This window comes from Hyla sarda, chromosome 3 (assembly GCF_029499605.1).
Source record: "Hyla sarda isolate aHylSar1 chromosome 3, aHylSar1.hap1, whole genome shotgun sequence".
Lineage (NCBI taxonomy): Eukaryota > Metazoa > Chordata > Amphibia > Anura > Hylidae > Hyla > Hyla sarda.
Genome location: NC_079191.1, coordinates 434,933,623 through 435,046,122, shown reverse-complemented (window position 1 = coordinate 435,046,122; position 112,500 = coordinate 434,933,623). Strand labels below are relative to the sequence as shown.

At 44.8% G+C, this 112,500-nt stretch overlaps 4 protein-coding genes and 1 long non-coding RNA gene across 14 annotated transcripts in view; 4 read left to right on the top strand and 1 right to left on the bottom strand.

Annotated features, from left to right (window-relative positions):
* LOC130360896 (hemoglobin heart muscle subunit alpha-type-like) overlaps positions 1–14,327 on the top strand; it is a 22,485-nt gene extending 8,158 nt beyond the window's left edge. The window contains exons 2-4 of the mRNA XM_056563453.1: positions 2,158–2,293; positions 11,388–11,580; positions 14,200–14,327. Coding sequence (XP_056419428.1) covers positions 2,199–2,293; positions 11,388–11,580; positions 14,200–14,313 — 402 coding nt within the window. The 5' untranslated portion in view covers positions 2,158–2,198 and the 3' untranslated portion in view covers positions 14,314–14,327. The remainder of the gene's footprint in view (positions 1–2,157; positions 2,294–11,387; positions 11,581–14,199) is intronic.
* A 19,110-nt stretch (positions 14,328–33,437) lies between these two features.
* On the top strand, positions 33,438–38,201 carry LOC130361087 (hemoglobin heart muscle subunit alpha-type-like). Its single transcript, XM_056563653.1, has 3 exons — positions 33,438–33,532; positions 35,964–36,156; positions 37,890–38,201. Exons 1-3 carry the CDS (start codon positions 33,438–33,440, stop codon positions 38,001–38,003), a joined length of 402 nt encoding a protein of 133 aa, XP_056419628.1. The 3' UTR covers positions 38,004–38,201.
* Positions 38,202–56,214: 18,013 nt separating this feature from the next.
* Positions 56,215–79,645, bottom strand: LOC130363142 (hemoglobin heart muscle subunit alpha-type-like). 3 transcript variants are annotated; one of them, XM_056568545.1, is made up of 4 exons: positions 66,170–66,194; positions 59,143–59,297; positions 57,099–57,303; positions 56,215–56,402 (listed from the first exon to the last, which is right to left on the bottom strand). In XM_056568545.1, the coding sequence occupies exons 2-4, from the start codon at positions 59,277–59,279 to the stop codon at positions 56,292–56,294; spliced, it is 453 nt and encodes a 150-aa protein (XP_056424520.1). In that variant the 5' UTR covers positions 59,280–59,297; positions 66,170–66,194; the 3' UTR covers positions 56,215–56,291. The 3 variants fall into 3 exon arrangements, with proteins under 3 accessions (XP_056424520.1, XP_056424519.1, XP_056424521.1); XM_056568544.1 differs by lacking the exons at positions 59,143–59,297; positions 66,170–66,194 and adding an exon at positions 79,497–79,645; XM_056568546.1 differs by lacking the exon at positions 59,143–59,297 and having other exon boundaries at positions 66,170–66,242.
* Positions 71,150–103,912, top strand: LOC130363143 (hemoglobin heart muscle subunit alpha-type-like). Of its 7 annotated transcripts, XM_056568551.1 has the most exons (5): positions 86,615–87,096; positions 88,050–88,343; positions 88,939–89,143; positions 90,079–90,134; positions 103,706–103,912. In XM_056568551.1, the coding sequence occupies exons 2-5, from the start codon at positions 88,249–88,251 to the stop codon at positions 103,758–103,760; spliced, it is 411 nt and encodes a 136-aa protein (XP_056424526.1). In that variant the 5' UTR covers positions 86,615–87,096; positions 88,050–88,248; the 3' UTR covers positions 103,761–103,912. The 7 variants fall into 7 exon arrangements, with proteins under 7 accessions (XP_056424529.1, XP_056424524.1, XP_056424526.1 ...); XM_056568554.1 differs by lacking the exons at positions 86,615–87,096; positions 88,050–88,343; positions 103,706–103,912 and adding exons at positions 71,150–71,234; positions 72,272–72,374 and having other exon boundaries at positions 90,079–90,270; XM_056568549.1 differs by lacking the exons at positions 86,615–87,096; positions 103,706–103,912 and adding an exon at positions 86,196–86,280 and having other exon boundaries at positions 90,079–90,270.
* Positions 77,526–80,457, top strand: LOC130363144 (uncharacterized). 2 transcript variants are annotated; one of them, XR_008891738.1, is made up of 3 exons: positions 77,526–77,662; positions 79,255–79,935; positions 80,153–80,456. It is a non-coding gene; the product is annotated as an uncharacterized LOC130363144 (long non-coding RNA). The 2 variants fall into 2 exon arrangements; XR_008891739.1 differs by lacking the exon at positions 77,526–77,662 and adding an exon at positions 77,955–78,022 and having other exon boundaries at positions 80,153–80,457.
* Positions 103,913–112,500: the final 8,588 nt, after the last annotated feature.

Sequence of the window (112,500 nt, the reverse complement as noted above, 5' to 3'; positions counted from 1 at the left end):
GTCCATGGAGCCGCCGCTCTCCACCTTTCCTTGGACGGCGATCACTTCTCCTAATATTTAATTCAAGTGGCTTAAATCTGCGGATTACACCCATCTGACCGTACACATCCCCTCCCCTCCACTGCAATATACTGCAGCGCCGACACCTATAGCTCAGCCTGAGCCCCCTGTATCTCGAATCGAATAGTATTACAGTGACATTTGACCAACCTGCAGGGAGTATAATAAAATACAGGAGCTGGCTCTGTAATGCAGCTTTACCAGGGTTAAAAGATGTGCTACCTGGCTGTCCGGGCATGCTGGGAGTTGTAGTTTTTGCAACAGCTGGATGCACCCTGGTTGGGAAACACTGCCACATCTACATAATCCTTACAAATCATAAGTGTCCCCTGACAATAAGTGTCCACCTGCCGGGATCCTCAGTGATCAGTTCTATGGGGACATCGGGCATGTAAGTGTTTAGTTTCCCTGCAGCGCCTCCACAGGGGACATGAAGAATTACACAGTGTTCATTCATATGGATGTGTTGTCTGTGTATTGTAATGTAAGAGAGAGAGTAGTGGGGTCCTCTATTAAAGCGGTATCAACTGGAGCCAGAAAGTTACACAGATTTGTAAATTACTTCTATTAAATATTCTTAATCCTTCCAGTACTTATTAGTGGCTGTATACTACAGAGGAAATTCTTTTCTTTTTGGATTTCTTTTCTGTCACGACCACAGTGCTCTCTGCTGACACCTCTGTCCATGTCAGGAACTGTCCAGAGTAGGAGAAAATCCCCATAGCAAACATATGCTGCTCTGGACAGTTCTTAAATTAGACAGCAGAGGTGTCAGCAGAGAGCATTGTGGTCATGACAGAAAAGAAATCCCAAAAGAAAAGAATTTCCTCTGTAGTATACAGCCGCTAATAAGTACTGGAAGGATAAAAAAATTTTAATAGAAGTAATTTACAAATCTGTTTAACTTTCTGGCACCAGTTGAGTAAAAATAAAAAATAAAAAATTATAAAAAAATTTCCACCAGAGTACCCTTCAGTTTTCTGCTAAAAGATAGAATAACCATGGCAATAAATTTTTTTTTTTTGCGGAATTCTGCGGCAGAGACCCAGTGAAGTCAATGGGACTCTGAATTCCGCCCAGAATCTGTGTGTGTTGGGCGCAAGAAATTCTGCATAAATTATACACGAATTACGCTCACATTTCACGTGGAATCCTACAAAAAATACACTACCAACTTGGCAGAACGGAATCTGAGCGGAAGCACGAAAATTCTGGCGTGTGAACTGGACCTCCAGCTGTTGCAAAACTACAACTTCCAGCATGCTAAGCAGCAGGTATCATGGTCTGGCCAGTGGATGGGAGACCAACAACAATATTCAGAGCAGTATTTCCCAACCAGTGTGCCTCCGGCTGTTGCAAAACTACAACTCCCAGCATGCTAAGCAGCAGGTATCATGGTCTGGCCAGTGGATGGGAGACCAACAACAATATTCAGAGCAGTATTTCCCAACCAGTGTGCCTCCAGCTGTTGCAAAACGACAACTCCAAGCATGCCCGGACAGCCTTTGGCTGTCCGGGCATGCTGGGAGTTGTAGTTTTGCAACAGCTGGAGGCACACTGGTTGGGAAATACTGCACTGAGAAATGTTGGTCTCCCTTCCACTACCTGGACCATGATACCTGCTGCTTAGCATGCTGGGAGTTGCAGTTTTGCAACAGCTGGTATCCTCGACGATCTGTTTTCTCACCATGGCTGTAGGTCTGCCTTCCCTTGAGATGCCCCCTGTGCCCTCCATGAGTCAGTGTGCGTACGTGGCGCTCAGACCGTCCTCGCATAGTGATAAGGCAGATTAGCTGTCATTTGTAATGTAACGTAACAATGGCCATAAATGAGTGATACATAGTTTCCATTCCACGTCCGCCGGCGGCTTCACATTTCAGCTCCCTACAGACTTGTGACCAATTAACCATAATGGCTGAAAGTAACTCAGCGCATGGATCCGGCCTACACCCCCACCACCGATACACTGACACCGGCTCCGCTCCACTCCAGGTTATGCGGATTTCACCTTTCCATTGAATGTGTCCCTCACTTTACATTATATCACCAGCCCACTGCACCTATATATATATATATATATATATATATATATATAAGGACCATGGGACCACAGAAGTCATACACAACCCAAACACAACATGGGACTCTCAGACAGCGACAAGGCGGCCATCACTTCCCTATGGGACAAGATCTCTCCAGAGGCCGGTACCTTGGGGGCCGAATCCATGAGCAGGTAAATAATTAAAAATTGAAGGGGCTACCCCTACAATCCCATAGATTCCCACCTCCGGTTCACATGGGGTCACATTTTCTGCAAATTTTTTTCTTACAATAATGAAGGGAATGGGGTTGGCATTTAGACATTTTCTGAAGACACTGGGGAAATTTTAACAAAACCTGTGCATAGGTAAAGTTGCCCATAGCAACCAATCAGATTGCTTCTTTCGTTTTTTACAAGGCCTCTGCAAAATGAAAGAAACGATCTGATTGGTTGCTATGGGCAACTGGGCAACTTTTCCTCTCGACAGGTTTTGATAAATCTCCTCCGCTTACTTATTTTGTCACAATTCATTAATCAGTGTGTTTATGCTGTGTGGTCAGTGTGTTTATGCTGTGTGGTGAGTGTGTTTATGCTGTGTGGTCAGTGTGTTTATGCTGTGTGGTGAGTGTGTTTATGCTGTGTGGTCAGTGTGTTTATGCTGTGTGGTGAGTGTGTTTATGCTGTGTGGTCAGTGTGTATATGCTGTGTGGTGAGTGTGTTTATGCTGTGTGGTCAGTGTGTTTATGCTGTGTGGTCAGTGTGTTTATGCTGTGTGGTCAGTGTGTATATGCTGTGTGGTGAGTGTGTTTATGCTGTGTGGTCAGTGTGTTTATGCTGTGTGGTCAGTGTGTTTATGCTGTGTGGTGAGTGTGTTTATGCTGTGTGGTGAGTGTGTTTATGCTGTGTGGTCAGTGTGTTTATGCTGTGTGGTGAGTGGGTTTATGCTGTGTGGTCAGTGTGTTTATGCTGTGTGGTGAGTGTGTTTATGCTGTGTGGTGAGTGTGTTTATGCTGTGTGGTGAGTGTGTTTATGCTGTGTGGTGAGTGTGTTTATGCTGTGTGGTGAGTGTGTTTATGCTGTGTGGTCAGTGTGTTTATGCTGTGTGGTGAGTGTGTTTATGCTGTGTGGTCAGTGTGTATATGCTGTGTGGTGAGTGTGTTTATGCTGTGTGGTCAGTGTGTTTATGCTGTGTGGTCAGTGTGTATATGCTGTGTGGTGAGTGTGTTTATGCTGTGTGGTCAGTGTGTTTATGCTGTGTGGTCAGTGTGTTTATGCTGTGTGGTGAGTGGGTTTATGCTGTGTGGTCAGTGTGTTTATGCTGTGTGGTGAGTGTGTTTATGCTGTGTGGTGAGTGTGTTTATGCTGTGTGGTCAGTGTGTTTATGCTGTGTGGTGAGTGTGTTTATGCTGTGTGGTGAGTGTGTTTATGCTGTGTGGTGAGTGTGTTTATGCTGTGTGGTGAGTGTGTTTATGCTGTGTGGTGAGTGTGTTTATGCTGTGTGGTGAGTGTGTTTATGCTGTGTGGTGAGTGGGTTTATGCTGTGTGGTCAGTGTGTTTATGCTGTGTGGTCAGTGTGTTTATGCTGTGTGGTCAGTGTGTTTATGCTGTGTGGTCAGTGTGTTTATGCTGTGTGGTGAGTGTGTTTATGCTGTGTGGTGAGTGTGTTTATGCTGTGCGGTGAGTGTGTTTATGCTGTGTGGTGAGTGTGTTTATGCTGTGTGGTGAGTGTGTTTATGCTGTGTGGTGAGTGTGTTTATGCTGTGTGGTCAGTGTGTTTATGTTGTGTGGTGAGTGGGTTTATGCTGTGTGGTGAGTGTGTTTATGCTGTGTGGTGAGTGTGTTTATGCTGTGTGGTGAGTGTGTTTATGCTGTGTGGTGAGTGTCTTTATGCTGTGTGGTGAGTGTGTTTATCTGTGTGGTGAGTGTGTTTATGCTGTGTGGTCAGTGTGTTTATGCTGTGTGGTCAGTGTGTTTATGCTGTGTGGTCAGTGTGTTTATGCTGTGTGGTCAGTGTGTTTATGCTGTGTGGTCAGTGTGTTTATGCTGTGTGGTCAGTGTGTTTATGCTGTGTGGTCAGTGTGTTTATGCTGTGTGGTCAGTGTGTTTATGCTGTGTGGTCAGTGTGTTTATGCTGTGTGGTCAGTGTGTTTATGCTGTGTGGTGAGTGTCTTTATGCTGTGTGGTGAGTGTGTTTATGCTGTGTGGTGAGTGTGTTTATGCTGTGTGGTCAGTGTGTTTATGCTGTGTGGTCAGTGTGTTTATGCTGTGTGGTGAGTGTGTTTATGCTGTGTGGTGAGTGTGTTTATCCTGTGTGGTCAGTGTGTTTATGCTGTGTGGTCAGTGTGTTTATGCTGTGTGGTCAGTGTGTTTATGCTGTGTGGTGAGTGTGTTTATGCTGTGTGGTGAGTGTGTTTATGCTGTGTGGTGAGTGTGTTTATGCTGTGTGGTGAGTGTGTTTATGCTGTGTGGTGAGTGTGTTTATGCTGTGTGGTGAGTGTGTTTATGCTGTGTGGTCAGTGTGTTTATGCTGTGTGGTGAGTGTGTTTATGCTGTGTGGTCAGTGTGTTTATGCTGTGGGGTCAGTGTGTTTATGCTGTGTGGTGAGTGTGTTTATGCTGTGTGGTGAGTGTGTTTATGCTGTGTGGTGAGTGTGTTTATGCTGTGTGGTGAGTGTGTTTATGCTGTGTGGTGAGTGTGTTTATGCTGTGTGGTGAGTGTGTTTATGATGTGTTGTCAGTGTGTTTATGCTGTGTGTTGAGTGTGTTTATGCTGTGTGGTCAGTGTGTTTATGCTGTGTGGTCAGTGTGTTTATGCTGTGTGGTCAGTGTGTTTATGCTGTGTGGTCAGTGTGTTTATGCTGTGTGGTCATTGTGTTTATGCTGTGTGGTCATTGTGTTTATGCTGTATGGTCAGTGTGTTTATGCTGTGTGGTCAGTGTGTTTATGCTGTGTGGTGAGTGTGTTTATGCTGTGTGGTCAGTGTGTTTATGCTCTGTGGTCAGTGTGTTTATTCTCTGTGGTCAGTGTGTTTATGCTGTGTGGTGAGTGTGTTTATGCTGTGTGGTCAGTGTGTTTATGCTGTGTGGTGAGTGTGTTTATGCTGTGTGGTGAGTGTGTTTATGCTGTGTGGTGAGTGTGTTTATGCTGTGTGGTGAGTGTGTTTATGCTGTGTGGTGAGTGTGTTTATGCTGTGTGGTGAGTGTGTTTATGCTGTGTGGTGAGTGTGTTTATGCTGTGTGGTGAGTGTGTTTATGCTGTGTGGTCAGTGTGTTTATGCTGTGTGGTGAGTGTGTTTATGCTGTGTGGTGAGTGTGTTTATGCTGTGTGGTGAGTGTGTTTATGCTGTGTGGTCAGTGTGTTTATGCTGTGTGGTGAGTGTGTTTATGCTGTGTGGTGAGTGTGTTTATGCTGTGTGGTCAGTGTGTTTATGCTGTGTGGTGAGTGTGTTTATGCTGTGTGGTCAGTGTCTTTATGCTGTGTGGTCAGTGTCTTTATGCTGTGTGGTCAGTGTCTTTATGCTGTGTGGTCAGTGTGTTTATGCTGTGTGGTCAGTGTCTTTATGCTGTGTGGTGAGTGTGTTTATGCTGTGTGGTCAGTGTGTTTATGCTGTGTGGTCAGTGTGTTTATGCTGTGTGGTCAGTGTGTTTATGCTGTGTGGTCAGTGTGTTTATGCTGTGTGGTGAGTGTGTTTATGCTGTGTGGTGAGTGTGTTTATGCTGTGTGGTCAGTGTGTTTATGCTGTGTGGTGAGTGTGTTTATGCTGTGTGGTGAGTGTGTTTATGCTGTGTGGTCAGTGTGTTTATGCTGTGTGGTGAGTGTGTTTATGCTGTGTGGTGAGTGTGTTTATGCTGTGTGGTGAGTGTGTTTATGCTGTGTGGTGAGTGTGTTTATGCTGTGTGGTGAGTGTGTTTATGCTGTGTGGTGAGTGTGTTTATGCTGTGTGGTCAGTGTGTTTATGCTGTGTGGTCAGTGTGTTTATGCTGTGTGGTCAGTGTGTTTATGCTGTGTGGTGAGTGTGTTTATGCTGTGTGGTGAGTGTGTTTATGCTGTGTGGTCAGTGTGTTTATGCTGTGGGGTCAGTGTGTTTATGCTGTGTGGTGAGTGTGTTTATGCTGTGTGGTCAGTGTGTTTATGCTGTGTGGTGAGTGTGTTTATGCTGTGTGGTCAGTGTGTTTATGCTGTGTGGTCAGTGTGTTTATGCTGTGTGGTCAGTGTGTTTATGCTGTGTGGTGAGTGGGTTTATGCTGTGTGGTCAGTGTGTTTATGCTGTGTGGTCAGTGTGTTTATGCTGTGTGGTCAGTGTGTTTATGCTGTGTGGTGAGTGTGTTTATGCTGTGTGGTCAGTGTGTTTATGCTGTGTGGTGAGTGTGTTTATGCTGTGTGGTGAGTGTGTTTATGCTGTGTGGTGAGTGTGTTTATGCTGTGTGGTCAGTGTGTTTATGCTGTGTGGTCAGTGTGTTTATGCTGTGTGGTCAGTGTGTTTATGCTGTGTGGTCAGTGTGTTTATGCTGTGTGGTCAGTGTGTTTATGCTGTGTGGTGAGTGTGTTTATGCTGTGTGGTCAGTGTGTTTATGCTGTGTGGTCAGTGTGTTTATGCTGTGTGGTGAGTGTGTTTATGCTGTGTGGTGAGTGTGTTTATGCTGTGTGGTGAGTGTGTTTATGCTGTGTGGTGAGTGTGTTTATGCTGTGTGGTGAGTGTGTTTATGCTGTGTGGTCAGTGTGTTTATGCTGTGTGGTGAGTGTGTTTATGCTGTGTGGTCAGTGTGTTTATGCTGTGTGGTCTGTGTGTTTATGGTGTGTGGTGAGTGTGTTTATGCTGTGTGGTGAGTGTGTTTATGCTGTGTGGTGAGTGTGTTTATGCTGTGTGGTGAGTGTGTTTATGCTGTGTGGTGAGTGTGTTTATGCTGTGTGGTGAGTGTGTTTATGCTGTGTGGTGAGTGTGTTTATGCTGTGTGGTGAGTGTGTTTATGCTGTGTGGTGAGTGTGTTTATGCTGTGTGGTGAGTGTGTTTATGCTGTGTGGTGAGTGGGTTTATGCTGTGTGGTGAGTGGGTTTATGCTGTGTGGTGAGTGGGTTTATGCTGTGTGGTGAGTGGGTTTATGCTGTGTGGTGAGTGGGTTTATGCTGTGTGGTGAGTGGGTTTATGCTGTGTGGTCAGTGTCTTTATGCTGTGTGGTCAGTGTCTTTATGCTGTGTGGTCAGTGTGTTTATGCTGTGTGGTGAGTGTCTTTATGCTGTGTGGTGAGTGTGTTTATGCTGTGTGGTGAGTGTGTTTATGCTGTGTGGTCAGTGTGTTTATGCTGTGTGGTGAGTGTCTTTATGCTGTGTGGTGAGTGTGTTTATGCTGTGTGGTGAGTGTGTTTATGCTGTGTGGTGAGTGTGTTTATGCTGTGTGGTCAGTGTGTTTATGCTGTGTGTTGAGTGTGTTTATGCTGTGTGGTCAGTGTCTTTATGCTGTGTGGTCAGTGTGTTTATGCTGTGTGGTCAGTGTGTTTATGCTGTGTGGTGAGTGTGTTTATGCTGTGTGGTGAGTGTGTTTATGCTGTGTGGTGAGTGCGTTTATGCTGTGTGGTGAGTGTGTTTATGCTGTGTGGTGAGTGTGTTTATGCTGTGTGGTGAGTGTGTTTATGCTGTGTGGTCAGTGTGTTTATGCTGTGTGGTCAGTGTGTTTATGCTGTGTGGTGAGTGTGTTTATGCTGTGTGGTGAGTGTGTTTATGCTGTGTGGTGAGTGTGTTTATGCTGTGTGGTGAGTGGTTTTATGCTGTGTGGTGAGTGTGTTTATGCTGTGTGGTGAGTGTGTTTATGCTGTGTGGTGAGTGTGTTTATGCTGTGTGGTGAGTGTGTTTATGCTGTGTGGTGAGTGTGTTTATGCTGTGTGGTGAGTGTGTTTATGCTGTGTGGTCAGTGTGTTTATGCTGTGTGGTCAGTGTGTTTATGCTGTGTGGTGAGTGTGTTTATGCTGTGTGGTGAGTGTGTTTTTGCTGTGTGGTGAGTGTGTTTATGCTGTGTGGTGAGTGTGTTTATGCTGTGTGGTGAGTGTGTTTATGCTGTGTGGTGAGTGTGTTTATGCTGTGTGGTCAGTGTGTTTATGCTGTGTGGTCAGTGTGTTTATGCTGTGTGGTGAGTGTGTTTATGCTGTGTGGTCAGTGTGTTTATGCTGTGTGGTCAGTGTGTTTATGCTGTGTGGTCAGTGTGTTTATGCTGTGTGGTGAGTGTGTTTATGCTGTGTGGTGAGTGTGTTTATGCTGTGTGGTCAGTGTGTTTATGCTGTGTGGTCAGTGTGTTTATGCTGTGTGGTGAGTTTGTTTATGCTGTGTGGTCAGTGTGTTTATGCTGTGTGGTCAGTGTGTTTATGCTGTGTGGTCAGTGTGTTTATGCTGTTTGGTCAGTGTGTTTATGCTGTTTGGTCAGTGTGTTTATGCTGTGTGGTGAGTGTGTTTATGCTGTGTGGTCAGTGTGTTTATGCTGTGTGGTGAGTGTGTTTATGCTGTGTGGTGAGTGTGTTTATGCTGTGTGGTCATTGTGTTTATGCTGTGTGGTCAGTGTGTTTATGCTGTGTGGTCAGTGTGTTTATGCTGTGTGGTGAGTGTGTTTATGCTGTGTGTGAGTGTGTTTATGCTGTGTGGTGAGCGTGTTTATGCTGTGTGGTGAGTGTGTTTATGCTGTGTGGTGAGTGTGTTTATGCTGTGTGGTGAGTGTGTTTATGCTGTGTGGTGAGTGTGTTTATGCTGTGTGGTGAGTGTGTTTATGCTGTGTGGTGAGTGTGTTTATGCTGTGTGGTCAGTGTGTTTATGCTGTGTGGTCAGTGTGTTTATGCTGTGTGGTCAGTGTGTTTATGCTGTGTGGTCAGTGTGTTTATGCTGTGTGGTCAGTGTGTTTATGCTGTGTGGTCAGTGTGTTTATGCTGTGTGGTGAGTGTCTTTATGCTGTGTGGTGAGTGTGTTTATGCTGTGTGGTGAGTGTGTTTATTCTGTGTGGTGAGTGTGTTTATGCTGTGTGGTGAGTGTGTTTATGCTGTGTGGTCAGTGTGTTTATGCTGTGTGGTCAGTGTGTTTATGCTGTGTGGTGAGTGTCTTTATGCTGTGTGGTGAGTGTGTTTATGCTGTGTGGTGAGTGTGTTTATGCTGTGTGGTGAGTGTGTTTATGCTGTGTGGTGAGTGTGTTTATGCTGTGTGGTGAGTGTGTTTATGCTGTGTGGTGAGTGTGTTTATGCTGTGTGGTCAGTGTGTTTATGCTGTGTGGTCAGTGTGTTTATGCTGTGTGGTCAGTGTGTTTATGCTGTGTGGTCAGTGTGTTTATGCTGTGTGGTCAGTGTGTTTATGCTGTGTGGTCAGTGTGTTTATGCTGTGTGGTCAGTGTGTTTATGCTGTTTCATGATCATAAGGCCAAATCGAAAATTTAATTTTATAGCTGAAAGTCGAAGTTCTGAGGTAATAAGTCAAAACTTTGAGGTTGTAAAAATAATGATGCTGGATTTAAGATAATAAGCTAGAGGTCTGAGATAATAAGGTATAGTCTTATATAATGCAGAATCTTGGTTTTGAGGCAGTAAGGTCAAGTCTGAAATAATACACCGGAACGGCTCTGAGGTAATAAAGTAGGGTCTGATATAATACACCATCTCTGAGGAGACTGAGGTAATAAGATGGTGTCTGATAGAAAAGAAAAAAAAAGCACCAGACTGGTTCTGAAGTAAAAAGATAGAGCCTGCTGTAATACAATAGACTAGTTTTGAGGTAATGAAGCAGTGACTGATATAATACACCAGGCCAGTTCTGAGGTAATGAAGCAGTGTCTGATATAATACACCAGACTAGTTCTGAGGTAATGAAACAGGGTCTTATATAATACACCAGACTAGTTCTGAGGTAATGAAGCAGTGTCTACTATAATACACCAGACTAGTTCTGAGGTAATGAAGCAGTGTCTGCTCTAATACACCAGACTAGTTCTGAGGTAATGAAGCAGTGACTGATATAATACACCAGACTAGTTCTGAGGTAATGAAGCAGTGTCTGCTCTAATACACCAGACTAGTTCTGAGGTAATGAAGCAGTGACTGATATAATACACCAGACTAGTTCTGAGGTAATGAAGCAGTGTCTGCTATAATACACCAGACTAGTTCTGAGGTAATGAAGCAGTGCCTGCTCTAATACACCAGACTAGTTCTGAGGTAATGAAGCAGTGACTGATATAATACACCAGACTAGTTCTGAGGTAATGAAGCAGTGTCTGCTATAATACAGCAGACTAGTTCTGAGGTAATGAAGCAGTGTCTGCTCTAATACACCAGACTAGTTCTGAGGTAATGAAGCAGTGACTGATATAATACACCAAACTAGTTGTGAGGTAATGAAGCAGTGTCTGCTATAATACACCAGACTGGTTAGGAGGTAATGAAGCAATGTCTGATATAATACACAAGACTGGTTCTGAGGTAATAAAGTATATTAAAGGTAAAACACCTTGCTAAATCTAAAGTAATACAATGGTAGCTTATGTGAAACACCAGACTGGTTCTGAGGTAATAAAGTATAGCCTGATATAATACTCTATGCTATCTCTGCGGTAATAAAGTATAGCCTGATATAATACGCCAGACTGGTTTTGAGGCAATTAAGTATAGTCGTATGTCTGATTGCTATCTCTGAGGTAGAGATGAGCGAACTTACAGTAAATTCAATTCGTCACAAACTTCTCGGCTCGGCAGTTGCTGACTTTTCCTGCATAAATTAGTTCAGCTTTCAGGTGCTCCGATGGGCTGAAAAAGGTGGATACAGTTCTAGGAGACTCTTTCCTAGGACTGTATCCACCTTTTCCAGCCCACCGGAGCACCTGAAAGCTGAACTCATTTACGCAGGATAAGTCATCAACTGCCGAGCCGAGAAGTTCGTGACAAATTGAATTTACTGTAAGTTCGCTCATTTCTACTCTGAGGTAATAAAGTGATGTAAAGCACCAGACTGATTCTGAGGTAAATAGATAGGGTCTGATATACTGTTATACAGAATACTGGTTCTGGGGTAATGAAGTATACTCTGATATCATGCACCATTCTACATCTGAGGTAATGAGGTGGTTACTGATGTAAAACACTAGATGAGCTCTGAGGTAATTAGATCGAGTGGGATATAAAACAGAAGATTAGCTCTGGGGTAATAGAGTCTGAGGTAATTGAGCTGAGATAATAAAGATGTTATTGTCTATATCTCACTTATCTCTTTATGTATTTGTTGGTCATTATCATAATCCAATTCTTCACATGTCCGCATGTAATTCTTAGGCTTTTCCAGAACAATCCTGACACCAAGTCGTTCTTCGGAAGCTTTGACCCGACTCCTGGTTCTCAGGATCTTCTGACCCACGGAGCAAAGATTTTCAATGCTCTTGGAGAAGCCTCCAAAAATCTGGACAGTCTGAACAAGTACCAGGACCTGCACAGCAACAAGCTGAAGCTCAACGCGGATCACATAATGGTGAGGAACATCGTGTCCAACATGGTTGGTTAGTTTGGCTATAATCCACCTCTGTTGATGGGGAATCCTCTGTTTATTATGGTAGTCCCATAGTTCTCAGACTGTCATGACTAGGGTTACCACCTAGCCGGTATTTTACTGGCACAGCCGGTATTTCCTGGTCCCGGCTGGTAATTCTGTATGAAAAATACCGTCAGCCTATTCACCCCGTTCCCCCTTAGTGGAGTCACTAAGCCCCGCCCCCACTGTGCAATTCAATGAATTTAGCAGTGGATCTTCTGGGGAACATATCTCGGGACCTACTGGACATATTTAAGTAAGTGACCCCTATAACCCAGTGTATGAGGTTTAGTGTGGGTGAACAGGCTAACAGTTTTCCTTTAAGAGCAGGGGTGGACTTCTAGGGTACCTTTCATCAAAAAAAAAACTTTGAATATATTATAGATTAATGTATGCAGAACAACTTTTGAATTGCATGTTATTAAAAAATATTCCACTTTGAAAAGATGACCACTAGAGGTCTCCCTACCAGTCCTGGCCACAAGCCCTTTTTATAGATTTCAGACTCTAGAGTCCTAAATCTCAGACTGATAGCCGAGACACAGACAAACTCAGCTGGCATCTCGGAGCGGTGCTGAGCTTGTCTGTGTCCCGGCTGTAGTCTGAGATTTAGGTCTCCAGCATGAGTCTGAAATCTATAAAAAGTGGCCATTTTTTAACAATGGAAAATTAAATAGAAAGAAGAATTTTTTTTTAATCACATGCAATTGGAAAGCTATTCTACATACATTAATCTATAATATATCAAAAGTTTTTTTTTTTTAATGACAGGTACCCTTTAATGGAGGCTTCATCCCTCCCCACTCCTGATCACCATGCAGGGGGCACATTGTCGCAGAGTTCTGCGTCTTCGGGGCAGTAGATGTAAACCAGGGCCAGAGCCTCCTCCATGCCGCTCAGGAGCGTATAGCTCCAGGGAAACCCTCCAGCGGTGTCCGCTCTCCTAACACTTCCCCAAATAACATGGCCGCAGCACAAAGGTTCCGCTGTAGTGTAGCGAGGCCTAGTATGCACAAAGACATCGCCCAGTGTAAAATCCGCTGCCTACCTAATGCCAACCAGAGCCAAACAATTCATACAATACCCCTTTACCTATTTGCAGTGGCATTCTAAAGCTCTGTTCACACCTGCTTCCTGGCATCAGTTTATATACTAAGAGCACCTTAAAGGGGTATTCTAATATCCATAGGCTTGCAGGGGTCTCCAAACTAGGACCCTCAAATTGTTGCAAAACTACAACTCCCAGCATGCCCGGACAGCCAACGGCTGTCCGAGCATGCTGGGAGTTGTAGTTTTGCAACAGCTGGAGGGCCACAGTTTGGAGACCACTGAGTTATGCCATAAATGTCCTATACATGTACGGCGAATCTGTCATTTTTGTTGTTTTTCTCCTATGATGGAGCAGCATAATCTCTTCCACCGGATTTCCTGTGATGTCACGCATATATAATTAATTATGCAAATTACCATGGCCAGTCTTTTTTTTTTTTTTTGCAAGAAAATTGGCAAACCTAGTCATGACTGTCTATGGGACCTTTGGCATTAGATTCCTGGAAGCTGTCTAGGGCCACGAGATTGCCGGTGAAGTTTAAAGGAGTATTCCATGAAAACAATTTTTTTTTTTTTTCACATCAACTGGCTCCAGAAAGTTAAACAGATTTGTAAATGACTCCTATTAAAAAAAAATCTCAATCCTTCCAGTACTTATCAGCAGCTGAAGTTGAGTTGTTCTTTTCTGTCTGACCACAGTGCTCTCTGCTGACATCTCTGTCTGTCTCAGGAACTGTCCAGAGCAGGAGAGGTTTGCTATGGGGATTTGCTCCTACTCTGGACAGTTCCCGAGACACGTGTCATCAGAGAGCACTGTGGTCAGACTGGAAAGAACTACTCAACTTCAGCAGCTGATAAGTACTGGAAGGATTAAGATTTTTTTAATAGAAGTCATTTACAAATCTGTTTAACTTTCTGGAGCCAGTTGATATGGAAAAAAAATGTTTTTTTTTTTTTTAATGGAATACCCCTTCCACTAGAAACTGGTGCCAGAAAAAAATAAACAGATTTGTAAATTACTTCTATTAAAAAATCTTAATCCTTCCAGTACTTATCAGCTGCGGTTTTGATCCACAGGAAGTTCTTTTCTTTTTTTAATTACCTTTCTGCCTGACCACAGTGCTCTCTGCTGACACCTCTGTCCATTTTAGGAACTGTCCAGAGCAGGATAGGTTTTCCATGGGGATTTACTCCTACTCTGGACAGTTCCTAAAATGGACAGAGGTGTCAGCAGAGAGCCCTTGTGGTCAGGCAGAAAGGAAATTCAAAAAGAAAAGAACTTCCTGTGGATCATGACAGCAGATGCTGATAAGTGCTGGAAGGATTAAGATTTTTTTAATAGAAGTAATTTACAAATCTGTTTAACTTTCTGGAGCCAGTTGATTTAATTTTTTTCCCCCCCAGTGGAGTACCCCTTTAAATGTATTCTGATGACAAAGCCAAGAGAGACTAACACTATAAACTTTAGAAGGGTCTGTTCATCCATAATGTCTGATCTTTTCCTTCCAGCTCCTCAATGCTTCCATCCTGGAGGTCCTGGCCGCTCACTATCCCGGAGACTTCGTCCAAGCCGCCTGGGAAAACTTCCTCAGTGAGGCGTCCAAAATCCTGACTTCTAGTTAACCCCTGAAGTCCAGACCGCCATATTAAAGGGGTTATCCAGGAAAAAACTTTTATATATATATATATATATATATATATATATATATATATATATATATATATAACCAACTGGCTCCAGAAAGTTAAAAATATTTGTAAATTACTTCTATTAAAAAAATCTTAATCCTTCCAGTACTTATGAGCTGCTGAAGTTGAGTTGTTCTTTTCTGTCTGAGTGCTCTCTGATGACACCTGTCTCGGGAACCGCCCAGTTTAGAAGCAAATCCCCATAGCAAACCTCTTCAGTTCCCGAGACAGACAGAGATGTCAGTAGAGAGCACTGTTGCCAGACAGAAAACAACAACTCAACTTCAGCAGCTGATAATTATTGGAAGGATTAAGATTTTTTTTTATAGAAGTAATTTACAAATCTGTTTAACTTTCCGGAGCCAGTTGATGACTGAGTGATGTTATTAATTTTATGTTTTTATTTGAAAAATTAAAATACTCTATTGGATGTATTTATTTATTTATTTGGTGGAAGGGACGTCTAAGGGTTCCCAGACCTTTCCTGTATACATTGGAACCATCATCCATTACTATATCCGAATGAATGGTATAGGACAGTGGTTTCCAACCTGCGGGACTCCAGGTGTTGCAAAACTACAACTCCCAGCATGCCCGGACAGCCAACGGCTGTCCGGGCGTGCTGGGAGTTATAGTTTTGCAACATCTGGAGGTCCGCAGGTTGAAGACCACTGGTATAGGATCTCCCTGCAGAGTCCCAGCCGGTGGAGACAATCCTCCCCCGGAGCACGAATATTCGTAATGCTAATTTTTATCGCGAATATCGGCACTTCGCCATTTCACAAATATTTAGAATATAGTGCTATATATTCGTAATGGCGAATATTCTTTTTTTTTGTGTGTGTGTGTGTTTTTTCACATGCAAATTTTTATGTAAATTTTCCATGCGAAAAAAAAAAATTAATGAACATAGGACGGAAAATCGTCAATATATTCACAAAATATCGCAAATTCGAATATGGCCCCTGCCGCTCATCACTACCCTGGGTAGGGAAGGAAGAAAACCATCTGTAGTGCCGCCATAAGAGTCGATGGGTCTACAAGGTACCTCCAGTTTCATGTTGTTATAACATGCTCCATCAGACATTAAAGGGGTACTCCGCTGCCTGACATTAGAGATGAGCGAAGTTTCAGAAATTAGATTCGTCACGAACTTCTCGGCTCGGCGGTTGCTAACTTTATCCTGCATAATTTATGCAGGATAAAGTCAGCAAATGCCGAGCCGAGAAGTTAGTGACGAATCGAATTTCTGATACTTCGCTTTTCCAGCCATCGGAGCACCTGAAAGCTGAACTAATTTATGCAGGACAAAGTCATCAACCGCCGAGCCGAGAAGTTCATGACGAATCGAGTTTCTGAAACTTCGCTCATCTCTACTAGACATCTCATCTGCTATCCAAAGGAAAAAGAACAAGATGCGGGGGTCCTACTGCTGTAATCTCCCACAGCACCCAGCTTTCTAAACAAACATGGGGTTCCTGCGGAAGTGGTCGTGACTAGTGTTGGGCGCGAATATTCGCATTTGGAATTTTTATCGCGAATATCGCAAATTCGCATTTTCGAAATTGCAAATATTTGTTTTTCCGCATGTGCGCATTTTCGCATATGTCAATATTCGCAAATGTGAATATTCGCATTTTCCTTCTTTTCACTTGTGGGCCAATTAGAATGATGCAAAATATACTTGTCAGAGGTTATCAACAACATCCCTAGCAACCAATTAAAAAAGTTGCCCACCCCCCCCCCTCACTGTTTTCTTCCTCGAATACGCGAATATGCAAAAATTTACATATGCGAAAATAACGAATGCGCAAAATTCACGACTATAGGACGTGAATATTCGTCTATATATTCATGAAATATCGCAAATTTGAATATGGCCAATGCCGCTCATCATTAGTCGTGACATCTCGGCCCCACCCCTAGTGATGTCACACCACCCCCCCCCCTCCATTCATGTCTATGGGAGGGGCGTGTCGGCTGACACGCCCCTCCCATAGACATGAATGGAGGGGGGCGTGACGTCACAAAAGGGGCATGGCCGGGACGTTACGATCACGGCCTTCGGCTGCGAGCTTTCCGAACAGAACGCTGGAGCACCGGAGTACCCCTTTAAGGGGGGAATACAACCATATGAAGACAAAGGAGGTGATTTATCAAAACTTGTGTAGAGAAATAATGGAGCAGTTGCCCATAGCAACCAATCAGATCGCTTCTTTAATTTTCAAAAAAAGGCCGCTGAAAAATGAAAGACATGAGGGGGTGCGGCAGCAGAGTACCCCTTTAAGACTATTATACGAACATCCTTAAAGGGGTACTCCGGTGGAAAACTTTTTTTTTTTTTTTAATCAACTGGTGCCAGAAAGTTAAAGGGGTATTCCAGGAAAAAACTTTTTTATATATATCAACTGGCTTCAGAAAGTTAAACAGATTTGTAAATTACTTCTATTAAAAAATCTTAATCTTTTCAGTACTTATGAGCTTCTGAAGTTAAGGTTGTTCTTTTCTGTCTAAGTAATCTCTGATGACACCTGTCTCGGGAGCCGCCCAGTTTAGAAGTACTGAAAGGATTACGATTTTTTTATAGAAGTAATTTACAAATCTGCTTAACTTTCTGGAGCCAGTTGATATATTAAAAAAAAGTTTTTTTTCCTGGATAACCCCTTTAAACACTTCTATTAAAAAATCTTAATCCTTCCAGTACTTATTTCGCTGCTGAATACTACAGAAATTATTTTCTATTTGGAACACAGAGCTCTCTGCTGACAGCACGAGCACAGTGCTCTCTGCTGACATCTCTGTCCATTTTAAGAACTGTCGGAGAAAATCCCCATAGCAAACATATGCTGCTCTGGACAGTTCCTAAAATGGACAGAGATGTCAGCAGAGAGCATTGTGCTCGTGATGTCAGCAGAGAGCTCCGTGTTCCAAAAAGAAAAAAAAATCCTCTGTAGTATTCAGCAGCTGATAAGTACTGGAAGGATTAAGATTTTTTAATAGAAGTAATTTACAAATTTGTTTAACTTTCTGGCACCAGTTGATTTTAGAAAAAAAAAGTTTTCTACAGGAGTACCCCTTTAATGCTAAATCAAACTAGATTATGACATATTCTCCACAAAGGAGCCCATAAATTGAAGTTCCTTTTTTTACTCATAGAAGCTAAAATAGAGTTCAGTATTGTCTGACCACCACTAGGGGGCACTTTCATTACTGTTTTGTTATGTTCCATGTTTAAAGTTATGCAGTAAGGTCCCTTTGGTAGTGACAGAAAATGTCTAGGGGTATGGAGCTGTTAAAGGGGTACTCTGGTGGAAAACCCTTTTTTTTAATCAACCAGTGCCAGAAAGTTAAACAGATTGTTAAATTACTTCTATTAAAAAAATCTTTATCCTTCCAGTACTTTTTAGCAGCTGTATGCTACAGAGGAAATTCTTTTCTTTTTGAATTTCTTTTTTTGTCTTGTCCACAGTGCTCTCTGCTGACACCTGATGCCCGTATCAGGAACTGTCCAGAGTAGGAGAAAATCCCCATAGCAAACCTCTCCTGCTCTGGACAGTTCCTGACTGTGGACAAGACAAAAAAGAAATTAAAAAAGCAAATAATTTCCTCTGTAGCATACAGCTGCTAATAAGTACTGGAAGGATCAAGATTTTTTTAATAGAAGTAATTTACAGATCTTTTTAACTTTCTGGCACCAGTTCATAAAAAAAAAAAAGCTTTCCACCGGAGTAGCCCTTTAACCCCATCTTACAGACTGGAAACCTTTACTCACTGACTGCTCCCCCCCCCCCCCCCCCCGAAAATGGCTCCTTATACTCCCTTTCACAATCTGCTACTCCCTCAGTCACAGAAGCTGGAGATCTCACAGTGATGTAGCGAGAGGAGTGTGGGAGTCAGCTCCATGGTGAGCACCTCCTCACCTATTCTATTTCAGCTTTATATAACCCCTCTGAACCTAATTATTCATAACGATATTCATGTTCTTTCGATACTTCAGTTTGTCACTGTCTATGTGATGTCCATGTGATGATTGACTCTTGGGAATGGTCTTTGACGTTTGTAGGGCCTGATAACTGTCTCGTCTGAATAAATTGTTCCTCTCTGTAGGTTTTCCTAGAATACGGAGAAGTGGATAGCAAATTGTTTTCTGTCCTCCTCACCTCCACGTCCATCTATTGTATGACAACCTTCAGTGCTTTCAAGTGTAAATTAGATCAGATCATGAACACTATTCAAATAAGATTCAAATACATCAAGTTGTTATCTCTTAGCTCCACACAGAAGAAATACGTCATCAATGTATCGAAGCCATGTTTTTTAAGAGGCAACTATATTCATGACTCCGCAACCAATTATCTTTAAGACGAGCCATAAACATATTTACATACCATAGAACTGCAGGGGACGCATGAAAATCCACATGATCCACATGAAATGTAGGCTCCTTATTTAATCCTTCTCTTACAGCAATCAAACCTCCTTGGGTGGAATATTCGAGACAATTTGCATGCATAGGAATGTAGCATAGGACATCTATATGGATTGTATACTTTGGAGAAATTTGCCTCTAAGACATTTAGGTCGTTTCTTGACAACTAGGTGATGGCAAATGGAAATTACCCCCAATCAGAGGCGGCTCTTTCATTAGGCGAGTTAGGCGGCCGCCTAAGGCCTCGCACTGGAGGGGGCCTAGCAGCTGCCTAACTCACCCCCTATATGAGTGGCGATGCGTACAATGTACTCCTCGCCACTCCACAGAGCCCACCAGTCCTGAATGCATTTAACTATAAGCGCGTCTTACAGACGCACCTATAGTTAAATGTGGCCCGCTCGGCTGTTTTGACATAGCGAAGAGCCACTGGCCAATCACTCTTGTGGCCACCCACATTACGGAGGCAACCACATGAGGGACAGTGTCCTTCCTCTGGGCTCTGGCGCATGAGTGACATCATCATGGGCAGGTGCCAGATGAGTATCTTTGTTCTTTTTTTACCATTGTCAAGAGGGGTTTCAGGCTACACTACTACTAGTGCTTAAGGGGGCTACTGCTGCAGCAACTCCTACCTAATGGGGACTGCTGCTGCTACCTAACAGGGGCTGCTTCTACTGCTACCTAAAGGGGACCTCTGCTGCTTCTTAAAGGGGGCTACTGCTAACTAAAGGGGGCTGCCTCTGATACTTAAAGGGGATTGCTGCTGCTACCTAAAGGGGGCTGCTCCTGCTGCTACCTAAAGGGGACTGCTGCTACCTAAAGGGGACTGCTGCTACCTAAAGGGGGTTGCTGCTGCTACCTAAAGGGGACTGCTGCTGCTACCTAAAGGGGAGTGCTGCTGATACCTAAAGGGGGTTGCTGCTCCTGCTGCTACCTAAAGGGGACTGCTGCTACCTAAAGGGGGTTGCTGCTGCTGATACCTAAAGGGGACTGCTGCTACCTAAAGGGGGTTGCTGCTGCTGATACCTAAAGGGGACTGCTGCTGCTACCTAAAGGGGGCTGCTGCTGCTACCTAAAGGGGGTTGCTTCTGCTACCTAAAGGGGGCTGCTGCGGATACCCAAAAGGGGTCTGCGGCTGCTAATACAACCTATAGGGGGCTGCTGCTACTACTGCCAAAAGCGGGCTGCTACTACTACTGCTTAAAGGGGCTGCTGCTACTACTACCTAAAGGTTACTACTACCACCTAAACAGGCTGCTTCTACTACTAGTACTACCTAAAGGGGCTGCTGCTGCTACTACCTAAAGGGGGACTGCTACAACTATTAGTGGGGTGGCTGCTACAACTATGTGTGTGTGGGGGGGGGGGGGGGGGGGCTGCACCTAACTACCTAATTGGGGGTGTGGGCTACTATCTCTTCCCCCGACCCACTTTTGTATTGTATAGAGCGCTATAAGTGCTGGAAAAGTACAGAACCTAAAATGTTTGCCTGGCAGGTTATGTGGAGGCGAGTTGTGTATGGAAGAATCAACGTGACGGTCTGGGCTGGATGGAGAAGAAAAAGGAATGTGAACGACACCAATTAGAAAAGACGTCACCAGAGGAAATCACTTATATGGTCTTCAGAGCCTGTGTAGAGCTGTGGTCACTAACATTTGTGTACAGTGGTTTATTCAGAATCAGTATGGCAATATTATTCCATTACTATGTGGGGTTAATGTATAGTCATGGTGTGGTACAATTATTTATCCTCTTGTATAGTGGTATTGTTGGTGATACTAGTCTGTGTATAGTGCTGTTATTCAGTATCATTATGGTAGTATTATCAGTACATGGTGGTAACAAGTAGTCATGGTGTGACAGTATAATTTAACCCTTGTATAGTGTTGTTATTGGTGATACTGATCTGTGTATAGGGGTGTTATTAAGTATCAGTATGTTGGTATTATCCCGTCACTATATGGTGGTAATGGTAGTGGTTATGGTGTGGTGGAATTATTTGTCTCTTTTATTGTGTTGTTATTGTTGATACTGGTCTGTGTATAGCGGTGTTAGTATCAGTATTATGATATTATACCGTCACAATATGGTGGTAATGGTAGTGATCATGGTGTGAGTCAAGTATGTATCCCTTGTATAGTGATGATATTGGTCTGTCTATAGTGGTTTTTATATAATAACAGTATGGGCAGCCTTAGCCAATCATAGCTCATCTCACACTGAACTGCTCTGGGCTGTGTGTAGCAGAGTGAGGGAGGAAGTTCTCCCCTGTATGGCTTCAGATGATGTCATGCCTACTGGGGAACGCCCCTTCCCAGCCTGTGAATCTGACCAAGGCTGGGTTCACACTACGTTTTCCCCAATACGGGAGCGCATACGGCAGGGGGGAGCTAAAAGCTCGCGCTCTCGTATGTCACCGTATGCGCTCCCGTATGTCATTCCTTTCAATGAGCCGACCGGAGTGAAATGTTCGGTCCGGTCGGCTCATTTTTGCGCCGTATGCGCTTTTACAACCGGACCTAAAACCGTGGTTGACCACAGTTTTAGGTCCGGTTGTAAAACCGCATACGGCGCAAAAATGAGCCGACCGGACCGAACGTTTCACTCCAGTCGGCTCATTGAAATGAATGACACACGGGAGCGCATACAAAGGCATACGGGAGCGCGAGCTTTTAGCTCCCCCCTGCCGTATGCGCTCCCGTATGGGGGAAAACGTAGTGTGAACCCAGCCTAAGGCTGGGTTCACACTGCGTTTTTCAACTACGGTTCCCGCATACGTTTTCTATCAAAAACTGTATGGGAAAAAAACGGATGGAACAGTATGGGGAAAAAGTAAACCGTATGCGTTTTTAAACAGTATACTGTTTTTAAAAGTGCATACAGTTCCGTCAGTTTTTATAGAAAAAAAACCCATATGTTTTTGAAAATTTTGTCCATTTTTAATGGGAGGGGTCTTGGGTGGGGACTTTAGGATTCAAATGCGCATGTGCAAAGTAAAAACGTATACGTTTTTCCCGTATGGAACCGTATACATGTGCGTTTCCCATTGACGTCCATGTTAAAAAAAAACTTATGCGGTTGCAGTACGGTTTTTAAACCGGAGACAAAATCGTGGTCAACCACGCAACCGCATACGTTTTTTAACATGGACGTCAATGGGAAACGCACATGTATACGGTTCCATACGGGAAAAACGTATACGTTTTTACTTTGCACATGCGCATTTGAATCCTAAAGTCCCCAACCAAGACCCCTCCCATTAAAAATGGACAACATTTTCAAAAACGTATGGTTTTTTTTTTTTCTATAAAAACTGACGGAACTGTATGCACTTTTAAAAACAGTATACTGTTTAAAAACGCATACGGTTTACTTTTTCCCCATACTGTTTCATCCGTTTCTTTTCCCCATACGGTTTTTGATAGAAAACGTATGCGGGAACCGTAGTTGAAAAACGTAGTGTGAACCCAGCCTGAGACTGAGCAGAAAATACAGAGCAATATCAAGGTAGAAAACTAAAAAATAATAAAAATAAAGGCTGGGGGTGGTTTATCATGATGGGACAGTGACCTGGGAGAATGATAACATTTATCGAGTTAATCAGAGGTTCTCTTTAAGCACCTTTGGAGAATATTTATATGCAAACAGCAAAATGTTGTATACTTAGCTGAAATGATTTTTGAAGAATAATAGAAATGTTCTAGTGCAACAAAAGAAGTCTGTGTTATGCCTATTTGTTTCAGGTAAAAAATTAGGAAATATTTTTTTAAGTTCCCATCAGATCAAAATTGGGGAAAATAGAGTAAAAAAAAATTCCAGGATTTATCTCACATTGTAACACTTTTCACATCCAAAATATAAAAACTCTATCTAAATACGGACACTTCATCACGTATACACCATATGGTATAAAAAGGAACTATTCATACAAGTAACAATGACTATAAATCGGCATTACAGACTTTACATTCCAGATTTCTGCTTCTTAAAACTTGTGACCAATTAACAATCATGGCTGAAAGTAACTCAGTGCATGGATCCGGCCTACACCCCCACCACCGATACAGTCACTGGCTCCAGCCTAGACCAGATTATGGAGATTTCACTTATCCAGCACATGTGACCCTCATTATACATTGAGATAGAATAAGCCCTGCACATTTACGTATATAAGGACCATACTACTAGAGAGACCACAGAAGACGACATACACTGCCAAACCACAACATGGGACTTTCTGATAGCGAGAAGGCGGCCGTCACTTCCCTATGGGACAAGGTCGCTCCGGAGGCCAATAAACTAGGGGCCGAATCATTGAGCAGGTAATAGAAGGCAACTGCATATATAAGGAGCTACCCTAACAAGCCCATAGATTACCACCACAGATAAGCTATCCCATAGGAAATCTGGTATAATACACCAGGTTGGCTCTGAGGTAATATGGTAAGGTCTGATATAATACACCAGGTTGGCTCTGAGGTAATAAGGTAGTGTGATATAAGGCCCTAGGCTGGCTCTGAGGTAATAAGCTGGGTCTGGCTGGGGTCTGATATAAAACACCATGTTGGCTCTGAGGTAATAAGGTAGGGTCTGATATAATACACCAGCCCGGCTCTGAGGTAATATGGCAGGGACTGATATAATACACCAGGTTAGCTCTGAGGTAATAAGGTAGTGTCTGATATAATACACCAGGCTGGCTTAGGTAGTAAGATAGGATCTGATATAATACACCAGGCTGGCTCTGAGATAATAAAGTAGTGTCAGATATAATACACCAGGCTGGCTCTGAGGTAATAAAGTAGGGTCTGATATAATACACCAGGCTGGCTCTGAGGTAATAAAGTAGTGTCAGATATAATACACCAGGCTGGCTCTGAGGTAATAAGGTAGTGTCTGATATAATACACCAGTTGGCTCTGAGGTAATAAGGTAGAGTCTGATATAATACACCAGGCTGGCTCTGAGGTAATAAGGTAGTGTCTGATATAATACACCAGCTGGCTCTGAGGTAATAAGGTAGGGTCTGATATAATACAACAGGCTGGCTCTGAGGTAATAAGGTAGGGTGTAATATAATACACCAGGCTGGCTCTGAGGTAATAAGGTAGTGTCTGATATAATACAACAGGCTGGCTTTGAGGTAATAAGGTAGGGTCTGATATAATACACCAGCTGGCTCTGAGGTAATAAGGTAGGGTCTGATATAATACACCAGGCTGGCTCTGAGGTAATAAGGTAGTGTCTGATATAATACAACAGGCTGGCTCTGAGGTAATAAGGTAGTGTCTGATATAATACACCAGTTGGCTCTGAGGTAATAAGGTAGGGTGTGATATAATACACCAGGCTGGCTCTGAGGTAATAAGGTAGGGTCTGATATAATACACCAGGCTGGCTCTGAGGTAATAAGGTAGGGTCTGATATAATACACCAGGATGGCTCTGAGGTAATAAGGTAGGGTCTGATATAATACACCAGGCTGGCTCTGAGGTAATAAGGTAGGGTCTGATATAATACACCAGGCTGGCTCTGAGGTAATAAGGTAGTGTCTGATATAATACACCAGACTGGCTCTGAGGTAATAAGATAGTGTCTGATATAATACACCAGGCTGGCTCTGAGGTAATAAGGTAGGGTCTGATATAATACACCAGGCTGTATCTGAGGTAATGAGGTAGGGTCTGATATAATACACCAGGCTGGCTCTGAGGTAATAAGGTAGGGTCTGATATAATACACCAGGCTGGCTCTGAGGTAATAAGGTAGGGTCTGATATAATACACCAGGCTGGCTCTGAGGTAATAAGGTAGTGTCTGATATAATACACCAGCCCGGCTCTGAGGTAATAAGGTAGTGTCTGATATAATACACCAGGCTGGCTCTGAGGTAATATAGTAGGGTCTGATATAATACACCAGGCTGGCTCTGAGGTAATAAGGTAGTGTCTGATATAATACACCAGCCCGGCTCTGAGGTAATAAGGTAGTGTCTGATATAATACACCAGGCTGTATCTGAGGTAATATAGTACAGATATAGTACAAAAGACAAATTTTGAGGTCATAAGTAGTGATAAGCAGCATAGGCCATATTCGAATTTGTGATATTTCATAAATATATGGACGAATAATCGTCCTATGTTCGCAAATTTCGCATATTTGTTCACTTTTTTCCATGCAAAATTTGCAATGAAATTTGCAAAGTGCGCATGCGCAATCATATCTTTGAACTAACTACTTTCCTATTGGTTGTTAGGGATGTTGCTAACCTCTGACAACTGTATTTGCATCCTTCTCATTGGCCCACAAGCTAAAAGGAGGGAGGGATCAGTGTCCTCTGGAAGTGCCGATATTCGCGAATTTTCGCATATACAAAATATTCACGCTCCACACCGACCCCCACAGTAAATGATATTGGAGCCTTCTTTTGGACCCCAAGCTGGAAGCAGGGAGGGATGATCACTTATTTACACAGTACACATCATTGTGATGTGTACTGTGAAGAAAAAACGAAAAAAATGAATATTCATCATAACTAATAAATATCGCTATATAAAAAATATTTGCGAAATCGCAAAGTGATGATATTCTTGGTAAAAATTTGAATTTGAAAATTAGAATTTTCGCGCTCAACACTAGTCACAACCTACAATCTAATATAATACCCCAGGCTGTCTCTGAGATAATAAGAGTCTCATATAATCCGGCAAGTTGACATAATAAAATAGTGTTCATTTATTTTTAAAGGGTACCTTTCATCAGAAAAACTTTTGGCATATTATAGATCAATGTATGCAGAATAACTTTCCAATTGCATGTTATTAAAAAATATGCTTCTTTTTATCGAATTTTCCACTTTGAAAAAATGACCACTAGGGGTCTCCCTACCAGTGCTGGCCGCAAGCCCTTTTTATAAATTTCAGACTCATGCTGGAGTCCTAAATCTCAGACTGCAGCCGGGACACAGACAAGCTCAGACAGGCAGGAGCCAGCAGAGCATACGCCTGACTCTGCCTTACTGCATGCCCCCATTCGTTTTACTATCTGAGCTCCGATCTTTCTTCTCTCTACACATGCAGTTGTAAACAGAGAGGAGAAGATTCAGAGAGGACAGCTGAGCTTGTCTGTGTCCCGGCTGCAGTCTGAGATTTAGGACTCCAGCATGAGTCTGAAATTTATAAAAAGGGCTTGTGGCCAGGACTGGTAGGGAGACCCCTAGTGGTCTTTTTTTCAAAGTGGAAAATTAAATAGAAAGAAGTTTTAATAACTTGCAATTGGAAAGTTATTCTGCATACAATAATCTATAGTATATCAAAAGTTTTTTTGGTGAAAGGTTCCCTTTAATGTATATTTTTTAATGTATTTGTTGGTCAATTCTACAACAACCTATCACCTTAACATGTTCATCTATAATTCCCAGGCTTTTCCAAAGTCACCCCGAGACCAAGTCGTTCTTCAGCCGCTTTGACGTGTCTCCTGGCTCCCAGGACATCTCTACCCACGGAGGGAAGATTTTCAATGCACTTGGAGAAGCCTCCAAAAATCTGGACAGTCTGAACAAGTACCAGGACCTGCACACCAACAAGCTGAAGCTCAAGGCAGATCACATAAAGGTGAGGAACATCTTTTATAACATCTTCATTGATGGGGAATGTTCGATCACTTATGGCCGTCCCACCGGGGACCCTCAGACCGGCTAAGAAGAAGAGGAGATCACGTAAAAATCTTGGCTGCCGGTTGAACTATTGTGTGCACTATAAATGTGATAGACAGTCATAGGTCTATAAGAGTCCATCAAGGAAAGAAAAAAAAACCTTATGACACCGATGCCAATTGCTCTATATTAAAGGGGTACTCCACCCCTAGACATCTTATCCGCTTTCCAAAGGATAGGGGATAAGATGTCTGATTGTGGGGGTCCCATCGCCGGGACCTCCGCGATCTCTGTGCAGCACTAGGCGTTCGTATAGAACGCTGGGAGCGGGTGGCGGCGGTCGTGATGTCATGGCCACACCTCTTGTGATGTAACACCACGCCCCCTTTCATAGACTTGCATTGAGGGGCATGGTGTGATGTCACGAGGGGCGTGGTCGTGACATCACAACCTCCCCACCACCACTCGCTCCAAGTGTTCGGAACAAAATGTTCCAAACGTTGGGGCAGCGGACTACCCCTTTAAAGGGGTATTCCGCTGCTCAGGGATTGGAACAAACTGTTCCGAATGCTGGGGCCGGCGCTGGGAGCTCGTGACGTCATAGCCACACCCTTCATGATGTCATGCCCTGCCCCCTCAATGCAAGTCTATGAGAGGGGGCGTGACAGTCATGCCCCCTCCCATAGACTTGCATTGAGGGGGCGGGCGTGACGTCATAGGGCGGAGCTATGAAGTCACGAGCTCCCGGCTCCAGCGTTCGGAACAGTTTGTTCCAATCCCTGAGCAGCGGAGTACCCCTTTAAGGAAAATCTTCACCTAATCTTGGCCAAGAGGGGAATATGCAAAAAAATTGTTGCCAGACAAAATGATATTAACCGTATATTTACCATAGGTATATGATGTATCAGGAGATCATTTTAGTGGATTTCCTCTGAAAAACCTAATTTACATGTTTCTGTGGTTGTGTTTTGTACAGAGCCCTAATAGGGTTCAAGGGGTACTCTGGTGAAAAACATATATATATATTTTTTCATCAACTGGTGCCAGAAAGTTAAACAGATTCATAAATTACTTTTATTTAAAAATCTTAATCCTTCCTGTACTTATCAGCGGCTGTATGCTTTTTTTTACATTTATTTCTTTTCTGTCTACTTTCTGCTGCCACCTCTGTCCATGTCAGGAAATGTCCAGAGTAGGAGCAAATCCCCATAGCAAACCTCTCCTGCTCTGGACAGTTCCTGACATAGACAGAGGTGTCAGCAGAGAGCACTGTGGTCAGACTGGAAAGAACTACACAACTTCCTGTTGAGCACACAGCAGCTGATAAGTACTGGAAGGATTAAGATTTTTGCATAGAAGTAATTTACAAATCTGTTTAACAATCTGGCACCAGTTGATTTAAAAAAAAAAAAGTTTTTTTACCGGAGTACCCCTTTAATTTCATATAGTCGGCACTGGCCTTGGTGACTCTACATATGCACCCAATATCATAGCGCATAGAGAATTTTACATACGGCTCCGTACATACGGTACCTCATTTAGCACGGTAGGGCAGCACATGGTTCTGTACAGGACTCATCAATCATATCAATCATAGGGAACTAGGGGAGTAGCTGGTGTTGCCCAGTCTTCCTGCTATATTGGAGCTCTTTAAAAGACTGGGAAAGCTGGGTGGCACATTTTACTCAGTGCAGGGCTCACTGTACGTTGTACTTCCCCAGCTTTCCTAGTCTCTTGAAGAGAATATCTGTCAAGTAAAACAGCCATATTGAAGCTCTTCAGGAGACTGGGAAAGCTGGGTGGCACGCATGCTGCGTGCCACCCAGCTTTACCAGTCTCCTGAAACCCCAGCAGTGATATGTTGCTTATTCACCCTGCATTCCTCACTGCAACTCCACTTCCATGCCCTCTACCTGCCCCCGCACTGATGTGTTCTCGCCCTGTCTGCCCCATTCTCTCTCCATGCCTTCTTTGCACCTGCCTGCTGAACATTTAAAGGGGTATTCCAGGCAAAAACTTTTTTTTTATATATATCAACTGGCTCCGGAAAGTTAAACATATTTGTAAATTACTTCTATTAAAAAATCTTAATCCTTCCAATAGTTATTAGCTTCTGAAGTTTTCTGTCTAACTGCTCAATGATGATGTCACGTCCCGGGAGCTGTGCATGATGGGAGAATATCCCCATAGAAACTGCACAGCTCCCGGGACGTGAGTCATCAGAAAGCAGTTAGACAGAAAACAGCAACTCAACTTCAGAAGCTAATAACTATTGTAAGGATTAAGATTTTTTAATAGAAGTAATTTACAAATCTGTTTAACTTTCCGGAGCCAGTTGATATATATATATATATATATATATATATATATATATATATAAAAGTTTTTGCCTGGAATACCCCTTTAAATCATCCTTTTCCATGTTGTTGCTGTGGTGTCCCGGTACCGTATTGTATACGATACCTTGTGTGGTGGTCCCCAAAGTCAGAGTTACTTCGTTCCAGTAGCATCCTCCTGGTGGGATAGCCCCTAGTCGCCTCTTTCGTATGTAATTCTGTGATGTTTACATGTATAAATAATTATAGGTTTAATTTGCTATATAGTGTCGCAGGACCTTAGGTCACATGACTAATGTTAATTCTAGTAAGGTGTGTTGAAGGACCTTTGGAGGTCTTGTGTGTGGTCACATGGTTAGACCATAATTCCTTGTAAAGAGAATGACAGATAGTAAGGGAGCTGCCAGCCAATGATCGCTCTCTTGGGTGCCGGACAATCAGAGAGAGAGGAGTTCCGTGTTACTTACTAAGACAAGCTTAGGCCTGAAGCCTGCCACAGCCTCAGCCTGAATCTAACCGCGAGTTACCATATCGATCCCCGCTAAAGCTAGTGTGACTGCTGGACCTAAACCCAATCCCCTAAATCCAGCGGAACAGCACTTATTCCTTTTCTAAGCTCTAGAAACTCACGAGGTCCCAACCAACTGTCAGGATCACAATAGACTCTTGTACAAAGACTGTTCCTGTTTAATGTTGCATAAAAGCCGCAGTAAAAGTTCCGACAGTTTTCTGAAAACCTCCGGTTGTGGACAATCATTTATTATACCTCCCTATAATTCTTGGGACGGGTGGCGATAGGACAAGCATATACAGAGGAGCCCCTCACCCTGGCATCATGAGTGATAAGGGTTAAACAAGCACCCTTTAGTTACCGCACAGCTACACCCCATATACCCTACAACAACAGACTACCACATTGCTGTGACGGCAGGATGGGTAAAACTCCTGGGAAATCTCTGCAGCTCCTGCCGCCACAGCAATGTGATAGTAAAGTATTGTTTAACTGTCCAGGCTCTGCTGTTTATATAATATATATAATTATATTATATATATTTATATATATATATATATATTTTTTTTTTATTTTTTTTTATTTATTTATTTAATTTATTTATTAATTACAAAAAGGCTGAGGGCCACCAGCTAGCTTAGACATTAAAATAACCCACGCAGGTGGAATTCACGATTTGTTGGAACGTTTCTCTAATTTCTTAATTTTTTCACGTTTTTTGCATGACAACAGTTTTGGATCCTTCAAAGGAATAAACGTAAAGAAGAGCAATTCTCTTTACATCTACTTGTGCTCCAAAACCCTGGGCGCCAATTATCATGCAAAAAACGTGAAGAAATAAAGAAATTAGAGAAACGTTCCAACCAATCGTGAGTTTTACCTGTATGGGTCATTTCAATGTCTAAATAGTGTTATCCAAGCAGTAGTGTCTTCAGCTGTTGCAAAACTACAACTCCCAGCATGCCCGGACAGCCATCGGCTGTCCGGGCATGCTGGGAGTTGTAGTTTTGCAACAGTTGGAGCCCACTGGTAAGGAAACACTGCTCTGAGCATTGTTGGTCTCCCATCCACTGCCTGGATTATGATACCTGCTGCTTATCATGCTGGGAGTTGTAGTTTTGCAACAGCTGGAGACAAACTGCTTTCGAAACACCACTCTGAGCATTGCTGTTGGTCTCACATTCACTGTCCACACCATGATACCTGCTGCTTAGCATGCTGGGAATTCTAGTTTTGCAACAGCTGGAGGTACACTGGTTAGTAAAACACTGCTCTAAGCATTGGTGTTGGTCTTCCATGCACTGCCCAGACCATGATACCTGCTGCTTAGCATTCTGGAAGTTGTAGTTTTGGAACAGCTGAAGGCACACTGCTTGGGAAACACAGCTCTGAGCATTGGTGTTGATCTCCCATCCACTGCCTAGACCATGATTCCTGCTGCTTAGCATGCTGGGAATTCTAGTTTTTCAACAGCAGGGGGCACACTGGTCAGTAAAACACTGCTCTGAGCATTGGTGTTGGTCTCCCATCCAATGGCTAGACCATGATACCTGTAGCTTAGCATGCTGGGAGTTGTAGTTTTGCCATAGCTGGAGGCACACTGGATGGGAAACACACCTTTGAGATTTGGTGTTGGTCTCCCATCCACTGCCCAGACTACGGTACCTGCTGCTTAGCATGCTGGGAGTTGTAGTTTTGCAACAGCTGGAGGCACCTTGATTAGTAAAACCCTGCTCTGAGCATTGCTGTTGGTCTCCCATTCACTGTCCATTACAAGGATACCTGCTGCTTAGCTTTTAGTTTTGCAACAGCTGGAGACACACTGCTTTGAAAACACTGGTCTAAGGCTTCTTTAACACTGCCCTTTGGACATGGCAGTGTGACGTCGTAAGGGAAGCCGGGGAGAATAGTGGGAGGAAAAGTACATCATGTAACGTTTTTTCCTCCCGCTACTCCTGTCGAAAAACAATGGCGCTGACGGACCCCATAATTGTAAATGGAATCTGTCAGGACCCGTTGTGCCCCTTCAAAAAGAACGTCCTCAACCCCAGGGAAAAAATTTGTTCCAGGGTTCCCATCTGCCATTTATAGGACAGGCATCTGGGTCCAGATACAACTGCGACCACTGCGTCCTCTTAAGTTATGTCAATCCACTCACTAATGTCAATTAGAAGAAGCAATCCTTTATAAAATAGGGCCGCCGGGTGGTAGGAATTTTGTCTTATCTTTTAGTTTGTTTTTGTTAATATCTGACCCCTGATGTGTAGTGATGAGCGGCAGGGGCCATATTCAAATTTGCGATATTTCGCGAATATATTGACGACTATCAGTCCTATGTTCGCTAAATTTGCATATTCGCTATGTTTGTTCACTTTTTTTTTCAACATGGGACATTTGCATAAAAATTTGCATGTGGAAAAAAACCCAACATTCGTCATTACGAATATATAGCACTATATTCTAAACATTCGCAAAGTTGCGAAGTGCCGATATTCGCGTTAAAAATTAGCATTACGAATATTCGTGCTCAACACTACTGATGTGTTTCCTTCCAGCTCCTCAATGCTTCCATCCTGGAGGTCCTGGCCGTTCACTATCCCGGAGACTTCGTCCAAGCCGCCTGGGAAAAGTTCTTAAATGAAGTTGCCGGAATCCTGACGTCTAGCTAATCCCTAAAGACCGGACCGCCATATTGTTCCAGGACACCACATCTTCTGTAGGAGCTTTATATACTCCAAGCTGACCCCTTCTACAGAACAACCATCCATGACCCAACCTCCTATGTCCTTCCTATAGAGACCCCGATGCTGTAATAACCAATCGATGAATTATGTTATTAATGTAGGATTTATCTTTGAAAAATAAAATTTTAAGTGGCAAATGCAGAAGACAGTGTTTATTTATATATATATATATATATTTTTTTTTTTTTTTTTGGGGGGGGGGGGGGGGGGTTCTCGTCCTTTACTGTATTCATCTGAAAACACTAATATATTACTATAATGCCTTCCAGTACTTATCAGCTGATTTATGCTCCAGAGGAAGTTGTGTAGTTCTTTCCAGTCTGACCACAGTGCTCTCTGCTGACACCACTGTCCATGTCAGGAACTGTCCAGAGTACAAGCAAATCCCCATAGGAAACCTCTCCTGCTCTGGACAGTTCCTGACATGGACAGAGGTGTCAGCAGAGAGCACTGTGGTCAGACTGGAAAGAACTACACAAATATCTCTGGAGCATACAGCAGCTGATAAGTACTGGAAGGATTAAGATTTTTAAATAGAAGTGATTTACAAATCTGTTTATCTTTCAGGAGGTTTTTCAGCAGAGTACCCCTTTAAATCACCCCTTTTCGACATTTTAATCAAAGTGTTCCCGACAAAAAGCAGAAATTACTCGGAGTACTCCCATAATCACTCGGCTGCATACACTGGACCACATAGCACCTGTAAGCAATGGTATTTAGAAAGGAGTAAGAGGGTGCAGGACACTCACATAGCATGTTAGTAATAGGAGTAACAATGACTATAAATCGGCATTAACCATTTAGATGCCATGATCAACGCTTTAGTAAGAAAGTAGAGGAGCTGCTGGGTTTGTGTTGCTCATCAGACCCCTGAAGCACGATCGCAGAGGTCCGATGGGTTTAAATAGTGGCTGGAGGTCTCGTAACCTCCTCCATGCTGCAGGATGCCGGGGAATTAACCTTTTCGAGTCATCGTCTAAATAGTAGCCTACATACACTGGACCACGTAGCACCCGTAAGCCATTGTTTTTAATAAGGAGCTAGAGGGTGCAGGACACTCACGTACCCTGTTTATAATACAAGTAACAATGGCTATAAATCAGAATTACAGACTTTACATTCAGGATTTCAGCTGCTTAAAACTTGTGACTAATTAACCATCATGGCTGAAAGTAACTCAGTGCATGGATCCGGCCTACACCCCCACCACCGATACACTGACACCGGCTCCAGCCTAGACCAGATTATGGAGATTTCACTTATCCAGCACATGTGACCCTCATTATACATTGAGATGGAATAAGCCCTGCACATTTACGTATATAAGGACCATACTACTAGAGAGACCACAGAAGACGACATACACTGCCAAACCACAACATGGGACTTTCTGATAGCGAGAAGGCGGCCGTCACTTCCCTATGGGACAAGGTGGCTCCAGAAGCCAGTAAAGTGGGGGCTGAATCCATGAGCAGGTAACTAAATGCACAATAAAAAGGGTATTCCGGGATTTTGGTTCTTTGAATGTGAAACTGGGGCAGCAAGGTTAGTCTAGTTATTAATGTACTTCAAAAATACACCAAAAGAAAATAGCTAAAATTTTACCAATCTTTATTATCAACAAAATCTCTAAAATTGAATACAAAAATACACAGATCACGAGATCCGGAGTAAAGGGACCCCTCACAAAAGGTCCTAGGGATCCTATTAAGGGATGATACTCCTATCTCCACAGTAGGGACAATCTCCCCTATTTTATAACAAGGACAATCCCCTGTGTCAATCTTATACCCAACGCGTTTCCCCGTAACTTTAGATACTCTTACGGTTCATCAGGGGTTTACAAAAAAAAAAAAAAAATTAATAAAATAATATATATATATATATATATATATATATATATATATATATATATATAATATATATACTTCAAGTACCTGTGTTTGGTGGCTGGAATTGAATTCCTTTGTCTTTCTTTTCCTTGGAAGTTTATTTTCTACAGCCTACTATTTGAGTGTTGCCTCGGACCTTTCCCAGTTGGCTGTGGTGCCCGAGACAATACATCAAAAGTCTGGTGCTGAAAGGGGGCTTGCCTGCTTCGTCTGATGTGTGTGAAGCCAGCCCCCGGATGACGTTGCGGCGCACATGTGCCCGCATTCATCATCATACAGTTCCACAGCTTGTGTGTCAGGTTATGTCGGGGAAGTCATGTGATCATAGGGAGCATGGCTGTGCTGCAGTGATGTGGGCAACCATTGTGTGGGAGGCACATAAGTCAACTCCAACCTTAAAACAAAGGATCCTGGGGAATGTAGTCTGAGGGAGGCCATGGAAACTGGAAGTTGCCAGTTCCTAAAAAAAGCCAGCGGCGTGATGGGGGGACACAGGACACGGCCATTTACCACTAACACAAGCACAGATCCTTGGTAAACATATCCATTACTTTATGATGCTTAGTTAATAAAGTCACCTTATGTTGGATAACCCATTTACGGAGCTACCCCAGCAATTACATAGATTACCACCACAGGTGTGCCACACCTTAAAGGGATACTCCACTGATCAGCGCTTGGAACAAACTGTTCTGAATGTTGGAGCTGGCACATGGAGCTTGTGACGTCCTATCCCCACCCCTTCAATGCAAGTCTATGGGAGGGGGCGTGGTGGCTGTCACGCCCCCTCCCATAGACTTGCATTGAGGGGGCGGGGCTATGGCATCACAAGCTCCCTGCGCCAGCTCCAGCGTTTGGAACAGTTTGTTACAAATACTGAGCAGCGGAGTACCCCTTTAAGGAAGATTCCCATGGGTCAGATTTACTGTAATTTATTGTTGTAGAAAATCAGCAGGTAACTGAGCAAGACCCTTACTAGTCAACATGGCCGACCCAGTGGAGATACATTGCCTACGGATTATCCTTCTTCCCCACTAATGAGTGACTCATAAAGGGTCTGTGTGTCTGTGCAGGAGGCAGGCTTTGGGGGAGAAGGGGTAGATTCTTTAGTGTCAACTGGGGGTGCATTTTGGGGGGTTCAGAAGGTGGGAGGCTGAGGTTTTTAATTAGAGGTCTGCACACTCGGTGAGGTTGTAGAAAAATGGACACTTTTCGGCGCATGCTGGGTCAGGAGACAGTAGAAAGATGCAAATACTCCAGGTAATATTGAACAGCGTTCTTTTATTGTCACAAAACAAGCAGTTGACAACGCGTTTCGAGGGAGTCTGCACCCCTCTTCCTCAGGTCAGGGAGGGGGAAACATACATACAAAGGTGATGTATATAACCACCTTTGTGTGTATGTGTCCCCCTCCCTGACCTGAGGAAGAGGGATACAGTCCCCCTCGAAACGCATTGTTAACTGCTTGTTTTGCGACAGTAAAAGAACGCTGTTCAATATTACCTGGAGTGTTTGCATCTTTCTACTCCGTCTCCTGACCCAGCATGCGCCAAAAAGTATCACTTTTTCTACAACCTCACCGAGTGTGCGGACCTCTACATTGCAAGACCGCCCCCAGGACGCTGGGCACGGACAGATATGGGCTGCTGCTGTCTCTTCTCTGCTTAAGGCCGACAACGGTGTTGCACCCGGAGCGCAACACGTCAAGGTGAGCAGTTATTTATTACTCACACCTTTATATACCTACCGCCAAGAGCTAAAGGCACAGGGTGCGCCGGAGCATGTCCCATTTTCTATTTCCACATAGTTGAGGTTTTTATTTAGATATGATTTGAGGGCACTGGCTTTTTATGTCACAATTCAATAAAGATAATGAGGGCAGGACTGAAATAAATCAAGATAAAAGTCAAAATCCTGAGATAATAAAGATAATACTGGGTCTAAGATAAGTTGTCGATCTGTAATAAGAAGCCATGGTCTTGGTTGAGGAGCAACTCTGGGATGTAATTCTTAGGCTTTTCCAGAGCCATCCCGAGACCAAGTCGTTCTTCGGAAGCTTTGACCTGTCTCCTGGTTCTAAGGAACTTCGGACCCACGGAGGGACAATTTTTAATGCTCTTGGAGAAGCCTCCAAAAATCTGGACAATCTGAACAAGTACCAGGACCTGCACACCAACAAGCTGAAGCTCAATGCGGGTCACATAATGGTGAGGAACATCGTGTCCAACACAGCCCCCTGCCCTATGATGATGAGAATTGTAGTCAGGGGTTGGTGAACACTGCCATAGAGAATGGGGCCCCATACTCAGACCCATCCACAAAACAACCATTAAAGGGGTACTCCGCTGCTCAGCGTTTGGAACAAACTGTTCTGAACGCTGGAGCCGGTGCCGGGAGCTTGTGACGTCATAGCCCTGCCCCCTCATGAAGTCACGCCCCACCCCCTCAATGCAAGTCTATGGACTTGCATTGAGGGGGTGGGCCGTGACGTCATGAGGGGGCAGGGCTATGACGTCACAAGCTCCCGGCTCTAGCGTTCGAAACAGTTTGTTCCAAAAGCTGAGCAGCGGAGTACCCCTTTAACACTCATAGAAACAAAAACCATTCTACACATCTAGTCTGCCCAGTATTCTGCCTCATGCCTATCCTAATCTTATATAAAGGATAGCCTTGTTTCTATCCCTATCTTATATGAAGGATAGCCTTATTCCTATCCCTATCTTACATGAATGATAGCCTTGTTCCTATCCCTATTTTATATGAAGGGTAGCCTTATGCCTATCCCTATCTTATATGAATGATAGCCTTATACCTATCCCTATCTTATATGAAGGATAGGCTTATGCCTATCCCTATCTTATATGAAGGATAGCCTTATGCCTATCCCTATCTTATATGAAGGATAGCCTTATGCCGATCCCTATCTTATATGAAGGATAGCCTTGTTTATATCCCTATCTTATATGAAGGATAGCCTTATGCCTATCCCTATCTTATATGAAGGGTAGCCTTATGCCTATCCCTATCTTATATGAAGGATAGCCTTATGCCTATCCCTATCTTATATGAAGGATAGCCTTGTTTATATCCCTATCTTATATGAAGGGTAGCCTTATGCCTATCCCTATCTTATATGAAGGGTAGCCTTATGCCTATCCCTATCTTATATGAATAATAGCCTTATGCCTATCCCTATCTTATATGAAGGATAGCGTTATACCTATCCCTATCTTATATGAAGGATAGCCTTATGCCTATCCCTATCTTATATGAAGGATAGCCTTGTTTATATCCCTATCTTATATGAAGGATAGCCTTATGCATATCCCTATCTTATATGAAGGGTAGCCTTATGCTTATCCCTATCTTATATGAAGGGTAGCCTTATACCTATCCCTATCTTATATGAAGGATAGCCTTTTACTTATCCCTATCTTATATGAAGGATAGCCTTTTGCCTATCCCTATCTTATATGAAGCATAGCCTTGTTTATATCCCTATCTTATATGAAGGATAGCCTTATGCCTATTCCTATCTTATATGAAGGATAGCCTTGTTTATATCCCTATCTTATATGAAGGATAGTCTTATGCCTATCCCTATCTTATATGAAGGGTAGCCTTATGCCTATCTCTATCTTATATGAAGGATAGCCTTTTACCTATCCCTATCTTATATGAAGGATAGCCTTATGCCTATCCCTATCTTATATGAAGGATAGCCTTATGCCTATCTCTATCTTATATGAATGATAGCCTTGTTTCTATCCCTAAGTTATTGTGAGAATACCCTTATGCCTATCCCTATTTTATAGGGAGGATACCCTTATGCTTATCCCATCTCATTTGCATAATCTCCACTAATCCCCTATTTGATATTTGGTATTCCTTTACTTTCGGTTCCCCTGTAATTTCTGACCCCTGATGTGTTTCCTTCCAGCTCCTCAATGCTTCCATCCTGGAGGTCCTGGCCGCTCACTATCCCGGACACTTCGTCCAAGCCGCCTGGGAAAAATTCCTAAATGAAGTTGCCGGAATCCTGACGTCTAGCTAATCCCTGAAGACCGGACCGCCATATTGTTCCAACCACATCTTCTGTAGGAGCTTTATATACTCCAAGCTGACCCCTTCTACAGAACAACCATCCATGACCCAACCTCCTATGTCCTTCCTATAGAGACCCCGGTGCTGTAATAACCAATCGATGAATGATTTTATTAATGTAGGATTTATCTTTGAAAATAAAAGATGAATATACAGGACTGGACATGTTCTTTTTTGTTTATTTGCTTCCAGGCTCCTCTTGAACTTGTTCATTGAATCCACCATAAATCCAATGTGTGGCAGAGAGTTTCATAGTCTCACAAGGAAAGGTTTATCAATAGCGACCAATCAGATCGCTTCTTTCATTTTGCAGAGGCCTTGTTAAAAATTAAAGTGATCTGATTGGTTGCTATGGGCAACTTTGCCTCCGCACAGGTTTTGATAATCTTCCCCACTGTTCTTACAGTAAAGAATCCTTGCCCGTGAAGATGGTTCCTTCTTTCCTCTAGACGTAGAGCAGTATTTTCCAAAGTGTGTCACTCCAGCTCCATCTATAACTCCCAGCATACCCAGACAGCCATTGGCACACTGGGGTGTGATGCAGGGCAGATGGAATTACCCTAGGGGCAGATGGCATTAACCCCTTGTATTTGTGACACCAGGGCATGGTTTATCCTGGTGTACAGGACATGGTCCTGCACTACACTTAGGCCCTGTCAGGTTGAGTCCCTCAGGGACCTGCAGGGTCTCCCCTGATGTTTCTATAATGTTCTTTATCCTACCTTAAGTGTAGTCAGTGTCCTAATGTATAGATAGTCTAAAGGACCTGTGAGTTGTCTAAAGAACCTGTGAGATTGTCACATGCTATGTTATGTTGTCACATGATGTTACCCAGAGAGCACCAGCTTAACCTATGAACCGCAGCTTGACCAATGGGCCTTAGTCCAGCCCCCCCCCCCCCTATATTAAGGGGCGGCCATTACAATTCACTCTCTTCCTTTACTGAGAACCAGCCAGTACAGATATCTCAGTGCTAGTGATCAGCATCTGGAAGACCACAAAGCTACAGTCATTCCAGTAAGTCAAAAGTCTATGTCTGCTGTCACTACAAGAAGTCAAGTCCAGTCTATTGTCAAGCCTGAAGTCAAATCTCTAAAGTCTATTACAAGTCTAATTGGTCCCAGCAAGCTGCAAGGTCCTTCTGGGTTCCTGGCCACCTCCCTTGGAATCTGGCCTTAGCTGTGAAGATAATACCATCTATCTACACTCAGTAAAGCCTCCGTTAAACCATAACTGGTTGTGGAATCTCCTTTCCTTAACTAGCCATTGGAAGAGCAGAGATACCGTTCGAAAAACCACTCTGGCGTCACCAACACTAGGGGTTAACAACATCTTGCCCCAGGGGTTAATACCATCCGGCCCCACCACCTACACCCCATGGTACCGCCATACACTGTGGGTCACCAAATCAATACCACCCAAAGGTATACCGCTGGATCCTTGGCTAGGCAAGGGGCAATTATGACTCCGACGTCAAGTTACGGATAATGGTGACAGATGGAACAGTCCATACAGTGCAGCCAGGCCCAAGGAGGTGACCAGTGACTTCAGAAACCTTAAGGACTTGCTATGACTTGCAGTGGTTTTGGACAATTTAGTGCAGGCCACGTTGTCTTGACAATAGATGACAGGGACTTGACTTGACTAGACTGGAGACAGACTAAGCTGTGACTTTACTTGTAGACTTGTAGCCTGTAGCTGCAGACTTGACTTGAGGCTCCTATGACTCCAAACTCACTCTTAGGATCAACTGCTCCTCAGCAAAGACTCAGGAACTAAGAGAGAGAGAAAAGACTCCTCCCAGGGCTTTTATAGGGGAGACTCTGGTGGGGTCCCATTGGTCACCCTTAAGTCACCTGGCCACTGATACCTCCTGGGTAACAATCACATGACAACTCACAAGACAACTGGTGATCACATGTAAAATTTTCTTAAAGAAACAACATTCTGATATACATAACACAGGGGATAATATACACTTACAGTAGAACAGATGCGAGGGGGGGGGGGGCAGGGACACTGCATGGAGGCTGCCTGACAGGGCAGCATGGGTACAGGGTAACAACTCCAGTACTGGCCCACCACAAACTCCCCCTCTTAAACACAGCCGTCCTGGGGGGCCCAGTTCTGGAGGGCGGATGACTGGAAGTGGCCACTGGGGCCTAGACTGACAGTTCCAGGGACATTATTGTCGAATGTCCTTCACATGTCTGAATAAAAAGAACTGAGACGAGTCCATGTAGCATTTTTGGGAAAACGTCCATGTATGTTCTTTTCAATAACGGGACATAAACATGTGGGATTCATTACCCTTATAAGCTACCCTTTTATCACATTTAGTATACTTGAGTCGGATCAGGTTGCCTGAGGCTCTCTACCTGACGCCTTAGCTACTGGGGCCCCTCTGCTCTAACCACTTCTCCCCAGAACTCTCTACATGTTTTTATATAACATATTAGTGTTACCTTTATATGCAGCAACTCTGTCGCTCTACGTGCATTATTTATATTTTCAGGGGAACCCTCTGACCAGGAGAGTACCCTGTACACGTGGACAGGAAAAATGTTAAGACAGGTGAATTATGGACTGTAAATGTACCTGTTAGATATAGTCCTAATTAGTCATTTGACTAGCTTATATAATACATTTTGTAAGCTGACTGAATTAGACTATGTTTTATACTGACAACTTTGTACACAGCACTACCATTATTCCTTATACCTAGCTGATAGTTGTCCTTGCATCGACCTTTGGGATCTGCGCAACACCACCTCTGGAGAATCTAGAACTCTTGATATTTCTGGAGCTCTTGGGACTTCTGGAGCTGCGGCTGGCTCTCGCTCAGCGAACTCAAGAGCTGGTATTAGTTCAGGACTGGCTGGACTCACAGGGTTGGCACTCTGCAGACTGGTGTATAGGCTGGAGCCAATGGTGATAAGACTGGGCACTGGTGGGGAGACTAATGTGGGTTTAACCAGCCCCGGGGTTGGTGAGCAATAAAATGGAGGAAAAAAGCGGAGGTAGCGCCGGGTGCGGTGTAGGTCTTTATCCGGTATAGGTGGGTACCCAGGTGGGGGTAGCGTGTTCCTTGCCGTTGATGGTAGCTTGGTATGCAGGCCAGCAGCGTGAGGACGGAGCCCAGAGGAGAGTCCGTAGATTAATGTAGAAGTATTGGAGAGAAAAAGCTGCGTTGGCGCTCCCAAGGAAGTAAATCAAGTCGTGGGTATTGATGCAAAATAATTTATTCTTACAGCATAAGAAATCAAAGAAAATAATAAATATAAGAAATATAAAGCAAGACGCGTTTCGGGAGTCACAGCTCCCTTTTTCAATTGCAGGTGGTTGCTGTATACAGCAACCACAGCAACCACCTGCAATTGAAAAAGGGAGCTGTGACTCCCGAAACGCGTCTTGCTTTATATTTCTTATATTTATTATTTTCTTTGATTTCTTATGCTGCAAGAATAAATTATTTTGCATCAATACCCACGACTTGGGTTACTTCCTTGAGTTCCGGGGTTGGTGAGACACAGAAGATTGAAGTCTGAGTTGGAGAAAAAATGGGGAAATCCATAGATGGGTGGATTCCATCACCCGGGACGTACTCTTTGACAGGCCTGACAGCTGGAGGAAGCGGTGCTGGGAGCACTGGTAGATCTTCTCTGAGACATAACTTGGTTCGATTCTGGTCAAAGACTTGTGGCTCATACCCAGGTTTTTGCACTTCGTAGACATCAGACTCAGGATAGGGTATTGCCATCACATGTACGGTTCTGTCTCCCAGATAGAACCTAGACTGTTGGTCCTTGGAAACTTCCGTAGCCAGACTTTTTTGCCCAATTGAAGTGCTTTGGCAGAGGCATGACGGTTACAGGGCAGATCCAGGAGAATAGTTTCGGAAGGGGCACTGTCAGAGTATTGTGCGGTTGCCGACACGCCCCCTCCCATATACTTGCATTGAGAGGGCGTGGCGTGAAGTCACAAGGGGCTTGGTTGACGTCATAACCCCCGCAGCCCGCACCCAGAGTTCGGAACAAAATGTTCCGAACACTGGGGCAGTGGAGTACCCCTTTAACCCCTTAAGGACCGGGCGTTTTTCGGTTTTGCTCTTTCGTTTTTTTCCTCCTAACTTAAAAAATCATAACTCTTTAGATTTTGCACCTAAAAATCTGTATTATGGCTTATTTTTTGCACCACCAATTCTACTTTGTAATGATATCAGTCATTTTACCCAAAAATCAACGGCGAAATGGGAAAAAAAAATAATTGTGCGACAAATTTGAAAAAATACAGCCATTTTGTAATTTTGGGGGCTTCTGTTTCTACGTAGTACATTTTTCGGTAAAAATGACACCCTATCTTTATTCTCTAGGTTGATACGGTTAAAATGATCCCCTACTTGTATAGGTTTGATTTTGTATTACTTCAGAAAAAAATCATAACTACATGCAGGAAAATTTACACGCTTGACCCCTATAACTTTTTTATTTTTCCATGTTCAGGGCGCTATGAGGGTTCATTTTTTGCGCCGTGATCTGAAGTTTTTGTCGGTATCATTTTTGCATTGATCTGACTTTTTTATCGCTTTTTATTCATCTTTTCATGATATAAAAAGTGACGAAAAATACGCTATTTTGGACTTTGGAATTTTTTTGCGCGTACGCCATTGACCATGCGGTTTAATTAGCGGTATATTTTTTTAAGTCTGACATTTCCGCACGCGGCGATACCACATATGTTTATTTTTGTTTTTATATACACTGTTTTTTTTTTATTATTGGAAATGCCGGGTGATTCAAACTTTTATTAGGGGAAGGGATAATTCAAAGGGTTAATGATTTTTTTTTCCACTTTTCTTTTGCAATATTATAGCCCCCATAGGGGGCTATAACATTGCATTTACTGATCTTTAACAGTGTTCAATGCATCTCCATAGGAATGCATTGATCAGGATTTTCAGCGATTGATTGCTCAAGCCTGGATCTCAGGCTTGAAGCATTCAATCGGCGATCGGACTACAGGAAGGAAGGTAAGAGACCTTCCACCTGTAGTACAGCTGTTCGGGATGCCGTGATTTCACTGCGGCGATCCCGAACAGCTCCCTGAGCTAACCGGCACTTTTTACTTTCACTTTTAGCCGCGTGGCTCAGCTTTGAGCGCGCGGCTAAAGGGTCAATAGCGCGCGGCACCGCGATCAGTGCCGCGCACTATTAGCAGCGGGTCCCGGCTTCACTATGACGCCGGGCCCGCCGTGATATGATGCAGGGTCACCGTGGGACCCCGCGTTATATCACGGGAGCAGGACCAAGGACGTACTCATACATCCTTGGTCCTTAAGGGGTTAAATATGCAGCATAGTTCCCCCACACTAGGTAGGCAGCATAATTCCCACCACACTAGGTAGGCAGCATAGTTCCTCCAACACTATGTAGGCAGCATAGTTCCTCCCACACTAGGTAGACATCATAGTTTCCCAACACTAGGTAGGCAGCACAGTTCCCCCCACATTAGGTTGGCAGCACAGTTCCCCCCACATTAGGTAGGCAGCATAGTTCCCCCCACATTAAGTAGGCAGCATAGTTCCCCCCACATTAGGTAGTCAGCATAGTTCCCCCTCCACCAAAATTAGATTGTCAGCATAGTTCTCCCCACATTAGGTTGGCAGTATAGTTCCCCCCACATTAGGTTGGCAGCATAGTTCCCCCCACATTAGGCTGGCAGTATAGTTCCCCCACATTAGGCTGGCAGTATAGTTCCCCCACATTAGGTTGGCAGTATAGTTCCCCCACATTAGGCTGGAAGTATAGTTCCTCCACATTAGATTGGCAGTATAGTTTCCCCCCACATTAGGTTGGCAGTATAGTTCCCCCCACATTAGGTTGGCAGTATAGTTCCCCCACATTAGGCTGGCAGTATAGTTCCCCCACATTAGGCTGGCAGTATAGTTCCCCCACATTAGGTTGGCAGTATAGTTCCCCCATATTAGGTTGTAGTTCCCCCACATTAGATTGGTAGTATAGTTCCCCCATATTAGGTTGTAGTTCCCCCACATTAGGTTGGCAGTATAGTTCCCCCACATTAGGTTGGCAGTATAGTTCCCCCACATTAGGTTGGCAGCATAGTTTTCCCCCACATAAGGTTGGCAGCATAGTTTCCCCCCACATTAGGTTGGCAGGATAGTTTACCACACATTAGGTTGACTGTATAGTTTCCCACACATTAGGTTGGCAGTATAGTTTCCCCCCACATTAGGCTGGCAGTATAGATCCCCCCACATTAGGCTGGCAGTATAGTTCCCCCCACATTAGGTTGTGGTTCCCCCACATTAGGTAGGCAGTGGCCCCCACAGACATACAGCCTTCAGCCATATACAGTGTATGGCTTGAGGCTGTATGTCTGTGTACTGCCCCACTTCAGTGCCCTAACCACTGCTCCTCTGGTCAGGTGTCATGATCTACTGCTATGGCCTATAGGTCCCAGGACTGGAGGAGCAGTGGTTGGAGCGCCGAAGATGACCTGCTGCTGGTAACTTACCATACCCGCGTCCTCCTCCTAGCTGCTCTCTCTGCTTCTATGGGCAGGGGGGGGGGGCAATTGCCCATTTTCCCTGCCCCCTGGAACCGCCACTAGACGGTTATAGTCCTCTTGTTGTCTCTGTTGAGCTTCGCCGATCTTTTTGCTGACAATTTCTTTGGCTTCTTGGATTCTTCTCTGGTGATCAGAGACCCACTCCAAGGAGGCATGTGGAGAGTTGTTGATCGGGGCCTGGAGCCCAAATGTCCAGTCTTTAGGCAGCTGCCCGTGTCGCCCCATCATCAAGTAGAAAGAGGTATACCCCATAGAACAATGGACTGTGTTGTTATATATCTCCAGTAATTCGGGCAGCAGTCAGGGCCACTCTTCATGTCTTGACTTGATTGATGCGCTCACAGAGTCACAGATCCCCTAGGGATGGTAAGCGGTAGTCCGAAATTTCTTAACTGCATGGAATGGACATAACTCTTGGAAGAGTTGGGCCTCGAAGGCCGTTCCTCGATCCGTTAGGAAAGACTCCGGACACCCAAGGGTTTGCACCCAATTGGAGTAGAACATCTGGGCTGCTGTCTTGGCTGTGAGATCTTTGACAGGGACAACGACAACCCATTTAGAGTAGTGATCCACCATGGTGAGTGGATAAGTATACCTGGACCGGGGAGGAGACAATTTGACGTGGTCTAGCGCGACCAACTGGTTGGGCCTTTCACTCTGGATGGAATGGAGAGGTGTCCTTGCGTCCTTGCGCAGATTCTTGGTGACGTAACAAGACTGCACCATTTCTCAATGTCACTCCGCATTCCGATTCAATAGAATCTTAGCCTGACAATAGCTTCGGTCTTATGGACTCCAAAGTGTCCCGGCTTATTATAGTATGTGTTGAGGACCATCTCCGCGTCTCGTCGATCACCAGAGACTGAATGCAAAGAATTTTGGTACAACTTTGTGAACAAACAGACATTTCAACTCATAGTCACACTGGGCCCGGCTTAGACTGGTTGGCACCTTTTTTGCCAGAAGGTAGTCTAAAAGATCCACCATGACTCAACTTTCATGTTGAAGAGTCTTCCTGGTGTATAGGTCTTCCTTAACTTTTTTTTGGGACCTGGTTCACCATCCATGAGGGTGGTCACAACATTCTGGTTCACAAACCGTTGATAAAATGGGGGCATCTCCACGTCTTCCCATGCGTCTTCGACAGGTGGTTCTTTGCCGGGGGTCATCCGAGACAGTACGTCAGCATTGATATTTGACTTGCCGCTTCTGTGCTTGATGGTGAAACTGTAATTGGCTAATCTTCATGCCCAATGCTGTTCAATGGCACCCAACTTGGCAGTGTTCAGGTGGGCCAATGGGTTATTGTCTGTGTAGACATTAAATGGTGTGGCAGCCAAATAGTATTAGAATTTTTCGGTCATGGCCCACACCAGGGCGAGAAGTTACAACTTTAACGAGCTGTAATTGGCATCGTTCTTCTCTGCTCCTCGCAGGTTGTTGTTACGCCGAGCGCTCCGGGTCCCTGCTCCTCCCCGGAGCGCTCGCGGCGTCTCTCTCTCTGCAGCGCCCCGGTCAGACCCGCTGACCGGGAGCGCTGCACTGACATTGCCGGCGGGGATGCGATTTGCATAGCGGGACATAGCTATAGCTACAGCAGCAACCATCTCCTCCGCAGCGACTGGCCGCTCCTAGCCTCCGCTTGTCCCTGCCGGACAAATTTGATGGGGACTCTAGACTCTGCCGTGGCTTTCTGTCTCAATGTTCCCTACATATGGAGATGTTGTCGGACCAATTTCCTACAGAACGGTCTAAGGTGGCGTTTGTAGTGAGTCTTCTTTCTGGAAAGGCCTTGTCTTGGGCCACACCGCTCTGGGACCGCAATGATTCTGCCACAGCCACAGTCCAGTCCTTCTTCGCTGAAGTCCGTAGTGTCTTTGAAGAACCAGCCCGAGCTTCTTCTGCCGAGACTGCCCTGCTGAACCTGGTCCAGGGTAATTCTTCAGTAGGCGAGTACGCCATCCAATTTCGTACTTCCGAATTATCTTGGAATAACGAGGCTCTCTGCGCGACCTTTAAAAAAGGCCTATCCAGTAACATCAAGGATGTGCTGGCCGCACGAGAGATTCCTGCCAACCTGCAAGAACTTATCCATTTGGCCACCCGCATTGACATGCGTTTTTCTGAGAGACACCAGGAGCTCCGCCATGAAAAAGACCTTGATCTCTGGGCACCTCTCCCACAGTATCCTTTGCAATCTACCCCTGTGCCTCCCGCCGAGGAGGCTATGCAAGTGGATCGGTCTCGCCTGACCCATGAAGAGAGGACTCGCCATAGGGAAAAAAATCTTTGACTGTGCTGCGCTAGTACCGAATATTTCTTGGTGGATTGCCCTATTCGTCCTCCTCGTCTAGGAAACGCACGCACCCAGCTCACGTGCGTGTGGCGTCTCTTGGTACGAAGTCTGCTCCTCCACGTCTCACTGTGCCCATGCGGATTTCTCCTTCTGCCAACTCCTCCCTCTCAGCCGTGGCCTGCTTGGACTCTGGTGCTTCTGGAAATTTTATTCTGGCCTCTTTGGTTAATAGGTTCTGCATCCCGGTGACCCGTCTCGTCAAGCCGCTCTACATTTCTTCGGTCAACGGAGTGAAGTTGGACTGTACTGTGCGTTACCGCACAGAACCTCTCTTAATGTGCATTGGACCCCATCACGAAAAGATAGAATTTTTCGTCCTTCCCAACTGCACCTCTGAAGTCCTCCTCGGTCTGCCATGGCTCCAGCATCATTCTCCCACCCTTGACTGGACCACCGGGGAGATCAAGAATTGGGGTTCTGCTTGCCGTAAGAAATGCCTCACGTCTGCTCCCAGTCCCGTCTGTCTGGCCTCAGTGTCTCCTCCTGTGCCTGGTCTCCCCAAGGCCTATCAGGACTGTGCCGGGCATCCTCATAGCCCCCGTCCTGGTGACACTCTGTCCCGTGACAAGCTTCACCCTCTGCCCCCCCTCCCCATTCCCACTTCTTCTAAACTACCTGCCGCTGGTATAGCTACCCAGGACTTCTTTTTTCAGAAGGAGACTCAAGAGGCGTCCCCTATGTTCTCGTCTCTTTTGAAGAGACAAGGAGACAAAAAGAGGGGGAGACCTAAGGGGGGGGGGGTACTGTTACGCCGAGCGCTCCGGGTCCCTGCTCCTCCCCGGAGCGCTCGCGGCGTCTCCCTCTCTGCAGCGCCCCGGTCAGACCTGCTGACCGGGAGCGCTGCACTGACATTGCCGGCGGGGATGCGATTCGCATAGCGGGACGCGCCCGCTCGCGAATCGCATCCCAAGTCACTTAATCGTCCCGGTCCCCAGCTGTCATGTTCTGGCGTGCGCGGCTCCGCTCTCCAGGGCGCGCGCGCGCCAGCTCTCTAAGACTTAAAGGGCCAGTGCACCAATGATTGGTGCCTGGCCCAATCAGCCTATTAGCTTCCACCTGCTCCCTGGCTATATTACCTCACTTCCCCTGCACTTCCTTGCCGGATCTTGTTGCCTTGGGCCAGTGAAAGCGTTTAGTGTTGTCCAAAGCCTGTGTTCCAGATCTCCTGCTATACTCTTTGACTACGAACCTTGCCGCCTGCCCTGACCTTCTGCTACGTCTGACCTTGCCTCTGTCTAATCCTTCTGTCCCACGCCTTCTCAGCAGTCAGCGAGGTTGAGCCGTTGCCGGTGGATACGACCTGGTTGCTACCGCCGCAGAAAGACCATCCCGCTTTGCGGCGGGCTCTGGTGAAAACCAGTAGCAACCCTTGAACCGGTCCACCGACACGGTCCACGCCAATCCCTCGCTGACACAGTGGATCCACATCCTGCTAGCCGAATCATAACAGTTGTGACTGGCATAGGCAATTACTCGCTCTTGTACTTCCTGGACTTGGGGCAAGACAGCTCCCAAACCCTCAAAACTGGCATCAGTATACAGCCGGAACAGCTGACTGTAGCCTGGATATGCCAAGATGGGTGGTTCTGTCAGGAGACATTTAAAGGGGTACTCCCACCCTAGACATCTTATCCCCTATCCAAAGGATAGGGGATAAGATGTCTGATCTTGGGGGTCCCGCCGCTGGGGAACTAATGCGGCACCCACCCTCCCATAGACTTGCATTGAGGGGACGAGCGTGACGTCACACGGGGGCGAAATCCTGACGTCACGGACTTCCGTTCCCGTAGTCGCGACTCAGACCCTCCAGCGCTTCTGCACAAAAAACAGGTGGGTGCCGCATGCAATACTGCGGGGATCCCCAGCGGCGGGACCCCCAAGATCAAACATCTTAAATCCTATCCTTTGGATAGGGGATAAGATGTCTAGGGTGGAAGTACTCCTTTAAGAGCTCGGAATGCTGTCTCTTGCTCTTTGGCCCATTCAATAGGTAGTCTCCCATTGTAGTTCTCCTTCGCCATACCCTGTAAGAGAGATGTGAGGGGTTCTTCAATCTGGGCGAAGTAGGGAATGAAACGGCGGTAATAGCCGGCAAATCCCAGGAAGCTCCTGACATCTTTCACCATGTACGGGGTAGGCCAGTTCTTGATAGCTTCCACCTTTTCAGGATTGGGCTGGATCCCTTCTGCCCTGACAACTAGTGTTGAGCGGCATAGGCCATATTCGAATTCGCGAATATTCGCGAATATATGGACGAATATTCGTCATATATTCGCGAATATTCGTAATATTCTCGTTTTATTTTCGCATATGCGAACATTCGCGCATGCGAAAATTAACATATGCGAAAATTAGCAGATACAAAATTAATTTTCGCATATGCGAATTTTCGTTCGGCAGTCTCACACAGTAGTATTAGAGCCTTCTTTACACCACACAAGCTGGAAGCAGAGAGGGATGATCACTGTGATGTGTGCTGTGAAGAAAAAAATAAAAATAAACGAATATTCGTAATTACGAATATATAGCGCTATATTCGCGAAATTCGCGAATTCCCGAATATGCGATATTCGCGAATAATATTCGAATTGCGAATATTCGCGAGCAACACTACTGACAACATGACCCAAGTAATTGACCTGAGGCTTGAGCAGGTGACACTTGGATGGTATAATGTTTAATCCATGCTTCATTAAGACTTGAAAGACATCTGACAGATGACTGAGGTGCTCCTGGTAGGACTTGGAATACACAATGAAATCATCCAGGTACAATAGGACACTTTAAAAATTCAGATGACCCAGGCAACTTTCCATCAGACGCTGGAACATTGCAGGGGCATTGCACAGCCCAAAAGGCATACTTTTAAACTTGAACAGTCCCATGGGTGTTACGAAGGCAGTCTTCTCCTGGCCGGTCCTCGACCTCAGGGGAAATCCATTTAAATTCCATCACTGCATTTTCCAATGTCCTGACTTATTACAATAAGTGCAAAAAAGCCTTTGAGACCCCGAGCGTCTATCGGGCGGAGGATTGTCTGGTGACCCTGAGTTGTGGGGTGAGCACGGGGCATGAAGCGTGTAGGTGGATGGGGCAGATGGTATTAACCCCAGGGGCAAGATGTTATTAACCCCTAATGTTCGTGACGCCAGAGTGGTATTTGGGGATCGGTAACCACCCAAACCATATCCCCTTTATCCCAAGGTTAGGCAGGGCAAGAAGAGTCCATGACCAGGTAATGGGTAATGGAGGCTTTATTGAGGTCAGCCAGTTGTTAAAGTCTTTACAGCTCGGCCAGAATCCCAGAGAGTCAGCCAGTAACACGGAAAGGGCCCTGCAGCTTGCTTGGGGTTGTGATACTTTTGGATAAGACTTCTATGGAGCCTCTCTAACTATAATTGACTTGACTGGTAACTTGACTTGGGTGTTGGTAGAGACAGTAGACATAGATGGCTGGACTTACTGACATATGCAGGCTTGTGGGCAGGCTTTATGGCCTCCAGGTATACTGGATTCTGTATCTGTGATGTCTGTGTTTTGCTGTCCTCAGCAGAAAGAGCTAAGAGAGAAGAGACAGATTGTAATGGCTGCTCCTCTTATAAAGGGGGGCTGAGCCAGAAGCCCATAGGTCAAGCTGCAGGTCATGTGTTTAATTGGTGCTCTCTGGGCAACATAACAGATCAGGTGAACATAGCATGTGATACCTCCAAAGGTCCTTATCATAACATGTGATACCTCCAAAAGGTCTATTATACTTTATACACATAGTACATATACACAGTAACACTAGCTTCAATACCGGGGGAGACTGCAGGAGAGCCCCTAGGACAATGAGGGACTCAACCTGACAGGGCATAAGTACTGTACAGGAGTATATCCTGTACTGGGACATTACAATTGCGGTAATTGAAATTGCAGGGAGCAGGGGCAGGTTTTCTAGGCAGGGGCGGTTCACGGTCAGGTGGAGGGGGCCCGGGTGGCAAGCTCCTTCACAGCCTTAGTAAGTTGTTCAATGTCCTGCCTAACACTCTGTAAGCCTGAGGCTGCGGTGACTGGCAAAGTAGAGGACACTGTAGCGGGGCTGGTGTTGGTGGTTTAGATCTGGCTACCACCCCTAGTGGCTCTTGAATGGGTGTAAGGGGTGCACAAACTTCCTCTAACTCAGTCCCGGACTCAATCACTTGGATAGCCAGTCTTTTGAAAGCGGGGAATGACAAGTTGGGGTTTTGGACCGCTAACATTCTCAGCTGGGCTTTGTCCCACTTATTATCAGCCCCATCAATAAATCTGTCCATTAACACCTTGTTGCCCTGCTCGGGAGTTATACCATCTAATTTTTGGACAGTCTCTAGGGCATTCTGTAGGGCTACAACATAAACTCTCAAGGTCTCACCTGGCTTCTGTCGACGTACCTCGGATGGAGAATGTGACTCAAATACCTAGTACAGTCCTTCAAAGATCTGCTCTACAGTCACCTTCTCAGAGGCTGGCCAGGTGCGGACCTCCTCTCGTGCCGGTCCCTATAGTTGTCCTGGGAGCAATTGCACCTGTTAGGAGGGAAAGAGTAAAGACATACAAACTCTGGATCCTCTCTTTGAAATCCATCAAGGTGAAGGGGTCTCCCAGGTAGGGAGGACAGGGTTCCCCATGAATACCGGTGCAGGCGCTGGAACACCAGGACTGTTGATGTTGACTGCAGGCAGGGTGGGCAAGGTCCCGACTTATGGGGCAAGTGATGACCTCACTGCTGGAGATGAAGGGACGCTGCCAGCTCTTTGGTTCCTCCTGTACTGAAGAGGCGTCACCGCTTGGAACTGATGGGGCGGAGCTGCGACCTCTCGCACGTGCGGGAAACACTGAACTAAGTTAACCGACTCTGCAGTTCACAATGGCAAATGACAGTCCTTTCTTCACCTCCCCCTCTATTTCACAAGCGCCTCGGGTAGAACACTTTTCACTGACTGAGTCCTGTACACTTTCTGGTGCAAATTTTATTCGCATTGGCATGCGATTTTCTGACAATACTGGATACAGTTCAGACTGGGGGAGGACTTGTTAAATAAGACACACACCCGTATCCTGTTTGTGATGATAAAAGTTGTGGTAGAGGGTGTGAGATGCAGGGCAGATGGAATTACCCTAGGGCCGTTAGCATTAACCCCTTGTATTCGTGACGCCTGGTGTAGTTTATCCTCAATACCACCTGAAGGTATACCGCTGGATCCTGGGCTAGGCACGGGGGCAATAATGACTCCAAGTTACGGACAACGGTAGCTTTACTGAGTGACAGATGGTAAAGTCTATACAGTGTAGCCAGGGCCCATGGAGTTGACCAGTGACCTTAAGGGCTTTCTGGGACTTGCAGTGGTTTTGGACACTTTATTGCAGGCCACGCTGACTTGACAATAGATGACAGTGACTGACTTGACTGGAGACAGACTAAGCTGTGACTGTGGTTACTTGTAGACCTGTATCTTGTGGCCTCAGACTTGACTTGAGGCTCCTATGACTCCAGACTCTTAGGCTCGACTGCTCCTCAGCAAAGACTCAGAAACTAAGAGAGAGAAGAGACCCCTCCCAGGGCTTTTTTATGGGGGAGACTCTGGTGGGGTCCCATTGGTCACCCTTCAGTCACCTGGTCACTGATACCTCATGGGTAACAATCACATGACAACTGGTGATCACATGTTAACCTTTCTTAAAAATACAACATTCTTATATTCATAACACAGGGGATAATATACACTTACAGTAGAACAGATGCAGGGGGGGGGGGGGGGCAGGGACACTGCAGGGAGGCAGCAAGGGTATGGGGTAACAACTCCCGTACTGGGCTACCACAATTCTATCGGCACTAACCCAGACAACTGCAGTGGATATGTGAGAGCAACTCTAATCAGACATCGTGCAATGTGTTTCATCAACATAACAGAAGGGAAGTAGAATTTATAGTTAATTATTAACCCTTGCATAATGCAGAGGCCAGGTACTGTATTTTCCAGCGAACAAGACGACCCCCAACTTTTATAGTTAGAATATAGAGTTTGGGATATACTCGCCGTATAAGACTACATGACACTTTATGCATTAGGCCCATATGATTAAAATGATCCCCTACTTATATAGGTTTGATTTTGTCGCACTTCTGGAAAAAATCATAACTACATGCAGGAAAATTAACACATTTAAAATCGTGCTCTTCTGACTCCCTAAAACGTTATTTGTTTGCGTACTGGGCTGTATGAGGGCTCATATTTTGCGCCATGATCTGACGTTTTCATCGGTACCATTTTTGTTTTTAACGGACTGATTTTTATTCAATTTTTTAAATGGTATAAAAAGTGCGCGTACTCTATTGACCATGCAGTTAAATTTACGATATATTTTATAGTTCGGACATTTACGCACGCAGCAATACCACATATGTTTATATATTTTTTGTATGGAATTTTGGAAAAGGGGGAGATTTAAACTTAAGGGGTTAGTGTGTTTAAGTTATTATTATTTTTTTTTTTATATATATATATATACACACTTTTAGGAGGAATCATTTGATTCCTCATACAGATCAATGTGGTTCCATAAAACTCCATTGTTTTGTGTGCTCTGCGCTAGATTGATAAAGCCTGGTCCTGCCAGGCTTTACCATTCTCAACGCAGGAGCCAGAATGGAAGGAGAGGTACCTCAGCAGTGGATCACATCAGCCCCCCGGGATTGCACTGTGGTGTGGGGGGGGGGGGGCAATCCACCAGGGACGGGACGAAGGCACCTTTAGATGCCGCTGTCAGCTTTGACAGCGGTGATCTAAAGGGTTATCCGGCCACGGTGATCGCTTCATGACGCCTATTAACGCCGGCCCCCAGCTACAGTAAACAGATGGGGCCGGCCAGTATGACGCGGGCTCGAGTCGGGAGCCATATCTGGACGTGCCAATCAGCGCTAGGTAGCGCTGTAGATTCACAAACTAAAGCCCACTGTGGAGCTCCGTAACCAATGATGCATTTCTAGGGGTCCTGGTCACGCGCCCTATCACGCTGTAGGAGGTGGGCGGAGTCACTGCAAGAAGTGCTTGGATTGTGGGCATGTAAACAGGTGTAATATATATATTATGCTGCAGGAGGTATGGCTGGGAATTAGCTGAATACATTTAAAAATGAGACTACAGCACCCGCCCTTTAAGACTACATGCGGTGTATAAGATGACCCGACTTTTGATAAGATTTTCCTGGGTTAAAAAAGTTGTCTTATGCCAGAAAATATGATATATTATAAGAATTTAGTATGACAATTATCCATAGCGATATAACATTGTACAAAAATAGATTTATTGGTTATACTTGCGGGTGTAGCTTTGGGAAACTATGCGTAAAATATGCAGTTAAAAAAGAGGAATGCATAGGTGTGTATTTTGTATGCATTTTTTCTGCTGCTACTAGAGTTGAGCGAATTTACAGTAAATTCGATTCGTTACGAACTTCTCGGCTCGGCAGTTGATGACTTATCCTGCATAAATTAGTTCAGCTTTCAGGTGCTACGGTGGGCTGGAAAAGGTGGATACAGTCTTAGGAAAGTCTCCTAGAACTGTATCCACCTTTTCCAGCCCACGGGAGCACCGGAAAGCTGAACTAATTTATGCAGGAAAAGCCTTCAACTGCCGAGCCGAGAAGTTCGTGACGAATCGAATTTACTGTAAATTCGCTCATCTCTAGCTGCTACGCACAGGTGTCTCGAGTATGATGAAATGTGTTGCATGATGTCTGATTAAAAGTTCTCATCTACTGTGGTCATTTGGGTGAGTGCCGAAAGAATCCTGTGTTCCACCCTTGAAGAGCTGTTTCCCAATATTTGCTAGAGTAGAGCCTTATGTGGTGAGCTGGGTGAGGAAATGGTGTTGTAGGGTCTGGAAGTATTAACCCTTGGTTTGTCGTGACGCAAGGGTGCAGTTTGCTTAGTATAAGAGATCCTGCCGCCAACCGGCAGGATAATAAACGGAATGTCCACAACAGGATTTATGAGAAACTTTTACTGAACTTCTCATGCAACAGTCTTTATAAAGATACAGTCTGAGGTAACCGGGATGCAGGTTCCTCACAGGCTTTGCTGGGACGAATAGTCTTGATAGTGCTACTAATTGTATGAGTTGAGTTGAATAGTAGTCACAAGGATTTAGTAAACAGAGCTTTATAACTCACGGTTTTAGTGGCTGCTGGTTCTTTAGGCTTTGGCCTAGTTGAGATGAATTGAGATATGCTGATTGTGCTTACTTGGTAGTCCAGAACCAAGAGGAGAGAATATACAGACTACAGCCCCTTATATACTAGGGGGGGGGGGGGGGGGCTGGACTAATCCCATTGGCTGCAAAGCCTGTAGGTCCTGAACCCAGAGAACTCTGGGTACATCACATGACCCAGAAAGGTCCTATACATTTGTACACTATACAAAAACATTCCTATGAGGCGTCCAAGCCCTGCGGAATGGAGGGACTCTAGCTGTCTAACTTTAGACAGGACCAGGTCCTGTACCAGGACACCACACCTTGTTATATATTCTTTTTTGCGATTTACTGGGTTTTGTATCACAGCTTATCTGTTTCTATACACTTTACTATATCTAATAAAAGTATTTTTTCTGCCGTATTTAAAAGGGTACTCCACCAGAAATCGTTGGGCTTGGAGCTTCTGTGTTTGATGTCACACCATGCCCCTTCCATTCGAGGGGGCATGACCGCTAGTATGTGGCCGTTACACCTCCTCCCATAGACATGAATGGAGGGCGTAGTGCTGTAATCAGTCATGGAGGGGGGCCTGCTCTGTGCACTGGATGACTGGGGTGCCGCAGCGGACATCGCAGGGGTCCCCTGTGATTAGAAGTCTTATCCTCTATCCTTTGATTAGGGGATAAGATGTCTAGGGGCAGAGTACCCCTTTTAAGAGGTTTTATCAGCAACTTAATTATACTATTACATTTTCTCAGTGAACCATTGACCGTCATCTCCAATCTATATAGTTCTAATTCTCTTGTCCCAGATCTTTCAACTTAAGTTTTACATTAGTAGTGGGGAAAAAAAAAAAAATTCTAGATAAGGCAAGAACTATAGATGTATTGTCAGAGTCATCACAGGACCCTTATTCTAACCACTGAACAACCCGGGCAACCAACTCCTTTCCATCCTGAGAGCCCCACATAAGACAAGGAGACCAGGTCTACAAACTCATAGCAAATATTTATTATACGAATCATGACAGAACATAGATATTCCTGGTACACATCCTCCTGGTCTTCAGCTTCTTCATTTAGGCCTCAATCAGGTTTTTAGCAACTTCATTGAGGAACTTCTCACAGGCAGAGCTGTCGGCTGTAGAGCAATGCTTGACTATGACCGGCACCAGAGACGTACACAGGAGCTGGGGAGAGTAGATAGACCGTCAGTACCCACTAAAGTCAGGAAACATGTTCCCCTATAGGGTCATCGGTAGAGATTAGCGAATTTACAGCGAAACTCTCTCGGCAGTTACTGACTTTATCCTGCATAAATTAGTTCAGCTTTCAGGTGCTCCGGTGGGCTGGAAAATGTGGATACAGTCCTAGGAGGAGTCTCCAGCCTCCAGAGCACCTGAAAGCTGAACTAATTTATGCAGGATAAAGTCATCAACTGCAGAGCCGTGAGGTTCATGACGAACCGAATCACTAACTTTGCTCATCTCTAGTCATAGGATCAGAAACAAGTACAGTCTATGCTTCCTGTTCTAGAATTCTACTGGACCAGACTGATCTCTAGAACCTAGGTCTCCAAACTGGACTTCCAGATTTTGCAAAATTTGGAGGGCCACATTTTTGGAGTCTAGAGACACCTGCAGATCCTCTTTATACTGGTCTTTTACCAATAGGTGCTGTAAGATTTTGGAAAATTTGGTTTGGAAAGTTACCGTAAACATGCCTGGGATACTCCAAGCAAATACACAAGGGAAACAAGGACTATACAATTGTTTGCCATCAAGCTCCGATTTTGTCCCCAATGATGGACATCGAACCTTCCTGCCATAGGTGGCCATGTTTCCCTAATCCTGTGCAACTCTAAGAAAAACCTCCCCGCTCCTCACCTTGATGGTGTCCACATTGAGTTTCAGCTTTGTCGTGTGCAGCTCCCGGAGTTTGGCCAAGTTCTCATGAAGATTTCCGTAGTTCTTCAGTGCATCATAAGTGGCGTCCATGATCTTCCCTCCATGTGTCTTCAGATCCAGACTGCCGGGAGTCACGTCCATATGACTGAAGTAGGACTTTGTGTCTGGATGGTCCTTGAAGAGACTGAAGGAAGGGAAGAGTTAGGGAGAAGTTACTGAGATTTAGGGGTAAAACCCATCTGGAGTCTATGGCTGGATTAGAGATCACCAGGTATTAAGATTAAGATACCAGGTATGAAACATCAATGGTGACTTCACCTTATCGTTGATATATATTTAATTTTTGATAATTTACGGAAGCTGTGTTTATTGCATGCATGGTGGTATGCGATATTGGACAAAGACCTTCACATGTTTGATATCGATTATGATCATGATTGGGACTTGACAGTAATTACATTGACAATTTATTTTAATTTATTATTTTATTTATTTACTTTTCCACATATACTAATATATATATGTGTGTGGGTGTGTTTTCCACACACACACACACACACACACACACGTGTATATCCTTCTGCCATACTTTACTACATGATTGTAGTCAAACATATATTACAATAATATCTATTAATCATGCACTTAGTCTTGGATCAAAATATCCATATTATATATAATAATACACATAGACGCATAGTTAATTTATGTTATATTAATTTAAATATTATTACTTTGAGTATATGTAGCATTAGTATGAATTATTTTGATACTCTTGCATTTATTTCAACTACTGATCACACATGGGTGTGCGTGTGTGTGTACACGTGCACATACATACATGTCCCTATATATATCTATTCACTTTTCTTTATTCATCCACTTATTATCCATAAATATATATTTTCTATCCCTCATTTTTACATTATTTATGCATTTATTCTTTATCATTTATATTACATTTTTAAATTTTTTGTTCATTTTTTTTTATTTTTCATATTATTTTATGTATACATATATGTATATATATTGTGCATTTTTTATTCATTACTTACGTAATAATATTTTTCATGTATTATCTATCTATCTATACACACACACACTGTTTATTCCCAATTATCTATTCTACATACAATGTCTATATCATGTGACGGGCCCGTTCATCGACCATCATCATGCATGTATATTACAGTTTTATTATTGATTCTAAACTGTGTTAAATACATTGCTATGTACTTACCTGGTGTCCTGACATACGGGGTGCGCATGCGCTAAGGTACAATAAAGTTTCTAACAACATGTGATCACATGACGCCTCACGTGACCGGCCGGTCACGTGGGACGCACTTACTGCCGGATGCGGCATTATCGCGCATGACAGCCAATATCAAGGAGAAGAGATCATGTGATCACTAGGTGGTCACATGATTTGCACTTCTCGTGACGCACGCATAGCGGAAGTGGAAGTCCACGCCGGCTCCACTACACACAGCGTGACTGACCCTTGACGTACTCACCTGACAGGCATTACTTGGTTTATTATGCTGATATATAAGACCCTAAGGGCAGGTGGACTACAACACCCCTGAGGAAGTCACAAACGGTGACGGAACGCGTGGGGCTTAGGGGTCCCGTCCCGCCATTTACTATTTCGGCTCCTTTGTTCTGTGGTTGCTATGCACTGGTGATATGAATCTATATTTTTTTCTTTGCACATTGTGTATTTCATTTCATTTGGTGTTAAGTTTATTTGATTTGGTGAAAAGATTAATGTTGCATGTGTATTATCTTATCAGTTAGCACCACTACCTGAGCCATTATATCGTATCACAGAGGGACGGGACTTTGGTGAGAAGGGGGTTCATGGCCCCTCTCCCATGTTGTAGAGGTTGCTCGATTGAGAGCTTTTTAAGTGATTTTAGCCCTTTTTGTCTTTTTTGCAATTTTTATGTGATACCTAATAAAATTTGTTATATATATGAATATTGATCTTGTGGTGTGCACTCTTTACAGTAATTCTTACCCTTGTATAGCAAGTTTTTTGCTTACTGAGCAGTAGCACCCATTGTATGATTTGGTGAGCCCCCCTCTTTTTGTACTAATTGGATTAGTCACAGCTCGAAGGTCAGATGGAGTTATGGGGTGAATGAAAGAAGGCATTATAATCCCTGTGTGTAACTGGTGGAGAGGAGACAAACCAAGACAGGAATTAAAAATGTTAGGGTTTTAAATGGGCCATGCAGGATCAGTAAGAAAATTTAGGTTGGATGTGGTATTGCAGCTCAGTTCTATTGAAGTCAGAGGAGCCAGGTTGTAAAACCACCTCAGGACAGATTTAGCGCTGTTTATTCCATTGCTGGATAATCCCTTTAAAGGGGTACTCCGGTAAAAAAAAAAAAAAAAAAAAAATCTCAAATCAACTGGTGCCAGAGTGTTAGATTTTTCAATTACTTCTATTTAAAAATCTTAATCCTCCTACTTAGCTGCTGTATGCTCCACAGGAAGTTGTGCAGTTCTTTTGTGACCACAGTGCTCTCTGCTGCCACCTCTGTCCATGTAAGGAACTGTCCATAATAGGAGCAAATGCCCATAGCAAAACTCTCCTGCTCTGGACAGTTCTGACATGGACAGGGGTGTCAGGCAGAAAATACATTTAAAAAGAATATAGCTGCTGTATGCTCCACAGGAAGTTAAGTGGAAGGATTAAGATCTTTAAATAGAAGTAATTTACAAATCTGTATAACACCGTTGATTTGAAATAAATTCCAATGGAGTACCCCTTTAACCCCTTAAGGACCAGGCCATTTTATACCTTAAGGACCGGAGCGTTTTTTGCAATTCTGACCACTGTCACTTTAAACATTAATAACTCTGGAATGCTTTTACTTATCATTCTGATTCTGAGATTGTTTTTTCGTGACATATTCTACTTTAACTTAGTGGTAAAATTTTATGGTAACTTGCATCCTTTCTTGGTGAAAAATCCCAAAATTTGATGAAAAAAATGAAAATTTTGAATTTTTCTAACTTTGAAGCTCTCTGCTTGTAAGGAAAATGGATATTCAAAATAAGACATTTTTGGGTTCACATATACAATATGTCTACTTTATGTTTGCATCATAAAATTTATGAGTTTTTACTTTTGGAAGACACCAGAGGGCTTCAAAGTTCAGCAGCAATTTGGAAATTTTTCACAAAATTTTCAAACTCGCTATTTTTCATGGACCAGTTCAGGTTTGAAGTGGATTTGAAGGGTCTTCATATTAGAAATACCCCATAAATGACCCCATTATAAAAACTACACCCCCCAAAGTATTCAAAATGACATTCAATAAGTGTATTAACCCTTTAGGTGTTTCACAGGAATAGCAGAAAAGTGAAGGAGAAAATTCACAATCTTCATTTTTTACACTCGCATGTTCTTGTAGACCCAATTTTTGAATTTTTGCAAATTTTTACTTGTATTTGAAACCAAATTTCTCTTGAGTAAGCACATACCTCATATGTCTATGTTAATTGTTCAGCGGGCGCAGTAGAGGGCTCAGAAGGGAAGGAGCGTCAAATTGTTTTTGGGGGGCATGTCACCTTTAGGAAGCCCCTATGGTGCCAGGACAGCAAAAAAAAAAAAACCACATGGCATACCATTTTGGAAACTAGACCCCTCAGGGAACGTAACAAGGGGTAAAGTGAACCTTAATACCCCACAGGTGATTCACGACTTTTGCATATGTAAAAAAAAAAAAAAATGTTTTACCTAAAATGCTTGGTTTCCCAAAAATGTTACATTTTTAAAAAGGATAATAGCAGAAAATATCCCCCAAAATTTGAAGCCCAATTTCTCCCGATTCAGAAAACACCCCATAGGGGGGTGAAAATTGCTCTGCTGGCGCACTACAGGTCTCAGAAGAGAAGGAGTCACATTTGGCTTTTTGAAAGCAAATTTTGCTCTGGGGGCATGCCGCATTTAGGAAGCCCCTATGGTGCCAGAACCGCAAAAAAAAAACCACATGGCATACCATTTTGGAAACCAGACCCCTTGGGGGAACGTAAAAAGGGGTAAAGTGAACCTTAATACCCTACAGGTGTTTCACGACATCCAGTTGTTGCAAAACTACAACTCCCAGCATGTACGGTCTATCAGTGCATGCTGGGAGTTGCATTTTTGCAACAGCTGGAGACACAGGTTGTGAAACACCGAGTTTGACAACAAACTCAGTGTTTTGCAACCAGTGTGCCTTCAGCTGTTGCAAAAGCTACAACCCCCAGCATGTACGGACAGCGGAAGGGCATGCTGGGTGTTGTAGTTATGCAACAGCTGGAGGCATACTACTTTGGCTGGGGATGCTGGGGATTGTAGTTATGCAACAGCTGGAGACACACTGGTTTGCTACTTAACTTAGTGTGCCTTCAGCTGTTGCAAAACTACAACTCTCTGCAGTCACCGACAGCCAACAGGCATGCTGGGAGTTGTAGTTATGCAACCAGCAGATGCACCACTACAACTCCCAGCATGCACTTTAGCTGTTGGTGCAAGCTGGGAGTTGTAGTTACACAACAGCTGAAGGTACACTTTTCCATACAAAAAAATGTGCCTCCAGCTGTTGCAAAACTACAGCTCCCAGCATGCCCTTTTTGCATGCTGGGAGCTGTTGCTAAACAACAGCAGGAGGCTGTCACTCACCTCCTGCTGCTGCTTGATCGCCGCACAGGTCAGTCCCGCCGCCGCCGTCGCTCCTGGGGCCCCGATCCCAACATTAACGCCGGGGATCGGGGTCCCCAGCACCAGGGGTGCACGTCCCGCACCCGCTCACATCCTCCGGAAGAGGGGCGGAGCGGGTGCGGGAGTGACACCCGCAGCAGGCGCCCTGATTCGTCGGCCGGTAATCCGGCCGACGAATCAGGGCGATCGTGAGGTGGCACCAGTGCCACCTCACCCCTGCAGGCTCTGGCTGTTCGGGGCCGTCTCTGACTGGAGACCCGATTGACCCAGAATCGCCGCAGATCGCTGGACTGAATTGTCCAGCGATCTGCGGCCATCGCCGACACGGGGGGGCATAATGACCCCCCTGGGCGATATGCCGCGATGCCTGCTGAACGATTTCAGCAGGCATCGGGCACCGGCTCCCCTCCGGCTAGCGGCGGGGGGCCGGGAATGGACAGGACGTACTCCTACGTCCTCGGTCCTTAAGGACTCGGAAATGGGGGCGTAGGAGTACGTCCATTGTCCTTAAGGGGTTAAAATCAGTTCAACTTTGTCCTGTGTCTGCAACACAAGTCTATAGAGGGGAGGAGGGAGCTTTGCCCACCAGCTCTGGGAGAACTGCAGATTATAAATGAAGCCTTTACAGCAGAAGTCTGCTAAGAATCACAGTATACAAGTTACATAATTGGTAGAAATAGTGCCGCTCCTGATGTATACACAACAATTTTAGGGGAACCCTTAACCTAAGTACCCCCCAATTTAAAATGTACCTTTTATTAATTCGTTTAAAATGTAAACTGTAATATACATAATTGTGTGATTCTACAAGTTGATGTAATGACACCACCACTAACTTTAAAACCACAGTTGCCACCGGACTCGACTCCTGTGCTTGTCTTTTATAAGCTCTTGAATACTACAGAGTGAGCATTTTGATAGCTCAATCTCCTACCTATTGGGAGCCGGTGGCTACTGCTTATTAAAATCACCAAAAATTAGCCAGCCCTTCCAACGTTTCACTGGCACCCCAGCTTCGTCAGGAAAGTATGGTGGCTAAAATTGTTGTGAGTAGATTGACCCTAGTACCTCATTTTGGGGTTTTGTTGTTTAGCTCCTGATGTATACACACAGGGAGGCCTATCCTGAGAAGTCACCCAAAATGCTTTAAATGGGCACTAACTAAGTTTTTACTTGCTGTAGAGACTTGTCAGAAATGGTCAGTCAGGGTTTCAGTGTTCTGCACACAACAACCTAATGTAAGTCAATAGGACCATCTTGGTCAGCTGCATTTTCCCAGCTAGTTGGTTAGGATCTGAACACTCAAACCCCAAACAGTTAACACTTTAGGAAATCACACATTTTTATATTTCCAGAAACCTGCCTAAATAACTAAAAAATGTAAAGTGCCTGTTACATTAAAAGAGATTAAAAAATTATATATTTTATATATAATTTTTAATGTAACAGGCACTTTACATTTTAGTTATTTAGGCAGATTTCTGGAATAATTTATAGTACAGTACTTCTGCAAGAGTAGGCATGAAGATGATGTTTTTTTGTATACCAGAAATTTTTTTTTTTTTTTTTTTTAATAAATTCCCATGTGTGTCTAATATTGGGAAAAGGAAGAGCACTCATTTTCTAGATCCCATGTTTTTTTTAACTATTTAAAAAGGGTACTCCAACCCCAAGACATGTTGTCCCCTATCCAGAGGATAGGGGGAAATGTTGTCTGATCATTGGGGTCCGACTGCTGCAATCCCAGCCATCACACACCCTTCCATAGACATGAATGGAGGAACATGACAAACAGAAGGCCCAGACTTCCATGTTCATAAAAACCACAGCACCAGCCCAGCAGTCATAGGGGTCCCAGTAGCCAGACCCCCCCCCCCCTATTCTTTGGAAAGGGGTGTACCATGCTAGGGGCACAGTACCCCTTTAAGTTTTAGCCTTCAGACAGCTAACCAGGTAACACCCATACATCATGGGGTATTCATAAGAAACTAAAGGGGACATGAAACCCACACCCCATGTGATCATACACCAATACCTGATCCATCACCATAAGAGGGAAAAACCCCTCACCTGTCCATGGCTTCACCTCCAGCATCCTGAAATTTAGGTTTTATCTCCTCAAACACAGAGACCAAAGCTGCCTTCTCAGCATCTGATAGAGCCATGGTGTTATGTGATTCCTCTGCTCCTCACCGGACACAATGATCAATCTGACAGCCCAGACTCTATGAGCCCCTTTATATAGGTAGTAATGGGGGAGGATCATGTGACCAGCGCACCTGGGATCATACAGAATCCCCCCATAACCCGGCCTGGCTGACATCTCCCGGGACCGGAGTCTTCTCATAAACCAACACAAAACTATGAGGCTGGGTTCTCACAAACAAAATCTCTGGACCGGAATTCTAAGTTTAGTCAGTGACAATAGCCAGTGCTGGGACCACGTGGAATGCATTGCCATCCCTAAAGATGGCAAGGAATCTCTGGGGTGAACAGGGGGGATTTATTATTCTTTCTGGAAGCTGTCTTTGTTCTATATTTCTCACACATTTTGCGCCAACACATTGCGACTTATGATTTAAAGCACAACCTCTAAAGTGCTCTGGTTTAGAACACTTTCGGTTTGGCCTTTTGCAGTGGGCATGAATCTACTACCTACGTCTTTTTTACGTTGTTGCATTTTTTTGGCGCAAGGAGATCTGCCATGGCGCAAATCCACACCAAGGCAGACCACACCTGAGAAACTTACGGCACACATCAAGATAATGTTTCACTGGGGGGGGGGTATAGTTGTTGCGTGATTTGTTTCCACACTTTTTTGGAGGCAGTGGTTTGGTGCCATTGCAGCATAGCAACCAAATGCAGTGAGACACTATGGAACAATGACATCAAAGCATCACCCCAAATAAAGGCGGAGAAAAAACACTTATCTACGTCACTTTTTTGTAAATTCCACCCTGCCTTAATCGTATCCATCATGGTCCCATTGCTGTATGCAGAAACACTGTCACTGCGCTATTGTGTACTGCAGAAAAAAATGATCCGTTATGGTTATGGTTAAGTTATGGTCAGTTTTTTATATAATATAAGGCTCAGTTCATACTATGTTTCTACCCGCATTAATCGTATCTGTCGGTGTGCTGCCGAAAATGTGGAAACATACTGGTAATGAGAGCAGCGGACTCCATTCACATCTATGGCTGAACGGAGTCACCTGGTGACTTATTTTGTGACGTATGCGCTATTTTATGCGCTATTTTGATGTGGGCTGTTGTACCTTTAAAATGGTGCAAATGTCCCAAAAGAATCACTAGGGGTGACTCCGTTAGGCCATAGAAGTGAATGGGTCCGCTGCTCCCATTAACAGTATATGTAAAAAATCAGTTTTTTTCAGTGGGGGTACCTACAGATACGATTAATGGGGCAAGAACATAAAGGGAGATTTATCTAAACCTGCGTAGAGGAAGAGTGGTGCAGTTTCCCATAGCAACCAATCAGATCACTTCTTTCATTTTTTCAGAGGCCTATTTTAAAAATAAAAAGAAGCGATCTGATTGGTTGCTATGGACAACTGCACCACCTTTGCTCTACACAGGTTTTGATAAATCTCCCCCATAGTGTGAACCTAGCCTAACGGGAGCAGTAACGTAGTGTACACCGACTCTAAAGAAAAAATATCTTCAATGGTTGTGGATGTGAGGACGGAGCCACAAAAAGGGAGGGGGACAAAGGGGCAGAATGACGCTCCTCATTACAGATCACACTACGTTTTGGCCCCCGTAAATCGTATCAGTCGGCATCCTGCCGAAAACGGGTTGCTGACATATCCTGTTAACGGGCGCAACGGACCCCATTTAATTCTGCTGCCGAATGGAGTCACCCCTAGTGACTCTGTTTGGGACATGTGCGCTATTTTAAGGGCACTCATGACAGGGACTGTTGGGCTTTTGAAATAGCGCACACGTCCCGAAAGGAGTGACTAGGTGACTTCTTTCGGCCATAGAATGAAATGGGGTGCGCTGCGGCCGTTAACAGTATACGTCAGCATCCCATTTTTGCGGGATGCATACGATTAACGGGGGAAAAGACTTAGTGTGTGTTCTGACCCTATGGGTCGGAGCACACTACCTTTTGGCCCCCGTTAATCGTATGCGTCAACATCCCCCTGAAAACAGATGCTGACGTCAACATCCCACCAAAAATGGGATTTCGATGTAGACTGTAAACTGCCGCGGACCCCATTCACTTTTATGGCCATTCCATTTTTGATTGGATGCCGATGGATAAGACTAATGGGAGCAGTAACATAGTGTGAACTGATCCTAACTACCACAGAAGCTCAGCACAGTCCGTGACTCCTCCCACACCGATCACATGTTCACACATGTCATACAGGCCCTTGAGCATTTGTAGATATATCCAGCGTCCTGTTCCATGTATTTATTACCCAGTTAACGAATTAATTCAATGTATCGGGAGTGGAAGGGGGTAGAAACTTTATTAGGGGGGTTGGGAGGTATTCCTCACCCTACTGTAACACTTCTCTCAAGAAGAAACATGTTGGTTCATGAGCATAGGTAAAGGACGACATGATGTCTATATGTAAAGCCAGCTCAAAGAGTGTGTCCCCCCCCCCCCCCATGAATGGAATGGTTCAGTCTGTGGACGGTTGGCGGGTGTCTTCTCTCCTCATGTTCACCCAAGACGCCGTCCATCCATCCAAATCACATTATGTGATAGCGGGGGAGGGGGTTCAGGGTGCAGATGTTGTTACCCTAGGGGCAGATGGTATTAACTCCTTGTGTTCGCGACGCCAGGGCGTGGTTTAGCCTTAACCACCCAAAGGTATACCGTTGGATCCTGGGCTAGGCACGGGGGCAATAAAGACTCCGACGCAAATGTCAGGAATAGCTTCTGACCAGCAAAGTATCCTGCACACTGGGACAGGAGAAAACAATAGACATACTTGCTATAGACATGGGTGGACTGGAAAATATACAAAGCTACAGTCCTAATCTAGACATGGACATTGAACTAGACTAATTTAGCAATAGTGTACTGACTATACTGGACTATGTGTGGTACATAACTTTTATTTATTTTATCGAGAGTTAATCTTTGTACCTCGCTGGGAGTTGTCCTTGGGTTGACCTGGATAAGGACACTGTACACTTTAGCCATTTCTGTACAAACATATTATACACATTTTATTACAGTATACCAACATATATTTTTTTTAACTTGTGCTAAAATTATAGACAAAATATATTACTTTGATATATACAGACTTTCTTTGCAACGCTCTACAGTTCAGGTACTTTTTGGAGTTCTCAGTAAAAGGCCACGGCTAAAAGCCGGGCAGGAACACTTACGCAGGTAATTACAAGTGAACTTCTTGACAAGTCCGTCAGGCACTTTTCTTAAATGTTTCAAAACCTTAAGCAACAATAATTTCTGAACACAGTTAGTCCCACAACTCAACAGTAGTAATCTTTACTGAGGCCTGGCAACTTTCAATCCCAACCTCGACGGCCACCTTGCTTCCTAGGCTAAGCCATGTACCTAGGACCACGAGACTGTGCCCCCTCCATGGGGCTGACATGAGCATCCCTCGACACATGGGACAAACTGGATTCAGTGATGGTCGGGCTCATGGTGACCACCACTTGAACAGCAGCAGCTTGCGCCACTGGGGGATCACGTGTAGGTGCCTATTGGGACGGCCAAACCTCCTCCTCAGTAGGAGTAGGCTGAGGTGCTTTAGTTGGTGCCCATTGGTTAGGCCAAACCTCCTTGACCACAGGAGTAGACCTGGGCATATCTGTGGAAGACCCTTGATAGAGATATCTGGGGTCTATCGCAGGTGACTAAGGATACCATTCCTCTTGGACGACCTTCCCCTTGAAGCTTGGCGGCAGGAGACCAAATGGATAGAGTCCCAATCTTCAGAAGGGAAACAAGCGAAGGGGATTTGCGTAGAATTCTTGGACCTGGTGGTAGCTGCTGCCCATTCCCCTCGCAGGCTCTTTACAGGGGTGTATTCTACAATCTCCCCGCTCTCTAGGGAGTGTAGAGGTGAAAGGAGGTAGTCTCTCTTCTCCGCTCTCCTGGATAGAATAGTAACACCATGGTGGCAGTCCATAAATGTGCCATACCCCCTCACTCCGTCAAACTTGACGACTGTAGCTCTTCGCCATTCTAGAGGTGGCTCTCCCTCTTGGGTTTGTTCTAGCCTTCTGATAAGGCCTCAAGGCTCTTCGTGTCCTGTTGCTGGACTTGTCATACTTCATACGGCATAACTTTAGGGCCATACTTCCTTCTCCTCTGCACCCTTAACTCTTCCATTATGGCAGCCACTTCGACCTCATGTTTTGGCCTTTTCAGCCTGGGCTGCTTGGACGGGAGGATGGGACTTCCCGGGCAGGGGTAGGAGATGGTCCCTCATGAACTGGACTAATGCTGGTTCATCGCTGAATAACCACTTGGGTAGCGGTGGTGACTGGGGCCATGCTGTTGGCTGTTTGACCTGGGGCACTGGCTCTGGACTGTGGGTAGATGGAGGGGTAGAAAACGTGGCCTTGGCCAAGGGAATTAATTCCGACTCCTCCGTGTAGATCTCCGTCCAGGATCCCCAGGTCGGGTGGTGGGGTGACAGGCTCTCTTGAAGACTTCGGCGTACCTTCCGCCGGGTTTGCAGGCCAGTCTCCGTCGTCCTCGGGCAGCGGGACTTGATAGCAGGCCTCCTCGGCCCCAAGGGACATCTTCTGAAGACGGTCCACTAACTCCTGGAACATGTGTGCTTTGGCCGCGGCGACACTCCAGGTCTCCGACGCCATCTTGGGACTCTCTACTCGCATAGTCTGCTGCGCATCCGCCATCTTCTTGCTCTCACCAGGAACTTCTGCAAGACTGAAGAGGTCAAGCTCCGCTCCGCTTCTATTCGCTCCGCGTCTCCAGCAAAATGGCCGCCGGCCAGAACTTCGTCATCAGCAGGGCCTAGGACTTGAAGTGACTCGGCTGTACATCCTCTTCATCTGCCCCCCCCCTAGCAACCAGGGGCGGACCTTTCAAGTTCCACTTGGGACTAGGAACTGCGACTTGACTTCCACACCCGGCAGCGGGATGCTGGCCATGGCGGTATCCTTTCGCGTGCTTTTCTTCCAACAGATTAACCCTTTCAAGTATGACGGCAGACATCTTGGCACGTAACATTGCTTCAGTATGAATTTTGCACATAATGTTCACAACTTCAGAGTTTTCCTCGATAGCAGTCTTTTCTTCACCTCCCCCTCTATTTCACAAGCGCCTAGAGTAAAACACTTTCCACAGACAAAGTCTCGTACACTTTCTGGCACGAACTTTACTCACATCGACATGCGATTTTCTTGCAGACAATACTGGACACAGTTCAGACCATGGGGAGGACATGTGGCATATGGTACACACCCATATCCTGTTTGTGACACCAAAAGTTTTGGTGGTGGCGGCGGGGTGTGGTGCAGGATATATGTTGTTACCCTAGGGGCAGATGGTTTTAACCCCTTGTTTTCATGACACTAGGGCGTGGTTTAACCTTAACCACCCAAAAGGTATACAGCTGGATCCTGGGCTAGGCACCGACACCAAGTTACAGACAACGGTAGCTTTACTGAGGGTAGACAGTTGTCACAGTCTATGCCGTACAGCCAGGGCCCAAGAAAGTGACCAGTGACACAGATGTAATGTCCCAGTACAGAACATGGTTCTACACTACTCTAAGGCCCTGACAGGTTGAGTCCCTCAGTGATCTGGGGGCTCTCCTGCAGTGTCTCCCCTGCTGTTCCTGTAATGTCCTTTATTATAATGGGATTGTAGACAGTGTCCTAATGTATAGCTAGTCTAAAGGACCTGTGAGATGTCTGAAGGACCAGTGGAATGTCACATGTTATGTTATGTTGTCACATGATTTTACCCAGAGACCCCCAGCTTAACCTATGACCTGCAGCTTGTCCAATGGGCTTTGGCTCAGCCCCCCCCCCCCCCCATATAAGGGGGCGGCCATTACAATTCTCCCTCTTCTCTGAGACTCTTCTTTACTGAGACCGCAAAGCTGCATTCATTCCAGTCATAGTCAAAAGTCTATGTCTGCTGTCACTACCCATAGTCAAGTCCAATCTAAAGTCTAGCCTCAAGATAATTATCTAAAGTCAATTACAAGTCTAATTGGTCCCAGCAAGGTGCGAGGTTCTTCTGTGTTCCTGACCACCTTTCTGGGAATCTGGCTTAGCTGTGAAGATATTACCATCTATCTGAACTCAGTAAAGCCTCCGTTCAACCATAACTGGTTGTGGACTCTCCTTTCACTACCTAGCCATTGGAATAGCGTAGATACAGTTCGTGTGGTTCCGGTACCCAAAAACCACTCTGGCGTCACGAACATTGGGGGTTAGCAACACCTTGCCCAGGGGGTTAATACCATCTTGCCCCTCCACCTACACCGCTACACCCCGTGGTCCCACCATACACCGTGGGTCACCACACAGAGACCTCGCAGGTTTGCTGGGACTTGCAGCAGACTTGACTTGAGGCTTCCACTCCTCTGGACACACACTATAGGCATAACTTGACAAGACTGGACCTCAGCATAAAGAGAGATCAGAGCTCAAAGAGAGTGATGCTAGGTCCACCCAGGGTATATATGGGGTCATACAACTCGTAGATGAAGAGATGGCACGGCTCAGTATTGCAATGTAGTATAGTCAAGTGCGGAGTAATAGTGGCTAGTCGGACAGTCTTCCTATCCAGTACATGAGTTGATGGCGGTGCTAGGATACAATATATAGCAGATATCAATGTACCAAGCACCTCCTAGGAGGCCGGATGAAGCACTAACTAGTGCGAAAGCACCGATTGTTTGCCTCTGAGCACCATGCAAGTCTGCTGCCTAAGTCCCCGGTCGTTCCCGGTATGAGGAGCATCGAGTTGTGTATCCTGTGGTGAGTGTGGATATTTGTTTTTCCAAGTCTTTATTACTTGATACATATATGGGGTCCAGGCCCATCGCTACAGGATAGGCAAACCAAGCAATTGCTTGGGGCCCCGAGCTGGCTGGGGGGCCCCGAGCAGAGCCAGTGCTTGCCCGTCCTGTAGCAACGGTGCAATTCCACCCATCACCAGGGCCGGACAAATGCCTGACATTTTTTTTTAAATAAACTCACTTGCAGCTTTGGAGTTCTTCTCACCTCACCACAATCACGCTCCCCCCACCCCCGCTGCACTTGGTATCTTCCCTCAGCCCCGGACTCTTCTCTCAGCCTTCAGCCGTCTGAGCAGGAGTAGGTGGAGGAGGGAGGGGAGCACAGAGCTGTGAGGAAAGGAGACCGCAGAGGCTGTGTACAAAATGGGGCCTGACTACAGTAGGTGTCCCTGCTGTATATATATGTGTATAAGCCTGTGCGTGTGTTTGGATATATAGATATATATGTGTAGAAGCAGGTGTGTGGATATATATATATATATATATATATATATATATGTGTGTATAAGCGTGTGTGTGGATATATATATGTGTGTACATATGTGTATGTCTATGTACTGTGCCTGTGTGTGTGTGTGTGTTACTTCTGTGGATGACTATATGTAAAGTGCATGTGTGTATCTATATCAGTGTTTCCCAACCAGGGTGCCTCCAGTTGTTGCAAAACTACAACTCCCAGCATGCCCGGACAGCCAAAGGCTGTAGTTTTGCATCCTCTGTAGGCATCCTGGTTGGGAAACACTGATCTGTGTGTGTATGAAGCATGTACAGTATGTAATGTGTACAGTATGTGTGTGTGTATGATGCATGTACAGTATGTAATGTGTACAGTATGTGTGTGTGTATGATGCATGTACAGTATGTAATGTGTACAGTATGTGTGTATGATGCATGTACAGTATGTAATGTGTACAGTATATGTGTGTGTGTATGATGTGTGTACAGTATGTAATGTGTACAGTATATGTGTGTGTGTATAATGCATGTACAGTATGTAATGTGTACAGTGTGTGTGTATGATGCATGTACAGTATGTAATGTGTACAGTATGTGTGTGTATGATGCATGTACAGTATGTAATGTGTACAGTATGTGTGTGTATGATGCATGTACAGTATGTAATGTGTACAGTATGTGTGTATGATGCATGTACAGTATGTAATGTGTACAGTATGTGTGTGTGTGTATGATGCATGTACAGTATGTAATGTGTACAGTGTGTGTGTTTGATGCATGTACAGTATGTAATGTGTACAGTGTGTTGTGTGTGTGTATATAATGCATGCAGTGGCGGATCGGGGGGGGGGGGGAACGGGGCAATTGCCCCCAACCCCCCAGATAAATTTCCCCATCACTATTAAGAACATCCCTATTAAGGACATACCATGCCCCTGTTAACCCTCTCGGCCCTCGCAGGGACCGCCGGGAGGTAGCGCACGGCGGGACGTCCGTGCGTGCGCCCATTGGAAAGCAACGCGGAGAAGTGGAGCAGCGAACAGGACATGCGCTGGCCAGCATGGTAAGTGACCAGCGGCACATCAGCTTCAGTGCTCCGACCAGTGGTCGGAGCACTGAAGTAGGGCAGTAAACAGCCATACAGCCTCCAGCCATACACTGTATGGCTGGAGGCTGTATGTCTGTGGGGGAACATACTGCACCTAATGTGGAGACCATACTGCCCCTAATGTGGGGGAACTATACTGCACCTAATGTGGGGGAACTATACTGCACCTAATGTTGGGTAAACTATACTGCCAACCTAATGTGGAGAACTATAATGCCAACCTAATGTGGAGAACTATACTGCACCTAATGTGGGGTAAACTATACTGCCAACCTAATGTGGAGAACTATACTGCACCTAATGTGGGGGAACTATACTGCACCTAATGTGGGGTGAACTATACTGCACCTAATGTGGGGGTACTATACTGCACCTAATGTGGGGGAACTATAGCCTAATGTGGGGAGAACTATACTGCACCTAATGTGGGGGAACTATAGCCTAATGTGGGGAGAACTATACTGCACCCAATGTGGAGAACTATACTGCAACCTAATGTGGGGAGAACTATACTGCACCTAATGTGGAGAACTATACTGCACCTAATGTGGGGGAACTATACTGCACCTAATGCGGGGGAACTATACTGCACCTAATGTGGAGAACTATACTGCACCTAATGTGGGGGAACTATACTGCACCTAATGTGGGGAACTATACTGCACCTAATGTGGGGAACTATACTGCACCTAATGTGGAGAACTATACTGCACCTAATGTGGGGGTACTATACTGCACCTAATGTGGGGGAACTATAGCCTAATGTGGGGAGAACTATACTGCACCTAATGTGGAAAACTATACTGCAACCTAATGTGGAGAGAACTATACTGCACCTAATGTGGAGAACTATACTGCACCTAATGTGGGGAACTATACTGCACCTAATGTGGGGGAACTACAGCCTAATGTGGGGGAAATGTACAGCACCTAATGTGGGGAACTATACTGCCTAATGTGGGGGAGCTATACTGCACCTAATGTGGTGGACTCTACTGCACCTAATTTGGGGAGCTATGCTGCACCTAATGTGGGGAACTATACTGCACATAATGTGGGGGACTATACTGCACCTAATGTGGGGGAACTATACTGCACCTAATGTGGGGAAAAGTATACTGCACCTAATGTGGGGGAACAATACTGCACCTAATGTGGGGAACTATACTGCACCTAATGTGGGGTAAACTATACTGCCAACCTAATGTGGAGAACTATAATGCCAACCTAATGTGGAGAACTATACTGCACCTAATGTGGGGTAAACTATACTGCCAACCTAATGTGGAGAACTATACTGCACCTAATGTGGGGGAACTATACTGCACCTAATGTGGGGTGAACTATACTGCACCTAATGTGGGGGTACTATACTGCACCTAATGTGGGGGAACTATAGCCTAATGTGGGGAGAACTATACTGCACCTAATGTGGGGGAACTATAGCCTAATGTGGGGAGAACTATACTGCACCCAATGTGGAGAACTATACTGCAACCTAATGTGGGGAGAACTATACTGCACCTAATGTGGAGAACTATACTGCACCTAATGTGGGGGAACTATACTGCACCTAATGCGGGGGAACTATACTGCACCTAATGTGGAGAACTATACTGCACCTAATGTGGGGGAACTATACTGCACCTAATGTGGGGAACTATACTGCACCTAATGTGGGGAACTATACTGCACCTAATGTGGAGAACTATACTGCACCTAATGTGGGGGTACTATACTGCACCTAATGTGGGGGAACTATAGCCTAATGTGGGGAGAACTATACTGCACCTAATGTGGAAAACTATACTGCAACCTAATGTGGAGAGAACTATACTGCACCTAATGTGGAGAACTATACTGCACCTAATGTGGGGAACTATACTGCACCTAATGTGGGGGAACTACAGCCTAATGTGGGGGAAATGTACAGCACCTAATGTGGGGAACTATACTGCCTAATGTGGGGGAGCTATACTGCACCTAATGTGGTGGACTCTACTGCACCTAATTTGGGGAGCTATGCTGCACCTAATGTGGGGAACTATACTGCACATAATGTGGGGGACTATACTGCACCTAATGTGGGGGAACTATACTGCACCTAATGTGGGGAAAAGTATACTGCACCTAATGTGGGGGAACAATACTGCACCTAATGTGGGGAACTATACTGCACCTAATGTGGGGGAACTATACTGCACCTAATGTGGCGGAACTACAGCCTAATGTGGGGGAAATGTACAGCACCTAATGTGGGGAACTATACTGCCTAATGTGGGGGAGCTATACTGCACCTAATGTGGTGGACTCTACTGCACCTAATTTGGGGAGCTATACTGCACCTAATGTGGGGAACTATACTGCACATAATGTGGGGGACTATACTGCACCTAATGTGGGGGAACTATACTGCACCTAATGTGGGGAAAACTATACTGCACCTAATGTGGGGGAACAATACTGCACCTAATGTGGGGAACTATACTGCACCTAATGTGGGGGAACTATACTGCACCTAATGTGGCGGAACTATACTGCACCTAATGTGGGGGAACACTGCTAGCCTAATGTGGGGAGAACTCTGCTGCACCTAATGTGGGGGGAACTCTGCTGCACCTAATGTGGGGGGAACTCTGCTGCACCAAACGTGGGGGGGAACTCTGCTGCACCAAACGTGGGGGGGGGAACTGTGCCGCACTTAACGTGGGGGGAACTGCGCCGCACCTAACGTGGGGGGAACTGTTCCGCACCTAATGTGGGGGGAACTGTGCCGCACCTAACGTGGGGGGAACTGTGCTGCACCTAACGTGGGGGGGGAACTGTGCTGCACCTAATGTGGGGGCCTCGTATCGACATTCGCTCACGTCGTGCTCCCAGAATTCAAGGGCCGGCGTTACTACGTCCTGATGCCGGCCCTAGAGCGTGACGTGCATGAACATCAAGGGGGGGGGGCCTCCATGTCCATTTTGCTTGGGGCCCCCAAATTCCTTCAAACAGCCCTGATGGGGTCAGCTGGTCACTAGTACTTCCTGGGTAACAATCACATGGTACATTTATTAAAGGTACAATACACAATATAATACATAACCTATTTATAAGGGGAAAACAACTGCAGGGGGCCCTGGGGACATTGAGGGATACTGCCTGACAGGTCAGGGAAGGTACGGAGGAAACATGATCCCGTACTGGGCCACCACAAATGGAGCAGACCTGTTTTATGAAGACAACAGAAGGAAAGGTCAGCTTCTCCTAATGCAAGCGCACGGCAATATCCACAAATGACAAGCAAGGAAGGGCAGGAACCAGCGCTGTAGAATCGTCAGATTTATTGGAGGTTAAAACACAGAGCAGGATAAAAACACATAGCGACACGCGGAAACAGCAGTGCTATGGTATGTGTTCTTATCCTGCTCTGTGCTTTAACCTCCAATAAATCTGAAGATTCTACAGCGCTTGTTCCTGACTTTCCTTGCTTGAGACCTGTTTTATCTTTGTTGTCCATAGCAACCAATCCCAGATTAACTTTTATTAGAAGTTTCCACACAACTTGTTATTTTTTAATGTCATATGAGGGGTTAATGGCGGACATAAGTGCGATTGCTGATGTCCGCCATTATGGCGCGTCCCTGGCTGCTGATAGTAGCCGGGACCTGCCGTGCATGATGCGAGCTAAGTCCCAGCACATCAGTATGTACTTTCACCTTTGATGTCCTTAAAGGGGTTTTCCAGGAAAAAACTTTTTTTTTTATGTATCAACTGGCTCCAGAAAGTTAAACAGATTTGTATATTACTTCTATTAAAAATTCTTCATCCTTCCAGTACTTATCAGCTGCTGAAGTTGAGTTGTTCTTTTCTGTCTAAGTGCTCTCTGAGGACACCTGTCTCGGGAACCGCCCAGTTTAGAAGCAAATCCCCATAGCAAAACCTCTTCTAATCTGTGCAGTTCCCGAGACAAGCAGAGATGTCAGCAGAGAGCACTGTTGCCAGACAGAAAACAACAACTCAACTTCAGCAGCTGATAATTATTGAAAGGACTAAGATTTTTTAATAGAAGTAATTTACAAATCTGTTTAACTTTCTGAAACCAGTTGATATAGAAAAAAAAAATTCCTGGAATACCCCTTACTTGGGTACTCCGGTGGAAAACTTTTTTTTTTTTTTAAATGAACTGGTGCCAGAAAGTTAATTTGTAAATTACTTCTATTAAAAAAATCTTAATCCTTCCAGTACTTTTTAGCAGCTGTATGCTACAGAGGAAATTTTTTACTTTTTGAATTTCTTTTTTGTCTTGTCCACAGTGCTCTCTGCTGACACCTCTGTCCGTGTCAGGAACTGTCCAGAGCAGCATAGGTTTGCAATGGGGATTTTCTCCTGCTTTGGACAGTTCCTGATACGGGCATCAGGTGTCAGCAGAGAGCACTGTGGACAAGACAAAAAATAAAATAAATAAATAAAGATTTTCCTCTGTAGCAAACAACTGCTAAAAAGTACTGAAAGGATTAAGATTTTTTTTAATAGAAGTAATTTACAAATCTACATACCAGTAATAAAGAAAAGGGGTCCGGCAACTCACAGTAAGACGCTAGCTGCTAATCGACACGAGGTCCGTCCATGGGGCAGGAGAAAGTGAGGGAAGCTCAGGAGGCGATTAAAGGGGTAGTCCAGTGGTGAAAAACGTATCCCCTATCCTAAGGATAGGGGATAAGTTTGACATCGCGGGGGGTCCGACCGCTGGGGCCCCCTGCGATCTCTCTGTACGGGGCCCCGGCTCTCCGCCGAGATAGCGGGTGTCGACCCCCGCACGAGGCGGCGGCCGACATGCCCCCTCAATACATCTCAATGGCAGAGCCGGAGATTGCCGAAGGCAGCGCTTCGGCTCTGCCATAGAGTTGTATTGAGGGGGCGTGTCGGCCGCCGCCTCGTGCGGAGGTCGACACGCCCCCTTCCCGTGGGCTCTCGGGGCTCCGTACAGGAGATCGCAGGGGGCCCCAGCGGTCGGACCCCCCGCGATCTGCAACTTATCCCCTATCCTTAAGATAGGGGATAAGTTGCTCACCACTGAGTCACCACTGGACTACTCCTTTAACCGGTTGATTTCGTGCACATGCACTTCATCCGGCCTCAGAGGCCGGATGAAGTGCATGTGCACGAAATCAACCAGTTAATCGCCTCCTGAGCTTCCCTCACTTTCTCCTGCCCCATGGACGGACCTCGTGTCGATTAGCAGCTAGCGTCTAAGGGTGGGTTCACACTACGTTTTCTCCCATACGGGAGCGCATACGGCAGGGGGGAGCTAAAACCTCGCGCTCCCGTATGCCTTCGTATGCGCTCCCGTGTGTCATTCATTTCAATGAGCCGGCCGGACCGGACCTCAAACCGTGGTTGACCACAGTTTTAGGTCCGGGGGAAAAGCGCATACGGCGCAAAAACGTTTCACTCCGGCCGGCTCATTGAAATGAATGACACACGGGAGCGCATACGGTGACATACGGGAGCGCGAGGTTTTAGCTCCCCCCTGCCGTATGCGCTCCCGTATGGGAGAAAACGTAGTGTGAACCCATCCTTACTGTGAGTTAACGGACCCCTTTTCTTTATTACTGGTATTTTTTGTACTGCATTTATTCTGTCCAGGCACCACTGTTACGCAGGACATTTTTCATGTATATGGACTACCACTATACACTTTCTTGGATAATTGTGGGACCTCTTATAGTTCTATTCATTGCATTTTTTTAATAGACCGTTAGGTGCCATAGCCACCATCTTTTTTCTACTTTATATTATTAATTTACAAATCTGTTTAACTTTCTGGCACCAGTCCATTAAAAAAAAAAAAAAAGAGTTTTCCACCGGAGTACCCCTTGAATTTAGCTATATGCAAAATTTGGACAATAACGCTATTGTGTTCCCTATAAAAAAAAAACGGATCTGTAAGGCTAGGTTCACACTGCATTCCTGCAGTGGATACGTCCTAAACTGAGTCACTAGGGGTTACTCCATTCGTCCATTCAAGTGAATGGGGTCTGCTGCTTTTGCCAACAGTATATGTCAGCACCCTGTTTTCGGAGGGATGCTGATGGATACGATTAATGGGGGCAGAAGCATAGAGGGGGGGGGGGATTTTTCAAAACCTGTGTACAGAAAGAATAGTGCAGTTGCCCATAGCAACCAATCAGATTGCTTCTTTCATTCACAGAAGCCTTTGCAAAATTGAAATAAAGCTATCTGATTGGTTGCTATGGGCAACTGCACCATTCCTCCTTTACACAGGTTTTGATAAATCTCCCTCAGTAGGTCTGTACCCTAATGGGGGCAGGAACGCAGTATGAACCTACACTACTGGAAACAGTGCAGCAGAGACAAAAACAAGTGTGAACCTTGCCTATCTAGTCCCAGGCTCCATGGGGGGGAGGGGAGATTTATCAAACCCTGTATAGAGGAAGAGCGGTGAAGTTGCCCATAGCAACCAATCAGATCGCTTCTTTCATTTGTAAATGGACCTCTGTAAAAAGAAAGAAGCAATCTGATTGGTTGCTATGGGCAACTGCACCGCTCTTCCTCTATACAGGGTTTGATAAATCTCCCCCACATCGTCTTCCTACCCTCATGATGCAGCTCAGGTGATCCCAAGTATGATCCCAGGTGTGCTGGTCACATGACTCCAGAATTTGTTATATAAAGGGTCATTGTATTGGGAGTGGTTGAGAAGTATTTATTTTTGGTTCATTTACACCCAAGATGTCTGATATTAAGAACACCATACGCCTCCTTGTAGACCCTGCCAAGAAAGACTCCCTTGGCCTGACATTTGTCGTTTTTGATGTCCTTGAAGGTTTGGCCGGGATTGACAGGTCTGAGGTTTTCTGCCTCCAGGATTTTCCCAAGCGGGGTCTATATGACATCACCTTCCACCAGGAGGACCGATGCCGCCATTTTCTTGACTGTTTACAGAACAACAAGAGGGGCCCCGTATTGAAACACATCAAGTTCTTCCCTTTGTTCGGCTTGCGGGAGAGGCCCATGATCGTCCACCTGTTCAACCCGTTTGCGGACATCGAGGTGGTGATGACTTACCTGGAAGAATACTGTGATTCCGTACGCGGTGGGGTGAAGCAAAAGAACCGCTGGGGCATATTTAACGGGAAGTACAAGTTGTGGGTTCGCCCGAAAGTTGACCCTGCTTGTGCTGCAGGTATAATGCACCCTCCTGCAAACTTTAACATTGCGGGTACGAGAGGGTATTTGGTGTATCCTGGGCAGCCGAGCTTCCGGAAGAAGCTCTCATCCTCCGGGTATTGTCCTTTCGAGAAGATCTGCCGAGATTGTGGTCAGCTATCTCATGACGGTGGGGACTATGGTGAATGTGACTTCTGTGGTCCTATGTTGGAAGGGTACCCAAGAGTTAAGAGGGAGGAGGCGGTGGTGGAGAATGAGGCTACAATGGAGGATAGGAAGAAGCTAAAGGCTTAAGAGGACCATTCGTCTAGGATAACTATTGCCAAGGTCCAAAAAGGTGCAAAATGTGTCCATTTATGTTTCTTCTCTGTGTAGGAACATAGCCTAAACCAGTGGGCTCCAAACTGTGGACCTCCAGCTGTTGCAACACCACCACTCCCAAACAGCCGTTGGCTGTCTGGACATGCTGGGAGTGGTGGTTTTGCAACAGCTGGAGTTTGCAGACCACTGGCCTAAACCTTGCCTCTGATTGAATTGTTCTTTTTGTCTTCTAGGTCCCGTAATTCCAAGTCCTTTAAATCTAGACCTAGACGTGGATCTCTCCGAAATCTGACAGATGGAAAATCCAGGACTTTCTTTTTAGTGATAAAATAATTTTTTCTTCCTTTAGTATGCCCGTGAGGGACTTTACAAAAGAAAACCAAGAGAGCAGCCATTGTGGTAGTGTTTACTGACTCTATTGGCGGCATTATGTGGTACCACGGGTGGTGTGGGGAAATCTCACTAGTGATGAGCGGCATAGGCCATATTCGAATTCGCAATATTTTGCGAATATTCGCGAAATTCGCATATTCATTCACATATTCGTTCTTTTTCCGCATATGCGAAAATATATGCGCATATTTGCGAATATTGAGCCCTCCCTTCTTAAATGGTATAGGGAACTGTGAAAACTACATTAAAGTGGTACTCCGGTGAAAACCTTTTTTCTTTTAAATCAACTGGTGACAGATTTGTAAATTACTTCTATTAAAAAATCTTAATCTTTCCAGTCCTTATTAGCTGCTGAATGCTACAGAGGAAATTCCTTTCTTTTTGGAACACTGATGACCTCACGACCACAGTGCTCTCTGCTGACATCTGTCCATTTTAGCAACCATGCATAGCATAATGTATGCTAAGGACAGCATGTTGGCTAAGTGGTTAGCACTGCTGACTTGCAGTGCTGGGGACTTGGGTTCAAATCCCACTAAGGAAAACAATAAATAAAGCATTATAATAGCGTCAGCAGAGAGAACTGTGCTCGTGATGTCATCAGAGAGCATTCCAAAAAGAAAAGAATTTCCTCTGTAGTATTCAGCAGCTAATAAGTACAGGAAGGATTATGTTTTTTTTTTTTTTTAATAGAAGTAATTTACAAATACGTTTAACTTTCTGCCACCAGTTGATTTAAAAGAAAAAAGGTTTTCACCGGAGTACCCCTTTAACTCTGATTTTTTTTTTTTGCCCATTGAAATCAATAGGCCCATTGCGGTCTATGGGGATCTCACAGCAGGACCGTTTTGGCAGCACAGTGGATGGGAGACCACCACAGGTTCAAGTCCCAGGGTGGGACAGAGTTTTACAGTGTTGTGGTTTAACTTTACTTTCCTGGAAATGCTGCTGAGTTGCCCATAGCAACCAACCAGATTGCTTCTTTCATTTTTCACAAAGCCTCTGCAAAATGAAGGAAGCGATCTGATTGGTTGCTATGGGCAACTCAGAAACTTTTCCTCTGGACAGGTTTTGATAAATCTCCCTCTATGGGGGAGATTCATCAAAAACTAGTGTAGAGGAAGAGTTGTGCAGTTGGTTGCTATGGGCAACTCAGCAGCTTTTCCAGGAAAGTAAAGTTAAACCACAACACTGTAACATTCTGCCCCACCCCGCAACTAAAACCTGTGGAGGTCTCCCATCCACTGTGCTGCCAAGGTCCTGCTTAGCTTACTAGTTTACATGCTGTGAGATCCCCATAGACCACAATGGGCCTATTGGTTTCAATGGGCAAAAAGTCAGAGTTAATGCAATAGTCACAGTTCTCTATACCATTAAATAAGGGAGAACTCAATATTCGTGAATATGCGCATACATTTTCGCATATACGCATACCATTTCGCATATGCGAAAAAAAGAATATTCATAATTACGCATATATAGTGCTATATTCGCGAATACGCGACATTCGCAATTAAAATTCCAATTGTGGATATTCGCGAGCAACACTACTTATCACTTCTTGACGCCAGGACACTGTTATCCTGTACACGGTCCGTGGTTTGAGACAGCTTCTCCTGGGCCAGACACTGACGTGCGGTTACGGATAACTGTCTTTACTGAGCAGGGTGCAGATGGTTTTACACTCACAGTATGGTGCAGAGCGAGAGGATGCAGCATAACCCCATGGGAGCCCTGTTTCCTTACTGGGACTTGTGGTGCTTTCACCCAATGAACTGATACTGACTTGTGAGAGTAGATGATTCATTCTGGTAGCTCGGGTTCTGTCAAGGTCTTGTAGCTTCCTCCGCCAGGGCATGAACTTCCAACGTACGGGTGATCCTTGCAGAATGACCGGAGAAAGTAGACTTGATCTGAGAGCACACAACACACTGTACACCTTTACCACACTGATGCTCAGCTTACACCACAGCGACTAGCACTGGACTCAACTGGGGCTACTCCTACTCCTACTTTTTCCATATATAGGGCGGTATGAGGGCTCATTTTTTTACGCCGTCATCTGTACTTTTTTTTTAGATTCCACATTTGCATATATAAATTTTTTTTTTTAATAAAATGTGACAAAAAAAGCAGCATTTTTGGACTTTTTTACGTTTACGCCATTCACCGTACGGGATCATTAACATATTTTGATAGTTCGGACATTTACGCACGCGGCGATAACAAATATGTTTATTTAAAAAAAATTTACGCTTTTTGGGGGTAAAATGGGAAAAACGGACAATTTTCTTTTTTATTGGGGGAGGGTATTTTTCACTTTTTTTTTTTTACTTTTTATTTTTACATTTTTCAACTTTTTTTTTTTTACACTTTGTCCCTATAGGGGACTATCTATAGCAATCCTTTGATTGCTAATACTGTGCAGTGCTATGCATAGGACACAGCACTGCTCAGTATTATCGGTGATCTTCTGCTCTGGTCTGCTCGATTGCAGACCAGAGCAGAAGACCCCGGGAGACGGCCGGAGCTAGGTAAGGGGACCTCCGGCTGTCATGCTGGACGATCGGATCCCCGCTGCATCGCTGCGGGCGATCCGATCATCCAATCAAAGTGCCGCAGATGCCGTGATCTGCATTGATCACAGCATCGGAGGGGTTAATGGCAGACATCCGCGCGGGTCCCTGGCTGCTGCTAGCAGCCGGAACCTGCCGTGTATGACGCGAGCACCCTTCCGATGCTCGCGGTCATACACAGGACGTAAATGTACATCCTGGTGCGGGAAGTCCCGCCAAACCAGGACGTACATTTACGTCCGTGGTCGTTAAAGGGTTAAAGGTACAGTAACACATAAATAACATACATTAGCATAACAACAACAAAATGTGGAGTCCTGGTACCGCATCCTATCCGGTACCTGTGTATATAGGTCCTCATGGCAAGAGTCCCTAGGATGTCGGGTCCTTTTTGTCTACCCCTTGTCACCTCTCATCTAGATAGTCATTAAACTAATAGTTTATTCAGGATTTATGTAAATATAATAGTACTAATGTATATAACTAGTTAATTACCTGTCCGGAGCGTAGCAGGACCTGCGGGTCACGTGATCAGGTAAACTCTATGGTTTTTGCTTAAGGACCTTTGGAGGTCCCTGTGACGTATTGCACCCACCATGCTTTGTGAAGGTGAGTGACAGATATTCGGACCAATCAAAACAACCCCGCCCCTGCCCATATAAGGGAGCGGTGGCCATGATTCTCTCTCTTGTTTCCGGACTGTCAAATGAGCAGGATCTGCGCAGCTATCTTCTGCAGTGAGCTTAGGCCCGAGCCTTGCGGCAACGGCTGATCTATTCAGAATCGTGAGTGTATCAATCCCTAAGCACTCTGCAGGATCACCGGACCTTATCTATCCCCTAAATCCAGACGGATCTTCGCAAATTACCCTAAATTCAGAGACTTGTATTACTATTCAAGGTCCGCAACAACTGTCAGTCACTGAACTATATAGGGACTGTTTGCATGAGACTGTTATTGTGCATTGGATGTACCGCAAGCCTTTCAGAAAAGTTTATTCAAGTTCAAGTACCTTGTGGACCTTCAGTCATTTTATGCATGCACCTATCGTTACTGGGAAGGGCGGCGATAGACCGGAGAATTACCTCAGCATACTAGCCCTCAGCCTGGCATCACGAACTATAGGGTTAACATTAACCCTTCATCTATCGAAACAACACCCCAACTACCATACACCCCAAGGGCTACCACAAAAATAATTATCAAAATGTATTAATCTTTGGCAAAGAGCAAACTACAATTACTGTAATGATCAGTCTTTTATTGGGCCCAACACTGGAACTGGTTGCCTCTGGTGCTGGGACACCACAATTACAGCATAGAGGGGGTTGCCCAGCGAAAATGATCTTATCCACAGGGATAAGTACGGGATAGGTATCTGATTGTGGGGGGTCCTACAGCTGCGACCCCCTGCAATCCTCAGAACGGGACCCCGGCTGGCAGAGAGGGCATGTGCTCCATTAATTTGTGAAGATACTGGAGTACAGCCCCCCACATCTTTGGCACTCCCATACAAATGAATTTAGTGCATGTATTATTTAATTAATTATTATTATTAATAATAATAATATACCGTATTTTTCGCCGTATAAGACGCACTTTTTCTTCCCCAAAACTGGGGGGAAAAAGTCGGTGCGTCTTATACGGCGAATACACCCCTATCGCGGCGGTCCCTGCGGCCATCAACGGCCGGGACCCGCGGCTAATACAGGACATCACCGATCGCGGTGATGCCCTGTATTATCCCTTCAGACGCGGTGATCAAAGCTGACCGCCGCGTCTGAAGCGAAAGTGACACTAACCCGGCTGTTCAGTCGGGCTGTTCGGGAATGCCGCGATTTCACCGCGGTGGTCCCGAACAGCCTGACTGAACAGCCGGGTTAGTGCTTACAGGACACCGGGAGGGACCTTACCTGCCTCCTCGCTGTCTTCTCCGTTCAGGGATCCCTTGTATGGTCGGCGCTCTCCTTCCTCGTCGTCGTGTACGTGCGTCGGCGTGCGTAACAACGTGATGGCGGCAACGGAGAGCAAGGATACCCGGCCGGCGACGTTCCGGAGCGACGGGGACACGGCGACAGCGATGGAGCGACATCCAGGGCAGCGGTGACTTGTCCGGAGCGGCGGGGACACGTGAGTATTACCTCCTATGCAGTGGTCTTCAACCTGCGAACCTCCCGATGTTGCAAAACTACAACTCCCAGCATGCCCGGACAGCCGTTGGCTGTCCGGGCATGCTGGGAGTTGTAGTTTTGCAACATCTGGAGGTCCACAGGTTGAAGACCACTATTGGGTTCAAAATCTTAATTTTTTTAGATTTTGCCCCTAAAAATTGGGTGCGTCTTATACGCCGGTGCGTCCTATAGGACGAAAAATACGGTAATAAATTTATATAACAAAAAAAATACTTTAATTTTTAATTTTTTTTTTGTCATTTAGACCACTTCATTTACTGTAGTACACAAGAGGTGTACACTAATTTGACAGTACAATATCCTGGTCTTCTGCGCTATTTTGTCCCCTGAAATAGTGTACTGTATACTAGCAGGAAGCGAACCAAACTCAGCGACTAGGGGACTTTGAATGGGCCATTGCGTTGAATGCGGCCCGCTGTACTACACTATAGTCTATGTTGGCATCCCATTTTTAACAGGACGACAACCAATACCTTTTTGCGTGTTGCACAAATGTAGTGTGAATATGGTCATCAGCTCTGAACACACTACGTTCCTGCCCCCGTTAATTGTATCCGTTAGCATCCTGCTAAAAATGGGATGCCGACGTATGCTGTTAACGGGAGCAGCGGACCCCATTCACTTCTAAGGCTGATCGGAGTCCCCCCTAGTGACTCCATTCAGGATGTATCTGCTATTTTATGTGGACTTTTGGAATAGCGCATACATCCCGAAAAGGAGTCGCTAGTGGGGAGATTGATCAAAACCTGTCCAGGGGAAATGTTGCCCATATCAACCAATCAGATCGCTTCTTTCATTTTGCAGAGGCCTTGTTAATAATGAAAGAAGCGATCTGATTGGTTGCTATGGGAATGTGAATGGGGTCCACTGCTCCCATAACAGTACATGTGGCCATCCCGTTTTCAGCAGGATGCTGACAGATACGATTAACAGGAACATATTGGGGGAGATTTATCAAAACTTGTGCAAAGGAAAAGTTGCCCAGTTGCCCATAGCAACCAATCAGATCGCTTCTTTCGTTATTAACAAGGCCTCTGCAAAATGAAAGAAGAAATCTGATTGGTTGCTATGGGCAACTGGGCAACTTTTCCTTTGCACAGGTTTTGATAAATCTCCCCCATTGCATTCATAGCCTTAGCTGAGTATCAGTAGTAAAAATATAAAACACCATGCCTATAATGCTTTTACGGCAGTTTTGGGGTCAGTGTTATATTTTTATTTATTTACATGCAGCTATGACTTTTTTTTCCGGCTATAGGATGAAAACTGAATAAAAAAGCACATGTAAATGTGTATGGGCCTTGTTTTCTGGTATTGGAATTAGAGATGAGCGAACTTACAGTAAATTCGATTCGTCACGAACTTCTCGGCTCGGCAGTTGATGGCTTTTCCTGCATAAATTAGTTCAGCTTTCAGGTGCTCCCGTGGGCTGGAAAAGGTGGATACAGTCCTAGGAGACTCTTTCCAAGGACTGTATCCACCTTTTCCAGCCCACCGGAAAGCTGAACTAATTTATGCAGGATAAGTCATCAACTGCCGAGCCGAGAAGTTCGTGACGAATCGAATTTACTGTAAGTTCGCTCATCTCTAATTGGAATCTTCAATAGAAATCCTAGAAGCACATGATCGGGGGAAAAAACACACACATACTAATACACGTTACTATAGAGGAAAAACTCTGAAAAAAACTGCATCATGGAGAAGATTAGAAAGTATGCCTTAGGCTATGTTCAGACGGCAATTCCGCACAGATTACGTTCAGCAAGGTTCACCGAACGGAATTGCGGAGTTTACGTTTTCTGCCACGGAATTCCGCAAAATATAAGACCGGTCTGATATTTTTATGGAAAGAGGAATTTCTTTGGCGGAAGGCCCACCACGGAAATTCCGCTGTCTGAATGGAACTGCGGAATCCCATTGAAGTCAACAGGCTGCACGGTAATTCCCCTATGTGAACATAGCCTAAGAGTGGAGGTAGGAGCACATTAGGGAGAAGCGGCTGACCTGTATACAGAGGTGAGAGCTGGACCTCGTACTGGAAATCACTGGGGGGGGGGGGGGGGCAATAATCATGGAACTTATCCCCTATCCATTGGGTAGAGGATGCATTTGTATAGCGTAGTGTAGTGGTCCCCAACCCAGTCCTTAGACCACCAACAGTCCAGAATAAGCATTTTTCCCTGTTCTTTTCCAATGGAGTCCAGGTCAGAACAGACTATATTTTGGCCCCCGTTAATAGTATCCATCGGCATCCTGACGAAAATGGGATGCTGAGGTTTGCTGTTAAAGGGGTACTCCGGTGGAAAACTTTTTTTTTTATTTAAATCAACTGGTGTCAGAAAGTTAAACAGATTTGTAAATTACCTCTATTAAAAAATCTTAATCCTTCCAGTACTTATGAGCTGCTGAATACTACAGAAGAAATTCTTTTCTTTTTGGAACACAGAGCTCTCTGCTGACATCACGAGCACAGTGCTCTCTGCTGACCTCTGCTGTCTATTTTAGGAACTGTCCAGAGCAGCATATGTTTGCTATGGGGATTTTCTCCTACTCTGGACAGTTCCTAAAATGGACAGAGATGTCAGGAGAGAGCACTGTGCTCGTGATGTCAGCAGAGAGCTCTGTGTTCCAAAATGAAAAGAATTTCCTCTGTAGTATTCAGCAGCTAATAAGTACTGGAAGGATTAAGATTTTTTAATAGAAGTAATTTACAAATCTGTTGTAACTTTCTGGCACCAGTTGATTAAAAATAAAAAAATAAAAAAATAATTACCCCTTTAAACCAGTGGTCTGCAAACTGTGGACCTCCAGCTGTTGCAAAACCACCACTCCCAGCATGCCCAGACAGCCAACGGCTGTCTGGGCATGCTGGGAGTGGTGGTTTTGCAACAGCTGGAGGTCCACAGTTTGCAGACCACTGGCCTAAGCCTTGCCACTGATTGAATTGTTCTTTTTCTGACTACAATCAGATGTCTCCAGTGATGGGGCTCCGGTCCCAGAAGATGTCAGCCAGGCCGGGTTATGGGGAGGATCCAGTGTGATCCCAGGTGCGCTGGTCACATGATCCTCCCCCATTACTACCTATATAAAGGGGCTCATAGAGTCTGGGCCATCAGATTGATCATTGTGTCCGGTGCTGGGTGAGGAGCAGAGACATCACATAACACTATGGCTCTATCAGATGCTGAGAAGGCGGCTTTGGTCTCTGTGTTGGATGAGATAAAACCTAAATTTCAGGAAATTGGAGCTGAAGCCATGGAAAGGTGAGGGGCAGACATTGGGGTTTCTGAGATGTGATATTGGGTTTTATCATTTTTGATATTATAAAAATGTGCTGGGAAGACCAGTTGTGTTTCAGTCTTCTTCCAATTTAGTTATTGTGTCCTTAAGGCTAATTGTATATTATAATTAAATATCAATTTTTATTACATCTCATTAAATGTTACGTATGTAATAAAATATAAAATTTAATATAATGAACTATATAAAATTTTACATTATATTACATTTTATATTAACGTTTTATAAAATATAAAATTTAATATATATAAAATATCATTTTATAAAATTTTACATTATATTTTTTTTTATATTTATTATATTTATAAATTTTATATTTTGGATAACTCCCAACATGTGCACCCCACCCCCTTCCCTGCCCATATTTGTTAGTCAACAATGGACATGTAAAATATTTGCCCCCATAGTTTTAAATGTCCAACATCTCATCTGCAACACCAGAGAAAACAATGACTTCTCTTCCACCCCCATAACTTCATCTGATCTCTAATCCAGCCATAGACTCCTAATGGGTTTTACCCCTAAATCTCAGTAACTTCTCCCTAACTCTTCCTTCAGTCTCTTCAAGGACCATCCAGACACCAAGTCCTACTTCAGTCATATGGACGTGACTCCCGGCAGTCAGGATCTAAAGACACAAGGAGGGAAGGTCATGGACGCCATTTATGATGCACTGAAGAACTACGGAAATCTTCATGAAAACTTGGCCAAACTCCGGGAGCTGCACACGACCAAGCTGAAACTCAATGTGGACACCATCATGGTGAGGAGCGGGGAGGTCTAGTGTGGAGGGATCATCTGGGGTTCTTTAGCAGAGGCTAGGATAAAGGATTGTCCTAATGTATAAAAACATAGCTGCTTTATTTTAGAAATGGATCCACAGCTTGTCGGGTATTACCATTTAGCTCCATTGAAGTGAATGTGGTTGGGCTTCATTACCAGACACCTCCTGTGGACCTCATGTGTCTTTTAGAGCGGCCATGTTTCTCTTACCTAGTGGATTTTTAAATGGACTCAAAAATATTTTATGTTGTACATCTTGAAGCATTAACCTTTCTAATAAACTTCATAAGAACATTTTATTATCTACTTATAGAAATCATGGTTCTGTCCAAGCTGAAGCACAGGCATAGACAGTCCTGGAAGGGAGGGTGGGCTTGGGCTCCTCTGTGCTCTTTCCTGTCTGGCAGCGCTCCTCACTTTCTGGACTTTGTTCATGCCTTTGCTTCAGCTTGGACAAAGCCATGATTTATATAAAATGGAAATAAAATCTTATGAAGTATATTAGAAAGGTTAATGTTTTACCAAGATGTAAAACATAAGGTTTTTGTATCTGACAGCGCCCATTTAAGTGAAAGTACCGTATCCATCACTTGGGCAAAAAGATTAACGGCAGAAAAAACATGGCCCATGTAGTCCTCATTTCCTTGTTTTTTTAAAATAGATTATTCCATCAAATTTATACTTACCAAGGACTTTCCAACCATGTTTTCTGAAGACTTCTTCCAAGCATATACTAGTTTTAGTAACACACAGTAACCAGCATGGTGGATAGTGGCAGGTTCCAAGTGTCTCTATAGATGGACTAGATCAGCCTGGTCTAGGAGGAAAGCTAGAACAAAGCTTAGACTATCCTCCCTGATTCTAGGACTCTATAGCTGCACATGTCTCACCAGTATGACTATCTACTCTCCCCAGCTCCTGTGTACGTCTCTGGTGCCAGTCATAGTCAAGCATTGCTCTACAGCCGACAGGTCTACCTGTGACAAGTTCCTCAATGAAGTTGCAAAAAACCTGATTCAGGCCTAAATGAAGAAGCTGAGGATGTATACCAGGAATGACTGCATGTTCTATTATTTCATGATATTTAATAAATATAATTTATACATATAACCGTAAACTTGGTCTCCTTGTCTTATAGGGATTTCAAGTTGGTAAGAGCACAGTGGCTGACATTGAGGTCCTATGATGGCTATGCCCAGCGCAATGCTTTTTTTGTCTAGTTTTTCTGACTAGTCCTTTAAAGGGGTACTCCAACCCTAGAGATCTTATCCCCTATCCAAAGGATAGGGTATGAGATGTCTGATCCCAGTTGTCAGACCCCCCCCCCCCCCCCCAAAAAAAAAATTGTGTGTGTGTGTGTCCTTTATCCTAGCAGAGACCCTCATCAGGTGCCTAATTAATGAGGCCAGCAGAAATGTGGGAAGTCTAGATATAAGGAAAGGAAACAGAATTGTCTGGGCTCTCCCAGAAGACAGCAAGGTGGCTTTGGGGGAGGCAGGGGTCCTTGCCAGGGCTGTGAGTGACACCCACAACAGTGAAGTGGACAAAACAATGAGTCTTAACACACAGCAAGAGGTTGCAAATGCTGTGTGTGAACAGTGAGTAAAGGGTTGCAGGGAACTTAGGTTTTAACTGGCGGGGAAAAGCCCTTGAGTTGATAGTCGGGGCATGCTGGGTTGTTTGATTAGTTACTGGATGGTCTAGGATTTTGTTTGTTCCTGTGTTATGTTTTTATTTATCCTGCAACCTGTCTAACAAAGCTAGTGAGGAGCCGGACTTATATAAAGAACTGTTTGCCTGCTGAATGAAGAAGAAACGTGTCCTCTGACAAGGAGGATCCCAGAGCTATCCCCAGGGTGAAATCCTTACAATTTATACACACACTGCTAGCACAAAGATATAGATGAAATATGAGATGCTATAATAAAAAATTGAGGTGCTTAGCTTACCATTTGGCCAAATAGTGTGTACCATCCCACCACGATAAGGTGACATAATTAGGACGGACCCTACACTGTGTGCCTCTGAGTAGTCAGTTACCAGGCTTGTAAGGTCTAAGACATCAGCACCTCATAAAATGGGTGGGGTGTAGGATACATATGTGGTGTCCCGGTACAGGACTTGGTCCTGTCCCTTTTTGTCTGGAGTCCCTGCAGCCAGAGTCCCTCCAGCCAGAGTCCCTCCATGCTAATGGTCTCTCCTGAAGGGCAAACCCCTAGTCTCCTCTCAATATGTTAATATCTAATGTGTATATTTATATATTTAATTAATCTAGGATACCTCTGTATAGGACCTTAGAGGTCACGTGCCTTTAATTTGTTATGCTATGGCTTAAGGATCTTTGGGTCATGTGATATACCCAGAGGTCAGGACTGACAGGTTCTGCTGACCAATGAGCTTTGTCCCACCCCCTTAGTATATAAGGGGCTGCTGCCACTAAATTCACTCTCTTGGTCCCTGCACTTCAAAGCAAGCACATCAATCTATATCTCATGATCAATTCAAGCTAGGCCTGAAGCCTTATGTTCCGCAGCCACGAAACTGTGAGTCATCGGCTCAAAACTACTAAAATCCTCTGACTACTGCAACTCAATTGTTTTCAAATCAGTAGCACGGTAGCTAGCAAACCAAAGCTCATTGGGGGACATGTATCAATGTTGGTGTAGGTAGACGTCTTTTTTAGATCACTTTGGTCTAAATGTGGTGCAATTGCACCAAATATACCATACTTGTGCAAGACACATGATAAATTTCCACACAGTTCAATTTGTGTACCTGATCTACACCTAACAGGAAAAGTGGACACAGGGATTTTGCTCTATTGCTTTGAGGCTCGGCTGATGTCCACCATCAAAAACGCCAGAAAAACTCACAGCTTTTTCTTGCATTTTTGCTGGTGTGTGGAAACAATATTTTTTTTACCCTGTGGCAATTTTTTTTTTAATATATATTTCCCCACTCCCCCCCACCTCCACTGCCGTCAGATGCAGAGCGCCCGGTCCACAGAGTGTAAGAAGGTGAGGTGTGATGTATAGTATATACATATACAGGGTGCAGAGCATCACTACTTGTCTCCGCCAGCTGTATAGTATACAGGGGTGCATAGTGTACCCATGTATACTATACAGGAGCCCAGCAAGGAAAGAGTTAACCCACGCTGCTGCTGAGCAGTCTTAAGCAGTTAAGTCTTTGTGCACTATCCTGTATATACACCCATCTATAGATGACTGTATATACAGGATACAGTAGGTAGACATCAACAATTGGGGGCTCCCTGTTACACTGCAGTATGGGCGCACTCCCCAGGGGAGTGCGACAAATGTACTAACTTTTTTTTTTTTTTCTTCTCATTTCAGATACGTGAATGCGGAGGACTACGTCAGATTCGGTGGATTGGGACAATGACCAATGGTTTTTTAATGTCAATAAAAGGGTTAAATGGGCACTCATTAAAACAAATTTTTGCTATTGCACTCCTTATGGCAAATAAAAAATATTTCTAATATACTTAGTTTAAAAAAAATGAAGTTTTCTTTGTTTTATTTGTGCTTAAAAAAGCTCAAGAGCACATTTTCCCCATCTCAAACATAGACTTTGGACCTAAGCCCAAAAACAGGAAGTGCAGCCTGGAGTGCTGAGGGGGGTGTTTCCAACCAACAGCATATGGCAGTTAAGTGTGAGAGGAGCTATTATTGGAGGAGGCTGGACAAGGGGGGTGAAAGTGTGCTCTTGAGCTTTTTTAAGCTCATATAAAACATAGAAAACTTCATTTTTTTTTTTTAAACAAAGTATATTAGAAATATTTTTTTATTAACCATAAGGAGTGCAATAGCAAAAATTTGTTTTAATGAGTTACCCTTTTATGAGGGCTGTGGGGGAGTTTTTAAATACATTTTTTTTTTCAATGTGTTTTTATAATAAAATTTTCAGGGTTAGTAGTGGAAGCCGTCTTGTAGACAGAATCCATTGCTAAGCCAGGGCCACAAACCAGCCAGCACTAACCCCCAATTATTACCCTGGTACCCACCGCCACAGGGGTGCCGGGAAGAGCCAGAGCCAACAGGCCGAAACATCAAAAATGGGCCTAGGCATCTAATGCCATCATTAGGGGCGGAGTAGTAAAGGTTGCAGGGGGTCTCAGGAATGAGACCCAGTGCGATCTGTCCCTTGGACTACTACTCCATCATGGAACATTGTGTCCCATGATGGGAGTAGTTGTAGTACCGCAGTGCTGAGGGACTCTATTGGGACGGTTAGGACTACTACTCCCTACTGCAGAATGTACACATCATACATAGATACATACACATCACACACAGATACATACACATCTGTTTCTCAACCAAGGTGCCTCCAGCTGTTGCAAAACTACAACTCCCAGCATGCTGAGAGCTGTAGTTTTGCAACAACTTGAGGCACCTTAGTTGATAAATTTTGGGCTAGGTAAACCCCCCCCCCCCCCACATCCCCTTCCCCTCACCCTCCAGAAGATCAGCAGCAGGGTGCAGGATATAGCGGGGCCAGAGGGAGTGGACCTCGTGATCCTAGATGCCTGAGCCAGGATGGGGGCAGAGGAAACTTCTTCAGTGCACTCCAGGTGCCACTGTACTGAATATAGCCTGGACACAGGCAGGGACAAGGGCTTGAAGCAGACGTGCATGCCTGTGCGGCGCTTGTTTGTTCCCAACAGCCCCTGGTCTATCTGTCCCCGCCTGCCCAGTTTTTTTAAGGGCCAGGCCTCCCCACTCGGGGATCTCTACTGTCCCTCCACTGCTGTATACAGATGTCATAATTTATAATCCCTGCCGGGACACGGGAGCTCTGATTGGTCAATAGCTATCCACCAATCAGAGCTCCCCTCTCCCCGCGGGGATTATGAATTATGACAGTGTATACAGGAGTCGGCAGCAGCGCAGTGAAGTCGCATGTGCCGCCAGCTTATTAAGTTAATAAATGTGGATCGCAGCGGGTCTCTGCAGAATGACCTGCTGCGATCTGCACCTCAGCCCCAGGACTACAACTCCCATCATGGACTGAGTATGTCCATGATGGGAGTAGTAGTCCTAACAGTCCCACTAGAGTCCCGCAGCCAGGGGATGTGCAAGAGCTGTCCCTCAGTGCTGCGGTACTACAACTACTACCATCATGGGACAGATTCTGTCCCATGATGGGAGTAGTTGTAGTATTGCAGTGCTGAGTACTGGCTCCTGCATCGTCCAGCGTCCGACACTTTTCTATGTGTCCTTGCTACCACTCGTAGAGTTGTAGTTGATTTATACAAGAAAAGCGCAATTGCGCAAAAAAAAAATCGGTTTGTTTTTTTGCGCAAATGATACATTCCAGTCCACTGGATTAAGTTGTCTATGGTGCACCAACTTTAGAAAATCATTCACCAAAAAAAAAAACACAGCTCAAATGCAAAAAAAGCGCAATTGCGCAAAATCTGTAGACATGAAAAGTAGTCTAAAGGCAATGATACATGTCCCCCATTGTTCAGTTTTCTGAAGTTGAGACAACTGGATGGTCCCATCCTTCTTGACCAAGACAAGGGGTGCCGCCCAGGGACTCTGACTCTCTTGAATGACGTCCGCGTCCTTCATGTCAACCAGCATCTTAACGGTTTGATACATGCCTGGCGAGACCGGACGGTGTCTTTCTTTGATAGGTGGGCTGTTGCCTGTCACGATCCTGTGCTGGATCATGGGTGTGCGTCCAAAGTCTGTGGGGTGTTTGAAAGCCTTGTGGTACCTCTTGGCGACATTGATGACTCCACCGACTTGATCAGAGTGGTTTCGTCTCCCACTTGGAGTTGTGCCCACCAGGGCTCAGGAGAACTTTGCAGCAGATCCTGGTGTCGCTTGGGCTGTCTGCTGTTGGGCCACCTTGCATTCTGTTAAGACGTCACTTGACTCCAGAAGATACAGCTGGGCGACCGGAGTGTATTTAGGTAAGATTGACTAACCGGACTGGGACTCTCCCATTGGTAACTGACAAGGCTTCTTGCCGCTCTGACTAGGGGGGTGATCTTCCAACTGCATAGGCTCTAGCAGGGCTTGATAGTGTGGTGTCCCAGTACCGTATTCTATATCTATATGGTACTTGTTTATTTATGGGTCCCCATAGCCAGAGTCCCTAGGACTTAGGGATCCCTCTTAGCCAGTCTACCCCTAGTTGCCTCTATTCTAGTGTATAGATCTCTAATTTATGCATAGGTTAATGTAAATAGGATAGTATATGTAAATAAATGGTTAATTACATGTTTCCATGGCGTCGCAGGGCCTTCGGGTCATGTGATGCGTTCCAAGCCTCACTTTGGTATTTCTAGCCTCGTTTTGGTTTTATTATGTGTATAGGACCTGTATAGGAAGTCAGATGATCACCCAGAAGCCTGTGTGACGGTGAGTGACAGGTGACCTTGGACCTATCAAAATATGCTCCGCCCCTGTCCATATAAGGGACGTGGCAGCCATTTTAGTTCTTCTTTGTTCCTGGGTTGCCAAGCGAGCAACATCTTTCTATAGAACCTGCGCTGCTAAAAACCGTGAGTTAGGCCCAAGCCTCGCAGCAACGGCTGATCCTTAGCAAATATAGAGTGTAGCAATTACCAAACACTCTGCGGGATCACCGGACCTAATCTACCCCTAAATCCAGACGGATCCACGCACCAATTACCTTGATTCTATTAACCTGCAAAAGACGCAAGGTCCGCAGCAACTCTCAGTCATTGAAGTCTATAGAAGTGTATTGCAGAGACTGTAACTGTATTCTGAATGTACCGCATGTTCAAGAGTAAAGTTTACTTCAGTTCAAGTTTAACTCCAGTGTGGACCTTGTCATTACCTGCATATGCCCCCCCCCCCCCCAAGGGCTACCACAATAGTCCTTGTTTCTCACTGCAGGACATGCAGGGCACCAAATGATTGTCTCTGTGTTGGGTTGTAAGGTCACTGACCGGATGTCTTGAATTCGCACTCTACAAATTTCACCTTGCTGGTTGACAAACTTCTGCTCCGCCTGTAGGACCTTTCAAGTGGTGCTGTGCAGCCCGCTGACCTGAGGGGGACAGGTGGGGAAGAGAGGCATGGAAGGAATCTAAAATTTCAGCAAAACAGTGTTTCATAATATTCATCCCTAAAGTAAACTCTGCAGACCCCTTATCAAACCCATCCATTACAATCACTCCATGCCCTCTGAGTACATGTTTCCCCAACTGGATGGTGGGCTCCTAATATCCATGTATGGGTATTGGTTTCCTGTTACCTGGTACTGCTCTAAAATCAACATCCTCAGGTTCAAAGCGGGAAGGACAGACTGGGGTTTTGCATTGCTAACAACCTCAACTGAGCTTTGTCCCACTTATTATGAGCCCCATCAATAAATTGGTCCATCAATACTTTGTTACCCTGATTGGGAGTGATACCATCTAGTTTTTGAACAGTCTCCAGGGCATTCTGTGGGGCAATGGCATAAGCTCTTAGTCTCACCTGGTTTCTGACGCTTCTCATACAACCGAAGACATCCCTCTGACGGAGAATGTGACTCAAACACCTGGTACAGTCCTTCAAAGATCTGCTCTACAGTTGTCAGGTGCAGACTTCAAGTGCTGGTCCCTGTGGTTGTCCTGTGAGCAGCTGCACCTGTTGATTAGGAGGGAGAAAGTTAAAGAAAGACAAACTCTGGATCTTTTCCTTGAAATCCCTCAGGGTGAAGGGGTCTCTATTGTAGATAGGGAGGACAGGATTTCACATTGTTGACGTGACCTGCAAGCGGAATCGGCAGCATTCTGACTGCTGGAACCACAGACTCTCCCACTGCTGGTGATGAAGGGTCACTGTCGCTGGGTTGATCTGGAGAGCTGGGTGCTGACATCTTGTAGATCTCTTTGAGTGCGCTGTCACTTTAAAATTATTTGAGTGTGCTTTTGCTTTAAGATGTTTGGTAAGGTGCTGCAGCAGCTTAATCTTTGCTGACTGGGACCCTCTGAGTGGTGCTCTCCCACTATACGGCAAGTACCTGGGGACTCTGCTGGACACTAAGGGGTTAATGCGTGTTGCCACCGGTGCAGAGACTTACTGCGGGAGATTGTTGGTTTATGCAGAGTCTGCGTTGCAGCTGGTGCTGCAGGAGATACTGCAGGAGAGCCCCAGGGACAGACAGGGACTCAACCTGATGGGACAGAAGGACCATACATTACCATATCCCGTACTGGGGCACCGCACTCCAATACCCCCTGGTTGGGGTTTTTTCCAGTAGCGCCTTTGTGGTGTCCCAGCACAGGTTGCTGTCTCATGGTTGTGGACTGACTCGGGCAGCCTGGCAGCACAGTGTTGGGCCCACTAATATTCTTTGATAATATTAATTATGTAAATCCGCTGACCTGGATTCGTGGGTGATTTTGCGGGCTTTTTACGTATAAGTGATGTCATTTTATGTGAACCAACCATTGAGCGTGATGAAGAGGGGTCCCACCCCTTCTCCTGGTACGTTTTATTTATTATATCTAACTCTAAGTGAGAGCGCCTCGAAGTATCTGCTTTTTAACTGTGTATACAGAACTTAGCATTAGTAAATATGTTGGGATTTTTTGAAAATGATGCACCCATGCCCCTTTTTGGTGGTCACATCCCTTTTTCGGGTTTCCTGAGTAAAACGAATAGTTGGTGGGGTTTTAAAAAAAATTGGGGCACAAATTTGCCACACTACCCGACAAAACAGGTTGGGTTTAGAATAGTAAATCAGGGCCACTGTGTTCTTTTAACCAATGCCTGGCATTAACCCTATGGCATAGCGTTGATCAGCATATGCAATCAAAAGATTGCATGGTATAGCCCCCCCTGGGGTTAAAAAAAAGTGTTATTTTTTTATTTATTTTTTTTATTAACCCTTTCCTAATAAAAGTTTGAATTCCCCCCCCCCCCCTTTCCCATTTTTAAATAAAATAAAAATAATCATATGAGGTGTGTAAGTGTCCGATCTATGAAAATATAAGGGTAGTTAAACTGCACGGTTGATGGTGTACACGTAAAAAAAATACCAAATTAAAAAAATTTGCATTTTTGCTCACTTCATATGCCATTAAAAAATTGTATAAAGAGCGATCAAAAAGTCCCATCAAAACAAAAAAATGGTACCGATAAAAACTACAGACCACGGCGCAAAAAGTGAACCCCCATATAGCCCCGTATGCAGAAAAATAAAAACGTTTTATAGGGGTCAGAAGATGACAATTTTAAACATACTAATTTTGGTGCATGTAGTAAAACAAAATTTAAAATAGTAAGATAAAATAAAACCTACACAAACTGGATATCCCTGTAACCAGGGGCGGACACAGACAGCATAGGGCCCCTGTGCAAAGAATGTGCCTGCCCCCCCCCCATACATCAATTGTTAAGGTAGGAGATAGATATGAGATAGATAGATATGAGATAGACAGATATGAGATAGATAGATATGAGATAGATAGATATGAGATAGATAGATATGAGATATATAGGAGATAGATAGATAGATAGATAGATAGATATGAGATAGATAGATATGAGATAGATAGATAGATAGATATGAGATAGATAGATATGAGATAGATAGATAGATAGATAGATATGAGATAGATATGAGATAGATAGATATGAGATAGATAGATAGATAGATATGAAATAGATAGATAGATATGAGATAGATAGATATGAGATAGATAGATAGATAGATATGAGATAGATATGAGATAGATAGATATGAGATAGATAGATATGAGATAGATAGATAGATAGATATGAGATAGATATGAGATAGACAGATAGATGGATATGAGATAGATGGATGGATATGAGATAGATAGATAGATAGATAGATAGATATGAGATAGATGGATGGATATGAGTAGTGTTGAGCGGCATAGGCCATATTCGAATTCGCGAATATATGGACGAATATTCGTCATATATTCGCGAATATTCGCACATTCTTTATATTCCCGTTTTATTTTTCGCATATGCGAATATTCGCGTATGCGAAAATTAACATATGTGAAAATTAGCATATACAAAATTAACATACGCGAAAATGCGCATATGCGAAAATTAGCACATGCGAATGTTTGCACGCCAGTCTCATACAGTATTATTACAGCCTTCTTTACACCACACAAGCTGGAAGCAGAGAGGGATGATCACTGTGATGTGTACTGTGAAGAAAAAAAAACAAAAAAAAAAAAAACGAATATTCGTAATTACGAATATATAGCGCTATATTCGCGAAATTCGCGAATTCGCGAATATGCGATATTCGCGAATAATATTCGAATTGCGAATATTCGCGAGCAACACTAGATATGAGATAGATGGATAGATATGAGATAGATAGATATGAGATAGATAGATAGATAGATAGATAGATATATAGATAGATATGAGATAGATATGAGATAGATAGATGTGAGATGGATGGATAGATATGAGATAGATAGATATGAGATAGATATGAGATAGATATGAGATAGATAGATATGAGATAGATAGATGTGAGATAGATGGATAGAGATGAGATAGATAGATAGATATGAGATAGATATGAGATAGATAGATATGAGATAGATAGATGTGAGATAGATATGAGAGAGATAGATATGAGATAGATAGATATGAGATAGATATAGATATATAGAAAGATATGAGATAGATAGATATGAGATAGATATGAGATAGATAGATATATAGAAAGATATTAGATAGATAGATAGAGAGATAGATATGAGATAGATACAGTAGATACGATAGATAGATAGATAGATAGGACATGGATATCTTTTTACCAACCAGGGTGCCTCCAAATGTTGCAAAACTAAAAAACAACTCCTGGGCCTTTGGCTGTTGAGGTATGCTGGGAGTTGTAGTTTTGCAACAGCTGGAGGCACCATGGTATGAAAACACTGAGCTATGCCCAGTCAATCTATCTATCTCAGTGTTTACCAACCAGTGTGCCTCCAGCTGTTGCAAAACTACACCTTTCAGCATGCCCGGACAGTCTTTAGCTGTCCGGAAGTTGTAGTTTTGCAACAGCTGGAGGCTCCCTGGTTGGGAAACACTGCCTTAATAGATTAATGATAAATAAACAAGCAGTGTGTCCACATGTTGTGGCCCCAGTGGGGTCACTTTCCCTCCTCCGGGGTCCACAGGTCACCTACAGGTCACATTACAAGAATTTTTTTTTAAAAAATTGCGGCAAAAATGGCGCAGTTTTACCGTGCCATTTTTGCCGCAATTTTTCCCAAAAGTTGTTCTTGAAATGTGACCTGTGGACACCGGAGCAGGGAAGGTGACCCCACTGGGCTGCTACCCCCCAGCCCCAGGTTATACTGCTAGTGAGAGAGGCAGGACAGGGGACATAACTTCCCCTCACAGCCGCTGTGCTCCTGGGAGGCCGTCCTCTTCCTGTGCTGGGGGCGGAGCCATGAATCAGATACCTTCATCCCTGCACTACTGCCTGTCTCCCTAATGATACCGGAGCAGGAGCAGCGCAGGGATTGTAAAAAAAATAATAGCGCTTGTCTGAGTGGGGATCGGGACAACTGTCCTGGATCCTCACCAGCTGCACCTCTCTCTCTAGGGGGCCCTTGGCCAGTGCGTGAGGGCCCATGTGTAGTGGCGGGCCCCTGTAGCTGAACATGCTGCACATGTGATTTGTCCGCCCCTGCCTGTAACCGTGTGGGGGGGGGGGGGTATTTATCAAAAGATTTATGTGTTTTTTTTCACGTAACTTTGGCGCAATACTTTGGCGCAGTGTCTTGTTGCGCCAAAGTTTGGCGCATCTTCTCCACTGTCATTTTTACAACTTTCTCAAAATCACACGGTCCTGTGTGTGTGGTTATAACTTTAGTCAGTAATTCATCATTTGCGCCAACCGATCTTTTTGCGCAATTTTGGCGCAAATCCCCGCCAAGAAATTTTGCACATGGAAAACACACAATTAGCAATGTCAGAAAATGTAAAGGCGTAAAATGGCGTAAAAATGTTTTTTTTGTGAAAGTAGCGACGCCTCCGGCGCTGCACAATACTATCCTGCGACATAGTTGTCTCTGAGGAACCTTCACCCTCCATTGAGCCAACATTGGACATGGCCGCACAGGTTCAGGAAAGGTAAGCACTAAAGCAGTGGTCTCCAACCTGCAGACCTCCAGATGTTGCAAAACTACAACTCCCAGCATGCCCGGACAGCCAACGGCTGTCCGGGCATGCTGGGAATTGTAGTTTTGCAACATCTGGAGGTCCGCAGGTTGAAGACCACTGCACTAAAGTAACAAAAAAAAAAAACTACCCAAGTTAAAAATAAAATCCATTTCACATGGCGGCTATAAACCCCACAAAAGAAAATACCTCACGCCGCTTGCTGATCTACTGCAGGAGGGACTCCGAAATGGCTGCTTTATGGGGTAAAATACGCGTCCTCTGTGGCGGTAAGTTCTGTGTAAAAGGCACTGTGAACGGCTGATTTCATCATTTGAGCCCAAATTACTAACAACTTGCACCAAATGATAAATTTGGTGCATGTCCACGAAAACCAAAGTGAAAAAAAAAAAAGGGTAAAAAGAAATCTTCAACAGGCAAAATTGATAAATACCCCCCTATGTGAGGAGTTTGTACCGAAAAGTGCTCTACATAGAAACGGTAGCCCAAAAAAGTTACAAAATGGTGTCTTTTTTTTTTTTATTTAACCCCACAAATACGTTTTTTTAATAATTTTTTGTATTATTTTATTATATTTGTTATAAAATAAGTGATGTCATAGCAAAGTACAATTGGTGACGCAAAAAAACAAGCCCTGATATGGGTCTGTAGGTGCAAAATTGAAAGAGTAATGATTTTTGGAAGGGGAGGAGAAAAAAATGAAAGTGCAAAACAGAAATTGGCCTCGTCCTTAAAGGGGAGCTCCCACCATCCTATTTTTTTTTTCTGTCCCTGCCTATTGCCAATCTATCCCTAACCCCCTCCCTGCTTTTAATTTTTATTTTTACTATATTAAAAATGCTTTTTTCTGCCTGGTATTGTGCTCACTACCAGGCAGACTTCCCCAGCAGGCACCACGTCACTGATGCCTGCTGGGGGGGGACTTCCGCCCTTAGTTTATCTACACAGGGTGCCTCCAGCTGTTTCACCACTACAACTCCCAGCTTGCCCTGACATCTATTGGCTGTCAGGGCATGCTGGGAGTTGTAGTATTGAAACAGCTGGAGGCACCCTGTGTAGATAAACTATTAGTTACATGCGGCGCTAGCCCGTCCCCTCTGTCTCCCTCCCTCCCCAACGCCATACCCCGTTCCCTCCATCACAACACCCCCCCCATTACACTTACTGCAGAGTCCGGCAGCGGGTGTGCAGGGACAGCGGCGGCGACGAGGCGGAGGCGGTGGCGGTGATGTGCGGGAGGAGTGGCCTCCCAGTCAGTGGCCGGGGAGCCAATGCGCTCGCTCCCTGCCTGTCCGATTGACAGGCAGGGAGCGAGCGCAGGCTGGATGAAAAAGGACCGATGCCCGGCCGCATCGGTCCTTTTTCAGGCGGGACGTCACGCCAGGCTGCAGCCGGCCACTAGGAGGGAGACCCCTAGTGGCCGGTTTTCAAATGTAAATTAAACTATTTTAATTAAAAAAAAAATAATAATAAAAGTATATTGTATATTAGAGATATGTTGTAGTACATAAGTACTACAACATATCAAAAAATAAAGTTGGTGACAGTGCCCATTTAAAGAATACCTGTCACGAAACAATCTTTTCTAAACCAGCTCAGATGATAGTCACTAACTACTCCTAACATCCCTCCCAATCTTTAAAAATGTTTTCCGAGCTTTAAAAAGCTCTGTTTCTTACCTGTTATCTTGCTCACATGGTGCAAGCCCCGGGCTGAAGAAAGTGTGCGTTCCCCAGCAGGCACGACATCACTGAAGCCTTCTAGGGGACCACTTCCGCCCTTAGGCTGTCCCGGCTGCAGTATGAAAGTTAGAACTCGTGCTAGGCCAGCATGAGTCCAAACTCTATAAGAGGCTTGCGGCTGAGACATGTTTTTTTCATTTTTTGGTCATTTTTTTCAAAGTGAAAATACACCTAGAAATAAAAAAAATTTATATACATGAAATTAGGAAGTTGTTTGGAATACAGTAATATACAAAATATCAAAAGTTTTTTTTTGGATGGCAGGTACTCTTTAAGGTCAAAAGCGCGCTTTGTCCCCAAGGGGTTAAACTCGGATAGATGCCGGGGGGCTCATGGGACATGATGATTGCTGCAGTTCTACCACAGATTGGACAATATTGCTGTATTGTAACCAGTATGGTGAATAGTCGTGGGTTCTAGGTATCTCTATAGGTGATCTAGATCAGACAGGCCTAGTAGAAAGCTAGAACACAGACTGTACTGTCTGATCCTATGACCCTTAAAGCTGCACATGTCTCCTGACTTTAGTGGGTGCTGACGGTCTATCTACTCTCCCCAGCTCCTGTGTACGTCTCTGGTGCCGGTTATAGTCAAGCATTGCTCTACAGCCGACAGCTCTGCCTGTGAGAAGTTCCTCCATGATGTTGCCAAAAACCTGATTGAGGCCTAAATGGAAAAGCTGAAGACCAGGAGGACCTTGGCAGGAATAGCTATGTTCTGTCTTATTAAAGGGGTACTCCGCCCCTAGACATCTTGTCCCCCGCGATCTCCCTGCTGCACCCGGCATTCCTTTAGAGCGTCCGATACAGTGCCAAAGGCCACGCCCCCTCAATGCAGGTCTATGGGAGGGGGCGTGACGGCAGTCACGCCCCCTCCCATAGACCTGCATTGAGGGGGCATGGCCGTGATGTCACGAGTGGGGCATCATCGTGACGTCACAAGCCTCCGCCCCGCATCGCCATTCGTCCAACATGGAGCGAAGTTCACTTCGGGCACCGGATGTCTGGGGTGCAGTGGCGGGACCCCCACCATCAGACATCTCATCCCGGATAGGGGATAAGATGTCCAGGGGTGGAGTACCCCTTTAATATAATAAATATTTGCCATAAACCTGGTCTCCTTGTCTTGTGGTAAAGCTGGTTGCCTGGTATGAGACCTGGGCAGCTCAGTGGTTGGCGCTGGAAGTGATGGCATAATTATAAGCAAGGTAAGTACCTGAAATGAATGGCCAGGGTGTCACAGTGATGTTATATACAGTGAATGGATCCTAGTGCTTTTGCTGTTGAGTAGTGATGAGCGGCAGGGGCCATATTCGAATTAGCGATATTTCGTGAATATATTGACGATTATTCATCCTATGTTCGCGAAATTCGCATATTCGCTATGTTCGTTCACTTTTTTTTCCCTGCCAAAATTTGCATGGAAAATTTGCATAAAAATTTGCATGTGCAAAAAAACAAACCAAAAAATATTCATTACGACTATATAGCACTATATTCTAAATATTCGCAAAATCGCAAAGTGACGATATTCGCGATAAAAATTAGCATTACGAATATTCGCGCCCAACACTACTGTTGAGACCTGTGTAAATAAGTGACGGGTGTACTTCCAATCCTTTACAATGCTGGACATTAATTTAACCTCTTCAGGATGCAGGGCGTATGGATACGCCCTGCATTCCGAGTCCTTAAGGACCGAGGGCGTATCCATACGCCCGTGGGAAATCCGGTCCCCACCGCTAGCCGGTTGGGGACCGGAGCTGGATGCCTGCTGAAATCATTCAGCAGGCACCCTGGCACATCGCCCAGGGGGGTCCTGAGACCCCCCCCCCCCCCCCCATGTCGGCGATCGGAGAAAATCGCATGTCAATTCATACATGCAATTTTCTCCAATTCCGGGCTGATCGGGTCTCTGGTGACCCGATCACCCGGAAAATAGGGCTGATCGGAGTTGTCAGCAACAGCCCCGATCAGCCTAAAGGATAGGAGTGAGGTCGCAAAGCTGCGATCTCCTCCTATCCCCTGCCATTACTCAGAAAGGAGTTCTGACCAATGGCAGAGCAGGACAGTGGGTTGGCAACCCCCCGTTCTGCCCGCCCCTGGATGTCGAGGGGCTCTGGGAAGAAGATGGAGGCAGTACCTGCAGGAGAAGATGCCTGGGGACCTGGGATCTTTGCTGGAGCCTGCTGGATCCTGATCAGGTAGGGAATCGACAGGGGGGGGGGGGGGGGGGGGATTTGAAAGTGAAAGTAGATCGATCTCTACTGTGGCAACCACTAGGGGGGCTAAACTGCAACTCCCAGCATGCCCAGACAGCCAAAGGCTGTCTGGGCATGCTGGTAGTTGTAGTTTTGCAACATCTGGAGGGTCACAGTTTGGAGACCACTTTTACAGTGGTGCCCAAACAGTAGCCCTCCAGAAGTTGCCAAACTACAGCTCTCAGCATGCCTCGACTGCCCAGGCATGCTGGGAGTTGTAGTTCTGTAACATCTGTCCCTTCAGATTTAGCAATTTTCATGACATTTTTGAAAACTGCTGCTCTACTTTGAAGCCCTCTAATTTTTTCAAAAAGCTAAAGTATGTCCATTTTATGATGCCAACATAAAGTGGACATATTGTGTTTGTGAAGAAAAATAAAATTTATTGTGAATATCCATTTTCCTTACAATTAGAGAGCTTCAAAGTTAGAAAAATGCTAAATTTTCTAAATTTTCATGAAATTTTGGGATTTTTCACCAAAAAAGGATGCAATTAACGCCGAAAATTTACCACCAAAATAAAGTAGAATATGTCACGAAAAAACAAACTCAGAATCAGAATATTCGGTAAAAGCGTTTTCGCGTTATTAATTCGTAAAGTGACGGTGGTCATAATTGCGAAAAAGGGCTCAGTCCTTAAGGGGTTAAAGCTCCATCTGTTTTGCCAATTGGGTAATGCTGGTAATGGAAGCAGGGAGAATAGGTGCCAATAGGGACAGAGGAATAAGCTTCACTGTTACTGTGCATGGTGGGGCGAGATTCAGCACGTTGAATAAATAACACATTATCAAAATCAATTAAAGATACAAAAATGGTCAGTTAGAATGTTGGCGTGCAACCACACAATTCTTTTGGGTATCTAGTGTAGCACCCATTTGGTGTCAAATTGATACGTTGCAGCATACCATCGTATCTTCATCTAAGGTCTTGTTCACACCTTTAAGGTTTCCATTTTAGGACAATGTCAGTCATCAGCCGCAACTCCATCCCACGGACTTGCAGTGGCAGGCGACACCCAGGTTGCTACCCCTGGCACGATCCTTCCACACAGGTTGCCTAGATGTAACTTGGCACAAATGGTATAGTGTAGTCAGGACGAAGCACAGGTCAGAAGGCAGGAAGCAAAGAAGCTTAGTCAGGTCACAGGCACAAGATCAGGTCACAGGCTGGAGGTCAGGAACACTAATATGGTAAACACAACGAAACGCTTTCTCTAAGGCACGAAGATCAGGCACCATGATAGGGAGGTGCCGGACTTATATAGAGTCCGCCCAGCAAGCGACCAATTATGGGTGTACTGGCCCTTTAAATCTAGCAACGCCAGCGCGCGCGCCCTAAGGAAAGTGGGTTGCGCGTGCCGGCCAGGAGAAAGGCCGGGGACAGCGAGAGGTGAGGAGATGCCCGGGACTTGCATGTGGGCGCGTCCTGCATAGCTGCCGCAGGTACTAGACGGGGTGCGCTCACACCCGGACAGAACAGAAGGAGTGTTACCGCTAGCAACGCCCGGGACCACCAATGTCAGGGGAGAGGAAGCACTCACGGTCAGAATGAATGGCCGGAGCGCTGCCCATAACACCCGCCTCCTCCCTCTGACCAATCTCTGTCAGTCATCATCCACAACTCCCTCATCCGAAACTCCATCTTGATGAAGAGCTCTGTCCGAGCTAGAAACGCGTTGAATGTGGCTACCATTGTATGTATGAATGATAAAGAAATAAAGAACAGCATTTTATTGGGAGAAGCACCAGGACTGGAGAATTTTTGTTCTACTTTAAAGACCACTGCTGCATGCGGCCATCCCATGGGAATCGGGTACTCCGGGGCTGCTGACCCGCTCATATGACAAGCCGTATAGATGTTATGTTCTGAGCATAACCAACTTTGGTGAGCACAACTGAACGTCATCTTTCCATATATTTTGGTATCCGGGATAATACACTAGGATTGCGCTCCTTTATTTTTCTGTCTTTTCAGTTTCACTGTATAGCGGAGCTGACACTGTACTACAAAGCTCTGCTATTCAGTGTCGGCTCTGCTATACGGGTTGTGCTATACATGTTATTCAGTGTCAGCTCTGCTATACATGTTATTCAGTGTCAGCTCTGCTATACATGTTATTCAGTGTCGGCTCTGCTATACGGGTTGTGCTATACATGTTATTCAGTGTCGGCTCTGCTATACATGTTATTCAGTGTCGGCTCTGCTATACATGTTATTCAGTGTCAGCTCTGCTATACATGTTATTCAGTGTCGGCTCTGCTATACATGTTATTCAGTGTCAGCTCTGCTATACATGTTGTTCAGTGTCGGCTCTGCTATACAGGTTGTGCTATACACGGTATTCAGTGTCAGCTCTGCTATACATGTTATTCAGTGTCGGCTCTGCTATACGGGTTGTGCTATACATGTTATTCAGTGTCGGCCCTGCTATACATGTTATTCTGTGTCGGCTCTGCTATACATGTTATTCAGTGTCGGCTCTGCTATACATGTTGTTCTGTGTCGGCTCTGCTATATGGGTTGTGCTATACATGTTATTCATTGTCAGCTCTGCTATACGGGTTCTGCTATACAAGCAAATTAGTAATCAGTGTCGGCTCTGCTATACATGTTATTCAGTGTCGGCTCTACTATACGGGTTCTGCTATACATGGTATTCATTGTCGGTTCTGCTATACATGTTATTCTGTGTCGGCTCTGCTATACAGGTTGTGCTATACACGGTATTCAGTGTCGGCTCTGCTATACATGTTATTCAGTGTCGGCCCTGCTATACATGTTATTCTGTGTCGGCTCTGCTATACATGTTATTCAGTGTCGGCTCTGCTATACGGGTTGTGCTATACATGTTATTCTGTGTCGGCTCTGAAATACATGTTATTCATTGTCGGCTCTGCTATACGGGTTGTGCTATACATGTTATTCAGTGTCGGCTCTGCTATACATGTTATTCAGTGTCGGCTATGCTATACATGTTGTTCTGTGTCGGCTCTGCTATATGGGTTGTGCTATACATGTTATTCATTGTCAGCTCTGCTATACGGGTTCTGCTATACATGCAAATTAGTAATCAGTGTCGGCTCTGCTATACATGTTATTCAGTGTCGGCTCTGCTATACGGGTTCTGCTATACATGGTATTCATTGGCGGTTCTGCTATGCATGTTATTCTGTGTCGGCTCTGCTATACAGGTTGTGCTATACACGGTATTCAGTGTCGGCTCTGCTATACACGGTATTCAGTGTCGGCTCTGCTATACATGTTATTCAGTGTCGGCTCTGCTATACATGTTATTCAGTGTCGGCTCTGCTATACATGTTATTCAGTGTCGGCTCTGCTATACATGTTATTCTGTGTCGGCTCTACTATACATATTATTCAGTGTCGGCTCTGCTATACATGTTATTCTGTGTCGGCTCTACTATACATGTTATTCAGTGTCAGCTCTGCTATACATGTTATTCTGTGTCGGCTCTACTATACATGTTATTCAGTGTCGGCTCTGCTATACGGGTTGTGCTATACATGTTATTCAGTGTCGGCTCTGCTATACATGTTATTCTGTGTCGGCTCTGCTATACGGGTTGTGCTATACATGTTATTCTGTGTCGGCTCTACTATACATGTTATTCAGTGTCGGCTCTGCTATACGGGTTGTGCTATACATGTTATTCAGTGTCGGCTCTGCTATACGGGTTGTGCTATACATGTTATTCAGTGTCGGCTCTGCTATACGGGTTGTGCTATACATGTTATTCAGTGTCGGCTCTGCTATACGGGTTGTGCTATACATGTTATTCAGTGTCGGCTCTGCTATACGGGTTGTGCTATACATGTTATTCAGTGTCGGCTCTGCTATACATGTTATTCACTGTCGGCTCTGCTATACATGTTATTCAGTGTCGGCTCTGCTATACGGGTTGTGCTATACATGTTATTCAGTGTCGGCTCTGCTATACATGTTATTCACTGTCGGCTCTGCTATACATGTTATTCAGTGTCGGCTCTGCTATACATGTTATTCTGTGTCGGCTCTGCTATACGGGTTATTCAGTGTCGGCTCTGCTATACATGTTATTCAGTGTCGGCTCTGCTATACGGGTTGTGCTATACAAGCAAATCAGTAATCAGTGTCGGCTCTGCTATACGGGTTGTGCTATACAAGCAAATCAGTAATCAGTGTCGGCTCTGCTATACGGGTTGTGCTATACATGTTGTTCAGTGTCGGCTCTGCTATACGGGTTCTGCTATACAAGCAAATCAGTAATCAGTGTCGGCTCTGCTATACGGCAAGAAGCTTCGTCTGGGGGAGAATTGTCTGAGGGAGTTTCGGATTCGGGAGGACGGAGTTGTGTCTGATGACAGATGGAGATTGGTTTGATGGAGGAGACGGGACGGTGTTTCGCCTGACGGGGGACGGAGTTGCGGCTGATGACTGACGATGTCCTAAAATGGAGACCGTACACTTGGTCTTTGCTCAGTTTCACACTATCTGGTCTATGTTTCTCAGTGGGAAACACTCACAGGTCTGAAACACCAAGCGCCACTCCTACCCATAGCTTCTGTTTCCCATGATGGCATCTTGGAGCTACACCATTGGTCCCAGTGACAGCCACGAAGAGGAAGGGAGAACAGATTTGGGGATCCCTAAAAGAATTATTCTTGCCAGCAGTGGGAGTGAGGTGCTTAAGACTTTTAAAGGGGCACTCCAGTGGTAAAATTATTATTATTATTTAAAAATTTGAATCCTTCCAGTATTTATTAGCTGCTGTATGCTCCACAGGAAGTTGTGTAGTTCTTGCCAGTCTGACCACAGTGCTCTCTGCTGACATCTCTGTCCGTGTCAGGAACTGTCCAGAGCAGGAACAAATACCCATAGCAAACCTCTCCTGCTCTGGACAGTTCCTGACACGGACAGAGGTGTCAGCAGAGAGCACTATGGTCAGACTTGAAAGAACCACACAACTTCCTGTGTAGCATACAGCAGCTAAGTACTGGAAGGATTAAGATTTTTATATAGAATTAATTTATAAATCTGTTTATCTTTCTGGCACCGCAGTACCCCTTTATGGGGCTCTTCACTAGTGCCCATGTCACTCATCTACCCATGCAAGAACATTCTATTAGTAAAGGTCCATGAGTCGAGAGCACTACCGGTGAGCCCCCACATTAGCTTTCCTTAGAGATTTTTGGGGTGATTAGTGGGGTTCTGTCTGCACAGGCTGACGCTCATCTTGTGTTCCGCACCCACCAGGTGTTTAGATATTGACCTCAATGATTCTTATTTCATGGCATTGAAGTTGTTTACCACATTTTTGATGTTTCTCCCGTAGACTCGAGCAGGAAGGTCATGGGCGCTCGGCACTCTACGCTACGAACATTTCCTCAGATCTCATCTTGTATGTTTACCTGGATATTTTTATGTCGGCTGCATTAAACTGGAGACGAGATAAACAATTTCCTCAATGCTACGCCGCAGATTGCTCTTCTCGAAGCCGTAATGCTCCGACTCTATTAAGTGTCCCACCTGTAGACTATTCATATAGATCAGATGTCTTGTTTTTCATTGTTATAGGACATCGGGTACTCGTCTAGTTCCCCCTTGTTTTCTCATCATCAGATAAAAGGCCTAATGGATTTCTGTGGTTTTATACAATTAATTTCTAAAGATAATTGGTTTTCCCTTAGTTCTGACAGCAGCTCACATGGGGTATGTCACCCTTGTGACCTAGTTGGACGGCAGAATTCTTATTGATATAAAAATTTTAAGTAGTTAAAAGTAAAACCAATAAACTAACCCCCACCCCTTTCCCCCTATAAGAGAAGAGATCCCCCCCCCCCCAGTCCACTGTAATAACAAGCAGATTAAACAGGAAGGATATTTGTGTGCTGCTGCGAGGACTAAGGGAAAGCAAATTGTCAGAAATGAACACTTCCCTTATGTCCTACCAAGAGCACAGATGGGCATCTGATAAGCAGAAGAAGACCCCATGGGAGGGCTTCCCTGCCTGGGGGTACTAAGTATCATTTGACCAAAGGTAGTAAAGTCTGAAATTCGAGAATCCAATCTATAGTGATTTATGAACCAAAAAAAAAAAAAAAAGGAAAGAGCGGAGTCACTTTTGAAACAAATTATGTGTTAATAAGAACACAAGTTTTATTAATTCCATAGAAAAAACACAGTGAAGTGATAAAAAACGGTGATGTCACCGGCTCTGCACATGTGACAGCGGAGTATACATATATATATATATATATATATATATATATATATATATATATATAATGTCATATCCCAGAACAACTAGATAGTTATAATATCATGTAAACATAAGGAACAGTGGCAGCTGCACACTTATTGCACATACAAAGTGTTATTAATGCGCACTTTATTGCACATAAACGTTAGTGCACATTTTTTATAGTAAGGCTCAAGTGAAAATAATGTATCACAGAGGGGTACACAATATTAAAATGTAGCTTTTATTTGGATATTTTAAAATAAAAAAAACCACAACACACTTAGACTTGATGTAAGGACACCCTTAAAAAGGCACTGAGGACTAGTGCCCTATCACAGGGAATAACAGACTATTGAGATGGTAAACGTCTGTATGAGGATTAGTTAGGGAGAGTAGGGCCAGGACAGGTATAAAGTCCCTAGTTGACCCTAATGGGGAGATGTGGTGAGGTCTACCCCTACTCCCACAGGGACTGTCGGGGCACTCGCCCTAAAAAGAGCGACCCCTGCCCCGAACTACCCCTTGGACTACACCCTAGAAGTCCCTGGGTGATAATAATTCACTTCCTTGCACTGGTGTCACCCGACGCGTTTCTCCCACATCGGTGGCTTCCTCAGGGGTTAACCAGGCAATTACCGTATTTTTCGCCGTATAAGACGCACTTTTTCTTCCCCAAAACTGGGGGGGGGGGGGAAAGTCGGTGCGTCTTATACGGTGAATACACCCCTATCGCGGCGGTCCCTGCGGCCATCAACGGCCGGGACCCGCGGCTAATACAGGACATCACCGATCGCGGTGATGCCCTGTATTAACCCTTCAGACGCAGCGATCAAAGCTGACCGACGCGTCTGAAGCGAAAGTGACACTAACCCGGCTGTTCAGTCGGGCTGTTCGGGATCGCCGCGATT

What these genes read in the sequence shown, in the direction of transcription:
- LOC130361087 (XM_056563653.1), top strand. Translation starts at nt 33,438, where the DNA reads ATGGGACTTTCTGATAGCGAGAAGGCGGCCGTCACTTCCCTATGGGAC. An exon ending in GGGGCTGAATCCATGAGCAG is followed by an intron (nt 33,533 to 35,963) that starts GTAACTAAATGC and finishes TGTAATTCTTAG; the next exon opens with GCTTTTCCAGAGCCATCCCG. An exon ending in TCAATGCGGGTCACATAATG is followed by an intron (nt 36,157 to 37,889) that starts GTGAGGAACATC and finishes GTTTCCTTCCAG; the next exon opens with CTCCTCAATGCTTCCATCCT.
- LOC130363142 (XM_056568544.1), bottom strand. Translation starts at nt 79,645, where the DNA reads ATGTTAAAGTTTGCAGGAGGGTGCATTATACCTGCAGCACAAGCAGGG. An exon ending in GAATCACAGTATTCTTCCAG is followed by an intron (nt 57,304 to 79,496) that starts GTAAGTCATCAC and finishes CCCTTCCTTCAG; the next exon opens with TCTCTTCAAGGACCATCCAG. An exon ending in TCAATGTGGACACCATCAAG is followed by an intron (nt 56,403 to 57,098) that starts GTGAGGAGCGGG and finishes TACTCTCCCCAG; the next exon opens with CTCCTGTGTACGTCTCTGGT.
- LOC130363143 (XM_056568552.1), top strand. Translation starts at nt 88,249, where the DNA reads ATGGCTCTATCAGATGCTGAGAAGGCGGCTTTGGTCTCTGTGTTGGAT. An exon ending in GGAGCTGAAGCCATGGAAAG is followed by an intron (nt 88,344 to 88,938) that starts GTGAGGGGCAGA and finishes CTCTTCCTTCAG; the next exon opens with TCTCTTCAAGGACCATCCAG. An exon ending in TCAATGTGGACACCATCATG is followed by an intron (nt 89,144 to 103,649) that starts GTGAGGAGCGGG and finishes TACTCTCCCCAG; the next exon opens with CTCCTGTGTACGTCTCTGGT.